Consider the following 119511-nt stretch of genomic DNA (forward strand, 5'->3'; position numbering starts at 1 on the left):
ATATACACACACACACACCAGTGTCTCCACATATTTATATACACACACACACCAGTGTCTCCACATATATACACACACACACACACACACCAGTGTCTCCACATATATACACACACACACACACTCACACACACCAGTGTCTCCACATATTTTTATACACACACACACCAGTGTCTCCACATATTTTTATACACACACACACACACACACACACACACACACACCAGTGTCTCCACATATATACACACACACACACCAGTGTCTCCACATATTTATATACACACACACACCAGTGTCTCCACACATATACACACACACACTCACACACACCAGTGTTTCCACATATATTTATACACACACACACCAGTGTCTCCACATATATACACACACATACCCGTGTCTCCACATATACACACACACACACACACCAGTGTCTCTACATATTTTTATACACACACACACACCAGTGTCTCCACATATATACACACACACACACACCAGTGTCTCTACATATTTTTATACACACACACACACCAGTGTCTCCACATATATACACACACACACACACCAGTGTCTCTACATATTTTTATACACACACACACACCAGTGTCTCCACATATTTTTATACACACACACACACACCAGTGTCTCCACATATTTTTATACACACACACACACACACCAGTGTCTCCACATATTTTTATACACACACACACACACACCGGTGTCTCCACATATATACACACACACACACACACCAGTGTCTCCACATATATACACACACACACACACACCAGTGTCTCCACATATTTTTATACACACACACACCAGTGTCTCCACATATATATACACACACACACACACCATTGTCTCCACATATATATACACACACACACACACCAGTGTCTCCACATATATACACACACACACACACACACCAGTGTCTCCACATATATACACACACACACCAGTGTCTCCACATATTTATATACACACACACACACACCAGTGTCTCCACATATATACACACACACACACACACACACCAGTGTCTCCACATATATACACACACACACACACACACACACACACACCAGTGTCTCCACATATTTTTATACACACACACACACACACTCACACCAGTGTCTCCACATATATACACACACATACCCGTGTCTCCACATATACACGCACACATACACACCAGTGTCTCCACATATTTTTATATACACACACACACACACACCAGTGTCTCCACATATTTTTATACACACACACACTCACACCAGTGTCTCCACATATATACACACACATACCCGTGTCTCCACATATACACACACACATACACACCAGTGTCTCCACATATTTTTATACACACACACACACACACACACCATTGTCTCCACATATATACACACACACACACCCGTGTCTCCACATATATACACACACATACCCATGTCTCCACATATACACACACACATACACACCCGTGTCTCCACACATATACACACACATACCCATGTCTCCACATATACACACACACATACACACCAGTGTCTCCACATATTTTTATACACACACACACACACACACACCAGTGTCTCCACATATATACACACACACCCGTGTCTCCACATATATACACACACATACCCATGTCTCCACATATACACACACACATACACACCAGTGTCTCCACATATATACACATACACACACACCAGTGTCTCCACATATATACACACACACACACACCAGTGTCTCCACATATATACACACACACACACACCAGTGTCTCCACATATATACACACACACACACCAGTGTCTCCACATATTTATATACACACACACACCAGTGTCTCCACATATATACACACACACACACACACACCAGTGTCTCCACACATATTTCCACACACACACACACCAGTGTCTCCACATATATATACACACACACACACCAGTGTCTCCACATATATACACACACACACACCAGTGTCTCCACATATTTATATACACACACACACCAGTGTCTCCACATATATACACACACACACACACACACCAGTGTCTCCACATATATACACACACACACACACACACCAGTGTCTCTACATATTTTTATACACACACACACCAGTGTCTCCACATATTTTTATACACACACACACACACACACACCAGTGTCTCCACATATATACACACACACACACCAGTGTCTCCACATATTTATATACACACACACACCAGTGTCTCCACATATATACACACACACACACACACACCAGTGTCTCCACATATATACACACACACACACACTCACACACACCAGTGTCTCCACATATTTTTATACACACACACACCAGTGTCTCCACATATTTTTATACACACACACACACACACACACACACACACACACCAGTGTCTCCACATATATACACACACACACACCAGTGTCTCCACATATTTATATACACACACACACCAGTGTCTCCACATATATACACACACACACTCACACACACCAGTGTTTCCACATATATTTATACACACACACACCAGTGTCTCCACATATATACACACACATACCCGTGTCTCCACATATACACACACACACACACACCAGTGTCTCTACATATTTTTATACACACACACACACCAGTGTCTCCACATATATACACACACACACACACCAGTGTCTCTACATATTTTTATACACACACACACACCAGTGTCTCCACATATATACACACACACACACACCAGTGTCTCTACATATTTTTATACACACACACACACCAGTGTCTCCACATATTTTTATACACACACACACACACCAGTGTCTCCACATATTTTTATACACACACACACACACACCAGTGTCTCCACATATTTTTATACACACACACACACACACCGGTGTCTCCACATATATACACACACACACACACACCAGTGTCTCCACATATATACACACACACACACACACCAGTGTCTCCACATATTTTTATACACACACACACCAGTGTCTCCACATATATATACACACACACACACACCATTGTCTCCACATATATATACACACACACACACACCAGTGTCTCCACATATATACACACACACACACACACACCAGTGTCTCCACATATATACACACACACACCAGTGTCTCCACATATTTATATACACACACACACACACCAGTGTCTCCACATATATACACACACACACACACACACACCAGTGTCTCCACATATATACACACACACACACACACACACACACACACCAGTGTCTCCACATATTTTTATACACACACACACACACACTCACACCAGTGTCTCCACATATATACACACACATACCCGTGTCTCCACATATACACGCACACATACACACCAGTGTCTCCACATATTTTTATATACACACACACACACACACCAGTGTCTCCACATATTTTTATACACACACACACTCACACCAGTGTCTCCACATATATACACACACATACCCGTGTCTCCACATATACACACACACATACACACCAGTGTCTCCACATATTTTTATACACACACACACACACACACACCATTGTCTCCACATATATACACACACACACACCCGTGTCTCCACATATATACACACACATACCCATGTCTCCACATATACACACACACATACACACCCGTGTCTCCACACATATACACACACATACCCATGTCTCCACATATACACACACACATACACACCAGTGTCTCCACATATTTTTATACACACACACACACACACCAGTGTCTCCACATATATACACACACACCCGTGTCTCCACATATATACACACACATACCCATGTCTCCACATATACACACACACATACACACCAGTGTCTCCACATATTTTTATACACACACACACACACACCAGTGTCTCCACATATATACACACACACCCGTGTCTCCACATATATACACACACATACACACCAGTGTCTCCACATATTTTTATACACACACACACACCAGTGTCTCCACACACATATATACACATACTCACCAGTGTCTCCACATGTACACACACGATACGCTGACAAATATTACATATGTAACTCTGCTGTCAGAGCTGGTGGAAGAAAAAAAAAACAAAAAAAGAGGGTTGCCATCTGTGTGGAATGCATCCAGAAACTTCTAAAAAAAAAAAAATCTGGAGCCGACTGCTGTAACAAGGCAGTCCCTAAAAGAACCTTTGGCAAACGTGAAGTAGTACATTATTGCGATTAAATTAGTCTCATTTATCACTAGCACAGCTGAGGCATTGTTCAAAAGCTCCATGGCCGTAGACTGCTTCCCCCTCCCCTCACACCCCCCCCCCCCTCCTCTCCAGCTCCCATCGTTCCTGTATACGCTGGTGTCACTGATATAGATGCCAAACTCGTAACTTTAACAAAGGGCGACAGGGTCACCTTCACAGCAGATGTTCTGGCAGTGACAGATGGCACTGGCAAACCTGATTAGCTCCGCATACCATCCCTCGCGCCACCTGCACCCACCATCAGATCAAATACATTAGTTACCCTACACCGCCTTGGCGACCTCTGCCAGTCCAGTCGCTAAAGCCTGGGATGCACAGAGTGGAAAACAAAACACAAAAATAAAAAATAAACGCAGAAATGAAACGCTGCAGACGATAGCAGTTGCTCAATGCTACACTGGCAGGATGGCATAAATTAGAAAGGTGGCATTGCAGAGCCAACTGCTGCTCACTGGATCCTATACACTTTGCAATAGACTCTGAACTAAGCTGCCCACTGGACTGTAAGGCCCAGTAATTTTAAAGGAATGAAGACCAGGCTGCAGTATTAAAAATAAAGGCGGGCGAGAGTTTTTTTGCACACGGATGTGAAAAAGGTGCCAGCCCCACATGGAAGCCTTCTGTGCAGTGCTGCACTCTCGGAGGTGCAGTCTTTCGGATGAGATGTTGAACCGGGGGCCCTGTCTGCCCTCTCAGGTGGATGAAGAGACCCACGCCCGCTGTTTCGAAGGAGAGCGAGGGGAGCTCTCTCTGGTGCCCTGTGACAATATGGATCCCTCAACCAACATCAGTAAAAACAAGATGATCTGGTCATTATCACATCGCTGTCTGCGGTATCTAGCGGTGTGCAAACTGCCTGCTGCATTTTTTTTTTTACATTACAACAGTGGCTGCACTTCAACAGTACTTCGTTGACTGTTAAGAGGTGCCCAGATTGTGAAAGGGGCAAGAGAAGTGCAAGTGTTTATTCTTCGGGATGAGCGCTGAACAGCCTTTGGAGCTGGAATAACAAACAATTTGGGGCCTGTTCTCAGAGGCTTGCCAGGCATGAAAACCTCCTCTCCCCACCCCCATCAGCAGCATGTGATTGGTATGTGGGACAATGGGGGAAAGGCTTTAAGGGCCTGTGGAACTCTGTCCCATTGGCCTTCAGGAGAGGGGAGGGGAAATGTCCATTCCTGGGCCAACAAAGCAATACCAAACCTCCACTAAATGGTCAGGCCGCAGCAGAGGAGGCCTGGTGTGTGCAATGTCACACTAGTCCAGCAGGGAGCACTCCATTGTGGGTTGCGTCGGGTAGACTTATGCGGCAGAATTGAGGAAGCTATACTTTGCAAATGGTTCAAGGTATGCCTGACCGGAGAGTGCTTGATTCTGACCCTGGATGCAAACATCTCCAAAAACAGATTCGGTGGTCATTCGTCTTAGTGCTGTTTCGAATTACTTGCTTAGTGACGAAGTGTTAATTGTATATCAACTAGGCGTTTCATTGCATTATGGTGGTGAGTATTAATTGGGGACTAATATATATAAGCAGAATGAAGGGTTGTTGGTTGGTTGTACATGATAACATCCTGTCAATAACAGTTTGTCAGGGTTTAAAGACTAGGCTCCAGTGTTCTACCTTTCACTACCTGGCCCTCTTTGAAACACTTGGAGATGTTTGAGAGATACACTTTGAAAATGGAAGACACAATTTTCTGTCTGCTACCTCGTTTCCGGTGCCTTGGAAGATTGGAATATGTTGATCGGGATTACTTTCCGTTCCCATGGTTCTATTACATCCAATAGGAGGAGTCGATAACCGGAGAGGTCCCCGCCCCTGTGATATTTCCCTTCTCCCCTCAGACTAAACGCATTGTATCCAGAATGAGAGAAGTTTCTAGACTCCTCGCCAGAATATTGACCCCCATCCCTGTTTTCTGCAGAAGTGAAAACCGAGCAGTGATCCGATTGAAGTCTTTATAATTATGAAAGGGGGTTTGATAGGATAAACATGTAGAAGCTTCAACTCGTGGGGGAGACCAGAACTAGAGGCCCTAAATATAAGATAGTCACCAATGGATCCAATAGGGAATTCAGGAGACACTTTACCCAGAGAGTGGTGAGAATGTGGATCTCGCTACCACAGGGAGTAGTTGAGGTGAATAGTGAAGATGCATTTAAGGGGAAGCTGGATAAACACAGGAGGCAATAGACAGTTATGCTGATAGGGTTGGATGATGAGGTACAGGAGGAGGCCGGCTTGGAGTGTAAATGCTAGCATTAACCAGTTGGGCCGAATGGCCTGTTTCTATGCTGTACATACTGTCATACTGTGTAAACTCCGGGCTGGAGAAATACAGCTTGAATTGTGGCTCATCGGCTTCCCATTATATGCCTGGTCTGATAGGAAGTTACTTTGCCTTCCTGTTGTCCCTTGCATTGGTCACTCTCCTTCCATGTTCCTGCCACTCGGTCCCTCTCACCATTTACAAAGTGTGATGCTGCTGTTCTCAAATCAATCATTCTCTCCATGTGTGAAGTGAGAAACAAAACCTAGTGACCACCATCTGCCCTTCAGGACTCTTACACAAAGTCGCAGCACGCAGTAAGTAGAAATTCCTGAGGTCCTCTGTCAGATGTCACGCTGAAGCAAATCGGTTGCCCTCATTTGGACAGCTCCCGGCTGATATATGGGCAATGAGGCTGCAGAAAATGGGCTCCGAGCCGGAAAGACCATCTGCGAAGCGGAGTGTTGTACACGGCACAGGATTGGGCCTGTTGCCTTCCATAGGGTGACTGTCAGTGAACACTACGGGTAAGCCAGCTCTGGTTGGGTGCTTCCCTGGAGGTTTCATCACCTGACCTCCCACCATTGGTCCATTCTCCGAGTGCACTGCCTTCCCACAGCCAATTGCAAAGGGAGCAGAATCTTAGTTGCTCAGTTGAATTAATCTTGAGTCAAACAGCCTTTCTCCCTCACCCCATCTCCGATATTTTTATAACTCATAAGTGAGTGGGTTCAAAGAAAAAAAATACAATTTTGTTTCATGCCCTGGTGATTAGAAAACATAACGCAAGAAATGGGAGCATGAGTAGGCTATATGGGCCCTCAAGCCTGCTCTGCCATCCAATAAGATCACAGCTGATCTGATCTTGCCCTCACCTCCACTTTCCCGTCTGTCCCCCATAAACAGTCGACTCCACTATAGTTCAAAATTCTCTCCTGGGTGTTGCTTGCAGTAGCGTCCTGGAGGACTGGCAATCCTAATGAGTAGGCAGCTTGTAATATCACAATTAGTTGAGAGGTAAGAGACAGAGAGAGGAGATAAAAGGGAATATTCTCTAATTGGCAGGATTGACAAACGGTTGTTCCTCAGGCATTTATACTGAAGCCTCAGTTTATATATTATAGGCCTGCATGTCCTCAACCAGAGGTACAGGGTGGTATTTCATGGGGACATGTGTTGTATATCGAAGTATGTAGACGACACTAAGTGAATGGTGTAGACAGGAGCAGGAAGTAACTAAGGGACATTGACAGACTAAATGAGTGGTTAAAATTACAGGCAGATGGAGTTAAAATGTGGGAAGTCATGAGATCATCCACTGATCCAAGGAAAACAAATTGGAATATTTTCTGAGTCGAGTGATAGAAAGAGAATGTTCCCACTTGTGCGGAAAATCAGAACTAGAGGCCATCACTATAAATAGGCGCCAGGAAATCCAAAAAGGGAATTCAGAAGGAACTTCTTCATGCAAAGAGTGGTGAGAACGTGGAACACACTATCACAGGAACATTATAGGTGCATTTCAGGGGAGGCTAGATAAGCACATGAGGGAGAAGGGAATAGAGGGCTATGCTGATAGATTTAGATGAGGAAAGACGGGAGGAGGCCCGAGTGGAGCATAAATGACAGCATGGATGGGTTGGGTCGAATGGCCCGTTTTTGTGCGTATATCCTATATAATGGCGAGAGACTAGGAGCTGTGGAGGAGCGATGGGGATTTCAGAGTCCATGTCAACAAAAGTCACAAAGTCAGTGCACAGGGTACAAAAAGCAATCATAAAAAGTTAATGGAACATTGGACTCACCTCAAGGCGGTTGGAATTCACAAGTGAGTAAGTGCTGCTTCAGCTGGACAGAGCCGAGGTCAGACCCTGTCTGGAGTATCGCATTCAGTGCTGGGCCCCAAACGTAGTGAGGGGGTGTCATGCAGATTCGTCAGAATTATACTGGGGCTTAAAGAGCTAAATTATGAAGGTAGTTTGCATAAACTTGGTTTGTCTTCTCGAGTTCAGAAAATTGTGGATGTGATTTGTTCGAGGTCTTTGGAGGGGAGGGAGGGATTGTATTTCTATAGCACCTTCCACGACCACCGGACGTCCCAAAGCGCTTTACACTCAAATGAAGTACTTTTGAAGTGTGGTCACTGTTGTAATATAGGAAACACAGAAGCCAATTAGCGCACAGCAAGCTCCCAGAAACCACAATGTCATACTGACCAGATAATCTGTGTTTGTGATGTAGGTTGAAGGATAAGTATTGGCCAGGACACCAGGGAGAACTCCACTTCTCTTCTTCAAAATAGTCATGGAATCTTTTACATCCACCTGAGAAGGCAGAGAGGGTCACGGTTTTACATCACATCCAAAGACAACCCCTCTGACAGTGCAGCTCTCTCTCAGTACTGCGCTTGAGTACAGCATCTAGCCTGACACACAAGTGCTGCAGTGAGACTTGAACCCAGAACCCTTTGACTCGGAGGGAGAGTGCTACCAACTGAGGCACAGCTGACATTAATAATAGATATTGTTATGACCAGGTGAGAAAGGGGTCTAGGGTTCCCTCTCAGCCTTCACCTGGTCTTACTGTAACAGGATTTCATTTTAAACACACCATGTTTTTAGCTCCCCCTTGGTGAATCCTTGTTCACTGCTTTCCAATTATAAAGCAAAGAAACCAGCACAAACAGGCTTTCTTAGGTTTAAAGAAGAAAAGTTGAAATTTATTAAACTTAAATTCTAATTCGGTTAACGCCTACAGATAGACAACGCGCCCATGCTAGCATGCATACGCAATACGCACGTGCAAATAGAGACAGAAAAGAGCAGAAGAAAAATAAAGTGGAAAAGTTTGAGGCAATATCTGAAGAGTTTTTGTTATGGTTCTTCGAGCTCACTGTAGAGTCCTTGATTGTAGGTAGATCTTGCTTTTCGTTAGGGCCCAGTATTCTTCTTAAACCTTGTTCGCTGTCGGAGACTTTTCTCTCTTGGGGTTCATGTGTCTTCAGTGGATTCAAAGGCATGTCAGAAAGAGATGGGAGCAGACAGGAGGGATCTTCTCAGTCCAGGAGCAAGCAGCCACTCTCAGTTCAAACTGTTTGTACAAATTCAGAAAAACCCAGGTTGCCCAGCAGGTTAATCATGTGACTAACTGGCCTGACCACATATTAGATTGTATCACCTTAGCAGTCTCTGGAATGCTCCTCTTACAATAAACCTGGTAATCAAGGTCCATTGTGGGTTGAATCTGTCAGGGAATGATCCTTTGTCCTTCCAATCACCGTCTGTTAATATGCAAAAGTTTTTTCCAGCCACGGCTGATCTGTTTAACAAGTCCTTTCTTCACTCCAGAAACCGTTTAAAATCAATGTTCTCGACAAAATTAATGTGCCTCATTCTTGGCAGGTGGGGGCCTAGCATGACAATATGGAGAAATCGTTTCCTCTGGTGGAGGAATCCAGAATAGGGGACACAACTAAAACTAGAACGGGGCCTTTCAGGAATGAAATCAGGAAGCTCTTGTTCAGACAAAAGGGTCACGTAGATCTGAAACTTCATCCCACAAAGGGTTGTTGAAACTTGGTGTCAATTGAAATTTTAAAGGCCATGATTGTCAGATTGTTGTTGGAGAAGGGTATTAAGAAGGCAGGTAAATAGAGTTGGAGGTACAGATCAACCATAATCTAGTTGAATGGAACAGCAGGCTTGAGGGGCTGGATGGTTTACTCCTGTTCCTACTTTCTTGAGGCCTGGCTAAGAAAGAGACAGAGACTGACACAGAGAAATAAGTAGAGAGTGAGAAAAAGAGAGCAAAAAAACAAAGAGATAGACAGACTGATTAATATTATTGGGTCATCAGCTTGATTACTGAAGGAATGGTCCCTTGTGAAAGCATGGCAACCATTTGTCTGCTCACGCACTTGGATGTTGTCAGTACAGTGAGAACCAAACTAGGTGAGAAAATCTATCCACTCACTAACAATAGGAGAGAATTCTCCATCTTAACTTCTGCTCCTTCAAAGTGGACTCGTTTAATTACTTTTGTTCTATTTAAGCCATCTCACCCGCTCAGGTTTATTAAAAAAAAATGTAAACATTGTTCTATCCGGTTTTTGTGTCACTCTAGGTTTAGTTGGTAGGCCTCTCACCTCCGAATCAGAAGATCATGGGTTTGAGTCCCACTCTAGAATTGAGGTCTTTATACTAGGCTGTGTTTCGGCCCAGATTGCTATACAAAACATCCCTTAGTACAGGTGTCAGTGAGCATCAATGGATTCAGGGAAGGAGGAGAGAAAATTTAAATTAAAGCATACAAGCAGAGAAAACAAAATTGACTAATGGAGGTGTGAAGGCAGTTTTTTGTTAAAAAAATAAGAAAAACGCAGATAAATTCGAGAAGGTGCATTGAGGAGAATTTCCCTGGTGGTAGGGAAACTCACGCTTGTACATCAGAATATCTCTGTCCTTTTAGAACTATTGCTTTGGAAATATTGGCTCCATGTCCGTGGGCAAAGAAACAGGTAAAAATGTCACAATCGTGCTCTAGAACCATGAGCAATGCCACTGGTTAACTTTATTACAGGGAGGTGTCTTAGCTAAGTTATATTAACTCAACTATTTCCAATGGGTTCAAGGTTGGTCGTGTGTTAGATTAGATTAGAGATTAGATTAGAGATACAGCACTGAAACAGGCCCTTCGGCCCACCGAGTCTGTGCCGACCATCAACCACCCATTTATACTAATCCTACACTAATCCCATATTCCTACCAAACATCCCCATCTGTCCCGATATTTCCCTACCACCTACCTATACTAGTGACAATTTTTTTATAATGGCCAATTTACCTACCAACCTGCAAGTCTTTTGGCTTGTGGGAGGAAACCGGAGCACCCGGAGAAAACCCACGCAGACACAGGGAGTACCCAGAATCGAACCCGGGTCCCTGGAGCTGTGAGGCTGCAGTGCTAACCACTGCGCCACTGTGCCGCACTGTGTTGGGGGAGGGGGAGCGGTAGGGGATTGTCCTCCCCCGCCTGCCGTACCATCTGTTATTTCTAATCTCACCCTACACGTGGACGGTGAAAATTTCCGCTGAGTTTCTCCTGCCCCTTCACCGTAACCTTTGGTGGAAGAGCCGCAGAAACCCCAGAAAAAAGGGCACAATGCCTCTTGTGCTGCTCTTAGCTGAAGTTATGGTGAATGACAATTCACCGACGAAAATTCACCCCCACAATATCCAAAGTCTTGGTTCCAAGTGGAACAAAGAGCCATAGTCACTTCAGGCAGTTAATTATCTGGCCTGGAGACAGAAATTTACCAACAACAGCCAGTCTGCAAACTTACCTGGACTGAACAGCAATTAAACTCCAACTGACCTCGGGACCTATTTACACCCCTCTACAGAGAGGCAGCAGACAGAGCAGTGACCTCAAAAAAAGAGGGGGGGGGAGGGGTGCATATCGAGTCAGCAGCTAAACAGCACAGCCTTGCCAGCTACCTCGGAGCAACGTCACGGGAGATCAGGTCGTCACGCGCGAAAGCACGTTCCGCCGGCAATGTAGAGGGGCTTTTATTTGTGCTGGGAAGACTCAACGAAGCTGAAGCCAGGTAGCTGTTCCTTGCAAGCCATTTCATTTTAGACCACAGCACCACCCGAGACAAAGCCCCCTCGGCTGGTGCCCAAAACCTGGCTCAGGGCATCAAAAAGGTCGGGAGGACCAAGCGGCTGTGAAATGATCTATTCAGTAACACCCCGCACGAAAGTTGAAGGGGTGAGCATCTACCTTAATGAGGAAGGTTCAATGGGAGAGGAAAAGGTAGAAAAATAGCTGCCCAAAAGATAAATTGTTGGTGACACAGGAGGCACAATACCTTTCCTGATTGCTGCAGCTTGATTCAGCTGGCTGGTATCAAAAGCCTTTTTCCTTTCTCTCTGTCTTCCTTCTATTGGTAACAGGGATGACATCTGTTATGTGAAGTGGAGATTCAAGTACGCTCCATTTAATAGCACTCAGCAGATAATGAGAAAGCACTTCATATTTTTCAAATGTTTTGTCCTGTGATGTTTACTGGTAACTCCTGTTATAAGCAAGTGCCAGAACCTGCAACAACATTCTCTTCACCACCACCCCCCACCCCCCCACTCCACTTCCCTCCTCCTGTCCCAAATGTTGCTAAGATCTTGCTCCAGATGATTCAATAAATGAGTTCCCTTGGCATTCGTGCTACATCTTCCAAATGACAATTTGCGCATTGCAATCTGTCTGTTATTTTTTATAGGCAAATAGACAACTCTGTTGATGTGCCCGACATATTAAATTCTGGCCGAACTAAATTGCTTTCTGCGTTACCGAGCAGATCTCAAAATTAAAAGAGTGTCGTTTTTGCGTCGCCCTCAAACAGTAGTGGTCCCCATTCCCCCTTTGCTGGTCCGGTCAGTTAAATGGGCAGCAGTCAAGAGTGCAGATATTTGCTTAAAAAAAAAAAATTGCTGTCATTATTGGAGGGTCGATGCCAGTCTCCCCCACCTCTGGAGAGAGATGGCAAAACAATTTATCGAGCTGAAGGTTGCAGGGGCAGGTCTAATGCTGCCATTAGATGCCTTGCTCACGCAAGACCTGGCCCAATGGGTTTTTGGACCCTATAGTGCCTTACTTACTGCTGAATACAGCATAGACACAAGTGAATGAGCTGTCAGTGAATACAACTGGAGAGATATGCACCCCTCAGGGGAACCCGATCTTTGCAGGTTATTCCCGCTCATGACTTGAGGGCAGACTGTTTTACCTCAGCACATTGATTTGTTCATTTCACTGAGCTGCTATCCTCTCCTGGGCTGCCCCCAGGCTACGGCCCCTCCTGGGCTGCCCCACACCTCATAATTACCCCTCATTAAAACCAAAGCCAACTAATGACTAAAAGCACAATAATCTCTCCAAATCAGGAGCCCGCACTTGGTGCAAAATGAAACAAAATGTTTAGAAGGTAATTTTTGAAGCACTACGTACGCTTCAAGAGCTGTGGAGCCTTTTGAGACCTCCTGAGCTTGTGAAAGGAAAGTTCCTTAAATATGGGTGAGATTGAAGAGAAAGGCTAGTTTAGCGCAAGTCTATGTAAAATGTAACTTTCCAAAATAAACCATTAAAAAGGAGAAACTGTGTTGGCCCAGTGTCATCAACAAAAGCAAGTGTCCCCATTTTAGAGGGGCTCAACTAATAGAGAATGGAACCATTATTAACAATGTTATCCCCAGTGTCCACTCTGCCCTCCAGTGCCCAGTACAAAAGACCTCAAGCATTGCAGTGGGCGCCACACAATCCTCTTCCAGGACCACCCAGATACAAGTCAGTGCAAGAAGAGGGCAGTCAGAGTGGGTGTCCAACCTGGTCCTCTGCAGACTAGTAGAAACAGGACATGTTATTTCTGTACCGTAACGACTCTTGAGCAGTTTAAAGGTTTTAGGTTATAGAGCACTGTGAGAAACACTGTTAAACCACGGAGTGATACAATGGTTTCATAAAATTCCAGATTTGATCCAACCTTCAATGATTGGCCGGACTGGATGCTGGCTTTTTTGCCTGAGACTCCTGCTTACCACAGTCTTACATTTATGTAGCGTTTTTCACGTATTAAGAATGTCCCGAGGCATTTCACAGGAGCGTTAAGAGGCAGCATTTAACACCGAGCCACATAAGGAGATACTAGGACAGGAAAGCAAAATGCTTTGTCAAGGAGGCAGGTTTTAAGGACCGTCTTAAAAAAGGGGAAAAAGGAGAGAGAGAGAGATATTTAAGCAGGGAAATTCCAGAACTTGGGGTCTAGGCAGTTGAAAGCGTGGACATCAATGGCGGAGGGCTGAAAATCCGAGATTGTGGGAGAGGCCAGAGTAAAACAGCTCAATGGCAAGAATTGTTCTACGAATTGGCTTTTTTCGCTGCTGCAGGGAGGAGTGTTAGGAGAAGGGAAGGTTCCACGCCTACTGGAGAGAGCAAGCTTTGTGATTGGACTCAGTAGCATAATTTGCCTCAGCAATCCTGAGCGATCGATCAGCCAGGGTTTCCACTGCTGGTCACTGTCCAGTGGCCCAATAGTGACTGCATGTGGACATCAGATGATGGCAGTCAATTAGCCCAGATGCTTCCTGACTTAGTTGGCACATGGAGAATGTGCAGTCTGGTAAAGTACTGGAGGGCAGTTTAATAAAAAAACTCAGCCCACTTCAGTTTTGCCATCTTTTCTTGTCAGATCATTAATTAGAAACCAAAGGTGATTGGGGTGAGCTGACCAAAGATAAATAAATAAGCTGCAGAGAGAAGAAAAAAGACTCAATTTATTGTGAAGGAGAATTCAGATGGTTCTGCGTCAGTGGAATCGTTTAAACAAGATTGATGGCGTTGTACCTTGCAGTTTAATCATCTATCTTTGAAATGATAGAGGCATTGCCAGTAAATTACAGTGATTAACACGGAGTGAATGCAGCAGGGCTCCTGACACACTCCATGACCTTCGGTAGTCATATGACTAAAGCAGAGAATGTACGAGGGCTGGAAAGCAGACAATTGACAGTCAGAACCCGACAGAAGAGGGAACAGAGGGATTTGCCAGCACATTGGGAATCAGGAATAAAAGCAGAAAGCCTCCACCCCCACACAAATTAACCCCCCACTCGCACTGGACCAAGGCGTGTTGCTCCCCTTCACCACTTGCTGTTCCTGCTTAAATTAGTGAAGTAAATAAAAGACTTCATCAACCTAAAGCCACGAAGAATTCATTGTGTTCCACGTTTCATGTTCTGATCAGCATGTCTAGGTTACAACCCACCTGGTGTCTTAAGGGGACCAAAGTAGTCATTTCTAACTCCAGATGTTGGAAGAAACCCTGGGCTTAATTTTCTCCGCGGAGGCAGGGAACAGGAGTCGGGAGTGTTTTCAGGTCTTGACCTCACCTTCAGGGGCGGGGGAGCCCCTCTAAAGGACAGCCATTGGCTGCACTTTCACCCAGGCGGGCAGGGAGGGCCTACAGGCCTGCTAGGAGGGCTGGCACCCCACCTCCAGGTGGATGACCTGACACCCACCACCCACCCCCCCACACCCACATCAGAACACTGGAGGCCAATTGGAAAATCCCAATTGGTCTCCTCAACCTACCTTTAATAATGTTCTTAATGCTGCTAGCCTCCTAATTTTCAGGCCCCATCGGCCTCCATTCCCAACGTTGGCAAGGCCTGAAAATTCGGCACGTTACATCCCCGACTTCTCCAAAAGTTTTTACTTCCTTGTTGGGATGCGCACCCACTAGTGCCAGGCATCCTCTGGTTACCTCACTAATTAATTACTTAGTGGAAGGTTCACAAACCACTGACCACCTCCAGGCGCGTATCCATTGTCTCTCGAGATAAGGAGGCCCAAAAGAAGAAAGAAAGAAAGAAGATCCATGCTTGAATATTGACCAGGTATTTGACAATGACAGGCATCACTATTGATCCTGAATCTTTCACCTCCGAACACTCACACTTTCATTTTGAGCAGACATCGCAGTAGTTATCCAGAGCAGGAAGTCTGGCAGATTTTCCCCTTTCTTAAACCATGGGGACTTGGTTCCATTTGTGACAACACTTTGCTTTTTTTTATTTATTTAGAGATACAGCACTGAAACAGGCCCTTCGGCCCACCGAGTCTGTGCCGACCATCAACCACCCATTTATACTAATCCGACATTAACCCCATATTCCCTACCACATCCCCACAATTCCCCTACCGCCTACCTACACTAGGGGCAATTTACAATGGCCAATTTACCTATCAACCTGCAAGTCTTTGGCGGTGGGAGGAAACCGGAGCACCCGGCGGAAACCCACGCGGTCACAGGGAGAACTTGCAAACTCCGCACAGGCAGTACCCAGAATTGAACCCGGGTCGCTGGAGCTGTGAGGCTGCGGTGCTAACCACTGCGCCACTGTGCCGCCCAAATTTTAATGAAAGTTTAAGAAATTATTTTTAATAAAAACTGCCAACCACTCATACAAGAGAGTGTGATCATAGAATGGATTGATTGTTTTGTTTCTGCTTACTCCAGAAAAATCCCCAGTCACTCCAAACACTCGGAAATAAATATATTTATTAATTTTGTGAAACCCTGGTGACAGCTATGGTTCAGTTGGTAGCACTCTGACTGAGCCTGAAGGTCATGGGTTCAAGTGGCAATCCAGAGACTCCAGCAAAAAAAAAAACTAGGCTGAAGGTCCCAGTGTGGAACTGAGACATTAATCCGAGGCCCCGTCTGCCCTCTCAAGTGGATATATGGCCACTATTTCGAAGGAGACCAGAGGAGTTCTCCCTGATGTCCTGGCCAATATTTATCCCTCAATCAACACCCAAACACGTTATCCGGTCACTATCAGATTGCTGTTTGTGGGATCTTGCTGTGCCGCGCTTCCTACATTACAACAGTGACTACACTTCAAAAGCACTTCATTGGTTGTGAAGCACTTTGGGACACCAGTGGTGGCAAATGGCACCATATAAATGCAAGTTTTACTTTTTTCTCCCCCCCACCCCCACCCCATATGGACTTAATAGAATTTTGCATCACAAGGTGGCTATTCAGCCCATCGTGCCTGTGCTGTCTCTTTGAAAGAGATACCCAATTAGTCCCTCTCCCCTGCTCCTTCCCCATAGCCCTGCAAATCTTTCTCCTTCGTGTTACATTTATTACATGAATGCACACAAAATTCCCCTTTGACGGTTTCTATTAAACCTACTTCATCGACATCTGATGCAGCACATTCCAGATGAAAACAACTCGTTGCATAGGGAAAAAAAAAAATCCCCTCATTGCACTTCCCGGGGTTTACGCTATGGGATCTGTCCGCATGTTTGCACTGTGCAGTGGCTGGGTTTCTACACGGACCGTCTGGGGGTCGGTACGACCAACCACGAGCTCAAAAGAGCGAGAATGGGGTACAGCCGAGGTAACTCTCCCTCAATAGGAAACATGTAAAACAGCCGCCTCAATCCCCACGGCAACAATGTGCGAGCGCAGTTTAATGACGGAAATGGCACTGGCCAAATTGAATAAGAGTGATACAGGCTGACTTGGTGTTGGCTGTGCAAAGTGGGCTCGGGAGACGTGCGTTTAGCTTCCTGCTAATTACCCCCACTACACGTTACATGTCTGGCAGAATAGAAGACACAGTTCACGAGGGCCGCTTTCTACGAGACAGGTACACTTCATGCTCAGAAACCCATTTCTTGCTTCAGTATAATTGACCCATCACTCCTAATGAGCAGATATTCATCAGTGGGACTGTGGGAGCCTTCGGCAGTTACAGATGTGTCACAAACAGTTCTCTTGGCCATCAACTGCCTGTAATGGTCTAGAGGCAGGATCCAACAAAACAAACAGACATTCAATTGATTCCCCTCCCACCTCCAATTTGGTATATTTATTTATTCGTTCACGAGATGTGGGCATCACTGGCATTTATTGCCCATCCCTAATTGCCCTTGAGAAGGTTGTGCCTTCTTGAACCGCTGCAGTCCATGTGGTCTAGGTACACCCACAGTGCTGTTAGGGAGGGAGTGCCAGGATTTTGACCCAGCGACAGTGAAGGAACGGCGATATAGTTCCAAGTCAGGATGGTGTGTGACCTGGAGGGGAACTTGCAGGTGGTGGTGTTCCCATTCCTCTGCTGCCCTTGTCCTTCTAGGTGGTAGAGGTCGCGGGTTTGGAAGGTGCTGCCGAAGGAGGCTTGATGAGTTGCTGCAGTGCATCTTGTAGATGATACACACATGCATTCCCTCTACTTCTTGCCCTGAAACCATCAATCTCTAATAAATTAGGATAAAAAGGAAGAAATTTCATATCTGAACTGATGCAGTGTTATGCTCGCTGGTACACAGCCAAGGCAGGGAAGGGAAGTATAGGAACAGGAGTTGGCCATTCAGCCCCTCGAGCCTGTTCTGTCATCTGACGACATCTTACCTGATCTGTACCTTGACCACATTTTGGCTCTCTGTTGGAGTCCTTCCCTGTTCTGGTGGGGATTCAGGTGTGGAGAATGCTGCACAGACCAGTCCCATCTAATAGGTTTTTAGATCACTTCACAGATTCCCAGGCCATCCTACAGCTTTGCGGCCTGGATGAGTCAGTGTTCCCCATATACAGGGCACACGAGAGGTCGCAGACTCTCTACTATCTGAAGAGGGCAGCTCCTCAAATTCCGGCTTCCACTTCAGCCCCCATGCTGCTGATCTTTGGCTTCCCAGCATGGAGGAGTGTAGGAGGGGAGCTGGGAGAGGGACAGATCGGAGGAACTCCTCCTGGGTTAGTCCCCAGGCCCAGCCAAGGTTGTCATCCACAGGTCTAGGTTGGACGCAGCCCATGGCTGAGTTGGGTGGGGTGGGTTTGTGGTGGTGGTTACTCTGTGATCTTGTCCACACCCAGATGGAACTGAAGAACCAGCGCGCAGTGTCCTTTAGTACGAGACCTTCTACAACCAGTGAGCACCGCAGGGGCTGGAGGGTCTCATGGAGACTGGTGATATTTAATTTTATAAACTTGCTTTGCTTTACAGTTTCGCTTTTTAGTGGCTGTGAAATCTTTGGTTTGATGACACTGGGGCAACCCCGTGTGCCCTTCAGGTTTTAATTAAGAAAAAGGCATTTACTCACCTTTTACATATAGAATCATACAGCACAGAAGGAGGCCATTCAGCCCATTATGCCTGTGCTGGCTCTGAGCTATCCAAATAGACCCATTCCCCTCCCCATATTTGGTCCATATCCCTAGGTGTCTCAACCTAATAATAAAAAAAATCTATCGAGCCTGCTTTGAGAATTTCTATTGACTCCTAGTCTTTTGGGGTGTTATGGGGCAGAGAGAAAGTGACCCAAATTTCTCCCACTCTGTAAAGAACTGCTTCTTAATTTCACTCCTGAATGGCCGAGCTCTAACTTTAAGATTATGCGAGCCTTGTTCTCAATTTTCCACCGCCCTCCATGCCCCACTCCCCCGGAGGAAATAGTTCCTCCCGAGCTACTCTATCGAACCCAAAAATTGAAAATGCTAAAAAAGGTGGCAGAGCCAAAGAGCGAGCAAGCCGGCATATACATAATTACCTCATCACATCCCCCGGACGAGCAATGAGTAATAACTGAAATGCCATCACCATTTTGTAGGCAAATCTCGACAGCCGATTTGCACACAGCCAGGTCCCTGAACCAACCAATGAGATCAGCTCGTCTCCCTGCTGTTAGTGGCATTGGTTAAAAAAAAATGAATGTTGGCCAAGCCCCCTCCTTCGAATAAATACCCCGAGATCTTTTAACAGAAGATGGGCAGCACAGTAGCGCAGTGGTTAGCACCGCAGCTTCACAGCTCCAGCAACATGGGTTCGATTCCGGGTACTGCCTGTGCGGAGTTTGCAAGTTCTCCCTGTGACCGTGTGGGTTTCTGCCGGGTGCTCCAGTTTCCTCCCGCAGCCAAAGACTTGCAGGTTGATAGGTAAATTGGCCATTGTAAATTGCCCCTAGTATAGGTAGGTGGTAGGGGAATTGTGGGATGTGGTAGGAATATGGGATTAATGTAGGATTAGTATAAATGGGTGGTTGATGGTCGGCACAGACTCGGTGGGCCGAAGGGCCTGTTTCAGTGCTGTATCTCTAAATAAAAAATTTTTTAAACTTCCATGACCTCAGGACATCCGTCAGTGCTCAAGAGCTGATGGAAGTACATTTGGAAGTGTAGTCACGTGTTGCAATGTGGGAAGCACTGCAGCCAATTGGCACACAGCTGTGGCTTTGGAATGTTCTAGAATTGTGAACGTTACTCCATTGGGCTTCTGTCCCTTAAGGTTGGTTTGCTTTCCTTGTTCAAGTCGCTTCAAAGTGGATAAAAACCAGGGTATACAAGAAAAACATCTGTATGGTGCCTTTAACACTCGTAAAAAAAAATCCCAGACATTGACTCCAAGCCATATGGGAAGATTATGACCGGTGACCACAAGCTTGGCCAAAGGAGGAGGAGAGGGAGATGGAGAGGTATAGGGAGAGAATTCCAGAGCTTAGGGCCCAAGCAGCTGAAGGCACAGCCACCAATGGTGGAGCGATGAAAATTGGGGATTCACAAGAGGCCAGAATTGGAGGAGTGCAGAGTTGACAGATGGTTGCAGGGCTGGAGGAGGTAACAGATAGAGAGGGGCGAGGCCATGAACGGAAGGATGAAAAATTTACATTTGAGGCATCGCCATATCAGGAGCCAGTGTCGGTCAGCGAGCACAGTGGGTGATGGGCTAACAGTACTTGGTGAGAATCAGGATACAGGTAGCAGAGTTTTGGATGAGCTCAGGTTTGGTGAAGGTGGAAGGTGGGCGACCAGCCAGGAGAGCGTTGGAATAGTCAACTCTAGGGGTAACAAAAGCATGGACAAGTGTTTCAGCAGCAGAAAGGCTGATGCAGGGGAGGAGATGGGCCATGTTACAGTGGTGGAGGTAGACAGCCTTGAAGAAATAGAAGGCAATCATAGATAGATTATGGGGGGACCCCAAGAGGTAACGGTGGGAAGAGAAGCCATTGCAGGAGGTGTCAGAAACACTTCGTAGGTCAGTAGAATCTGGGGAGAAAACTGGGTAGAAAAAAGAAATGAACAACATTTTAAAAGGAACAGAACAGAGAGGGAAAACTATGCACTATGCACCTACCCAAGAGGTCTCTTGGAAAGTCAGTCAGTCATCTCATGAGAGGTCTAGGTGCCACCTTCTCCACTCCCCCATCTCAAGGGGGATCATGCCCCTTTCCGTCTCAAGAATGGGTTAAGATGCCCTCCGTAATCTTGGTGCCATCCAACATCCCACCCCCAACTCATCTCAAACCTCTCCACCCACGGCACCATGACTCAAAGCGAGAGAATGAGGGAAGCTATGGTCAACAATAAGATGGAAGCAAAGCAGAAAATTGGGAAGCAGACAGGGCGTCTCACTCCAACTGAAGAAGGATTCGAATTAGACATCATGAAAAGCAGTCCCACTGGCTCAGAAGCAATTCTCCACTTGTAAACAAGTCTGTATCAGAAAGATCCCAGGTTCAATCCCCAATCCACATCAAGATACGGCAACCATGACCCAGTTGGTAGCACACCCACCTCTGAATTACAACGTTCTGGGTTCAAGTCCCACTCCAGGGCATGACCACAGCAATCAAGTCTGACACTCCACTGCAGTAGTGAGGGAGTGCTATACTGTCGGAGGTGCAGTTTTTTTGGATGAGATGTTAAACCAAGGCCCCACATGTCTGCTCAGCTGGTTGTAAAATATCCATTATTTATTTTGAAACAGAGCAGGGGAGTTACCCCAGTGTTCTGCCCAGTATTTATCTCCATCAACATCAGAAAAACAGACTATCTGGTCACTATCACATTGCTGTTTGTGGGAGCTTGCTGTGTGCAAATTGGCCGCTGTGTTTCCTACATTACACAGTGACAACACTTCAAAAGCACTTCATTAGCTGCAAAGTGCTTTGAGACGTTCGGTGGTCATGAAAGGCGCTATATAAATGCAAGTCTTTCTTTTTAAGAAAACAGCAGGGAAAGAAGTTAATGAAAATCAGTCAGGGCTTGTGCTCCTGATTGCTATCCAGTGACTCTCACTGAAACTGTCCACACACTGGATGCATTCAGATAATGATAGGATCAGTGGTCAACTGTGATGCCCTCCAAAGTTGGATAGCCTGCCAGGACTAACTAGCTTACACATGATGAGCAGCACTGGGGTGAGTCTTTGAAGAACATAGATGTAGGAGAAAAGCTATTTCAGGAGAAATGGAGGGGGGTTGTGAACTTGAGAACATTTAAGGAGAAAAAAGTTTTAGAAATTTTGAAGAAAAGGGCAAAAGGTCAGCGATGAAACAACAACATTTTAACAGACTTCTGCTACAGATAGCAAAAAGTGGGGTGGGGGGGGGGAATTACAATAATTGCTGAAGTTTCATGATTGTGTTTCAGAAAGATTGTCTGCCTCTCAAGTCATGAATGAAAAGTTGGTAAAGCAATTACAAAGCAGAAGGATGCGGGGAATGTTTGACTGCGTGAATGGCCAGGTGTGTGTGGGTGTGCGCGAGGGAGAAAGGAACCAGTTTATTGGCAGTTGAGGAAGTCGGGTTTGTTAACAGTTGTGAATGAGAGCGATATTTCTTGTGTGGGAGTTAACCTTCCAACAGAAAGAAATTGGTTTAAATCGTTCAAATAATTAACAGAGTACAAGTCCTGCGTACACAACATTACACTCTACAGCCTTCTGGACTCAACATTGAGTTCAAACAATTTCAGACTATGACCCCTATTGTGTATGTTTTTTTTTGAAAATCATGTGCCGGCCTTAAACTTTGTTTTCATGTTTTTGCTTTTGGTCAGAGCTCTTTATCATTCTACCATTAACACTCTGGACTAATGTTTTGTCTTTCACTATAACTATTACCATTCCCTTTGCTTTTTATTTCATGATATATTTGGCATTTGGCGTCTCTCACCTGATCATAGACCTTCCCTTTTGCTCTTCTCCTCCCCCACCAGCCCTTTCACTTGCTCAAAACCTATTACATTACTAACATTTGCCAGTTCTGATGAAAGGTCACAGACCTGAATCGTTAACTCCGCTTCTCTCTCCACAGATACTGCCTGAGCTGCTGAGTATTTCCAGCACTGTTTTTATTATTACACATATACCATTAGCCAATTAAGTTGTCTGTAAAGAATCTCTGAAAGAGAAGTCACCAATTGAGAGCTGGGCAGTCTTTTACTGGTATGGAAACGTTCATACTGACCGTGTTGTCTTTGGAGTCACTAAATAAAGACTAACCCAAAGGTTGTAATGCATAAACACCTTACAGCCTTCCAAACTCAACGTTGAGTTCAACAATTTCACATCATTACCTCTGCTCCTTTTTTTTTCCGGATGACAGCTGTTCGTGGTGATTCTGCTTTTCACATTTACGCCTCTAGATCTATTTTTTGTTTAGTTTATTTATTTGTCCCATTACCATCTCCTTTTGCCTCGCTTTTGTCATCCCTTTTGTCATTTATTTATTTTATTTAGAGATACAGCACTGAAACAGGCCCTTCGGCCCACCGAGTCTGTGCTGACCATCAACCACCCATTTATACTAATCCTACACTAATCCCATATTCCTACCACATCCCCACCTGTCCCTATATTTCCCTACCACCTACCTATACTATGGGCAATTTATAATGGCCAATTTACCTATCAACCTGCAAGTCTTTTGGTGGTGGGAGGAAACCGGAGCACCCAGCGAAAACCCACGCAGACACAGGGAGAACTTGCAAACTCCACACAGGCAGTACCCAGAATTGAACCCGGGTCGCTGGAGCTGTGAGGCTGCGGTGCTAACCACTGCGCCACTGTGCCGCCCATTTAATCTCTCCTGCCTTCCACCCTATCACAGGCCTCCCCTTCTGTTCTTCCACCCACTTCCCTTGACCCTCTACTTAAAGCCTGTTACGCCTGAAACTTTTTCCAGTTCTGACAAGAGATCACCGACCTGAAACATTAACTTTGTTTCTCTCTCCACAGATGCTGCCAGACCTGCTGAGTATTTCCAGCATTTTCTGTTTTTCTCCCAACGGTTGGAGTCTGGGCAGTAATGTCAAAGCAGGTGTGTACAAAGCTCAAAAGATGTAAAATATGCATTTAACCATTGAAGTCCGTCCCTCATGTCCTAATCTCCCAGCCTAGCATCCAACCACATTCTCCATACCTTTAAAAGTCTCTTTTACCACAACTGGCCAGTTAGCCCAAAAATTATCACATTATTAGTTCATCAAAATATCCATTTTAAATCACTTGAAGTTCTTTCGTTCAATTTACCTTAAATACTCAAAATCAACATTACAACATTGCACTTCAAAAAGTACTTCCTTGGCATTCAAGTGGAGGGAGAAAAAAGGAATGTAGTGGTAGTAGGGGACAGTATAGTAAGGGGGATTGACACTGTTCTCTGCAGCAAAGAGTGAGAGTCCAGACAGCTGTGTTATCTGTCCGGTGCCAGGGTTCGGGACATCTGCTCAGGGCTGGAGAGAAATTTACACTGGGAGGGGGATGGTCCAGTCTTTGTGGTCCATGTAGGTACCAATGACATTGGCAGGACAAGGAAAGAGGTTCTGCATAGTCAGTATGAGGAACTAGGTGCCAAATAAAGAAGCAAAACCTCAAAGCCACATGCAAATTGGCACAGGGCAAATAAGATTAGAGAAATTAATGCATGGCTCAAAGACTGCTGTGGTAGAAGTGGGTTCCAGTTCGTGGGGCACTGGCACCAGTACTGGGGAAAGTGGTGGCTGTACTGTTGGGATGGTCTACACCTGAACCATGCTGGGGACGGTCTTCACCTGAACCATGCTTGGGCCAGTGTACTAGTGAGCCGCATCATTAGAGAAGTAGAGAGGGTTTTAAACTGAATAATGGAGGTAAGGGATCAAATTTGGGAAGATATGGTAAATCAAGGAGTAGAGACAAGGCAAGAGAAAACGGTATTAATATGGGAAATGATAAACAGACTGTGACAGGAAGGGACAGAGCATACAAATCTAAGAGTAAATAAACAGATAAGGCTAGAGGTTACAAAAATAATAAAAGGGCACAACTAAAGGTGCTGTATCTGAATGCACGTAGCATTCAAAACGAAACAGATGAACTGAGAGCGCAAATAGAAATAAATAAGTACGATCTGATAGCCATTACAGAGACATGGCTGCAGGACGACAGATTGGGACCCGAATATTGAAGGGTACATGGCATTAAGGAAGGACAGGAAGCTAGGAATAGGTGGAGGGGTAGCTCTGTTAATTAATGATGGTATTATGGTGTTATAATAATGGTCCTATAGAAAGTGAGTCTGGGGAATTTATAATGGATAATAAGGAGATGGCAGATGAATTGAACACATATTTTGCATTGGTCTTCACTATTGAGGATACAAGTAACATCCCAGTATTAGCTGTAAGTCAAGAAATGGAAGGGTCATAGAGATATACAGCACAGAAACAGATCCTTTGGCCCAATGCGTCTGCGCCGACCATCAAGCACCCATCCAATCTAATCCTATTTTCCCACACTTGGCCCGTAGCCTTGTATGCTATGGCATTTCAAGTGCTCATCTAAATACTTCTTAAATGTTGTGAGCGTTCCTGCCTCTACCACCTCTTCAGGCAGTGTGTTCCAGATTCCAATCACCCTCTGGGTGAAAAAATTTTTCCTCAACTCCCCTCGAATCCTCCTGCTCCTTACCTTAAATCTATGCCCCTGGTTATTGACCCCTCCGCTAAGGGAAAATATTTCTTCCTATCTATCCTATCAACGCCCCTCAGAATTTTGTATACCTCAATCAGGTCCCCCCTCAGCCTTCTCTGCTCTAAGGAAAACAACCCCAGCCTATCCAGTCTCTCTTCATAGCTGAAATGCTCCAGCCCAGGCAACATCTTGGTGAATCTCCTCTGCGCTCTCTCCACCACCTATAATGTGGTGCCCAGAACTGTACACAGTACTCCAGCTGTGGCCTAACTAGCGTTTTATACAGCTCCATCATAACCTCCCTGCTCTTATATTCTATGCCTCAGCTAATAAAGGCAAGAATCCCGTATGCTTTCCTAACCAACTTATCTACCTGTACTGCTGCCTTTAGTGATCTATGGACAGGTACACCAAGGTCCCTCCGACCCTCTGTACTTCCTAGGGTCCTACCATCCATTGTATATTCCCTTGCCTCGTTAGTCCTCCCAAAGTGCATCACTTCACACCTCAGGATTAAATTCCATCTGCTCTGCCCATTTTACCAGCCCAACTATATCGTCCTGTAATCTAAGGCTTTCCCCCTCCCTATTTATGACACCATCAATTTTTGTGTCGTCTGCGAACTTACTAATCACACCTCCTGCATTCACGTCTAAATCATTAATGTAAGGGAAGGAGGAACTCGAGAAAATTACAATTATTAGGGAAGTGGTACTGAACAAATTGTTGGAGCTACGGACTGACAAGTCCCGGGTCCTGACGGACTTCATTCTAGGGTCTTAAAAGAAGTGGCTAGTGAGATAGTTGATGCGTTAGTTTTAATTTTCCAAAATTCCCTAGATTTTGGGAAGGTTCCTTCCGTTTGGAAAATAATGAATGTATTTCTTAATTTCAAAAAGGGAGAGAGACAGAAAGCAGGCTAGTTAGCTTAACATCTGTCTAAGGGAAAATGTTAGAAGCTATTATTAAAGACGTTATAGCAGGGCATTTAGAGTCATAGAGAGATACAGCACCAAAACAGGCCCTTCAGCTCACCGAGTCCATGCCAACCATCAACCACTCATTTACACTAATCACAGGGTCACAAGGAGAACTTGCAAACTCCACACAGGCAGTACCCAGAACCAAACCCAGGTCGCCGGAGCTGTGAGGCTGTAGTGCTAACCACTGCACCACTATGCCACTCAAGGTAATCAGGCAGAGTCAACATGGTTTTGTGAAAGGGAAATCGTGTTTAACTAATTATTAGAGTTCTTTTAGGGAGTTACACGTGCTGTGGATAAAGGGGAACCGGTAGATGTATTATACTTAGATTTCCAGAAGGCATTTGAGAAGGTACCACATCAAAGGTTATTGCAGAAAATAAAAGTTCATGGTGTAGGGGGTAACATACTGGCATGGATAGAAGATTGGCTAGCTAACAGGAAACAGACAGTAGGCATAAATGGGTCATTTTCTGGTTGACAAGATGTAACGAGTGACATGCCAAAGGGATCTGTGCTGGGGCCTGAACTTTTTACAATTTATGTAAATGACTTAGATGAATGGACTGAAGGTATGGTTGCTAAATTTGCTGATGACACAAAGATAGGTTGGAAAGTAAACTATGAAGTGGACATAAAGGGACTACAAAGGGATATACGTAGGTTAAGTGAGTGGGCAAAGACCTGGCAAATGGAGTATAATGTGCGAAAGTGGGAAATTGTCCATTTTGGCAGGAATAATAAAAAAGAAGCATATTGTCTAAATGGTAAGTGATTGCAGAGCTCTGAGATGCAGAGAGATCTGGGTGTCCTAGTGCATGAATTGCAAAAGGTCAGTATGCAGGTACAGCACGCAATTAGGAAAGCTAATAGAATATTATCGTTTATCGTGAGGGGAATTGAATACAAAAGTAGGGAGGTTATGCTTCAGCTATACAGGGCATTGGTGAGACCACATCTGGAGTACTGTGTACAGTATTGGTCTCCTTATTTAAGGAAGGATGTAAATGCGTTGGAGGCAATACAGAGAAGGTTTACTAGACTGATATCTGGAATGGGTGGGCTTGTCTTACGAGGAAAGATTGGACAGGCTAGGCTTGTATCCGCTGGAATTTAGAAGAGTAAGAGGCAACTTGATTGAAACACGCAAGATCCTGAGGGGTTTTGACAGGGTGAATGTGGAAAGGATGTTTCCCCTTGTGGGAGAATCTAGAACTAGGGATCACTGTTTAAAAATAAGGGGTCACCCGTTTAAGACAGAGATGAGGGGAAATATTTTCTCTCAGAGGGTCGTGAGTCTTTAGAATTCTCGTCCTCAAAAGGCGGTGGAAGCAGAGTCTTTGAATATTTTTAAGGCGGAGGTAGATAGATTCTTGATAAGCAAGGGGGTGGAAGGTTAACGGGGGTAGGTGGAAATGTGGAGTAATCAGTTCAACCATGAACGTATTGAATGGCGGAGCAGGCTCGAAGGGCCGAGTGGCCTACTCCTGCTCCTAATTCGTGTGTTCGTATAAAGCCTTGGGATATCTTGAGGTTGTGAAAGGCTCTATGGAAATGTAACAAAAACAAAAAGTGCTGGAAATACTCAGCAGGTCTAGCAGCATCTGTGGAGAGAGAAGCAAAGTTAATGTTTCAGGTCTGTCACCTTTCAACAGAACTGGAAACGGTTAGAAAAGAATTAGGTTTTAAGCAAGGGGAGTAGGGGTGGGGGAGAGAACAAAGGGGAAAGTGTTTGATAGGGCAGAGGGCAGGAGAGGTTATATAACAAAGATGTCCTGGGACAAAGGCAAAGCGTGTGTTAATGCTTGTGATGAAAGAACAAAGAACAAAGAACAGTACAGCACAGGAACATGCCATTCGGCCCTCCAAGCCTGCGCCGATCTTGATGCCTGCCTAAACTAACACCTTCTGCACTTCCGGGGCCCATATCCCTCTATTCCCATCCTATTCTTGTCTTTGTCAAGATGTCTCTTAAACGTCGCTATCGTATCTGCTTCCACCACCTCCCCCGGCAGCAAGTTCCAGGCACTCACCACCCTCTGTGTAAAGAACTTGCCTCGCACATCCCCTCTAAACTTTGCCCCTTGCACCTTAAACCTATGTCCCCTGGTAACTGACTCTTCCACCCTGGGAAAAAGTTTCTGACTATCCACTCTGTCCATGCCGCTCATAACTTTGTAAACCTCTATCATGTCGCCCCTCCACCTCCGTCTTTCCAGTGAAAACAATCCGAATTTTTCCAACCTCTCCTCATAGCTAATGCCCTCCAGACCAGGCAACATCCTGGTAAACCTCCTCTGTACCCTCTCCAAAGCCTCCATGTCCTTCTGGTAGTGTGGCGACCAGAATTGCACGCAATATTCTAAGTGTGGCCTAACTAAGGTTCTGTACAGCTGCAACATGACTTGCCAATTTGTATACTCTATGCCCCGACCGATGAAGGCAAGCATGCCGTATGCCTTCTTGATTACCTTATCCACCTGCGTTGCCACTTTCAGTGATCTGTGGACCTGTACGCCCAGATCTCTCTGCCTGTCAATACTACTAAGGGTTCTGCCATTTACTGTATACCTCCCACCTGCATTAGACCTTCCAAAATGCATTACCTCACATTTGTATGGATTAAACTCCATCTGCCATTTCTCCGCCCAAGTCTCCAACCGATCTATATCCTGCTGTATCCTCTGACAATCCTCATCACTATCCGCAACTCCACCAACCTTTGTGTCGTCCGCAAACTTACTAATCAGACCAGCTACATTTTCCTCCAAATCATTTATATCTACTACAAACAGCGAGACAAAACATTAGTCCAGAGAGACTGTTAATAGCAGAATAATGAGCAGCTCTGCCTCCATGAAAAGCAGACACATGGTTAGAAATGTAAGCCTGTCTTTCTCACACTGATTTACCTCAATGGAGGCTCCATAACTATCACTCACTAGATGCTACAACTTGTGCTTCTCTGCTCATTCTTCATTGCTCACCCACTTTACACCAGGCTCAACGTTCTTCTTCACTCCCTCTCCATTGTTTGTGATGTGTTGGATAGAACTGAATGTCAGTTTTGAACAATGTCTGAATCTGTTCCATACTTCAAAAAGAACACACACACAATCTGCATCATTACCTAACCCATAGAGCACAGGGCTGGATTTAAGCATGTTTTTTATTCAAAAAAATAACATGGGTTTAAACATTTGCAGGAACATACATTTATTACAGTATTCTGGATGTTAATCCTCATTTCTGTAACCTCCTGCAAGCCTCCAAGATAACTGCACTCCTCCAAATCTGGCCATTTGCCCATCCCTGATTTAATCACTCCACTCATTGGTGGTTGTACCATTAGCTGCCTCGACCCTAAGCCATGGAATTCCCTTCCTAAACTTCTCTCTCCTCCTTTAAGATGCTCCTTAAAACCTCTCTCTTTGATCAAGACTTTGATCACCTATCCTAATATCACCTTATATGGTTCAGTGTCAAATTGTGTTTGATAATATTCCCATGAAGCACCTTGGGATGTTTTACCACATTAATGGCGCTATATAAATTCAAGTTGTTGTATCCTCAAACAATTAACTGCCCTCTAAATCACTTCAGGAATTTACAAGGAAGTACAATGACTTGGATTCCCACAGGTGGTACATGGCTGATGCCTTCAAATATTGTTTGATAACACCCCTGTGAAGTGCCGAGGAGGTTTTACTACATTAAGGGCGAGTTTTGTTTTTATTCATTCATTCGGGGGATGTGGGCGTTGCTGGCTATGCCAGCATTTATTGCCCATCCCTAATTGCCCTCGAGAAGGTGGTGGTGAGCCGCCTTCTTGAACCTCTGCAGTCCATGTGGGGTAAGTACACCCACTGTGCTGTTGGGAAGGGAGTTCCAGGATTTTGACCCAGCGACAGCGACGGAACAGCGATTCAGTTCCAAGTCAGGATGGTGTGTAGCTTGGGGGGGGGGGGAAACTTGCCAGTGGTGGTGTTCCCATGCATCTGCTGCCCTTGTCCTTCTAGGTGCTAGAGGTCGTGGGTTTGGAAGGTGCTGTTGAGAGATGGTTAGATTCTCTCCTATTTGAGATGGTCATTGCCTGGCACTTGTGTGGCGCAAATGTTACTTGCCACTTATCAGCCCAAGCCTGGATGTTGTCCAGGTCTTGCTGCATCTGGACACAGGCTGCTTCATTATCTGAGGAGTCACAAATGGTGCTGAACATTGCACAAATCATCAAACATCCCTGCTTCTGACTTTCATGATGGAGAGAAGGTCATTGATGAAGCAGTTGAAGATGGTTGGGCCTAGGAGACTACCCTGAGGAACTCCTGCAGTGATGTCCTGGGACTGAGATGATTGACCTCCAACAACCACAACTGTCTTCCTTTGTGTTAGATATGACTCCAACCAGCAGAGAGTTTTCCCGATTCCCATTGACTCCAGTTTTGCTAGGGCTCCTTGATGCCATACTCAGTCAAATGCTGCCTTGATGTCAAGGGCAGTCACTCTCATCTCACCTCTTGAGTTCAGCTCTTTTGTCCATGTTTGGACCAAGGCTGTAGTGAGGTCAGGAGCGGAGTGTCAGTGAGCGGTCGTCATTAAATGGTTTCTATTTACAGATCATATAGCGATATAAAATGTACAGTATCACTCATAGCAATGTCAAGACCCATACACTTCATAAGCATGCTCTTGCTGGTAAGGTCATTACCAAATATGGAACTGAGCCACGCAGCAGATACAGTTCAGCACATTGACTGCTGGTCACAGAGTTTGCTGATTTTACAGCAGAGGGTGAGACTTGGGGGGTAAGAACAGGTGCTACAGCCTGTCCCTGAAGTAGGCAGGGGTCCCAGTCCTGATCCTCATCAGTGACTGCTGCTGGATTGTGTGTGAACAGGATTGAGCTTGTCCACAGCGTCTCTTCCCCACCCCGGTCAAAAAGCCTGATTCTCAACACTTCAATAATCTCGAATTATATCCTAATCGTGTGCAGCGTTCTTTGCGTTACTTTGAATTTTACAGGATGGAAACTGGCCATGCAATGTTTATGCTCCACATGAGCCTCCTCTCACCCCTCTTCATCTAATCCTGTCAGCATAACCATTTATTCCTTTCTCACTCATGTGTCTACCTAGCTTCCCTTTAAATGCACCTATGCTGTTCACCCCAGCTGCTTATTGGAGGTAGCAAGTTCTGCATCCTAACCACTCTATGGGCAAAGGCATTTCTCCTGAATTCCTAACTGGATTTATTAGTGACCATCTTATAATGTATGTCGCCTAGTTTTAGACTCCCTCACAAAGTGGGACCATCCTCTCTGTCTATACTACTATCAAAGCCCTACTGAATTTTAAAGGCCTCTTTTCCACCACCCCCCCCCCCTTGAGAAAAGAATCCCAGCCTGTTCAGCCTTCTCCCAAAAGTTGTAATTATCACAGGTTACTTGATGAAAGCACTCAGTCTGACGCAGGACCAGAGCAGGGAAGGTTGCAGGTTCACGATTTTGGTTTGCAGAGTGTTGGTTGCTCTTAGCTTGGGACAATTGTTAGGGATCTGTAATTCCCGTCGGTGCCCCAGGCCAATGAGAGGGAGAAGAAAAAAAAAAAGTGACAGGTTCAGACTCTCATTTGATATCCTCCATTTTCAAAATATCTCAACTCGGATCACTTGGGCAAGGTACAGAGAGGCTGCTAAATTCTTGCAAAAATTGCAGTGGGGTGGGGGGGGGTGGGGGTGGTGCATGAGTGGGGGAGGGCAGTGGAGAAAGAGAAATAATCGAAAGAACGCAGTGGGTCATTGAGTAAGTGTCTGTATTAAAATGCACAAGACATAGCAATGAGATTGGACCAGACTGGATGCATCAATAGGACCCGTCCATCATTTTTCATATGTCAGTATTTCCAAGTGAAGGAAGGGCATCTGAAAAAAGAACAGCACCAGACGAGAGAGGTAGGTAGCTCAAATATTTATTAGGCAACATACAGGTGAAGATACAGGTCAGAGCATGGGCACACAGTGCCTTGTGTCCATTACATAAATCTTTTTCACTCTTTAAAGTTCGTACAGACAAATAGGAAAGAACAAGGATTCACATGCGCAATAAAAGTTTCTTTTGGTCCAAAAATAAAAGACAAAAAGAGATTCTCAGCATGGTTTAGAGAATTGTCAGGCATAGCATCTCCCATCGAGAGATTAGTCAAGCTCATTTTCTATGCAGTTCATTGATATGCGGCTGCAAGTCGTACATTTTCTGGGCGAACTGCCCACTGTCAGCAGACACACACTTCTTAATAACCAGGCATAACACAAATGCTACTTAATTCCCACTTCCTGGAACAATAGAGGAGGAGAATGGAAAGGAGGATCTCTAATAACAGCCAGTCTCATAAGCCAGGGGTGTCCAAATCTTGACCCACAGGTTGCATGGTGCCCCCAAATTCTGGCAACTCAGCCTGGCAGATCAAGACAACTCAGTCCACTCTCTAGTTGCATCTGCTGGCTTGCTCCGTAGGTTTGGAAAGGGCTGTTCCTAGCACTGATGGAAGAGTCCTAAATCAGAACACCAAGATTTGTTGGTATCAGCATTCTGATGTAGATGCAAAATACACGGGTCTAAACTTCACACGTAGCTGCCAACATGGTATGAGCCTACACGGCCGATGATGGCAAAAGGGTTTGGACACAAGCTGTGACAACGATTAAGAGGTAGAATGCCTAATTTTGTGCTCACTAGTAAAGGTGGCTTCAAGAATTCACTGTCCAGGTACAATCACTGATGATCACCAAATTGATAAATCATTTCACAAAACCCATTAAAGGCAAAATAGGATCCTGTGTTAGTTCTTCATTGCAATTTGAGCCTTTTTCTAGGCTATCTACTACTCAAGTGCTTCAAGTTACTCTTAAGAGTTGAACTGGATTGAGTGGATCCGTGTTACAGTCTCAGCATTAGATTTATCACCTTTGCTCTTACTACCTCTAGACTTGACTATTCTAACACACTCCTGGCTCGTTTCCCTCATTTTACCCTCTGCAAACTGGAGGACATCCAAGACCCTCCTGCCCATATCTTAACTCACGCCAAGTCTTGTTCACCCATCACCCAACTGGCTCCCAGTCAAGCAACATCTTGATTTCAACATTCTCATCCTGGTTTTCAAATCTCTCCATGGCCGCACCCCTCCCTATCTCTGTAATTTCCTCCAGATCCACAACCCTCCAAGGTATCAATGCCCATTTAATTCTGACCTCAAGCATCCCCGATTTTCATCACTCCACCATTAGTGACTGTGCCTTCAGTTGCCTAGGCCCCAAGCTCTGGAATACCCTCCCTACATTCACTTTTCTCCTTTAAGGCACTCCTGAAAACCTACCTCTTTAACCAAGCTTTTGGTCATCTGACCTAATATCCCCTTATGTGGCTCAGTGTCAAATTGTGTTTTACAGTGCTCCTGTGAAGCATCTTGGGCCATTTCATTATATTAAAGGCATTATATAAAATACAAGTTGATGCTGTTATGATCTCAGATGTACAAGGTTTTCTACAATACAGAAATCCCAAGACCTTCATCTTTACCTCATTAAATGAACAAGCACTAAAAATTGTGGCATACCTCCAAACTCCAACACCTGAGATGCTCCATTATTCAGGAGGCAGGAGACCAATTTTCTCCCAAGGCTTATACAGGTGAGTTGAAATACCAGCCTGGCAGAGAAACAATAGCAGACAGGCCAATTGCTCATCTCTACTGGGACCTAAATCTGTAAGCACAGGACATATGTAGCAAAACATGTTATCAGTCTGCCAATGGGCTTCTCAGAGATAAATCTTTATTCAGGTGAGTGTTTAAATCCAGCTGAAGGAGCTTAATTCATTTACCACTGGGCTGAAGTCAAAAACAACTTGTCCTCATTTATTCCAAGACCATCAATTAAATGTTCACTGATTCACATTATCGAGCTCTAAGTTTAAAGGTGCAGGCCTGGCATTGTCTGATCTTACTCAGGCCTACAAGCAATGAGCAGAGATAGCACGGGGTTTCATTGTAAGGGCTTTCTCAGAAACTAGAGAGAGGCTCTCCTCTCTGTTTGACTGGGAACCATGCCTGACAATGGGCCGTAAGGGAAAGTCTTCATTGGCTTGTCCTTCAATCCACTGAGGTCTTCTCCATTTCAGGATTTCACACAATTACCACTACTACTTCCAGATCCGAATTTAATAGTCATAAAGGTGGAATGTTTAATCTGCTCAACCTACAATAATGAGTTGGTGCTCATTAAATTCTTATCCCTCTTATTCATATCCCTCCATCCCTTGCTCCTCCCTATCTCTGCAACCACCTCCAGCTCCACAGCCCTCCGAAATCTCTACACTGCTCTCATTCTGGCCTCTTGCGCATCCCCAACTTTAATTGCTCCACCATTGGCGGCTGTGCCTTCAGCTTCCAGGCCCTAAACTTTGGAATTTCCTCCAAAAATCTTTCTGCCTCTCTACCTCGCTCTCGTCCTTTTAAATGCCTCTTAAAGCCTACCCCTTGGTCACCTGTCCCAATATCTCCATATGTGGCTTGGTGCCAAATTCAGTCTGATAAGTCTCCTGTAAAATGCCTTGTGACATTTTACTTGTTAAGCATGCTTATATAAATGCAGGGTCTTGTTGTTGTTGTTGTTGAACCTGACATACACAGTCTTCTCACCAAATGCTCTATATGGGACTTGGGCCCTGAAACTCCTGGACTTGAGAGGCTAACAACTGCAGCATAAGCCAAGTGGAGGTTGGGGGTTTAGGGTGGGATTTGGGGTTTGGGGTGGACAACTGGCGCCTGTGGAGTCCATAACCCAACCTGCGGCAGCGCCACTAGGAGAGGAGGAAGGGAAAGAATTGTAAGGAGGCGTGGAATTGATAGAGATAAGTTGACAGGAAGGGTCTTGACATTGTGCGATCGTATAAAACAGTCAACCGCCCATTTCCATCTCTCCCGAATTCCATTGAAGTCAATCAGGAAGAGATGTAAAACAAGCTGCTGGTTCCTTATTGCCCGTTTTTGCACCTTCATACAAAGTCAAACCCCAGGGAATTTAGCACAGGTCAGATGTGAAACATTTATAAAATCCCATTGGGCACCTTGGACTGCCTGGCTATGGTGATTTGAGAGTAGCCAGAGCTGGGATCTGGACGAAGCCAACCATTTAGACAACAACAACTTGCATTTAAACAGTGCCTTTAACATAGTAAAGTGCCCCAAGGTACAGCATAGGAGTGATTATCAAATAAAATTTGGCATCAAGCCACATAAAGGTGTTATTAGGACAGATGAACAAAAGCTTGGCCAAAGAGGGAGGCCATAAAGGAGGAGAGAGAGGGATTCCCAGAGCTTTGGGCCCAGACAGCTGAAGGCACACACAGAAATCCCAGTGATAAAACATGTGGAGTGGAGCCCCTATTAACCATACTTCAGTTATCTGACCTCACCAATGGCCACAGTTTCCACAGAACGAAGTCTTGAAGATACCATCTCATTAACACAGCATACAACACACAGCTGTATAAAACACTAGTTAGGCCACAGCTGGAGTACTGTGTCCAGTTCTGGGCACCACACTACAGGAAGGATGTGATTGCACTGGAGAGGGTGCAGAGGAGATTCACCAGGATGTTGCCTGGGCTGGAGCATTTCAGCTATGAAGAGAGACTGAAAAGGCTAGGGTTGTTTTCCTTAGAGCAGAGAAGGCTGAGCGGGGACATGATTGAGGTGTACAAAATTATGAGGGGCATTGATAGGTAAGATAGGAAGAGACTTTTTCCCTCAGGGAAGGGGTCAATAACCAGGGGGCATAGATTTAAGGTAAGGGGCAGGAGGTTTCAAGGAAAAAAAATTTCACCCAGAGGGTGGTTGGAATCTGGAACACACTGCCTGAAGAAATGGTAGAGGCAGGAACCCTCATAACCTTTAAGAAACATTTAGATGAAATGCCATAGCATACAAGGCTACGGACCAAGTGCTGGAAAACAGGATTAGAATAGTTAGGTGCTTGATGGCCGGCACAGACACGATGGGCCGAAGGGCCTGTTTCTGTGCTGCATAACTCTATGACATATGTGTCTGTTGTTACTTGTCCTTATCTCTCTAAAGCATTCCTCTAAGAGCAATATTTGAGAACCCTCATTGTTCACAAACATGGACGATTATAGGGGTGGCATGATATATTTTTTAAAATTCTTTCATGAGATGTGGGCATCACTGGCAAGGCCAGCAAATTGCCCTTGACAACTGAGTGGCTAGCTAGGCCATTTCAGAGGGCAGTTTAAGAGTCAACTGCACTGCTGTGGGTCTGGAGTCACATGTAGATCAGACCAGGTAAGGACGGCAGACTTCCTTCCCTAAAGGACGTCAGACGGGTTTTTACAAAAATCAACAATAGCTTCATGGCACCATTACTGAAACTAACTTTCAATTGCCGATTTTTTTTATTAACCAATTGAATTTAAATTCCACCAGCTACCATGTTGGGATTTGAACCCATGTTTCCCAGGCTTCTAGAGTACCAGTCCAGTGACATTACCGCTACACCACCATCACCAACTGCATGCAAAACTACGGGAAAGTGTTGCGCATGGCACACTTTAAGAGCAGGAAGGAGGGCAAAAGGAAGAAATCAGGGGCTATCCCTGAGCCATTTGACTAGCCTTTCCTGCGCCAGCTGACTGCGGCATTACCCAAAGTCAAGGAGCAGCTCAGGTACCTGAGTTCGACTTGGCCATGTAGAAACCCAGGAAAGTAAAGGGACGGTTGTCTAAACATGGGGTATTGCAAGGGTTGTTGTGCTGTCAAAAATGAGGGAAGATTTTTTTTTTAAACTTGTTTTTACGAGGGTCTTCACGAAAAAAAAATCGAGTGGCGATTAGAAAGAAGTGGTGGATAAATATGCTTCCTCAAAACCAGTTGGAAAAGAGCAGAAAATTCCAAGTGAGTAGGGACAGCTGGAATTTGCTTTGACAGATCATTCCCCATTGTCAGGAATCATGGCAAAAAAGCATGCCTTATCATCACGCATTTCACAAAGAGCTCACCTCGCAGAATTATGCATTAGATTCCTGATGACAGAGAGCCTTTAAAAGGCCAATTCATCCCTTCAGGATAAGCCAAGCACTCCTCACAATCTGCTTCCTGGCTTTGTACAGCACTCGTATCTTAACAATAAATCCCCAGTCAGGGCATAAAATGCCACAACTGTAATTAGGATTCTCCGCTCCTGCCACTGAAATCTAAAAATGTGCCTCCCACTCTCCTTTTTCTTCCCAATTCATGGGGAAAAAAATGTAGTAACTCACTGAATTCTTCTGATTCTAGCCTCTTCTACATCCCTCTCCCACTTTCCTCCATCATTGACGGAGATCCCATGAAACTCCAGACCCCATATTCCTTCCCCAAACTCCTCCACCTCCATTCTCTTCATTCATGACTCTCCTTAATATCCACATTTTTGACCAAGCTTTTTGTTGCTCTCCCACATGCCCCCTTTTTTTTTTTTGGGCTTAGCTTTCGTTTATTTTTTTGCCCCTCGCACCTCTGTGGATCGTCTTGGGATGTTGTGCTGCAATAATGTCAGTATGTGCGAAGGCAACTGTTGTTATTCTGATGCCCCGTTATAACGAACTGAAACTCTTACCCTGCACTCCACTCTCTCTTCTTCAAATGGCTTGAAACATTAAGAGATGCTTGGGGCAGGTTCTGTGATTCGCAGCCAGTCAGGCCGGAGTTATACTGCTAGCTGCGCCTCCCTCCGGATTGTAGCGAGTGAGATCAGCCACAAAGGAGCTGCACTTGCCGGGTTCTAAGGGGTAGAGAGGCGGAGAGGTTAGAGGGAGGGAATTCCAAAGCTTAGGGTATGGACGGCTGAAGGCACAGACCCCACTGTTGGGAGAAAAGGAAATGGGGGAGCGGGCTGAACATGAGCTTCCAGTTCTTGTGGAAAATTAACACCAATAAAAAAAAAAAAATCCTGGAAAATATCCCAATTTGACTCATTCCCGATCCATCAGCCAGTTGGCCAGCTACTGTTTGCATGACCGTAAATAGTTCAGGTAAGGAGTTTAGGTAGTTAGTTTTCCAGTGGTTGCTCTTTCTCTAAGTCGCACTTACACTCTTCCACCAGAGTTACGTCTTTGCTCACCACCAGGTCCTCTTCACACTCGAGCAAGATGGTTGCTTTACTCAGCTGGCTTGGGAAACATCTGGAGCACGACCGGTACAATTTCTGCTGCGGCCCGGGGATGAAGAATGAGCTACATTGGCCAAAGCACAGGTGGTTTTGGACTGTAAAGGTCTTGCAGTTTGGGTGAGAAATGTTCTGAAGGGACAGAACGAAAGGGACAATTAAACACAATTAGCTTAACTGTAAATGTCAGAGAGCTACAGAGAGGGCAGGAAGACTGGAGATTCCAAGCTCATTGCAAAGACAACTTTACAATAGATGTAAAATAAAAGCAAAATACTGCAGATGCTGGAAATCTGAAACAAAAACAAAAACTGCTGGAAATACTCAGCAGGTCTGGCAGCATCTGTGGAGAGAGAAGCAGAGTTGACGTTTCAGGTCCTGAAACTTTTAACTTTGTTTATCATAAATGTGTCTGTAACGTGGATTTTGGGAGGTCAGTGTGTCAGATGCCCCTCCTCTGCACGGCTCAAATCACAAATCTGTATCCAGTCAGCTGTGGCTCAGTGGCTAACACTCTTGCTTCTGAATCAGAAGGCTGTGGGTTTAAGTCCCACTTCAGAGACCTGAGTGCAAGACATAGGCTGGCACTCCCAGTGCAGTATAGTGGGAGTGCTGCACTGTCAGAGACGGTGGGCTGGATTTTACATTGGGCGGATGGGAGCTGGCCACCAACATAAAATGCGGGTGTGAACCTGCATCCATCCAGCCCGGGGGATTCGACCTGTATTTTACGGGTCCATGGGCTTTAAGTGTTGAGAGGAGGGTGTCCCAGCTGATGACAGGGAGCCGGGACCGAGGTAAGTTTGGCTTGCCTCGCCAGGCAGATCGGTCGCGGCCCGGTGAGGCAAGGGTGGTGTGGGGGGAAGGGGAGGACATCTCGGGTCCTGGGGGTAGTTGGGGAAGCGGGGGCGGCCCCTGCAGGGCCCTCCCCCCCACCTCCCCGGTGCGCTGGAAGACCGCCAGGTACCAGTGGACGGCCTTTCATGTCTACTGGACGCCCGCTAGCCACAGGTAAAATACCCGTGGAGGCGGGCGAAGGCCGTTAAGTGGCCACTTAAGGGCTTTAATTGGCCTGGGGCGGGCGGCCTGTTTCTCAACCCCCCCCGCGGCCCACGTAAAGTGAGGCGGGGCCGGGAAGGCTTCCTGGAGCCTCCCGCTCCATTTTAGGCCACATCGCCACCACCACCACCACCCCCACCCGACACTATCTGGCTCGCTGGGGTGGCCTAAAATTACAGCTGCTGACATTTGGATGCGATGTTAAAAACAACACCCCTGCCTTTCCTTGGAGGTGGATGTAAACGATCCCAAGGTACTATTTTCAAGCAGGGTAGGTGAGCTCTCCTTGGTGTCCTGGCAACCAACCAACAACAACAAAAACAGGTTATCTGGTCATTATCACATTGCTGTTTGTGGGATCTTTCTGTGTGCAAATTGGCTGCTGCGTTTCCTACATTACAGTGACTTCACTTCAAAAAGACTTCTTTGGCTGTAAAGTGCTTTCGGACATCTTGAAGGTGTGAAAGGTGCTATAACAATGCAAGTTCTGCTTCAGTAGAAGAGAGGAATGAGTTCTAGCAACGTAAAGTTGGTGCCTTGTTCTCCCACAATCCCCATTATAAAAGCAATATGTGTAAAAGCATCTTAAAACAATAGAGCAGTGGATAGGTTCCTCCAGCTTTTGGAAGCAGGATTGATCCCACTAACTGCTTCATGGTTCTGTCCTCACTACTTCTGTTTGAAACAGTCCTATAAAACAGTGCAGTGAGCTAAGCTCATGTGTCAATCACACATGGCTGGTGGGGGATCAAGTCACTTTTCAGTTCGCTAGAGTCACGAATAAGCAGCAGATCCAGCTCCCAATATAGTTTTCCCTTCTTGTAGTTATTGGGATTGCAATTTTCACCTCTCCATTTCTTTTTCATTTCCTCTCCTCATGAATTACTGCCCCTCTCTTCTCCTGGCTCCTCCATTTCTCTTTGTATTTTTACATCTATCTCTCTCTATTCCTTACCTCTTTCTTTGTTCCTACCCTCTCTCGGTTTCTTCCCTCTCTCTCTCACTCTCTGTTTACCTCCCTTCCCTCTCTCTGTTCCTTCCCTCTGTCTCTGTCTGTTGAAATCCTACTTCCGATCTCCTACTCCAGCTCATTTCTCCTCTAGACTTCAAAGCTGTGATCACCTCTGCTCCCTCAGCCCTCGGCTCCTCCAATCTACTGTATTTGAAGCCCAAAGCTGGGGTGTTGCCTAGCCATTACAGCTTGATTTATCCCATCTGCTCTGCAGTTTGCACAAGTTTGCACCTTGAGGCTTTATGAATAATTCTCCTGTGCCAAAAGCTTTCTTATTGAACACTCGATGGGATCTAATGCTACTGAAACGTAGCCAGTCCATGGCAATATTGCAAGTGCATTATATTTATAAACTGGGGTTGCTCTAGACCTTTAAGTGGTGTCAACAAGTGCAGCAGGCAATCAATTTCACGCTTCCCCAAATCTTCCAGAAGCTGCAGCCATAAGGATGGTCTGGGCTAGGCTGTTCCACATGGCAGCCAACAGGATGCACTTGTAGCAAGGTAACTGAGCCAAGCTTCTCACCCACGTACTCCCTTCCCTGCTTTGGAACATCGTGCCACAGCGGCTCCCTCTGGTGGCCAGGCCAAGAGCACGCCAAGTCCGCTTTCAACAGTGGCAGCTGGGTTCAAGAGAGGGGGCAGCCAGGGGTCTCAACCCATGACCATATGGAGCAAACAGACACTCAACTGCTTCCGCTACCAGCCTTTCCCCCTCACCAGCCTTTCCCCCCTACCAACCAGACTCTTACCAGCCTCCCCTCTACCAGCCTCCCCCCCTACCAGCCTGACATTATCAGTCTGCACCTCACCAGCCTTGCAAGCAGGCCTCAGCTGGGTTTGGAGAAAGATGGTTTTAAAAATTCATGGGTGACACAGGGGAATCAATGAGCCTTCAGGAAATGTTCTTTCCCTGTCTCTCTCACTCTCTCTGTTCCTTTCCTCTCTTTCACACTCTCTCTCTCTCTCACTCTCTCTCTCTCTCTCTGTTCCTTTCCTCTCTTTCACACTCTCTCTCTCTCTCTCTCACTCTCTCTCTCTCTCTCTCTCTGTTCCTTCCCTCTCTTTCACACTCTCTCTCTCTCTCTCACACACTCTCTCTCTCTCTCTTTCTGTTCCTTCCCTCTCTTTCACACTCTCTCTCTCTCTCTCACTCTCTCTCTCTCTCTCTCTCTGTTCCTTTCCTCTCTTTCACACTCTCTCTCTCTCTCTCTCTCTCTCTCTCTTGGTTCCTTCTCAGAGGTTGCATCTGAACCTATGGAACAATTTTAAATTCAAAACATGCAGCTGCATTTATTCCTTTAGCCGGCTGCGCAAATTAAAATGGGATTGTTTACCTATCATTATGTGCACCTTCCAGTGTCCACTGCAGTAATGATTAAGGCAGTCATGAGGTTAATACAAGCCATTGGTAAGGTAGACAAATGTCCTGTATTATTTGTTTAAGCTATTTTTATTGAATTCGGCAACACTTGCATTCACAGTATGTTACGGGTTATATAGTACCTGCAGATGAGACAATCAGAGTCCTTGACTGGAGTGAGTTTAGATTGGGCAAGGTGGATTCACCCAGTGTCTCATGGAGCCAGGTTGGGGCAGTGTGTGATCTCTTTGGCTGTTAATGTGGGTAGTGAGGTTCCCAAGCCTTGCTGGTCACCCAATCGTCCCAACGTCCCTTTAGCTATGTGTGCTGACGATGTTGTCAAGAAGCAGTGTGCGGGAAGAGGAGAGAGACAAGGAGGTAATCACGCAGAATGGGAAGGGAAACCATTGCTGGAGAGGCTCTGGTCATGGTTGGATAGTGGAGAGTGCGTCCAAGCAAGAGTGGACCCATTGGTCTGGGTCTAGTGTATCACTGTTCACCCAATGGCCCCGGCTGAGGGGTGGGCAAGGCCTGAGAAGGGCTGTGTGTGGTTTTTTCTGGATTCAAGGTTAATGCGATGCAGCCCCATTTCCACTAGCCCAATTGCAATAGTTAATGGGGACAACGTAAAGAGTCAATGTCAGAGGATCAATCCTTAAAAAATGGAAATGCACAGAATGTACAGCACAGAAACCGGCCATTCAGTCCAACAGGTTCATGCTGGTGTTTATGTTCCACACGAGCCTCCTCCCACCTCTCTTCATCTCATCCTATCAGCATGACCTTCTGTTCTGTTCTCCTTCATGTGTTTATCTAACTTCTCCTTAAATCCATCTATGCTATGCACGCCAACTACTCCCTGTGGTAGCGGGTTCCACATTCTCACCACTCTCTGGGATGTAGACGTTTCTCCCGAATTCCCTGTTGGATTTATTAGTGGCCATCTTAGATTTATGGCCCCTAGGTTTGGTCTCGCCCATAAGTGGAATATCTTCTCTAAATCTATCCTATCAAACCCCTTCATTATCTTAAAGACCTCTATCAGGTCACCCTTTTGTTTAATGAAAAGAGCCCCAGCCTGTTCAGTCTTTCCTGATATTTGTACAATAGGTTCAACTCTGATATTCTTGCAGGTATTAGGTTTGCTTTTAATGCGAGTTCTGATGACATCAAGTGAATAACTTGGAGCTGAATTAACAGTGGCCGTTTAAATACTGATCACTAAAATACTCCGAGCTAATGAGCATTTACTGATGTTAATTCAGCTACTCTCATTACCCTCTGTATGCTCCCAATGAAGTCAAAGGTTACTGTACATAAAGGTTGAGGATGTAAAGATACTATTACAGTATGAATTTTCAATGGAATACTGTGTTGAGATTCCCTTCAGACTAAATAATCCTTCAAATGAATAAATAATAAATTATCTTTGATCAACCAAAGTCACAAATGATATCCTCCATGATTGTGACCATGGTATATTAATCCTCCTCGTCTTCCTCGGTCTCTCTGTCACCCTTTAACACTGTCGATTACACAAACCTCATCCAAAGCCTCTCCTCCTGTAGAGACCTGGGGGAGTATATGTGCACAAACAGTTGAAGGTGGCTGGGCAGGTTGAGAAAGGGATCCTTGGCTTTATAGAGGTGTAGAGTACAAAACCAAGGAAGTTAATATGAAACTTTGTAAAACATTGGTTTGGCCTCAACTGAAATATTGTGTCCGATTCTGGGCACCACAATATAGAAGGATATGAAGGCTAGAAAGGGTGCGGAAAAGATTTACAAGAATGGTTCCAGGGTGGAGGGAATTCAATTATGTGGATAGATTGGAGAAGTTGGCGTTCTTCTCCTTAGAGAAGAGAAGATTGAGAGAAGATTTGAAGGAGGTTCAAATTCATGAGGGGTCTGGACAGGATAGATGGCAAGGAACTGTTCCATTGGCAGAAGGGTTGCGAACCAGAGGACATTAAGGTGATTGGCAAAGCAGCCAAAAGCGTTAGGATCTGGAATGCGCTGCCTGAGGGTGTGGTGGAGGCAGATTCAACCCTGGCTTTCAAAAAGGAATTGGATAAGCATCTGAAGAGAAAAACAATTGCAGGGCGACGGGAAAAAGGCCGGGGAGTGGGCCTCGCTGAGTTGCTCTTGCAGAGAGCTGGCATGAACACAATGGGCTGAATGGCCTCCTTCAGCCCTGTAACCATTCTATGATCCTATGATTCCGTTGCGCAGTTCTGTATTTTCACAACTCTTAGTTGGGACTTAGCTGAGGCTAGTGAGAGGGGCTGAATGAACATGTTTAACAGTTCTGGTGAGTTACATGTGATGAAACCTGTGCATTGGGAACCCAGCACAATTGTGCCTTTGAGATACTTTGTTAAGAATTCAGTGCCAACCCCCACTGACTGAACTCAGGATTAGCTGAAGATATTTGCATGCACAATGCACACACCAAACTAATTTGTGTACGGTGTCACACCAGAAAGCAAAACCTATTTGGAGCAATTAGTTGTTTGTAAAAGTAAATAAAATCTTTTTTCTTGCTCACATTCCCCACGCTGCTTTGCCTAGTCCCCTCCCTACCTCTGTGACCGCCTGCAGCCCTACAACTCTCTGAGATCTCTGCACTCCTACAATGCTGGCCTCTTGCACCTCCCTGATTTCCATCACACCACCACAACCACACTGAGCCAGGACTGATACTTAACCCTCCAACAATTTAATTCATGTAATAGTCTGGATTTACCTTTGGGATTCCTTCAACTACCCTATATATGTCTCAAGACGCCGCCTTTCCTGGGTCAATACTCCAAGTCTCTCGAGTCTCTCCTCATAACTCAGATGCTGATACCAGGAATCAGCCTCCTGGCTCCTCTCTGCGCTGTCTCCAAAGCTTGAGTGTCTCCCTTGTGCTTCACTTTATACCATCATTGCAGTTGTGGTGTAAATGCAGCCTGAACCTGAACTCTGGACCAAACCTGATCCGGAAATGAAGCAGAGCGAGGCACCTTGGAGCAGGGGCTCTCACTCCACTTTGCATTCAGTTTCGGTTGCCAACCCCACTTCACAATAAATCAATTCATGCCCGATGCTGAAGCTGCGATAAATATCAGGAAGGGCTGAACATGCTGAACACACACTTAGAAAAGAGAAGACTGAGGGGAGACCTGATAGAGTTCATGAATGTAATGAAAGGGTTTGTTAGGGTAGACTTAGAGAAGATGTTTCTACTTGCAGAGAAGTCCAAAACTAGAGGCCATTAATATAAGATAGTGACCAATAAATCGAATAGGGAATTCAGGAGAAATTCCTTTATCCAGAGAGTGGTGAAAACCTGGAACTCACTACTACAGATCATTGAGGCAAACAGCATAGTTGCATTTAAGGGGAAGCTGGATAAGTACATGATAGAGAAAGGAATAGAAGGATATACTGATAGGGTGAGATGAAGTAGGGTGGGAGGAGGGTCATGTGCAGCAGAAGAACCAGCATAGACCAGTTGGGCTGAAAGGCCTGTTTCATGCTGTAGATATGTCGTGATGTAATAATGGAAGTGCATCCTTGAATGGCAAAGGTTACCCCGAAGGATTATAGATTTTAAAGTGTTTCATCAGTCTTTGGTTAGCATCTACGTGCGACCGTTAAACACGGCCCACATCGGCCACTAGATCAGAAACAGCTTTGCATTCAGATCGGTTCACCTACCTGTGCAAAAGGTACTGATCTGCAGTTTGATCGGGTGGCTTCGTGCTCTGTCAGAGGCAAGACGATCTCCTCGGTAACGCCACTCCCTTTCTTAATCAGTCTTCTCCAAGCCTCTTCAGCTGTCTTCTGCCTGGTTTGTGCGTCATGTTTAACAGAAAGTGCGGGTAGATGCCAACTCTTTGCTGTGGCCTTTGCTATTGTCTGGAGGTTGTCAGTTGACCCTTCACCTGAGCCCCAAGCTCCGTCATCTGTCACCTGCCTGTTTGGAAGATCGACGGCATGCTGCCGAAATGGCCTTTCATAGACGATCTTCTTCTCGGCTTGAAGGCCTTGTGTCTTCTGCCTTGTCTGAAAATGTTCTCTTTTGATGAAAGCTGGTGCAGTGGCACCATATGCTATCGTCTTCCCAATTTGAAGACCACCTTCATTCTTCCAGTTTGCCCCCGGAAGAGCTGAAGCTGGGACTCGCGCTCTGTCCGCAGGCCTGCGCCGAGCCGAGAAGTCATCGGCAGGAGGTGCGGAACGGACCAGGATCCCGAGGGGATGACCTGCTCCTTTGCTCGGACTGCCACGCCTCCTCTGCAGCCCCAGGAAGGTCGACCACTGGTGACTCGCTGCCTCTAGGCGCAGGGGTGGAATGCGGGGGCTGTGTCTGAGGGGAAAGCCTGCAGCAATCAGCCTGGGCGGTGCCTCGACCAAGTTGGAAACCGGTCCAGGGTCCAGCCCGCTGCTATCCAGGGAAGAGTACGCTGAAGAAACCATTTCTTCATTGTCATCCGGTTCATTCTGTGCTCGCGGTGGAAAAAATCGGCTGAGGCTTGACACAGTAAGGAAGAGATTAAGAATCAGCTCAGTCCGAAAGGCTAACATTTCACAGGCTTTTTTTTTTGTAGCTTTCGATCTAAATCCCAGTTCAAGGCTGTTGTAACAGAGCCTTGCAGTCAATTTTAAATCATTTTCCCTTACTCCTAGCTCTTTATATTCTGCTGATTTTCGTTGCTGAAGAGGTTACCACAGGAAGCTGCCATCTCACATCCTCAAGTGTCATTGATATCCTTAGTTTTATTGAATCAATAAATCACTGGGTAGAAAGAGAAGGAGGGGGAGGAAAAACTCCCCGTCTTTTTAAGAATTCGGTGCTAACACCTGTTGTTTGAAGTTGCAGTGTTGGTACTGAAGACATTCGCATCTATAATGAGCAAGGCAAACAGATTTGTGTATTAGCGACATCAGAAAGCAAAATCTATTTGCAGATATTACTAACTAAATATAACCTTAATCTTTGGCTCGTGATTCTGCACTGATTCTTGTAGAGGTAAATGAACCTGCCTAGTGCTGGAAGGCTTCTCCAGCAAGACCTTCATCTTCTTTGGGCCTCCCACCTTGCAATTTCCATAAACTTGGAGTCATCCAAAACTCTGCTGCCCCGTATCCTAACTCGCATCAAGTCCCGTTCACCCATCACCCCCTTCCCCCAGCAACCCCCACCTCCGTGCTCACTGACCTATATAGGCTTCCAGTCTGGCAATGCCTCAATTTTAAAATTCTCATCCTTGTTTTCCCTACCTCTGTAACCTCCTCCAGCCCCCACAAGGTATTAAATTCTGTGGATGAAGGGAATGGAGTGCAATCTTCCCTGTCCAACAGTGTGCAAAAACTTCAGCTGCATTGGGAAACCTCAGCTCTGTAGAGACATCTGTCAGAGGCGAGTTTGTGTGACCTCCTTCTTATGTCTCCCATGGGGCCAGTTGTGGACGGGAGCATGTCAGTCCCACTGCAGCATCATCAGGGGTGGGTTCTTCATGGGTTTAGAAAAGTGGAGCTGGTTGAAGAGCATGTCACGAGTGAGGAGGAGGAGAAGGAGGTGAGGGAGGCAGAAGCAACTGTGAGCAGTTCCCCTCAGATGATGGAGGACCCACTGCCATGCTCAGCTGGATGCAGATGCACAGCCTCGGCAGTCACAAGCAGAGTGGCTGTACCTTGACCAGTAGCATGAGATACGTGCCCGCGTGTCGGAGTTCCCTGAGGTAGTGAGGAGTCATGGGATGAGAATGAAAGAGTTCATTCAGCTCATAAAGGGGATCAAAGGGGTAAATGTTTCACACAAAGAATAGTGGGTATCTGGAATGAGCTGCCTGAGGAGGTGGTGGAGGCAGGAACAGTCGCAACATTTAAGAGGCACCTGGACAGGTACTTGAATGAGCAAGGAATAGAGGGATATGGAATTAATGCAGGCAGGTGGGATTAGTATAGATAGGCATTATGGTCGGCATGGACGTGGTGGGTCGAAGGGCCTGTTTCTATGCTGTACAACTCTATGACTCTAACCCTCCGAGAACTTTGCGCTTCTCTAATTCCGGCCTCTTGTGCATCCCCAATTTTAATTGCTTCACCATTGGTGGCCATGCCTTCAGCTGCCTAGGCCCTAAGCTCTGAAATTCCCTCCCTAAACCTCACTATCTCTCTCTCCTTAAGACATTCCTTAAAACCTACCTGACCAAGTTTTCAGTTGCCTGTCCGAATATCTCATTATGTGGCTTGGTGTCAAACTTCATTTGGAAACACCGTGGGACATTTTAATAGGTTGAAGGTTCTATACAATTGCAAGTTGTTGTTGCATTTCCAAGGCTCTGTTCAGAAGTAATGACATCCTGTCATTCACCCTCGTTGGCTGCTATTGGCCGTTTCCCACTCAGTGTCCATGGCCTTCGAAGCAACTGACTGGTAACCATGGAGATGGAAGCTCAGGCGAAAGACTCTTTTATCAATGGCAGTGTGTTGGTGCTAGTGGGTACAGAATGTGCTCCTGCCACTGACTATACAGCTTTCAGTGGCCTCTCCAACAGGGATAGCTGGTATACCGGTAAAATTAAACAAGGGAGCGCAGCCATGGAGGTGATTGGTCTCCATCTTGAAAGCAATTAGAGGTTGTGGGTCATGTGTCTCTGCACACTAGGGCGTGTACGGCACTCCTTGTGCACACTGAGGGTCATGGGTCTGTGTCTGCAAACTAGGGGTCGTGTGTCTGTTCTGTGTATTAGGGTCGCATATCTGTGTGTGTATCTGTATGCAATAGGAGTCTATGTGCTGGGAAAGTGAAGTCAGTTAATAACCCCTTACACTAACTCATAACTTCCAGCTGTACAAAAATACTCATGAAAAATACCGGGAATACACAGCAGGTGTGAAACATGAGTAAGTTCAGGCTAAGGTTTTTTGAGTAAGGTTTATTTTAACTAGTGAACTGTATTGATTTTTAGTAGGATTTATCACTACCGGTAAGGTTATATTAATAATTCTAAGCAGTTGTAGTATTGGTAAGGTTTTTTTTAGCAGTAGCAAAGTGTCAACTAATAAATAAAGGAATGGCAGGATTGCTTCAACCTTGAGAGTGCACCTCCTGTGCAATGTGGGAGCTCCAGGATGCTTCCCGAGAGGAAATAGCAGAAGGTCTGACCATCATTTTCCAATCCTCACTGGATATAGGTGTAGTGCCAGAGGATTGGAGAATTGCTAACATTGTATCTCTGTTTAAAAAGGGAGTGAAGGATAGACTGAATAATTACAGGCCAGTCAGTCTAACCTCAGTCGTGGGCAAATTATTGGAATCTATTCTGAGAGACAGGATAAACTGTCACTTAGAAAGGCACAGGTTAATCAAGGATAGTCAGCATGGATCTGTTAAGGGAAGATCTTGTTTGACCAACTTGTTGGAATTTTTTGAAGAAGTAACAAGGAAGATAGATGTGGGTAGTGCTGTTGATGTGGTCTACATGGATTTTAGCAAGGCTTTTGACAAGGTCCCACATGGCAGACTGGTTAAAAAAATAAAATCCCATAGGATCCAGGGAAATGCAGCAAGGTGGATACAAAATTGACTCAGTGGCAAGATACAATTGTTGACGGCTGTTTTAGCGACTGGACAGCTGTTTCCAGTGGTATTCCGTAGGGCTCAGTATTGGGTCCCCTGCTTTTTGAGGTGTATATTAACAATTTGGACGTAAATGTAGGGGGAATGATCAAGAAGTTTCCGGACGACACAAAGATTGGCCTTGTGGTAGATAGCGAGGAGGATAGCTGTAGGCTGCAGGAAGATATTGATAGCATGGTCAGATGGGCAGAAAAGGAGCAAATGGAATTCAACTTGGAGAAGTGTGAGGTGATGCATTTGGGGAGGTCAAACAAGGCAAAGGAATACGCGATTAATGGGAAAATACTGAGAAGTGTAGAGGAAGTAATGGACCTCGGAGTGAATGTCCACAGATCCCTGAAGGAGCAGGACAGGTCAATAATGAGGTTAAGAAGGCATATGGAATTATTTCCTTTATTAGCCGAGGTATAGAATATAAGAGCAGGGAGGTTATGCTGGAACTGTATAACTCATTGGTTAGGCTACAACTTGAGTACTGTGTGCAGTTCTGGTCACCTCATTACAGAAAGGATGTAGTTGCACTAGAGAGGGTACAGAGCAGATTTACGAGGATGTTGCCAGGACTGGAAAAATGCAGCTATGAGGAAAGATTAGATAGGCTGGGGTTGTTCTCCTTGGAACAGAGAAGGCTGAGGGGCGATCTGATTGAAATGTACAAAATTTTGAGGGGCCTGGATAGAGTGGAGAGGAAGGATTTATTCACCTTAAAAGAGAGGTCAGTGACGAGGAGGCATAGATTTAAAGTGATTGGTAGAAAAATTAGAGGGGAGATGAGGAAAAACATTTTCACCCAGAGGGTGGTGATGGTCTGGAACTCACTGCCTGAAAGGGTAGTTGAGGCAGAGACCCTCAACTCATTCAAAAGGAGTCTGGATATACACCTCAAGTGCTGTAAACTGCAGGGCTACGGACCAAATGCTGGAAGGTGGGATTAGAATAGGTGGGTCATTTTTCAGCTGGCAAAGACACGATGCGCCAAGTGGCCTCTTTCTGTGCCTTAAACTTTCTATGATTCTAAGGTTTCAGACAGAAACCACTTTTCAACTCCTGCAACATTAACCTGGTCTTTAACCTTACATCCTGATTTTATATTTTCAAAATGTTCTGCTTCTATTTAATTTTTATTGTGTGGAGTTTGCTTAACAGAAACCACCATGATTGAGGGAACAGCCTAGTTCTTCACTGAGGTGGTCCCACAGCAAGGATTGTGCTGGGGGTTTGATAACACCTGTCGGCCATTCTTTGCTTTCAGATGTTAAATCAGAAACGTAAAACAAAAGTTTGAGTTTCCGTGTTACAGAAAGGGTCATTTAACCTGAATGGAGCTCTCACCAAGCAGAAAATCGGGTCGTCAGATCAATAACTCAAACCATTCAAGTTCAGATTTAGGGGAAGGTGCTAACTCTGGCAATGAGTCTCCAGAAAATGTAATTTCTGGTGGAGTGAGATTAGAATCCACCACAGTGAAATGTGTGATGTCCTGCTGATGTTTAAAGGTCTGTTTTATTACAAACCTTCCGTTTGATCCAATTGGTTCTTTATTAAATTCCCATTCTGAAGGCAAGGAGATTCTCATATTAAAGCCCTTTAATTCTCCATGTTAGGGATATCAGCAGTATTACTCTTGCTTCTGAGTCAAGAAGGTCGTGGGTTCTAATAAATCCCATGCCAGAGGCTCAAAAACAAAATCTCGGCTGACATTCCAATGCAGTACTGAGGGAAGTGCTGTCTTTGGATGAGGCATTAAACCAAGGCCCTGTCTGCCCTCTAGGGTAGATGTAAAAGATCCCATGGTACTACTTCGAAGTAGAGCAGGGGAGGTCTCCCTGGTGTCCTGGCCAATATTTGTCCTTCAAACAACACCGAAAAAAGATTATCTGGTCATTATCGCACTGCTGTTTGTGGCAGCTTGCTGTGCACAAATTGGCTGCTGCATTTCCTACATTGCAAAAGTGAGGGCGCTGCAAAAGTAAAGTTGTAAAGCTTTGGAATGTAGTGAGGTTGTGGAAGATGTTATTTAGTTCTTTATTGAGGCAGTGAAACAATTTTTTTTTAAAGGTTGATTTTATAATGGGAAGGGTTGAGAAGATGAGATAAATTGGGTTACTCGTCCAGCCTAACCTTTTGTGACCTTTTCCAACCACTTTTTGAAAGTTCGAAAAACTTTTCAACAGGCATTTTAAAGCCACCCATGAGATGAGGACCCGGTTCCAAGATGGCGGCGCCCATGCTGCGGCTGTTCCGCGGCCTCCCGGCGGCTTTAACCGGACTCCGGAGCCGGGTTTGTGCGGTGGGGGCCGGGCTGCGGCCTCTTGGGGCCTCCAGGGTGGCCGTGGCCTGTTATAACGCCCGGCGCCTGGGTCTGAATCTGAGCGCCTTCTACCTGCCGCAGGCCGGATGCCCCGAGTGGCAGCGCGGGCCCCGGGCCCAGCGCAAACTTTATGGCCGCCTGGGCAGCGCCTCCGGTGTCCCGGCCGCCTCCCTATGGCCCGACTCCGAGCAGCTGCAGCAGTTGGTGCAGCACCAGGCCGAGTGGGAGCCCAGCCTGCAGCAGATGTGGAGCAACCTCCGGGCCAAGGAGCTGGAGCAGCAGAAGAAGCAGCGGGAGAGGTGAGAGAGGCAGGACAAACTTACATTTCTGTAGCGCCTGTCATATCCTCAGGAAGCGCTTTATAGCCGATGAAGTTCTTTTGTAGTCACTGTTGTAGGAAATGAAGCAGCCAATTTGCACACAGCAAGATTTGGCAAACAACAACAACCTATATTTATGTAGCACCTTAACACGTTAAAACCCAAGGTGCTTCGCAGGAGCATTATAAAACAAAGTATGTTACTGAACCACAAAAGGAGATATTAGGTCTGATGAGCAAAAGCTTGGTCAAAGAGTTTTAAGGAGTGTCTTAAAGGAGGGAAAGTGAGGTAGGGAGGATATTTCAGAGCTTGGGGCCTAGACAACTGAAGACACAACCATCAATAGTGGAGTGATTAAAATCAGGGATGCACAAGAGGCCAGAATTATTGGAGTGCAGTTACCTTGGAGGGCTGTGGGGCTGCAGGAGATTACAGGGATAGGGAGCGGTGAGACCATGAAGGGATTTGAAAACAAGGATGAAAATTTTGAAGTCAAGGTGTTGTTTAACCAGAAGCCCTTGTAGGTCATTAAGCGCAGGGGTGATGGGGGGGGGGGGGTGGGGGAAAGGGCTTGGTAGTGGGAGGTGTTCTGAGGGAAGAGACAGAAGTGTGGGAAGAACAGGAAGGAGGGGTGAGGGGCATGAGTGGGAGGAAACCTGAAGGAAGGTGGAGACATGAATCGGGGCGAGAGGGAGGATGGGGGAGGGGATGTGAGAGAGGAGAGACTAGGGAAGGGCTGAGGGGTACCCCAGATTGGAGAAGAAAGGGTGGGTGGGGGGTGGGGAAAGGACCTTTGAGCAACTACATACAGTTGGTCGGTGCCTGTGGTATTATCAGGTTGAAATCAGCGGGAGGATTGAGAGGGTTGTCCGGATTTACCTGGAGCAAATGCTCAGGAAGAGAGGTGACCTTCCACCACTGATCGCCTGGTGTTACACCAGTCAAACACTAGTGGAAACCCGATTCCAGGATTCCCATTGGACAGGGGAGGGGAAAATCTGTCTCCTTCATGTCTTTAAAGTTGAAGCCTAACAGCAGGTCACTAAGCTTAAGATATGGGTCTGCAGGTTCTCCTATTGTATATTTGATAAGCATTTATACTGGCAGTTGTATAGTTTGGATTCTGAGGCAACAGCATCTGTGAACCAACTCCCTATATTTTACACTAAATGTGAGTTGCTTATAAGAACAGGAGGAAGCCATTCAGCCTCAGCCTGTTCCACCATTCTATTAGATCATGACCTATCTAAAATTTGAAACCATTTTCCCGCCTTTGCTCCATATTCCTTGATACCCAACAAAATCCTGTCCATCTCAGTCGTGAAATTCTCAATTGACTCCAGCATCCACACCTTTTTGAGTGAGAGAATTCCAGATTTCCAGTTTACCATTGTGTAGATACCGTTCTTTCTGGTTTCCTCACTCTGTATTTATCCTCTCACAATCCTTTGTCATTTTAAAGAAGCTTGGCATTTCTAAACTCAAGAGAATGCAAGTTTATGTAACATGTCCTCTTAAATTAAACCTCCAAGCCCTGATCTAATTCTGGTGCATCTGTGCTGTACTCTTTCTAAGGCCAAATGTATCCTTCCTGAGGTGCAGTTCCCAGTACTGAACGCGATACTCGAGAGGGGGTCTAACCAAGGTGCTGTAGAACTGAAGCATCACTTTCTCACTTCTGAATGCCAACCCCCTTGAGATAAAGGCTAATATTCCATTTCCCTTTTTAGTTACTTCCTGTACCTGTGCAGCAGCTTCTAGTGATTTATGTACATGGACTCCTAAGTTCCTTTCCTCCTCTATAACTCCAAGTCTCACCATTAAAATGATTCTACGACAAATTGTAATTTAGAGGGGGTTTTATTGGTAATTTGCAAGACTGATGCTGGAAACATTGCATAGAATTTACAGCACAAAAGCAGGCTGTTTGGCCCATCTGATCTGTACTCATGTTTATGCTGCACACAATCTGACTCTGACTCTACTTCATCTAACTTTATCTGCCTTACCTATTCCTTCCTCCCTTATCTAGCTATTTATTTCGGCGCATTCCACATTTGAATCACTCATTGGGTAAAGAGATTTCTCCTGTTTTTTTTATATTGCATTTACTAGTGCCTATCTTTTATTTACGGCCCCTAGTTTTGGACCTCCCAGTATATGTGTCCCACAGATGCTCGAGTGTCACAACTATGCCACGACTGCAGGAGTACCCCAGACAGGTGAAAGCAGCTAGAGAGGGAGAGACCCCCCTGAGGCACTGCAGCCAAAGCTTGCACAAGGGATCTGGCCCCTTGTGTGCTCGAGTCTCTGAGCTGCCAAGTGCACCATGTGAATTGTGATGGTGTCCTCGTCCCCTCGACAACTGCTTGAATGAGCTGCGAAAGCAGGTTTTAGCAGCAGGTGTGAAAATGCAAATCAGCAGCAATTAATAAAATCAAAGGCAAGAAAGTGCTGTGTGGTTTATGGTCACAGTGATGATTCAGGTCTCCTCCTCATTGACCTGTGTTCAAAGGTTTGCTGCTTTAGGGCATGCATTAACCACTTATGTGCTAGCTTTAGGCCATTAGTATAATCACCTGTATCTTACTAAACAAAAAAGCTACAAAGAGGGACTTTAACCTCACAAACTTTTCAAATATTTTCAAACCTTTTATCCTTTTCCCCGAGGACATAGATTTAAGGTAATTGGCAAAAGAACCAGAGAGGAAGTGACAGTTTTTTCTTATGCAATGAGCTGTTACAGTCTGGCATCGACTACCTGAAAGGGCAGTGTCAGCAGATTCAATCTTCTTTGGCCTCCTTATCTCGAGACAATGGGTAAGCGCCTGGAGGTGGTCAGTGGTGTGTGGAGCAGCGCCTGGAGTGGCTATAAAGGCCAATTCCAGAGTGACAGGCTCTTCCACAGGTGCTGCAGAAAAATGTGATTGTCGGGGCTGTTATACAGTTGGCTCTTCCCTTGCGCCTCTTTTTTCCTGCCAACTGCTAAGTCTCTTTAGCCCCGCCTTTATGGCTGTCCGCCAGTTCTGGCGGACGCTGGCAACTGACTCCCACGACTCGTGATCAATGTCACAGGACTTCATGTCGCGTTTGCAGACGTCATTAAAGCGGAGACATGGACGGCCGGTGGGTCTGATACCAGTGACGAGCTCGCTGTACAATGTGTCTTTGGGGATCCTGCCATCTTCCATGTGGCTCACATGGCCAAGCCATCTCAAACGCCGCTGACTCAGTAGTGTGTATAAGCTGGGGATGTTGGCCGCCTCAAGGACTTCTGTGTTGGAGATACGGTTCTGCCACCTGATGCCAAGTATTCTCCGGAGACAGCGAAGATGGAATGAATTAAGACGTCGCTCTTGGCTGACATACGTTGTCCAGGCCTCGCTGCCATAGAGCAAGGTACTGAGGACACGGGCTTGATACACTCGAACTTTTGTGTTCCATGTCAGTGTGCCATTTTCCCACACTCTCTTGGCCAGTCTGGACATAGCAGTGGAAGCCTTTCCCATGCGCTTGTTGATTTCTGCATCTAGAGACAGGTTACTGGTGATAGTTGAGCCTAGGTAGGTGAACTCTTGAACCACTTCCAGAGCGTGGTCGCCAATATTGATGGATGGAGCATTTCTGACGTCCTGCCCCATGATGTTCGTTTTCTTGAGGCTGATGGTTAGGCCAAATTCATTGCAGGCAGCCGCAAGCCTGTCGATGAGACTCTGCAGGCACTCTTCAGTGTGAGATGTTAAAGCAGCATCGTCAGCAAAGAGGAGTTCCCTGATGAGGACTTTCTGTACTTTGGACTTCGCTCTTAGACGGGCAAGGTTGAACAACCTGCCCCCTGATCTTGTGTGGAGGAAAATTCCTTCTTCCGAGGACTTGAACGCATGTGAAAGCAGTAGGGAGAAGACAATCCCAAAAAGTGTGGGTGCGAGAACACAGCCCTGTTTCACGCCACTCAGGATAGGAAAGGGCTCTGATGAGGAGCCACCATGTTGAATTGTGCCTTTCATATTGTCATGGAATGAGGTGATGATACTTAGTAGCTTTGGTGGACATCCGATCTTTTCTAGTAGTCTGAAGAGACCACGTCTGCTGACGAGGTCAAAGGCTTTGGTGAGATCAATGAAAGCAATGCAGAGGGGCATCTGTTGTTCACGGCATTTCTCCTGTATCTGACGAAGGGAGAACAGCATATCAACGGTCGATCTCTCTGCACGAAAGCCACACTGTGCCTCAGGGTAGACGCGCTCGGCCAGCTTCTGGAGCCTGTTATAATAACTTTACTATATAATAACTTTCAAAAGGGAATGGGATATATATTTGAAAAGTAAAATATTGCAAGGTTATTGGGAAGGAGGAGTGGGTCCAATTGGATAGCTCTTTCAAGGAACTGGCAGAGGCATGATGGGTCAAATGGTCACCCCCTGTGCTGCAGGGTTCTATGACCCTCCGATCAGCACTTCGTATCCTTGCACCCAGTTTTGGCTGGGATCGGCGAGTTTCTGTGCAGGCAGTCGCAGCATGTTTACTTCAGTTTTGACACTGGCTGTGTAAACCTTCGTTGTCAAGAGCACTGAGCAGACGACCAGCTGCTTTAGTTATCCTGGAGGTTAGATGTATGAAACACACAGGAGCAGCATTCAGCAACAACTTGTGTTTATATAGCTCCTTTTTAACATTCCCAAGGCACTCCTCCAGAGCATTGTCAAACAAAATTTGACACCGAGCCATATAAGGAGAAATTAGGACAGGTGGTAGGTTTCAAGGAGCATCTTAAAGGAAAAGAGAGAGAGGCGGAGAGGTATAGGGAGGGAATTCCAGAGCTCAGAGTCTATGCAGTTGAAGCTGGAGCTGCCAATGCTGGAGCAAAGGAAATCGGGTAGAAGGGGCCAGAGTTGGAGGAGTGCAGAGATCTTGGAGGGTTGTAGGACTGGAGGAGGTTATAGAACAGAGCGGGGTGAGGCCATGGAGAAATTTCAACAACAGGATGAGAATGGTAAAACATTGAGGCACTTTCACGGGATAATCAAAGATTGACACCGAGCTAACTCATGTTATAGACAGACCGTGAGTTTTATATCAAATTGATTTGTTGGGGAGGGAGGAGGGGAGAAGTCTGTGGATCTCTTTAACAAGTGACATGCTGAAATGTCTTTTTCTTCCTCGCGACTATTTTCAGGCAAAAGCTGATTGCGGCAAACATGGCCAAGATGCCCAAGATGGTTGAAGACTGGAGGCGGGAGAAGCGCGAGCTGAAGATTAAGCAGAAGGAGGAGAAGGCCAGGCGGGAGCGCCTGCTGTCGGAGGCCAGGGAGCGTTTTGGCTACAGCATCGACCCTCGCAGCTCCAAGTTTCAGGAGATGGTGAAGGAGTTGGAGAAAGAAGAGAAGAAGCAGCGCAAACTGATGAAGAGGCGACGGAAAGAAGAGGTTGCCGGGAACGAGGCGGCAGCAGCAGCAGCAGGCACCTCTTAAACAGCTTGTATTTGCATTGCCAGGAGTTGGGACACTGCTCAAGCATTTTCATTAATCTGATTGAACAGGTTTAATGAAATGTTTGGACTTGACATGTTTGCACTGTCCATTCCTAGTGACGCCAGCCATTTATATGTTAATATTTGCCCCTACTATTGGCACGGTCACTTTTATTGCCAGTCGCTGAGACAGTTCTGGAGGCTGTTGTCATTATGTGTTGATTTTGTTTGCCTAACAAGCCAGTCACTTGTACAGTCTGAGGCCATTAAAGAAGTTAATCGCGTAACGTTGGACTGGGGTCACGTGTAATTCAAACTGGACAAAGATGGCAACTTGCCTTCTCTAAAAGTCATTCGTGAAACCAGTTAGGCCTTTATTGGCAATCCTGTATCTTTCTCGGTCACTGCTTGTAGCTCCAGCCCTCAAATTACCAGATTTATTTCTGGAATTTAATTCCACAACTTGCCATAGTGGGATTTGAACTCTCAACCTCTAGTCCAGTGAAACTATTACCAGGGTAAATGTTAAAATGGACTTCAAAAACAAAACCCCAAAAACATTTTTAACCAAATTACCATTTTATTCTGAGTTAATTGACATAAATTAAAATGATTTGATTTAAATCCATTTTGAAATAATTCTGTATAAAATTCTTGTACTTAGTACACGCAGCACTTGAGTAAATCATCTGTAAATTCGCACTGTTACATCTCAAGTAAGATAACGTGATGCAGTGTATTTTTTCTAGAAAGTGTATAGTGCAGTCTCCTAACACAGGGGCAAACCAGAGTTAGCAAAGGCCTTGGACTGACTGCTCACTGGGGTACGGACACATTTGTGCTAAGATCCTACAAGTCACTCAGGGTGAAATCGTGCTTTGTGATTTCTGCACAACTCTGAATCAAAATGACTTTCTCCATTTAAACACAAAGGGTCAGTGCCCTGCATTAAAACAGCAGAGAAATTATCAATGTCATACAACATGTTGCAAGCTTTGGACTGCACTTACAGGGCTTGCTGCCTGTATTTAAAACTACCAGAATTGGCACTTTTGCCAAGCTGGACTTGAGATAGGGGTGGGCGGGGGGGGGGGGGGGGGGTTCGGAATCGTGGTTTGAATTGTATGTGAAAACACACACAAAAAAAACCCAACTGCGCATCCCCAATTGTGAGGGACAGAAGTGGAAATTTAAAAAAAAAACTTTTGATTTATGATTTACAAACTAAATGCTGCAGAACGAGATTTTCCTGGTCCTGTTCGTGGGGGCTAGCAAGTCTTCCTGCAGGCAGTGTGTGTAGGAAAAATCGAGCAGGCAGGAGCACCCGCCCACAATAGAGTCTGAATGATCTCCCAGCCCTTTTGTTAGAAGAAACTTGTGCCCCTCTCCACCTGATTTCCTGCATTCACTGCCCCTGGGAGGTTCAGTGGGCCCCAGCGCAGGAGCAAGAATTTCTGCCCCTTGGGGGGAATCCAACTAAAGTCACCAAGTGTAAAATAGTGTGTGGTGATTTTTTTTTTTAAACAAAGAATCCAGTTTGCTACTGTTCGATTTTGTGAGAACAGAAACAGGGTGGATCACACTCTGCCCCACTGCTAGTCAGCGAAAGGACAGAACCGAGTTACAAGGTTAAATTGGAGAAACTCTTCCCTCTTAAGGGGGTATCACAGAGGCACTTAAACTGTGTAGAGGGTCAATCCGCAATATTAAACTGGCAGGGAGGATGAGGGGACGCAGGTTTCAAGTGTTGAACATGGGAACAAGAGTAGGCCATTCCCTTGAGTCTGTTCTACCATTCAGTTACATCATTACTGGACTGTATCTTAACTCCACCTCCATGGCATGGTTTCATCTCCCTTAATACCCTATCAATTGGTTTTGAACTTTTCATTTGATTCCTCCAGTATCGGCTTTTTGGTGAAAGAGCTCCAGATTTCCACTACACTTTGTGTGAAGAAGTGCTTCCTGACATCACCCCTGAACGGCCTAGCTTTAATCTCTTTGATCTGGACCCTCCCCACCAAAGGCAATAGTTTCTCTCTCATCTACCCTACCAAACCCTTCTATAAACAGGTCTATCCTACCAGTCCTCAACTTAACCTCAGCATCATTGTGCTTTGTACCTCCTCCAAAGCCAATATATATTTGCTGAGGTGGAGTGCCCAGAACTGAACACAGTACTTCAGATGCTGTCTAAGTAGCTCTTTTTTTATACAACTGTTGTATAAATTTCCACTCCAGCCCCCTTGCAATGAAGGACAAATTAAGCATGATGTCAGGAAGTTTTTCACAATGAGTGGTCCAACGCCTGGCATGAACTTCTGGGTAATACGGAGGTAAAAAAAACCATTGAGGAGCTACTTGCAGGACAGAGAGATTTTTCTGAACGGGTGAATTAAGATGGGCCAAATGGCCTCCCTCACAAAAGAAGAATGGCCTTGACCAATGCTGGTGATCCTGTACTCCAGCACGGGAGCAGCAGCTTTGGGACAGAAGGAAGTCAAAACTGGAAAAAGCAGGAGTGGGGGAAAGAAAATTAAAATAATTATTAGTGAAGGAACAGTTTATCCACAGAATCTACTTTTTATACACTCTTAATTACATCACACACAAACAAGGCCCGAAACTAAACAGCAGAGTAGACATATAGCAGGCAGGAATCACTGGGTTTTCTTGCCTACATCCAAACACTGGATATCAGAAAATTCAGGAAAATTGTTTCATTTTCTAAGATTAGACAGCAAATCTTCCACCCAACGTATTTGCACTTGATCCCAGTCATCAACCAGAACCAAATCATCGACTTCATATCTGGAAAACGGATGAGTCAGTTCTATCACTATTTGAAAAACAAAGTGAATCGATGTGGTGCAACATTCACCCTTATTTCAATGCAAGATAAAGCCCTTTGAGGGAAGGTTTATTAATCGTCTCTAAGGAACAGTCTACCTAGGGAATCTACTTTTCAAACAATTTCTAAATTACACCAAAATAAGCATTAAACGAATGCAGTCATACTAACAAGGTGACCTCTAACCCCTGCGGCCTACACTGACAGGCCTCCAACACTCCAAAAATAATGGCTGGTTTGTGCTGAGAGCGAGCAGAGAGCAAACAAAGTACAATGTGGTTTTCTCTATGTCTTCCCAGAGACTTTCCATCACCTGCTGCCTTGAAGTAAAAAAAACCACTTCGCATTACGTTTATGTAATGTCTTCCCATCTATAACAATGATCTCTGTGCGTTGTAAGCCCCAAGAGAAGAGAAATCAAAAGAAAAATGGGGCCTGCAGTTCTAATGAAATATGGCCACTGACTTGTCACCATAGCAACACTTTCCACCTCTTCCTCTCAGATCCAAAATGGTGCAGGACAATTTTAATGAGCTGCATGAGTTCGAGACTCAGCACGGGCAGGCCAGCTCCCCTAGGCTCTCATATCTCTCAGCGTCAAAATTCAACCCCCAGGTGTGCTCTGGGGTGAAAGCATTTCTGTTTATTTCTACACCTGCCCTGCCCCATAAGCAACCTTTAACATCTATTAAGTCCTCCATAGTTTTTGCACTGGGTCGAGTGCGTTCACATCTAGAAGGCGGTCACTTCAAACCCATTCTCGTCCTTCTCTGCCTTTAGTTTGGAAAGAGCGGCGTGTATTCGGAAAAGTGTCCTGGATTCCATGGAATAGTCCTTGTAGTTTTGTCTGAAAAGAGAGCGCAGCAAAGTTAGGGGAGGGGGGAAAAAAAAAAATCAGAAAAGGCCATCCAGTTAATCAAGCCCAGAGCAGGCCCATAAACCATATCCAGCTTAGACGTGTCAGCTGTGGCTCAGCAGGTAGCACTCTCACCGGAGTCAAAAGTTTGTGCATTCAAGCCCCACTCCAGGGACAGAGAGCACAAAAATCAGAAGCTAACACTCCCAGTGGAGTACTGAGGGAGTGCTATACTGTCAGAGGTGCCGTCTTTCGGATTAGACGTTAAACCGAAGCCCCGTCTGTCCTCTTGGGTGGATGTAAAGTCGTAAAGGATCCCATGGCACTATTTCGAAGAAGAGCAGGGGAGATCTCCCCGGTGCCCCAGTCAATATTTATCCCATGACCAACATCAGTAAAAACAGATGTTCCGCTCGTTATCACATTGCTGTTTGTGGGATCTTGCTGTGTGCAAATTGCCTGTCACGTTTCCTACATTACAACAGTGGCTATACTTTAAAAAGTACTGAACGGAGCGGCTGGGCTGAATGGCCTATTTGCTATCATTTCTATACAACCCGTGGGATGCAATACTGATTACAGCAGGCAAGATGAGGCCGCTGCAGCTTATGAGAAGACAGACAGGCCGGGAGAGCAACTTGCATCTTTTCAATAACCAGTCGAGCCTTTAGCATCACAGTACAAATTCAACAGGGATTGCAAAATCAATGGGTTCTGATACATGGGCACACAGCACCATCTAGTGCAAAACTAGCTGCAATGCTGCAACTGTCTACATTTTATCCCTTTCCGAGATCGTCCCTCCCCACTCTCGCTGGAATGTGTTTCCACCAGTCTCCGAAAGGCCATGTGTCTTCCTAGACAATGAGGATCGACAGGCTATTTAACTACAAGGACCAACACTCCTGAATGGTGGGTGAGGCCACGCTCCTTTCAGCAGCGGTCAGTGCCCCAATGGTACTGATCAATCATGGCATCTCCAAACCACTTGTTCAGCAGGGACTGCTGGGCAGCTGCAGCTCGGTGGGTAGCATTCTCACCTCTGAGGCCACAAGCGTCGGACTCAAAGACCCAGCTCAGAGACACGAGTACAAAAACACACGTCTAAGCTGACTGATGATCTTGGTCATCGTCGAAATTCTTGTTTGTGGGAGCTTGCTGTGCATAAATGGGCTGCTGCATTTCCTACAACGGCAAGTGAAATTCAAAAAATGCGCTTTGGGAGGCCCAGAGGTTGCGAAAGGTGCTACATAAACGCAGCTGCAACTGATCCGGTCACCAACTACACCGCTTACCAACTGAGCCAAGGTCGGGGCGCTACAATCATGCATTTTAAACCAAGGTGTATGAAGGGAGGGAAGAAGGAGGCGTCACAAACCAACAGAATACTCACTTTGCTCGTCTCAGCCACTTAATGGCTTCTTCTTTTCTTGCCTGTTGTATAAAGAGCAAACTGAGCTCTAGAAGTGCATTTGGAATCAAGTAGTGGTCATATTTAATGTTCTTCTCACTGCGAAGAGAGGTTTGGGAGATTAGTCCCATTTATTTGATTCTGCAGTGCCCATATTCACACCCTTCTCCAACACTCCTGTACTCACTTATGGTATATGTAGACAAAGCACTGTTCAGCTTCTAAGAGTTTTCCCAAATGCCTCAAGCACAAGCCCTTCAGGAGTTTAACCACACATCTGTCATCAAACAGGTAGTCATTAGCTGAGGAAAAAGGACAGAGAATTAGTCTGAAGGAACATCACTCTAAAAGCGATTGCAGCAGGTGGGCAAACTCGATGATATGTTGTTGTGAGGCAATCGTACAGATTACTCCTAACATTAACGTGCGCCGGGGTACAGCTTTTATTGGTTCTGCCCGCCCTCCCTCCCAGACTTCAGCCAACTGCCCACTTATTCCAATCATGGGAAACCAGGCAGCATCAGCAGGCTTGAACGTCCCCAGGTTCAGGAGTAGACAGTTCAGCCCGTCACGCCTGTTCTGGCATTTTGCTCGCAGTGGCTCAGTTGCCACCACTCTCGCCTCTGAGTCAGAGAGTCTTGGGTTCAAATCCCACACCAGGGACCGGAGCACAAAATCCAGGCCGACTCTCCCAGTGCATCACTGAGGGAGTGCTGCACTGTCAGAGGTGCCGTCTTTCGGATGAGGCATTAAATTGAGGCCCCGTCTGCCCTCTCATGTGAATGTAAAAGATCCCATGACACTACTTAGAAGAGCAGGGGAGTCTCTCTATTTCACATACCTGACCTCAGTTCCACAACCATTGTTCTTAACTTCCCAGGACAGTAGCAGACACCCTTGTATGAATCCCAATTAGTTTTAGCCTTCTGGGGCAGTGTTCTACCAATCATTTGTGTGAAGATATTTACTCATCATTGGCGTAGCTCAAATTTTAAAATTAAAAGGATCTCTTTGTAGAAATGCTTTTCTTAATATACCATGTGCCTCAGTTTCCACCTTCCACCACTCTCTCCAGGCCACGTGCTATTCCATGTTGCCAAAAGTGAAGGTGGAAGAGTCTGATCAACACTTTTGGCCATTGCTTCTTCTGAATGGATCAGTGGGATTGGGAAGACCCGGGATGGTGCACCTTCTGCTTTCCCCTTCCTTCTAATGGAGATCCACACCTGTCCCAGAGGAGGGAACAGAGATTGGAAAGGGGAAGGAAATCTCCCCAGTGGACACTTGGCACAAAACCCAACTTTGACCAGTCTGTGGCACAAGGGGACAGTGGCAATGTTACTGGACTAGTAAACTGGAGACAAATGTTCAAATCCCACAATGGCAGCTGGGAAAATTTAAATCCAATTAATTAATGAATCTTGAATAAAAAATGCTAGTCTCATTAAAGATGAGAGGCACATCAAAATGGGCAGCACAGGGGCGCAGTGGTTAGCACCGTAGCCTCACAGCTCCAGCGACCCAGGTTCAATTCTGGGTACTGCCTGTGCGGAGTTTGCAAGTTCTAAACTGGCCATTATAAATTGCCCCTCGTATAGGTAGGTGGTAGGGGAATTGAGGGAAGGTGGGGATGTGGTAGGGAATATGGGATTAATGCAGGATTAGTATAAATGGGTGGTTGATGGTCAGCACAGACTCGGTGGGCCGAAGGGCCTGTTTCAGCGCTGTATCTCTTTAAAAAAAAAATGATAATGAAATTACCAGATTGTTATAAAAACCCATCTGGTTCACTAATGCTTAGGGGGAAGAAATCTGCTGGCCTACATGTGACTGCAGATCCACAACAATATGGTTGATTGTTAAGTGCCCTGTGAAATGGTATAGCAAGCCGCTACTGAAAGCACTGTGGGTGTACCTACACCACACAGACTGCAGTGGTTCAAGAAGGTGGCTCACCACTACCTTCTCAAGGGAAATTAGGGCTGAGCAACAAATGCTGGCCTGGCCAGCGACACCCTCATCCCATGAACTAATTTTTTTTTTAAACTGCAAAATGAGCAAGATCACCGATTGGCCAAATGCTTGAAGGAGGAAGAAACTGCAGGGATACGAGCAACGAGCAGGCAAGTGGAACTTACTGGACTGCTCTCTGAAAAAGCTGGTGCAGACTCAATGGGTGGAATAGCCCCTTCTATGATTTATGGTCAGACGTTCAACCCCTGTTCCTGGGCCCGAGCACATTATCCAGCCTGGGAACTCAGTACTGGAGGGAGTGTGGCGCTGTTGGACGTCCATCTTTAGATGGGATATCACCACAAGACCAAGTCGACCCCATGTCAGTTTTTAAAAGGGTACAGAATTCTCCGGGTGTCCCAGCCAATGTTCTGCCCTCAACCAACACCGCTGAAAACTGATTAGCTGGGTGATCATCTCATTTGTTGCTGGTGGGATGTTGCTGTGTGCAAATTGGCTGCTGTGTTTGCCTGCATGACAGTAAGGGCACTTCAGTGCAATTCACTGAATGTAAAGCACTTTGGGGCATCTTAAAGAGAGACATGGAAAGGCACTACATGTAGGGTCTTCCTTTGCCATTCGAGGCCAGTCCGTACATACGTGCTGCTTGCTCCAGTGCTGCCTCAGCTTCGCTGATTGTTTTCAGCATTTCTACCGTCAGTTCCCGCTGTTTGCCAATGACTGCGAAGCCGTTCCACATGTACATTATCTCCTGTTGGAGAGAGAGCGAGGGGAGATGGGGGTGGGGGGGGGGGGGGGTAGTGGGGAGGAGGGGGGAAGCAGGTGGAGAGAAGGGAACCCACTGGTCAATTACTAAGAGGCTTGTTGTCCTGAATGAGCTACAAGATGACACACAAGGCGTTACCCAACAACCCCCCACACAAACTCCCATTCGTATTCCCATTTGTAAGGAAAGGAAAGATTGTCCTGAAGTCTGCTAATCTCATCCAGCTATTGACTTCTCTTTATATTGTGGAAATAATGGCCTTTAGCTTTTGGCTGTTAAATGAGGATGTAAGTCAATTTAGGTGCAGTGACCAATAAACTGTTAGAGTCATACAGCATAGAAGCAGGCCAGCAATGGGATTGATTCTGAACTACCCTTCTGAAATGGCCCACGTCAAACTGCTACAGGAAAGTCGGAAATGAAGAAAACCAGATGGACTAGCCAGCATCAACCTGGATGCCAGAAACATAGAAAATAAGAGCAGGAGTAGGCCATTCGGCCCTTCGAGCCTGCTCCGCCATTCAATATGATCATGGCTGATCATCCAACTCAGTAGCCTGTTCCGGCTTTCGCCCCATACCCTTTGATCCCTTTAGACCCAAGAGCCATATCTAACTCCTTCTTGAAAACATACAATGTTTTGGCCTCAACTGCCTTTCTGTGGTAGCGAATTCCACAGGCTCACCACTCACTGGGTGAAGAAATTTCTCCTCATCTCAGTAACAGAAACAGCAAAGGCACACCCTGCCCATTCGATCGAGCAAAGTCCTCCTCACTAACAGCTAGGGACTTGTGCCAAAATTGGGAGAGCCGTCCCACAGACTAGTCAAGCAACAGCCTGACATAGTCATACTCACCAAATCATACCTCACAGACAACATCTCACACTCCTCCATCACATCCCATGAACGAATAAAACAAAAATGTAGCTTCTCGCGGTCTTTCCCTGCTCCTACGATCTACACAATTATAACCCGATGTAAAGGTGTCAACCTAAACACTACTTCCTTCCCTATCCCGCTCTTGCTGTTTTCAAATTGGGACGTGGGCCTTGCACCACGTTTCCTGCATTAAAAAGGTGGCTTACTTGTAAGGAGACATTTAAGTTATATTCGCTACATGATTGTGGAGGGTTTGGGTGTGGGACTCACCAATGCTGGCACTGGCAGCCTTACAGCATCATTGGATTTATATCTCCTGGCTTTTCTTATAGCAAACTTCTCAGTGGGAGGAGACTTTCCAGCAATCTTCTGCTTCAGCAGGGGTACTTGTCTGCAACAGAGAGAAAAAAGAACGGACTGGTGGATTCTCAATAAAAATAAACATACACAAGATATTACAGAGTCAGGTTAATGAAAAACTGCACTGAAGCTACAAATTGTAGACTTGAATCTTTTACTCTCTGCACTCACTGTGCAATCAGTTTTAACCAGGTTATAGAAACTGCGACACAGTAAGACGACCAAGCTCGACCGTGTTCACCTTATACCACCCTGATAGTCGCACGACACAATAATGGAATTGTTCACTAATCACAGTAAATCAGTCTCTATCAATCAGTCTACAACAGATACAGACATGACAAGAAAAGTCCCAATTGCGGACAGCTTGGACAGCCATAGCCTCAAATCATCTTTTTCCTCCCGAACGCCTTGCACTTACCACACGTCAATGTCTCAAATTACTCAAGCACTGGATTCCAAAAGAAATTTAATTTATCTCGTGTATTTAAGCCACGCAAGTTGATTACCCAAGTGCAGCAAGGTAGGATGCAATGAGCCCAGAGTACTCCCAATACGTCAGATAATACACCTGACGCCGATGCTAATGCCACATCCGCTTAGTCCATCAAACCACGCCCCGTGTGGAGTCACCCTGCATATTTCTCCTATGGAGCTGGAGCTGAATCTAAACCAGTTACCATAGTGAACCACTCGCCTGGATCAACTTGGTCAACTCCCCCAACAAACTTCAAAATTTACAAAGCACGGTTGGCCAGCACCCCGAGGGCAGATTGTGGATGCGCAAGTATATGGGGATGTGAAAATCTGCGGAGAGGAAATCACTTACTTTCTAAGTAGCATGGGAGGGGGAAATTTTCCCAAAGAATTTGACCCACCTGAACAGTTCAACTTCATTGTCTCCAAAGGGTTTAGATTCATGTGCTGGTAACATACTCAGATATGCTGCTTTCATGTAGACGTACATAGCCTAAAGGACGAGAGAAGAAACCAGCTCAACTGGTTGACTGCAATTCATTGTAGGACAAGTCTTACAGGACAAGTCTTTCTGAGAGATGTGATAAGCTGCAAATAAATAGCTGGATAAATGTGCATTTTTTTTTTTATTCCTTCCACTCACAGGACCTCATCAGAATTAAGGCCTCAAACTAATTTTGCTCTGTATTGATGTTTCTCGAAGGTGCTTTGATTCTCAGTGACATGTTGGATATGTAAACATTGTTGAAGTAAAACAGAAAAAAGAACTTTGAAATGATAGTGTTAAAACCATGTGGCTAAAAGCTATTTGACTGCGGAGGCCATAACATTTGAGTCTGATCTTGTTCTCACGAGGCGTCTACACTTTACAGCATGAGTCGCACTTGCCCTCCCACTCTCCCCTCGTATGACTAATAGCCAAGCTTTCCGTCCTTACCCAGTCTATGTCCCACAACAATGTGGTTGGTTCTGAACAACCCTCTGTAAGTGGTCTAGCAAGCCACACAGTTGTTATCAAGCCATTACAAAGGGTGGTTAAAAAATGGCAGCCCTGCCATCATCTTCTTAGGGCAACTGGAGACTGGCAATAAATGTCAGCCTTTTTCGCAATGCCCATATACCAAGAATAATCCTTTTAAAAATAGCCAAGGTCCAATTCCCATCAGTAGGTCTGATGTTCTGTAGGATACATTTGCTGAGTCATGTTTCCTTCGTAAATTATGCAGACAATCAAGTTAAATATATTAGAAGAAGTTAACATCATCATCTCCCCATAGCCTTAGACCAGAAGAGAAGCAGATTGGACGGGCGGATATGACTTAGGTCCTTGTATACTAGAGTTGCCAACCCTCCCGGATTATTCTGGAGTCTCTAAGGATTGAAAACAAATCTCCAGGACAATACTAGGGGGGGGGAAAAACTCGGGATAAATGTAATAGGGCATCAAAAGAGTGCTTTTTTCCCCATTTTTTGAACACTTTCATTCATTAGTTATTCAATATTGGAGACAGGGAAAAGGACTCTTTCAGAACAGTCAAGATAAATCCCATTGAGTGTGAGATTGTTCTCTTCCCAATTGGCAGTGGGAAGGCAGCGTGCCTGAAGAATGGACCAGTGATGGGAGTTTGGAGGTGGGAGGTCACATGACAAAACCTCCAGGAATACACACAAGCAGAGTTGGCAACACCAGATCTGCCCTTCCAGCCGTGCCGTTCAACTGGGACTCGGGGCCTTCTTCCATTGCAGAATGTTGAAGGAACCGGAATTCAGTGCTGGACTGTCTCGCTTATCCAGCTTCCCTGCAGTTGCGAGGGCCCCTTTTGAAGTGGAACTATTGTTACAGCTTTCTCTCTCTTTCCCCCCCCATGGGTAAGTACTGGCTCTCTACTTGAGAACTGTTCACATTGCATAGAGTTACAAACAATTCACAGCACGGAAACAGACCATTTGGCCCAACTAGTCCGTGCCAGTGTTTCTGCTCCACATGAGCTTCCTCCCAATCTCCTCCTTCTAAAACCATCAGCATATCCTTTTCCTTTCTCCCTTATATGTTTATCTAGCTTCCCCTTAAATGTATCTGTACTCGTCATCTCAACCCCTCCCTGTGGTAGTGAGTTCCACATTCTCACCACTATCTGGGTAAAGAGGTTTCTTCTGAATTCCCTACAGATTTATCAGTGACTATCTTATATTCACTGCCTCTAATTTTGGACTCCCCCATAAGTGGAAACATCTCTACGTCAAAACTATCAAAACCTTTCATAATTTTAAAGACCGCTACTTACATAGAGACCTCATTATAATCAGGTGTGGGGAACCTCTGTCCCATCATTCTGTGACGAAGGGTGTTCAGCATTCCAGAGGGCAGCCCTTAAACAGAAACCCTCAGCCATGCCACCATTAGCGTGTCCCTCACCTTAGACCAGCGGTTCTCTTTGCTGAGGAGGTCTGCATAGAAGTAGGCCACTTTCCACAACTGCTTGTAGGTGAAGCACCACATCAGCTCCCAGTAGCACATGTGGTGGAACTGCTTCCAGGCTTGCTGTGCAGCACACCCTTCCTCAAACCTTCCGATTGCCTGTGTCAAACACACAGCAGAAGTTACTGTACTGTACAGCTCCTCTGGCTTCACACAGGGTGAAATCACGCTGATATTAGTAACAAGCACGTCCGTTTGCTCGTTCTGAAGTTACTCCATTTTAACAAACGCTCCTAACCCATTTAACATATACAAGTAGAAGGGAAGACGGATGGAAGAACGGAGTTCCATAACTTTTGAAATTTTGGGAAAGCATGACTTGGACATGGTGCGATGGAGGTCGCTTTCAGGACAGCTGCAGCGAGGGTTAGGGAGTGTAGGAGGGGGATCTCGGAGCAAGAATGAAATGTTCACAGCAGCATTGAGCACAGCAAGATTAAAATAAAGGTTTTGACAGACGGAGGCAAGAATTACATAGAATGGACCCCACAGAAACAGGCCATTCGGCCCAAGACATGCCTCTTCCCACCTCTCTTCATCTAATCCTACCTGCAGATCATTCTATTCTCCCCTTATGTACATAGCTAGCTTCCTCTTAAAGGCCTCAAATACACCTTGTGGTAGCAAGTTCCAAGTTCTTACCACTCTTTAGGTCAAGAAACGTTTCTCCTGAATTCCCTATTGGATTTATTCGTGACTATCTTATATTTATGACCTCTCGTTCTTCCCCACGTCTACCCTATCGAGCTTTCATGATTTTAAAGACCATTATCAGGTCACCCCCCTCAGCCTTCTCTTTTCTAAAGCCTCAGCCTATTCCTGATAGTTATGATGCTGCTTATGAGAAAAGGTGCTAATGAAAAGATATTTGACATTCCACATCACAAACAAAACAGCACTGGCTCTTCTAATCGTTAGGTGCAGCTTCCCATGTTCCCTCCTCTGGGGAAAAAAAACTTGTATTTATGTAGCACTTTTCACAACCACAGAACCTCTTTTCCATTGAACCCCAGAACAATTACGGCACAGAAAGAGGCCATTCAGCCCGTCGTGTCCGTGCCGGCTGAAAAAACTAGCCGCCCAATTTAATCCCTGCTTCCAGCACCTGGTCCATAGCCTTGCCGGTTACAGCACTTCAGATGCAGGTCCAGGTGCTTGTTAAGAGAATTGAGGGTTTCTGCCTCCACCACCGATCCGGGCAGTGAATTCCAGACACCCACCACCCTCTGGGTGAAAAAGCCTTTCCTCATGTCCCCTCTAATTCTTCTACCAATCACCTTAAATCTGTGCCCCCTGGTAATTGACCTCTCCACCGGGGGAAACAGGTCCTTCCTGCCTACACTATCTAGGCCCCTCATAATTTTGTACACCTCGATTAAGTCACTCCTCAGCCTCCTCTGTTCTAAGGAAAACAACCCTAGCCTATCCAATCTTTCCTCATAGCTGCAACTTTCAAGCCCTGGCAACATTCTTGTAAATCTCCTTTGTACTGTCTCCAGAGCAATTATGTCCTTCCGGTAATGTGGTGACCAGAACTGTATGCAATAGTCCAACTGTGGCCCAACCAGCGTTTTATACAGTTCCAGCATTACATCCCTGCTTTTGTATTCTATACCTCGGCCAGTAAAGGAAAGCATTCCATATGCCTTCTTCACCACTCTATCTACCTGTCCTGCTACTTTCAGGGACCTGTGGACATGCACTCCAAGGTCTCTCACTTCTTCTACCCCTCTCAATATCCTCCCATTTATTGTGTATTCCCTCGCTTTCTTTGCCCTTTATTTATTTATTTGTTTATCTACCCCTTTATTTACATCCAATGAAGTACTTCTGGTGTGTCATCACTGTTGTAATATAGGAAATGCGGCAGGCAATGTTTGCACAGCAAGCTCCCACAAACATCAACATGATAATGACCAGATAACCTGTTTTACTGATGTTGATTGCAGCATCAAAATGGCCCGGACACCGGGGAGAACTTACCTACTCTTCTCTGCAATTATGCCACAGGATCTTTTACATCCTCCCGAGACAGCAGATAGGGCCTCTGTTTAACATCCGAAAGAGGGCACCTCCAACAGTGCAGCACTCCTTCAGTACTACACTGGAGTGTCAGCCTTGGGTTTTTTTTTGTGCTCAAATCTCTGGAGTGGGACTTGAAACTATAACCTTCTGAGTCAAGAGATGAGAATGCTACCCACTGAGCCACGGGCACAGAAAGGAACCAACTCCAACAACAGACAGTCAGCCTCCCAGGAAGGGTTCTTACCTCATCAAGGTTCCCTTTGATTTCTTCAATTCTTCCTGAAAAGAAGAGGAATATTGCACCCTGCAAAAAAAAAGCATCAGGATTCGATTAGCAAATCAGAAAGTTGCCAACTCTGATTGGCCGTATTCCTGGAGGTGTATCACATGACCTCCTGCCTCCAACTGCCCCACCCAGTCAAACAGCCTCCCAGTCATCTCCAATATTTTTATACCCAATTAACAAAAGCACAAAAAAAAACAATTTTCTTTTTCCCACGCCTGTATGACTCTTCTCCAGGATTGCTCGCAGCTATGCCTAGGAAATGCAGGTCAATCCCTGAAAGTTGGCAACTCGAACAAATCAATACTTGCTTCCAATAAAACAGGGATGGTGCGCGTGTGAAGACAGAACAAGACTCAGCTGTGAGGACTTCCATGCTCAAAGAAGCCTGCCAAAGTTCACTGCCTGGACTCACACCTGAGAAACAACAGCTTGGGCAAGGTAACAGAGGGTAGCGCCACATAGACTATCAGTGTGTTATTGGATTACTGTTAATTAGGAGGGGCAGAGTTACCACTATTTACTATTAATTACCAGTGCAGTTTCTGTGAGTTACTATTGGTGGAATCAAAGCTTCTGCCACCTCTCATTCCTCTTTATGAACTGTTCCTCCACCTTCACTTTGGGTTGTGTTCCCTGGAATTTCAAACGTTAAGGGGTGATTTGATCACTTTTCAAGATATTAAGGGAAAGCGATAGGGTGGCTAGAGAGCGAAGCTACTTCTGCTGGTTGGGGAGTCTAGGACTAGGGGATATAATCTAAAGATCAGAGGCAGACCTTGCAGAAGTGAAATCTCAATCGCCACACAGTGGTAGAAGTTTGGAACTCTCTTCCACAAATGGCAATTGATGCTAGATCAATTGTTCATTTCAAACCCGAGATCGCTAGATTTTGTTAGCCAAAGGTATTAAGCGATATGGGGCAAAGGCGGATATATGGAGTTAGATTGCAGATCAGCCTTAAATGGCGAAGCAGGCTCGACGGGCTGAATGGCCTCCCCCTGTTCCTGTGTTCACCCTCTTCTCTGCCCCTGGGTGGCCTCCTGGTTCTGGCAGCTTCTCGCCCAACAGTTGCTGGCATCAGAATCCCAAGCAGGAAGTGATCCACACGGGAAAAGACTCTGTAGATGGTGATATGTTAGTGATGGGAAGAGGAGGGGGAGATGTACAAGGGCTGTTAAAGTGGCCACATGAGATCCTCAAGAGAATATCCGCATCAGTGTGGCCCAACTGACACTTGCAGGGCAAGAAATGTTTGTCCCCAGAAAGAGTCAATGCCTCAAGGAAGGAGGCTTGGTCACTTAGCACAGATCTCGCCCTGGGCTTACTCCATACTTGAACAAGCAGAGGAGTATTAGACTGTCAACCAGAGCTAATATTTCTGCAATCAACCACCCCCTCTCCCCACCCCCAGCATAAAATGGTGCTGAAAGGTGCTTTGGTCTTGACATCAACCCAAAAACCCCATGACAGTCAGTGAAAGACGCGGGGTTTTAAACTGCTTTCAGGACCCAACTTGCCACGGCCAGATTATTTCCACATCAAATGTCCTGGGCATAACAACGGTTGGCAAAAAATAATTTAAGCGTTGCAGGTATGACAAGTCATCCATGGATTTAACTCAGGGCTACAGATAGACGGCACAGCGTTATGGAACAGTTACTCAGACGAGCAGGAAGCCCAGCTTGAATTGGAGCCTTCAAGTTGCTGCCGAGGTTTGGTTATTCCTTTTCGACAAAAGCTGCCACTTTGTGTAGCAGTCCTGTTGAGGACGGTAACAATGGTGAGAAATAGGGTCGTGTGATACTCGCAGCTCTCCTGGTTTATGATGGGTAAAGGCATTGTGTGTGTGTTAAACCACATAGACTAGAAAGCCTGAAGGTTTCATTCACATTATGCACTGCCTTAACCTATCTCTGCCAGAGCAGACAAACAGTGTCCATACTGAGAGCCGAAGGAGGGCTCTCAACACTGACCACTATCCTTCGGAAAACTGTGTGCGTGCTTGCTTAAGTAAATGCCAGCATTTGTGCATGCATGTCTACACGGCAGCATGTGTGTGCACCGCATGGACACCAAGTGAGGACATGATTGTGCTATATATTCGATGTAATTCTATGAGTTCAGAATCAGGCCATTTGGCCCAAACAGTCCATGCCAGCATTTATTCTCCATTTCGAGCCTCCTCCCATAGTGGCGCAGTGGTTAGCACCGGAGCCTCACAGCTCCAGGGACCCAGGTTCGATTCTGGGTACTGCCAGTGCGGAGTTTGCAAGTTCTCCCTGTGACCGCGTGGGTTTTCGCCGGGTGCTCCGGTTTCCTCCCACAGCCAAAGACGTGCAGGTAATAGGTAAATTGGCCATTGTAAATTACCCCCAGTGTAGGTAGGTGGTAGGGAATATGGGATTACTGTAGGGTTAGTATAAATGGGTGGTTGATGGTCGGCACAGACTCGGTGGGCCGAAGGGCCTGTTTCGGTGCTGTATCTCTGAATAAAATAAAATAAAATAACTCTCCCCCAATATCTCTTGTGTTTAATCTAGCTTCCCCTTAAATGCTATTCGCCCCAACCACTCCCTGTGGTCGCAAGTTCAACAGTTTCACCACTGTCTGGGTAAAGATGTTCCTTCTGAATTTCTTGGTGACTATCTTCTATTGATAGCCTCCAGTTTTGCTCTTCCCCACAAGTGGAAACGCTCTCCGTGTCCATTCTATCAAAACTTTTCATGATAGTATTATTGTAATAGATCATCCCACTGCCTTCCCCTTTTCAAGAGAAAAGAGACCCAGCCTGTTCATCCTTTCCCGATAGGTATAGCCGCAGTGCTCATGCTCGCTATATTAAAAAGACCCACCAGCATTCCCTATCTGGCTTATGTTTAAAAGATTTGAGGTGCATGAGGGCTCTCAGTACCTGCTGAATTATACACCCCAAACCACCACCAATTTAACATGAGGAGGAGAAGCAACAGCAACAAGAGGCAAAACTTTTTTTTAAAAAGCGCAGTGAGTGGTTAAGATTTGGAGTGCACTGCCTGAGAGTGTGGTGGAGGCAGATTCAAATAAGGCCTTCAAAAGGGAATTGGATAATTACCTGACAGGAAAAAAATTGCAGGGCTACAGGGAAAAGGCAGGGGAGTGGCACTAGGTGAGTTGCTCTTACAGAGGGCCAGCACGGACATGACAGGCCGAATGGCCTCCTTCTGGGCTGTAAACATTCTATGATCCTACGTACAGAATATTCAAGTTCTCTCGTGGCAGCAGGTTAGCAGGAACGATGCAGTTCAGTGACAAATTGAACTCATGTTGCACATTCCAACTTCTATTATCAAACCTCACAAATCTATTTGTGTTCAGTTAAAGAAAAACACCTTGCATCAGCACGTGGGCGTCGCACACCCTTACAGACATAAAACAGAGAAAGAGGGAGAGAGCGCATGAGACAAGCAATTCAGGAGTTTGGACCTGCGCCTGAAACATACACTCAATTCACTGCCCTCTAATTCACTTCTGAAATTGATCAAGGAATCATAAAGACCTGGGGTTGAACTTTTTCCCTGATTATGGGGGCATGTACGAAGGGGAGTGGGCACAGAAATTTACCATTTACCTGGAGATGGGATGGGGGACCGCCAATTAGTTAATGGCCTAGTGAGGCTTATTGTCAGAGGCCAACTGGAATTTTCCCAGTGGTCCTGCTGGCTCCCCAAGGTGCCGGGGACTAGGCCAACTGCATGGAGGCGGCTTCCTGGCAGCAGATCAGGGCAGGGGGGTGTGGGCGGGTGACCAGAGCTCCAGCCAGGCTATGAGGCTCTTCCCTGCCTGCCTGGCCACAGCTGTAGCCACAGGAAACCATGTAGAGGGGCTCCCCATCCACAATGGTGGCCTGGCTGCTGAGTCCATTTTTTTTTCCCCGTTTAAAAAGTTGGAGAGAGGATGTCTGAAAATGGAAGCTCTCGCTCTCTCTCTCTCTCTCTCTTGTCTGAACTGCGGGCTACTGCTCCTTCAGTGCTGGAAGGCCTCCTACTGACCCTTCAGCTTCGAGAACCCGCCCACGGTCCTCAATTGGATGGCGTGCGTGCCCTCTGGCCGCTAATTCGCCAATTCGGGGAAAATCACTGCCGGGTGACTGTTTCCCACAAAGTGTGGGGTCGTGACCCGTTTGGGGTCCCAGCCCAAAACCCAAAACACTGCCCCTACGCTACCACAGGACGTATCTGGGTAATGGCCAAACCCCAAATTACATCAATGAATAGCCACGGCTTAAACATAATAAACAAAAAGGGAGATGCGTCTCCTACCTTGGGATAGCGAGTGAGGTAGGGCTGAAGCAGAACCACTGCATCGGTGATATCCTCCTCTCCTGTTCCTAAAGCCAAGAGGAAACAAGCAGCATAAAAACAGCGTTTCAGAGTCTGGATACTTGCAGCTACAAGTGACCCCCCACATAATTAAAGGGGAAGAGTCAGGGCACTCCTTAGCACTGCCTCTGAGTAGGAATTCACCGTGGATGTAGCCCGCAGGAAGCAAGTTGCATCCTACAATCCACCTGGAGAGGGAAAACGCCATACAAAAAAAAAAACAAACAGCTGGCTATCCAGTTGGGAAAAGTCAAGATCCATTAAATAAAGCTGCTAATTATATATCAATAAGCATAACTGCACCTCCTAAACCCCCAACCTCTATCACCTAGAAGGACAGGGGCAGCAGACACATGGGAAGACCACCACCTCCAGGTTCTCCAATTCACACACCATCCCAACCTATATCACCGTTCCTTCATTATCACTGGGTCAAAAACCTGGAACTCCCTTCCTAACAGCACTGCGCACCTACACCTCACAGACTGCAGCGGTTCAAGAAGGCGGCTCACCACCACCTCCCCAAGGGTAATTAGGGATGGGCAATAAATGCTGGCCTTGTCAGTGGCACTCACATCCCGAGAATGAAGTTTAAAAAGCAATAAAAGTTGCTTCACTAATGGTTTTCACGAATGTGACACAGGCAAAGGATTCAAATAGCACAGGAAAGACGACAAAATTTGGGAGTTAGGTCAAACGTCTTCCTCACACAACAATTGAATCATGTCATAAATTAGCAGGAGGGATAACTGCGTTGAGCAGTAGAAATAGGAGCAGGGTGGACTAGCGGGTTAATTCCACAATCCTGTGTGGAATTTATGCTCAAACAGAACACGGGTCAGAGGTCAAACACAGGTCAGAGACTAAGCATGGGATTGCAGAATTAACCTTTTGATGTGTTTCTGGAGAGGCAAGGGATTGAGGGATACGGAGAGGCGAGGGATTGAGGGATACGGAGAGGCGAGGGATTGAAACAGAAGAGTGGTTGCCTTGCATGTCCTTTCCCTGTTCTTAACGCTTTTTTTTGTAATTTTTATTTGAAGCACTAATTAATTTTCAGATTGCAATATCCGATTCTAGGGATTGTGCTGAATATACAGTTTCTACAACCAACATCATACTTTGGAATGCTTAAAGGAATATATTCCAGAAGTAGCCTCTCTCCTGCAGAACTCAATTGTTTTCTGCAGGTTCACATTGACAGTAACTGGTTTAACAGGCAAACCCATTCATTTGCAGCAGAGGCAATCAGGAGTGGAAATCCTGGATGATTTTCACTGCCCTTTATCTCTGACCCCTTGACACTTGACCTCTGACCTGCAGTCCATTCCAGTGTAGCTTCCCCACTGGGAACACAGGATTGCGGAATTAACCCTCTAGTTGCCTCTGGCACCCATTTCTACTGGTCAATGTCGTGACCACCCCCCCCCCCCCGCTAATTTATTAACAATTCTATTGTTATTCGTGAGAAAAAGTTCCACATGGCTGGCTTTAACTCTCATTTCCGGTTTTGACTTCTGTCCCCTGGTATTTGAACACTTTGCCTGTGTCACTGCACCAGTTGTTGCACCTACACCATTGACCTGGGTGAGATGAAACAAGGGCAGAGAGGTCAAACTCAGGTCCATCCTGGTCGCTATCACTACATGCAGGACAGGAAACTACCCTCCGATCTATCAGTCTGTCCCACACAATTGTAGTGCTTGTGCATCATAATATACACCCAAAGCCATGTGATCTCCTCATAAGAGGCAAGAAACTGGATACGAACCCAGGCTAATTTGGAAAAACAAAAAAATCTGGGAAATTCCTCTCCGACCCCAAGGTGATGGGAATTGGTCCAGGAGTCACAGGTTCAACTATGAGAAGTTTTTTTTTGGAGCAATAGAAACATAGAAAATAGGAGGAGTAGGCCATTCGGCCCTTCGAGCCTGCTCCGCAATTCATTATGATCATGGCTGATCATCCAACTCAGTAACCTGTTCCCGCTTTCCCCCCATACCCTTTGATCCCTTTCGCCCAAAGAGCTATATCTAACTCCTTCTTGAAAACATACAATGTTTTGGCCTCAACTGCTTTCTGTGGTAGCGAATTCCACAGGCTCACCACTCTCTGGGTGAAGTAATTTCTCCTCATCTCAGTCCTGAAAGGTTTACCCCGTATCCTTAGACTATGACCCTTGGTTCTGGACTCCCCCACCATCGGGAACATCCTTCCTGCATCTACCCTGTCAAGTCCTGTTAGAATTTTATACGTTTCTATGAGATACCCCGTCACTCTTCTGAACTCCAGCGAATATAATCCTAACCGACTCAATCTTTCCTCATACGTCAGTCCCGCCATCCCAGGAATCAGTCTGGTAAACCGTCGCTGTACTCCCTCTATAGCAAGAACATCCTTCCTCAGATAAAGAGACCAAAACTGCACACAATATTCCAGGTGTGGCCTCACCAAGGCCCTGTATAATTGCAACAAGACATCCCTGCTCCTGTACTCGAATCCTCTCGCTATGAAGGCCAACATACCATTTGCCTTTTTTACCACCTGTTGAAAGAGGGTTCAGTTGGGCAGGTGTTAATTGCCCAGTTTCTTCAAGGAGAGATTACATAAACTAGGCTGGTTTTCTCTGGAATATAGGTTAGGGGTTGATTGAGGTTTTTAAGACCCTAGGGGAGGCAGTGGCATAGTGATAATGTCGCTGGACTAGTAACCCAGAGTCCCAGGCTTACACTCTGGGGACATGGGTTCAAATCCTGCCACTGAATTTGAATTCAATTAATAAATCTGGAATTAAAGTCGATTGTTGTAAAAACCCATCTTGTTCACTAATGTCCTTGAGGGAAGGAAATCTGCCGTCCTTACCTGGTCTGGCCTACATGTGACTCTAGACCCACAGCAATGTGGTTGACTCCTAAATGGCCTAGCAAGCCCCTCAGTTGTCAAGAGCAATCAGGGATGGGCAACGAATGCTGGCCTTGCCAGTGACGTGAAAGAATTAAAAAAGGATATGAACCAAGGTGGATGAAGTTAGGGTGCAGATTGGCCATTATCTTGTTGAATAGCAGAACAGGCTGGAAGGGCTGAATGGTCTGTTGCTGTGTTCTCAGCTGTCAGTAGAAGTTGACACAGGAGGGCTAAGGAAGAGAGACAAGGGGAGAAGATCCCTGAAGAAGTATCTCCCCTATGAAGACCAGAGTCTGACTCAAACAAATCTTTCAGCAATCCTTTATCGCTTACCAAGTATGAAAGTGAGGAAGGTATAATAACACAGCAACAGCATAACACACAGAATCTCTCGAAGGTTGGGCACCAGCACTCCATCATGTAACTGGGACAGACCATACTCCTGTTGGAAAATGCATCAAAAACATCAGTTTGAGAGCACAGTGAGTTTGAGTCGTTGAGTTTGATCTATAGCGGTTGAGCTACCAGCAACAACAATTTGCATTTATGTAGCGCCTTTAACGTAGTAAAATGTCCCGTCACTTCACAGGAGCTTTACCAAACAAAATTTGACACCGAGCCACATAAGCAGATATTAGGAGAGGTGACCAAACGCTTGGTAGGTTGTAAGGAGCTTTTGAAGAGACAGAGGTAGAGGGGCGGAGAGGTTTAGGGAGGGACTTCCAGAGCACAGGGCCCAGGCAGCTGAAGGCACGGCCACCAATGATGGAGCGATTAAAATCAGGAATGCACAAGAGGCCAGAATTAGAGGAAGGTGGAGATCTGGCTGTGTTTTTCAGTGCATTGTACTGCAGGAGCTGCCTGACACTCAAATCACCACTTGTAGCAAAGCATTCTATTTCCAAATAACCCTTTACCTGAAAACATTCCCTCCAACCTCCCACTTTATGCTTCTGGCACTAATTCAGAGTTTCTGCTCACCTTTCCTCATTACCATTTTACTGGCAAATGAATATTATCGTTCAAAATTTAAATCTCTCAAACCTTTTCATAATAGAGCCCAGCACAGAACAGGCACTCATTTTATATCACGTCAGTAAACATGTGCTAGACAATGCCACATTCATTCATTATTACATGATTTATTACACATCAATTAGCCAGGCCAATCACGATTCAGACTGACTGACAAAGAAAGCGACAAGATCAGTTTCACACTGGTATACAAAATAACAAGGTACGTGCCGATTGGAATATCAGTTCATAAAACATACAGCAGAGAGGAGGCCATTTGGCCCTTTGTGCTTGTGCTGGCTCTTTGAAAGAGCTCTCCAATTAGTCCCACTCTCCCGCTCTTTCCCACAACCCTGCAAACGCTTCCCTTCCAAGTATTGATCCAATTCCCTTCTGAAAGTTACTACTGAATCTGCTTTCAGACAATACGTTCCTGATCATAAATACTCACTGCATAAAAACATTCCCCCTCATCTCATGTCTGGTCCTTTTGCCAATTTAAAGGTGGTCACTCATTGGTCAGAGTAAAAGACCTACATTCCCTCCATTGCCTCATCTGTCTCTTGAACAAGTCAAAGGTTTTCGCCTCCACTAACCTCCACAAAGAATACGCCATCGGTCAATCTTTGTATCCATCCTAAGCTTTCCTTTCACCGGTTGTCGCCCATGTCCCTTCTTCACGTGTCCTGGCATACCCTGGATTACCACTCTAGATTCACCATTAAATACTGTGTGTGCTTCTATAAAAGGTCCCTTCTCTATCACCTCCTTTCAAGGCAAGAGCAGCAGAAGGTCATCTTGTCCTCGGGCCTCAATTATTTACTGTCTATATTAATGACTTGGAGAAGGGGGCAGAATGTAATATATCCAAATTTGTAGACTACAAATGGGAGGGCATGTTGTGATGAGGGCATAAGGAATCTGCAAAGGGATACAGATAGGTGGAGTGAGTGGGCAAAAACTTGGCAGATGGAATTTAATGTAGGAAAGTGTGAGGTCATGCACTTTGGTAGGAAGAATCAAAAGGCAGACTATTATTTAAATGGAGAGAGACTCCAAGAAAGTGCGGCGCAGAGGCATCTGGGTGTTCTTATGCATGAAACACAAAACGTTAGCATGCAGGTTCAGCAAGTAATTAAGAAGGCAAATGGAATTTTGGCCTTTATTGCTAAGGGGTTGGAGTTTAAAAATAGGGAAGTCTTGTTACAAGTGCATAGGCGTTGGTGAGGCCGCACCTGGAGTACTGTGTACAGTTTTGGTCCCTGTATTTAAGAAAGGATGTATTGGCATTGGAGGCAGTTCAAAAGAGATTCTCTAGGCTGATTCCTGGGATGAATTATCAAGAATAGCTAAACAGGTTAGGCCTTTATTCATTACAGTTTAGAAGAATGAGGGGTGATCTTATTGAAACGTACAAGATTCTGAGGGGGCTTGACAGGGTAGATGTTGAGAAGAATGTTTCCACTAGTGGGTGAATCTCTAACTAGGGGACATAGTTACAGAACAAGGGGACACTCATTTAAAACTGAGATGCGAAGGAATTTCTTCTCTCAGAGGGTAGTGAATGTCTGGAATTCTCTACCCCAGAGAGTTGTGGAGGCTAGATCACTGAAAGTATTTAAAGAGGAGGTAGATAGATTTTTGAAATATCGGGGAGTTGAGGGCTATGAGGAGCTGGCATGAAAGAGGAGTTGAAGTCTGGGGCAGATCAGCCATGATCTTACTGAACGGTGGGGCAGGCTTGAGGGGCCGAATGGCCTAATCCTGCTCCTATTTCTCACGTTCTTATGTCCCTACCTTGTCACCAGAGAAGCCAGCAAACTCCAACAACTTTAGGATCCGTGTGGGGAACAATGACAATGTCTAAGGACAAAACAAAAGACAAGTCAAAAAAAAAAATTCTTTAAAAATCTCAAGTGACAGAAACCGCCAAGTTCTCAAGCTCTAGCTTACGCTGTTGAATGACCAGGCTACTGGGAATGGCCCTTTCACAAATGGCTGGTTAACACGGCTATGCAACTTTACACTGTTTTAATGTTTACTGTCCACCTTCCCAGGTGAAGGATGCCATGGATGGGGAATGGAAGATTTTCTGGTAATCAGGCGATAGCTCCCTGATTAGGGACAGCATGGATTAGATGCAGACTAAAGCCCCCTGTACTCTGCCCCAAAAATGTGATGCATCCCTTCCCTCAGAAGAGGGCCTCCTACAGCACCTGTGTGGTACATTTCCAAACCATTCTAATGGCTTCTCAATGAGATTGCAGATTTTTTTGCTCAGTTATGGATACTTTTGTGCTATGAGGCCATTACAATTAGAAATTGAGCTTAGAGCCAGGACACGGGCTTCAAAAAGAGTGCAAAAGGATCTCTTACATCCACCTGGGAGGGCAGACAAAAACCTCAGTTCAACATCTCATCTGAAAGGTGACACCTCTGACAGCGCGGCACTCCCTCAGTACTGCACTGTAAGTATCACCTCAGATTTTGCACTTAAGTCTCCAGGGTGAGTCTTGAACCCTTCACCTTCTGACTCCAAGGTTACCCACTGAGCCACAGAGAAGCTACAATGCTTTCCCTTTGCAATGAGCCTCTCCTTTTTTTTAAAAAAAAAAACAAGCCATTCCTAGTCCGTCTTACCAGGTTAAATGCTCCGATTCCTAAAGAAACACCTCCTTCTAAATGCGAGTGATTCGGTCCTTTGCTGAAGAGGTTCGACTGCAAAAAATTGTGGAGTTCCCTGTCAACAACAAAGGAAAACCGGGTCTGTCAGGCTCACAAAGTTAAGACCTCAAGTGAGACGGGAGATCAGCGGAAATGTGAGACCCCCCCCACATAGCAGTTGCAGGGCGGCACAGTGGCGCAGTGGTTAGCACCGCAGCCTCACAGCTCCAGCAACCCAGGTTCGGTTCTGGGTACTGCCTGTGTGGAGTTTGCAAGTTCTCCCTGTGACTGCGTGGGTTTCCACCGGGTGCTCCAGTTTCCCCCCACAGCCAAAGATCTGCAGGTTGATAGGTAAATTGGCCATTGTAAATTGCCCCTAGTGTAGGTAGGTGGTAGGGAATATAGGGATTACTGTAGGATTAGTATAAATGGGTGGTTGATGGTTGGCATGGATTCGGTGGGCCGAAGGGCCTGTTTCAGTGCTGTATCTCTCTATGACTCTATAGCTGTGGGCGTGGGACATACTCTAGCAAAAACAGCTGAGGCAGTTAACTCCTTGGGAAAAAAAAAAGAGTTGGATAAATATCTGCTTGGGAATGAAATATAGGGATTGATGAAGCTGATCAAGTATTCGCAATAAAACAGTTGTCTGAGGTGAGGCTGGAAGTAGCGGTGTTGTCTGTTTAGAAGGAAAGAATTTGTATTTATATTCCGTCTTTCACAATCTCAGGATGCTCACAGCCATCAAATGCGCTACCCAGTGGTTCAAGAAGGTGGCCTTGAGAGGGCAACTAAAAATGGGCAATAAATGCCAGCCTTGCCAGCAACACCCACATTCCCAGATGGAATTAAAAACTTAGCCTCTGCCAGTGGTTCAGGGAAATGATCCAGTGAGTAACTGGGCTCTACAGAGCAGCAAGGTCCCCTGCCCTATGTCTGGACCATACTGAGTTAACTGATCTCACTAGGGGCAGGATACTACAATTAGCATCCCAAGTGACAAGTTCCATGTTCTCACCACTTTCTGGGTAAAAGGAGTTTCTCCTGAATTCCCTATTGGATTTATTTGTGATTATCTCATACTTATGGCCCCTAGTTCTGGTCTCGCCCGCTAGTTGAAACACCATATAGCGCTGTTAACATAGTAAAGTGTCCTAGGGCTCTTAACAGGAGTGACTATCAGATTTTAAAAATGACAAGAGTCAAAGAAGTCATTGAGACTGGGACCCAAGCAGAAGGAGCGATGAACTTCAGCAGTAGGAGAGGAAGGAGGAAAATTACAAATGAAAGATTGGAACAAAAATCTGAACTCACTTGTAAATCATGAAGCTGTTCCTGACTTTAATCCCACCTTTGATGAAACTGACCATGTTCTCATCCTGGAAGCACAAGGAAAGGCCACATTTCAACACCAACCGTGCTGTTTCAGCATTAATACGTACAAAAGAACAACGTGCATCATAATTTAGAAGATAGGATTATCGCATTAGGAACTGGGCAGTACAAAAGGTTTGAACAATGGTCTTGGGTCCTAGCTCCTGGGTTAAAATCCATCCCATCGAATGTGCTGCTTGTAGTTTAGGGCCACATATGAAATGGCTTTAGTGTTTTCAACCAAGTTCTTAATGGGCACAGTGGGCAAAAACAAAACGAAAAACTGCTGGTAGCACCTCACCATTACCTGGGAGTGCTCAAGACACTCCCTAAAGTGGAAAAGTGTTCTACTCTCGAGCACTAACATCCCACACCCATGGGTACAAAAATAAATCCACCAAAATATCAGATTAGAGCAAAAACGTCACTGCTATATTACACATTCAAAGATAGGTGTTTTATATGATTGCATAGTTTATGATAATTGGGATGATGTGCTGTTTATAAAGGACATGATGGTTTTCCATTCAATCCACAGTGAATGTTTCTGCTGCCGAGGTAGAACAGTATCCCTCTGAAGCCACGACTGTTGTTAAGTAAGCCTAGCCACAGGTCAGAATGTTTGGTCGGGGGACTTGGCAAATTGTAAAGTGTGTTTAAGTTTGGCTCCAGATCAGAAGCACCCAGCCCTGTGTGAGTGGGTGAGTTCCTCTTCTCCTCAGATTTTTTTTATTCATTCATGGGATGTGGGTGTCACTGGCCAGGCCACCATTTATTGCCCATCCCTAATTGCCCTTGAGAAGGTGGTGGTGAGCTGCCTTCTTGAACCGCTACAGTCCATGTGGTGTAGGTATACCCACAGTGCTGTTAGGAAGGGAGTTCCAGGATTTTGACCCAGCGACAGTGAAGGAACGGCGATATAGTTCCAAGTCAGGATAGTGTGTGACTTGGAGGGGAACTTGCAGGTGGTGGTGTTCCCATGCATTTGCTGCCCTTGTCCTTCTAGTTGGTAGAATCGGGTTTGGAAGGTGCTGTCGAAGGAGCCTTGGTGCGTTGCTGCAGTGCATCTTGTAGATGGTACACACTGCTGCCACTGTGCGTCGGTGGTGGAGGGAGTGAATGTTTGTAGATGGGGTGCCAATCAAGTGGGCTGCTTTGTCCTGGATGGTGTCGATCTTCTTGAGTGTTGTTGGAGCTGCACCCATCCAGGCAAGTGGAGAGTATTCCATCACACTCCTGACTTGTGCCTTGTAGATGATGGACAGGCTTTGGGGAGTCAGGAGATTTGTTACTCGCTGCAGGATTCCTAGCCTCTGACCTGCTCTTGTAGCCACGGTATTTATATGGCTACTCCAGTTCAGTTTCTGGTCAATGGTAGCCCCGAAGATGTTGACAGTGGGGAATTCAGCGATGGTAATGCTGTTGAATGTCAAGGGAAGATGGTTAGATTCTCTCTTGTTGGAGATGGTCATTGCCTGGCACTTGTGTGGCGCGAATGTTACTTGCCACTTATCAGCCCAAGCCTGGATATTGTCCAGGTCTTGCTGCATTTCTACAATGGCTGCTTCAGTATCTGAGGAGTCGCGAATGGTGCCGAACATTGTGCAATCATCAGCGAACATCCCCACTTCTGACCTAATGATTGAAGGAAGATCATCGATGAAGCAGCTGAAGATGGTTGGGCCCAGGACACTACTCTGAGGAACTCCTGCAGTGATGTCCTGGAGCTCAGAAGATTGACCTCCAACAACCACAACCATCTTCCTTTGCGCTAGGTGTGTCTCCAGCCAGCAGAGAGTTTTCCCCCTGATTCCCATTGACCTCAGTTTTGCTAGGGCTCCTTGATGCCATACTCTGTCAAATGCTGCCTTGATGTCAAGGGCAGTCACTCTCACCTCACCTCTTGAGATCTGCTCTTTAGTCCATGTTTGAACCAAGGCTGTAATGAGGTCAGGAGCTGAGTGGCCCTGGCGGAACCCAAACTGAGTGTCACTGAGCAGGTTATTGCTAAGCAAGTGCCGCTTGATGGCACTGTTGATGACACCTTCCATCACTTTACTGATGATTGAGAGTAGGCTGATGGGGCGGTAATTGGCCGGGTTGGACTTGTCCTGCTTTTTGTATACAGGACATACCTGGGCAATTTTCCACATTGCAGGGTAGATGCCAGTGTTGTAGCTGTACTGGAACAGCTTGGCTAGGGGCGCAGCAAGTTCTGAAGCACAGGTCTTCAGTACTATTGCCGGAATATTGTCAGGGCCCATCGCTTTTGCAGTATCCAGTGCCTTCAGTCGTTTCTTGATATCGCGCGGAGTGAATCGAATTGGCTGAAATCTGGCATCTGTGTGATGCTGGGGACTTCAGGAGGAGACCGAGATGGATCATCAACTTGGCACTTCTGGCTGAAGATTGTTGCATCTACAGGAGAGTGTGATGGACCAAAAGTGCATTAAATATATCTTTAAAAGAATGAACTTGCATTTATATAGCACCTTTCACAACCTCAGGATGTCCCAAAGAGGTTTACAGCCAAATGAAGCATTCTGGAAGTGTAGTCACTGTTGTAATGTAGGAAATGCAGCAGCCAATTTGTGCACAGCAAGCTCCCACAAACAGCAGTGTGATAATGACCGGATAGATGTTGTTTAAGGGATTAATATTGGCCAGGACACTGGGGAAAACTCTTCAAATAGTAGCCATGGGATAGTTTACATCCACCTGAGAGGGCAGACGGGACCTTTATAAATAGAGAAATATTTAAGCAGGCAATGTTAATAAAGGTAAGGTCTAATGCTGACATTTTCGCTGGGTTCAGAGCAGTGACATAGCTGATAGTTAAAGGACGATAAGTGAAAAGAAAAAGCCACTTTATCTGATAATGATTGTCCATGCTTACCTGTAAAAAGGTGAGGGCAGCTCTCTGCAGTAAACACTCCGCATAGCATACCTCTGCGTGAACCTCCTCTGTAAAACAAACCAAGGCATAAAGTCAGGCAGGTGTGATTAACCCTTTCAGTCCTGTGTTTGCCAGTTATATTGTAAATATAGCAAGTTTGTCTCGACATGGGTACAGTAGAGTCATGGTTGGGTTCCAATCGCAATGAGGCATTTTTTTGCGGAATGGTTAATTCATGGGCGACCACCTTGATAATGATCGGAGAAGCTACCGACGGCCTCAAGAACCCAAACTGGTTCATCAATGCCCTTCAGGGAAGGGAACTACCATCCCTAACTGCTCTGGACTACCAGTGGCTCCAGTCACACATTACATTACTTCTCCATGCCCTGTGAAATTAGTTGCCCAGCTGTAAGACCAATCATTCGCAGCAGTTCAAGGAAGCAAGTGGCTCATCGCCATCTTCTCATCTCCAAAAGGGATAAATGCCAGTCTTGCTAGTGTTGCCCACAACCGAAGAACAAATAGAAAAAACACCTGGGCTCTGGTATTTTCATGGCCTTTGTTTCTTTAAATGAGTATGTATCACCACAGTAACACATAGTAAGTGTAGCAACTCCTAGGATTAGCCATGGGATATCGCACTATGACAGGCTAATCACTTATCCTCATCGAGAATGACGCACATTGTTTGTAATGACGGAGCAGGCTTAAGGGGTGGTCAGGCCTTCTCCTACTCCTATTTCTTGGTTCGGTGTTGAATGGGGAAGATTTACTCTATTGAAAACATACTATACCTGACCTAGAGAGTGCTTGTTGCCAATGTTGGAGCCAATTTGTTTCCCAGCAGTGATATCTACCCATCCTGACGAGCAGAAAAATTCACTAAAACAATTTCTTTAAATAAAAAATTGACTTTCTATCTTCCCATCAACAATTTTCTTATTTTTTTTTATTCATTCATGGGATGTGGGCGTCGGTGGCCAGGCCACCATTTATTGCCCATCCCTAATTGCCCTTGAGAAGGTGGTGGTGAGCTGCCTTCTTGAACCGCTGCAGTCCATGTGGGGTAGGTACCCCCACAGTGCTGTTAGGAAGGGAGTTCCAGGATTTTGACCCAGCGACAGTGAAGGAACGACGATATAGTTCCAAGTCAGGATGGTGTGTGGCTTGGAGGGGAACTTGCAGGTGGTGGTGTTCCCATGCATCTGCTGCCCTTGTCCTTCTAGTTGGTAGAATCGGGTTTGGAAGGTGCTGTCGAAGGAGCCTTGGTGCGTTGCTGCAGTGCATCTTGTAGATGGTGCACACTGCTGCCACTGTGCGTCGGTGGTAGAGGGAGTGAATGTTTGTGGATGGGATGCCAATCAAGTGGGCTGCTTTGTCCTGGATGGTGTCGAGCTTCTTGAGTGTTGTTGGAGCTGCACCCATCCAGGCAAGTGGAGAGTATTCCATCACACTCCTGACTTGTGCCTTGTAGATGGTGGACAGGCTTTGGGGAGTCAGGAGGTGAGTTACTCGCGCAGGATTCCTAGCCTCTGACCTGCTCTTGTAGCCACGGTATTTATATGGTTACCGCAGTTCAGTTTCTGGTTAATGGTAGCCCCTAGGATGTTGATAGTGGGGGATTCAGCGATGGTAATGCCATTGAATGTCAAGGGGAGATGGCTAGATTCTCTCTTGTTGGAGATGGTCATTGCCTGGCACTTGTGTGGCGTGAATGTTACTTGCCACTTATCAGCCCAAGCCTGGATATTGTCCAGGTCTTGCTGCATTTGAGACGGACTGCTTCAGTATCTGAGGAGTCACGAATGGTGCTGAACATTGTGCAATCATCAGCGAACATCCCCACTTCTGACCTTATGATTGAAGGAAGGTCATTGATGAAGCAGCTGATGATGGTTGGGCCTAGGACATTACCCTGAGGAACTCCTGCAGTGATGTCCTTGGGGTTCAGATAATTGACCTCCAACAACCACAACCATCCTCCTTTGCTCTAGGTATGACTCCAGCCAGCAGAGGGTTTTCCCCCTGATTCCCATTGACCCTAGTTTTGCTAGGGCTGCTTGATGCCATACTCAGTCAAATGCGGCCTTGAGGTCAAAGGGCAGTCACTCTTCCCCCACCACCCACCCCCGCAAAAGATGTCCATTCTTGCTGGGTAACGGTTTCCAGTCACCCTCCAATACCTTGTCCAAGTAGTCAGGTGAACTCAGACAGCAAAGTTCAACAGGCTATGCGACTGCAGAGGGCATCACAGCCAAGCCTGATCTTGTCCCCATCTACTCCTGTCACACTACCAGCAGGTGTCACTGGACAGCCAACAAGAGCAGGAACCCTGGCTGATGGGTTAGGGAGAGTCCAGAGGCCAAGTATATTGCTCTGACTGCTGGCCAAGCCGTGATGAGTTAACGCAGTACAAACAGTGGATCAAATCTGACATTCATGGACTTTAATAAATTCATATAAAAAAAAATTGAAAGGGCAACTTCTTCATGGAAAGTTATTTCGGACAGAGGTTTTTTTGGCAGAGGAGGAGGAACTGAGAATTATAGAATGAAACAGTGCAGAAGGAGGCCATTCGGCCCATCATGCCTCTGACAGAAGAGCTATCAATGTTGTCTCCCCCACTGTCACAGCCCACCTGCTGTTGAAACCCTCATTCGTGCTTTTACCGCCTCTAGACTTGATTATTCCAATGCTCTCCTGGCCCGCTTCCAATCTTCCACCTTCCATAAATTTGACTTCATCCAAAACTCTATCCCAACTCCCGTGCAGTGCTGTGGGACATTTTGCTATGTTAACAGGCGCTGTTTAAATGCAAGCTGTTGTTGGGGCAATCCCAACCGACAAGAACTGACTGATGATGCATTTTAACACAGCTTTCATCATTGAAATGCGTTCTTGGAAAAAAAACAAAATGAAGAGAGTGGCCCTTTAAAAAAAAAAAATCACACTGTGGCCCTCTAAAAACACGCCTTTCGTGAACATAAACAGCTGGCTGATGAAGTAGGGAGTATACGCCACAGACCATGCCAGCATAGCAAAGAAGATTGGAAATAGAGGGAATGATGCAGAAAAAAAGATTTGATTGCAATTCTGAGCTGTCCCAATAGCTGAGTGGGTGAATACACTACCCAGAGCCACACAGACCAGGGAGGTCCCAGTTGTGGAATACACTATACGATATAAAGGGGTAGAGGTTAAGCTACAGTTGTGTCAAGCACTTAAGGAGTAACTGTGTTTAATTCTGGCACCACTCCACAGGAAGGATATATTGGCTTTAGAGTGGGTTTACAAGAAAGATTCCAGGGTTCAAGGGTCAAACTATGACAACAGGTTGCATCGACCAGGCTTGTATTCCCCGGAGTATAGATGATTAAGGGATGATCTAATTGAGGATCAATCATAAGATGATTAAAGGTTTTGATATAGAGTGGCTAGAGAGAAATTATTTCCTCCAATGGGAGAGTCCAGAACAAGGGGGCATAACCTTAACATCAGAGCTCGGCCATTCAGGGGTGATGTCAGGAAGCACTTCTTCACACAAAGGGTAGTGGAAATCTGGAACTCTCTCCCCCAAATAGAGTTGAGGCTGTAAATTTTTTGGAAATTTCAATTAGGCAACAGTACAGCTCAGAAACAGGCCATTCAGCCCAACCAGTCCACGCCAGTGTCTACTCTCCACACGAGCCTCCTCTCATCTCTCTTCGTCTCCCCCCATCAACATATCCTTCGATTCCTTTCTCCCTGATGTGTTTATCTAACTTTCCTGTAAATGCAGCTATACTATTAAGGATTACAGAACCAAGGCGGGTCAATGTTGAACTACTACGATGAGCTAATTGAATGGCGGAAGAGACTCGAGGGGCTGAATGGCCTCCTCCTGTTCCTGTCAGCCTACCTGGTCCCAAGAAGGTTCCCAATCTGTGCTGGAGTTTGCTAATCAGGTGGACCAGCGATAACAGGTGAAGAAATGGCCTCAGCTTCCCTGGATAGAGCATGTTGGGTGAAGGCTGAATCGTCCTCAGCTGTGAAGCTCTTCACAATTGAGTACACTTGTCAACAGTAACTTTCTAGGCTCCCACACAACGTTTAACCAAGGCCACTCTGGCCAGGAAGCGGAAACAACCAGCGATTGTAGAACCTCACCCCGAGCAGAGCAGGAGAGCGGAGCAGAAAGTTAGTTGTGAATGAAAACAGGAAAGTGGGGAGCTCAGAATGCTCAGACAAAAGCATAAAGGAATATCCACAGTGGTGAAAGGGAGATATGATGGGCTAGCACAGACAAGATGAGCCGAAGAGCCTCCTTTTCCACTCCTCCAATTCTGACCTCTTGTGCATCCCCAGATTTCATCGCTCTACCATTGGCGGCCGTGCCTTCAGCTGCCTGGACCCTAAGCTCGGGAATTCCCTCCCTGAACCTCTCCACCTCGCTCTCCTCCTTTAAGACACTCCTTAAAACCTACCTCTTTGACTAAAGTCTTTTGGTCATTTGCCTCAATATCTCCTTTCGTGGCTCAGTGTCAAATTTTGTTCGATAAACACTCCTGTGAAACACCTTGGGATGTTTTTACCATGATAACGCACTATCTATATACAAGTTGTCATCAACTTGTATCAGCAGTAATGAATCTAATGAAATCAATGTCTTTATCTCCGAGGTTTTGTTTTTTTTTTGCCGAGGGCACTAACACAAACCTTCTGTGAAGTGGTCACCGGCCGGTTTGTTCACAAGACTTGAGAGCGAACCAACGACGGTCGACTTCTTCCGAAACCTGTTGGGAACAAGCGGTTGATTAGGGTAGATTATCCGGTTGGGCACTCTTGACGTTGGAGTGTTGCCAGCCACAAGCGCACATCGGGGAAAACCGCTCGCCCGCAACCCGTGAGATGAATGGATGGAAGACACAGGCTGCATGACCGCACGGTCCAGCCAGGCTGGGTGAATGCAGGAGGGGCAATGGACCCCTAAAGTTCCCAGTATAAGATGGCATGCAGGACTAAAGTGAAGGGCTCCTTCAAAGAGCTGACACAGGCATGACGGGCTGAAAGGCCTTCTTCTGAGCTGTATTATTCTATGGAGTGAAGATCATTGCACAAGTCATCGGCAATACACATACTGGCAATCTCACTGAGAGGCACTGTAAGGATGCCAGGTGTGGGTAGGGCCAATTGATTGGACGTCGCACAAGGCGTTCTTCTGAGGTAGTGGTTGGGCCTGTTGCTGCAGTAGAGCGAAGGGACCTAACAAAAGGTGGAAGCTCCTGCATCCTCCTATCCTCGACATGCTTTAAAACCCAACCTTAGTGTCGTCTAAACACTACTCCATAAATGTTTCCGTTCCTACTCTCCACAAGCTTGCCAGGCCTCCGGCACTTTGTGTCTTGGCCTTTCAGTTAGGCTTCTCAATGAAATACAATGGTCATGCATGAGGAATGGACACTTTGCTGAGGTACCAGAAAATGACCAGGCAGCTATGGAACTGTAGCCTGGCTGGAACATGTTCCAGATGGAGTCAAACTTTTTGGAGAAGCTAAAAGCCACTGCTCCCTCAGAACAGGAGTCTCAAGATCAGTGGGTCAGTTTTCCAAAATCAGCATTCACAGCCATTCCCATCGGGAATTTGGGTACGGATTTTCTGTCCATTAATTGTGATACCTACTCCCATCAGGCAAATCTCCAGAACCATCACTGAACAAAACTCACAAGGATACACCCATCTCCCTTCAACTTTTACCAAAGTTATTCTATCACAAATCAGCAAACTATTCTGAACTCACTCGGAGATCAAGTTGAATTAAATCAAAGTTGGTTTAGCTGGGAGACACATTGATAGAGAATAACTCTCCCCCAACCTACACAGGATAACAAAGGACACTCTGTCTGTTCTATGGTCAGCATTCCGCAAACTTATTGAGGCTGTATAATCTCACCACCCTTTCACCCTTTATTAGGCCTTCATTATTTCTGGAGTTTTAATTGATTGTCGGAGTAGTGAAATGGCAGCACTGGGGAATTAAACATTTTTAACACTCTTAAGCCACGAGCACTCCCAAATCAGGTACAGCACAGGTTAGATACAGTATAGAACTCCCCCTACACTGACCCATCCCAAATCAGGTACAGCACAGGTTAGATACAGTATAGAACTCCCCCTACACTGACCCATCCCCGATTTCGATCGAGTGGTCCTTGCTGGAAAATGCTGATATGGGAATCACACTAAGACAGGATCAGGGTCGACTGTGGCATTCCTCACAATTAAATAGACCAGTGATGGTCACTATATGACTGTCAACTTTATGAAGCACTGGAGGACTGTCAGGCCCACAGCACCATACGCCGAAAAGCATCCGTGCCATGAAGGAGATAAGAAAGGGTCAAAGTGGGCACAAGAACATTTAAACACAGGTTCCTGAGGCAAACGTAGGCACTATCACCTAGTGCCCCATTACATCAGCCTTCAAAAGTAACAGCTATTAACGGCGGATATCTGTTGAGTATCATATCTGTATTCTGCAAAATGATTGTAGCCTGGAAACGAGTCCATTCTTATCAGTATGTAAATAATTTCAGGCAAATACAGAAGTAGATGGTGTTTATGAGGCTCCTGTGTAACACCTTTAGTATGAATTCAAACTTCTGGCTAAGCAAAGCTACATTTTTCAAATTAATGAATCGTTTTTACATGTAGATTCCCATGAAAAAAAGGATAAAATGATTCAGAGTGACACCACTCTCTTTACGAAACCACTGAAAATAAAACAATTAATGGCTCCGCAGGTGACATCATGGGCTCTACATTTCCAGAAACAGGGTCAGCTCGGATCAAGAGTCAGAAGTTGCAGGTTTGAGGCTTGAGCATCTTAGCAAGGCTGATACAATACACCGTTGAGAGACTTCACTGTTGAAGCGGAGATGTTAAACCAAGGCCCTGCCTGCATGTACAGATGGATGTAAATTCAAAGAAGGATGAGGGGAATTGTCATATCCTGGCTAACATCCATCCCTCAACCTACATCATCACAATCAGATTAACTGGTTAATAATCCCGTTGCTGTTTGATGCATCTGCTGCATTTGCCTGCGTCAGAGAGTAACAGCACTTAGAAGTAATTCATTGGCAGTGAAAAGCTTTGGGATGAGTGCAGGACACAGAAAGTGCTATATAAATAAATACAAGTTCTTTCATTCTCTAGGGGACATTACCTGTTAATTGAGAGGACATCTGTTTCACATTTAAATATAATTAATATCACCAGGGATAGGATTACTGTAATCAGGATCTAAATAGTACTTGGATAAAATACTTCAGAAGTTAAGATAAGAAAGTACAAAAAGGCATTGAGCTCATTCCAGAGAATTTTAAAGATTACACAAACAGGTCATTCGGCCCAGCTGGTCCACGCCAGTGTTTATGCTCCGCACAAGCCTCTTCACGCCCTATCCTTCTATTCCTTGCTCTCGTGTTTATCTAGCTTCCCCTTTAGACCAGAGATGCATTTTCGCCTTAACTACTCCCTGTGGTAGCGAGTTCCACCTTCTAATTGCTCTCTGAGTAAAGAAGTCCCTCCTGAATTCCCTATTTGATTTATTAGTGACTCTTATATACAGTGTCACTGTTGTGACTGGCAACAAAGGCCTCAAAGCCTGTCGGCAGTCTACCCGCCCATTTGGGGAGCGGCCAGAGACAATAACAAGAGAACAATACCAAGCTTCTCACTGCCACCCCCATCCTTCTCCATTCTGCTACCCTCCCACACCCTCAGAATCAAATACTATCAACGTCCGGGACTATGTGCTGAGGGACGCACTAAAGCTTGGTACAGCCGCTGCAAAGGCTCAATGGGGAACGACCACTGTGTAAGACCCTCCCGCCATAGTGAACTGAGGGGCTGGAACCCGTGTAAAACCCCTCGGGCTGTATGTACCAGAGAATGTTGGACATGAAATGTACATTTTAAATGTGACCTGCAAAGTCAAGTGTAGTGAGGCATCTCATGTACTGTATCGAAAGAAACTGATCTGTATTGCACTTTATGTAATGTCCAATTTGAAATGTTATGTTTTTTTTTACAAATTTTATGAATAAAGTATATTTTTGGGGAAAAAAAACTCCCAGGCCAGTGCAATGGCACCTGTTGGTTCTCACTGCGATACCCAACTCTCCTGGCCTCAGCCACAACTCCATCTCCCAGTGATGTGCTAAAATACTCAACATAACAATTTGACCTCCTTTAAAAATAAGAACATAATCGTGCACAGAGCCAGCTTTTTGGCCATCATGTCACTTCACCTTTGACCCCAGCGGAAGGCATTCTAACTGCTGTGACTAAAGCAAATAACCTCCAACAAACCCAAGACCCTTAACTCATTCCCCTCCCTCCCCACTCCCACACACCGCACCCCCCCCCCACCACCACCGTCGCCAGTCCCATACCTTTGACAAATCTCCTGTGCTTCTTTCATTGTGTGACCAGCACTGATGATGTCATCATGTTCAAAGGTCATCATCGCCTGCATTTCCAAGATGGTGGCATATATCAGAGCGTGGTACATGCTGTCCTTCACCCTGTCAAACAAACGAGAGATCAGTTACTGAACCCAATGTCAGCCTGGCCTAGCTGATCGGACTCCCACCTCTGAATCAGAAGCCATAAGCTTCAGCTTAGTCTCTGTCCCTGCCTCCGTTCAGCTACTGCTGAAACCCTCATCCATGCCCAGGTTACCGCCAGACATGACTAGTCCAACACCTTCCTGGCTGGCGTCCCACCATTCATCATCCAGAAACTGGAGCTCATCCAGAACTCAGCTGCCACATCCTAACTCACATCAAGTCCTGTTCGCCTATCACCCCTGTGCTCGCTGACCTATATTGGATCTTGATTCGGCAAAGCCTCAACTTTAAAATTCTCATCCATGTTTTCAAACCCCTGCGTGGCCTCACCCTCTCCCTATCTCTGTAATCACCTCCAGCTACAATCAACCTCTGGAATTCCCTGCCTGAATCTCTCCACATCTCTACTCTTCTTAAAACCTACCTAACTGACCTATTATCTCATGTGGCTCGCTGTCAGATTTTATTTGGTAACGCTGCCGTGAATCGCCTTGGGATGTTTTACTACGTTACAGGTGCTATATAAATGCAAGCTGTTGTTTGACACGACACTATTCAAAGAAGAGCAGGGAGCTCTCCTGCTGCCCTGACCAACACCACCATAAACAGGTCATATGCTGAATCATTCATTTGTCTCTGCAATTTTGCTGAGTGCAAATCAGCTCCTGTTTTTGCCCACACAGCAGTGACGGCTCTTCAAAAAAAAAACAATCCATTCGTTTCGAGGAACACTCTGACATCACGAGGACACAATAAGGTCCGATGTCCAAGCAAGTTTTTCCCTTCTTTTAGGTTCCAGCGACAGAATGACCCGATTTAAATAGGAACTTCATCTCCGTAGAAACAAAAAAGACCGCAAATCGGTTTGTTCCCTGACAGAATGCCCAGAGTGGGGCCTAAAGAATGGAAAAGGCCATGGGCCTATCATCTGCAACAAACTAGCCATATATCTGATAATGCTGAAAAGTCATCATTCTGAAACGTTGACTGTTTCTCTCTTCACGGTTGTTGCCCTATCTGCTGAATGTTTCCCGGCACTTTTTGTTTCCATTTCAGATTTCCAGTATCTGCGGTATTTTGCTTTTGTATCCAATGATGTGCTTCTTTTTAAACAAAAAAAATTATTTGCCCGATTTGGCCTTGCGAACACTTAAGATATTTGTTACTACCATATCCACCTCTCGATAGGGTGTGCCGATAACCAATTCCCCTCTCAGCGCATCTCAATCTACCTCTTCTCTCGTTACCACAAGAGAAGAGCGGCTTCGGGGACCTTTCCCTTCCCCTCCATCTCGAAGGGTGGTCACTCGTGCTGGACCCTAGCTCCACAGACACCGGCTGCCCTCTGGTATCAAACCGATTCAATTTAACTGAATTCGACACCAACTCACTGACTTCCATTGAGTGTGAGACGAACCTGTTTCCGGATGGGGCTGCGATTACCTGATGCAAGAAGGCCGGTATGGCATAGAATCCAGGGTCGGAATGATCTCCTGGACTAATTTCCAGCGCTATGGGAGGGAGAGGGGTGGTGTCGGAGGGGAATTTCCCAGATTTCTACCCACTCCCCCCCAAAGTTGGCCCTGGGTTTCATTTGCCTGACCCAGGGAATCCCACGGTTTTGTGGGGGGAGGTGGAGAGTGTATATATTGTGATACCCCTGCCTGGGACTGGCTGGATGGAGCAGAGGGTAAATGGTGGGTTGGACTGCATTATTTTAGCACGGCTGATATCACAGCCGAGCGCAATCCCAATGGCCACATGCATGTACCGGTCGGCGGACAGCGATCAGGAGCAGGAGCCCCGGCTGATGCACAACGCCCCACCTCTCCAATGCAGTATGCACTGTACAACTGCAAGCTATCGCTGTCTCGAGTTCGGGTCATCCAGGCCGCTTGTAGTAACCTTATTACCACCCCCAGGAATCTTTTGACCCAGCACATATGTGAGAGCTGGGTGGAGGGTGCACTGTGAACATGGAATCTTTCTTGTCTCTCTATCTCAGTACCAGACTGGGTATCGTATGAGGGACAAAGCAATGGGGCAGCTGTATTGGGAAGGGTTGCAATTTTCGACAGGCTCACCTCCTGCTCCTAAAACTCAGTTTAAAGTGACATGAGTCAATAGTCATGGCTCCATCTGTGTTCCATCACGGCAGTTTTCAACTTCTATGGAACTTTATAGAAACATACAAGGGGATGCAGACTTTTCCTGCAAGGACATTACCCACTCCCCAGTCTTGAAGCAGTCCTGATGACAATGCCCCTTTATGATAGTGCCATGCCAGAACTCTCAAAACAGGCCCAACATTGCCATTCCGCTCTGTGGCATTATCAACTTTATGTGCTTAATGTGCCACCAAGTCAGAGGTCAATGGGGTCACGCCCCATCCCAGGACCTGAGTTTGTAATCTAAACTGATAATTCAATGCAGTGCTGAGCGAGTGCAGCAGTGTCAGAGGTGCCACATGTGTCGAATGAGACATTAAAACCACATGTCCTGTCAGTGTTACACACTAGATAGCCAGGTGGCGAAGGATAGAAGGGGAGTCCAGTCTTTACCCACTCTATAAGCTTTTATTTACAGTGATACACATTACAAACATGCACCTCCTCACCAAGACCACTGTTTCAGTCAGTTATAGACACACAAGTGAATCTCACAGTTAATGCCCACCACCTACATACAATAAAAACAATTACTATATAATTAACACGCAGGTGGGCATAAAAGATCCTATTCAATGATCAACAGGAGCCAACATTTCTTCAACAAGAAAACTAAGCAACAAAAATAAAAGATTAACTGGTTATTCATTTCACCACTGTCTGTCAAACAAAATTGACTACACTTCAAAAAGTAGTCCAACTACAAAGTGCTTTGCTATGTACTGTTGGTGCGATGCTGCTGAAATTCAAGTTGTTTCTGTCTATTTCAGCTCTTTAATTGCCCCGTTAATGCCGCGGTGTTTTTCTCCCCCTTAGATGATTTATTTTGAAAACAAAAAAAGGAATGCTAACCGTGGAAAGGAGAGAGAGGGAACTCCACCAGCAGATTACAATCTGTGGGCGGGGAAACAACCACTCATTCCCGAACATCTTGCAAACACACACAACCAAATCCAAGCAACTATGAATGTGACACCAGCCTTGCGAGGGAGGAGAGGGGAATTTAGATGTGCGTCCACTATCCCTCTACCTGGTGGTAAATCTTCTAAGCCCTGTTCCCACTGAATCTATCCTCCTCAATTCCCACACACCCCTTCCCACACCTGTAATGAGCTATTACAGGTAAGAATTTGCACTGCACTGGTAAAGGTTGCAGTACGTTGTAGCAGTAGGTTTCACAACAGTTGGGAGCTCCACCAGCGAGCATCAATTTTGGCTGCTCCATTAGCAGTCATGTCTTCAGCTAATTGAGCAGTGGAATTTCCTCTCCAAACCACTCTGCCTCCCTCCCCTCTGGCCAGGTTTGTAGTCACTGGCCCTCCGTCTTTGGCCCAGCATCCATTTTTGTCTGCTTATGGATCTGTGAGGCACACTGGGGTGCTTTCTTCTGCATTAAAGACGCTACAAAAACGCAAGCTGCTGCGGAGGATTTGCACTCCGCCCCACGTGGCACGTCTTGTGTAAATATTGTTTATTTAAATTACAAATAAAGTTTGAAAAAAACAGGAATGAAGCTGTAAAGGCAGAATGAGTTAGCAGACTGACGGCGCAAAACCGAGGCCCCGTCTGCCCTCACAGGTGGGCAGAAAAGATCCTGAGGGTGTTCCCCTCGGTGTTTAGCCAATATTCATCCTTCAGCCAACAATCACAAACAGATGATGCAATCAGATTGCTATTTGTTGGATCTTGCTGTGCCAACATCGTTGACGCAGCAAATGTGGCAGCCAATGTTAAACTCCAGAAAGCTTGATACGGAAGGATAAAGCTGGAGCCCATATTTACTCAGTTTCACATTTATTGTGCAGAGTAAAAGGATTACAAATATGTGCCTCCTCACTCAAAACCCTCCAACAGTCTTAGTGAGTGTCTGCTTCTAAGTGCTCAACTAAGACCCCAATTAGCACCCTTCACCTGCATATAAACAAACCATTGACACACAATGAACAGATTAACAAACAGTGGCTGCATTGATTGGAAAGCACTTAGGTGCATCCCGAGGTTACAAAAGTGCTTCCTGATTTCCCTCCTAATTGGCCTAGCTCTAATATTAGATCATGTCCCCTCATCCCAGATTCCTCAGTAGAGGAATAGTTTCTCTATAACCTCCCTATTGAGTAATTTTCACATTTTATAAACCTCACTCAGATCACCCCTCAAATCCTCTTCACTCAAGGCAAAACAAAATACAAGCCAGTTTTATGCAAACTGGTCTCACAATTTAACCCTCTTAAACCACGGCTTCTGAAGATTAATTTTGATGCCTTGTGAGCTCCTTATTGCCTGGATCCTGTTAATCTCCAACCTCAGTCTGTCAGGCGGCCACTGATAAGATCTGAATCCACACAGCAGCCATAATTGAGCTGCTGTTGACACGAGGCTTGAACCAGGCGAGGCATCGTTTACTCAAGGCTGGGTAGCCAGCTTCTGAGTAAACTGAAGTTCACGTCAGCAGATCCTGTAACATCACCTGAGACAGTTCCAAAAAGACATGTGCGAGCTTTCAGGTTGTTCTTTTTGTTCAGTTTCCAGCCCCCCTCCCCACCCCCCCCCCACCCCCCCCAATTCTTCTCTGGAAGGTACTGACTCCTACCAGATGACACCATGGACCTCGGTCTGTACCGCTTGTAAGTGGCAAGGCTTCAAGTGCAAGTAATATTTAGATGTTTGTCTCTCACACACACAGATGCACAACGCAGCACAACACTCACCCACTCACTCTCCAGCATAGCAATTGTAAGCAGGAACCTTTGCTTATTTTCCTCTTCGCTGGTACAAGGGCATTCCAGCAAATTACTGCATAGACGGGCGGCGCAGTGGTTAGCACCGCAGCCTCACAGCTCCAGGGACCCGGGTTCGATTCTGGGTACTGCCTGTGCGGAGTTTGCAAGTTCTCCCTGTGACCACGTGGGTTTTCGCCGGGTGCTCCGGTTTCCTCCCACAGTCAAAGACTTGCAGGTTGATAGGTAAATTGGCCATTGTAAATTGCCCCTAGTGTAGGTAGGTGGTAGAGAATATGGGATTACTGTAGGATTAGTATAAATGGGTGGTTCTTGGTCGTCACAGACTCGGTGGGCCGAAGGGCCTGTTTCAGTGCTGTATCTCTAAATAAAATAAATAGACCCTAATCTCCGGAGACTTCCTTTCCTGAATGATAAAAATGATGATGAAAATGCTTTAAAAATCCAAGCAATTATTCTTTAACGTAAGGAGACGTGAAGTGACTGGAAAAATTAATTTCTAACTTAAAAAAACATTGATGTTTAGCGTTTAATAACTTTTTATATAGCAGCATTAACGTAATGAAAATTGCCCCAAGACACTTCACATTATTAAACTAAATTAGACACTGAGCCACATAAGGAGATATTAGGGCAGATTGTCAAAAGCTTGGTCACAGAGGTAGGTTTTTAAGGAGCATCTGAAAGGAAGAAAGGGAGGTAGAGAGGCAGAGGGAATTCCTAGGCTTAGGGCCTAGGCGACGGGAGGCACAGCGACCATTGGTGATTAAAATCGGGGATGCTCAAGAGGCCAGAATTAGGGGAGCTCAGATATCTCAGAGGGTTGCGGGGCTGGAGGAGATTACAGAGATAGGGAGGGGTGAGGCCAGGGCAAGATCTGAAAAAAAGGTTGAGAATGTCAAAACCAAGATGTTACTTGACCAGGAGCCACTGTAGGTCAGTGCGCACAGGGGTGATGGGTGAACGGGACTTGGTGCGAGTTAGGACACAGACGAGAAAGTTTTGCATAACCTCAAGTTTATGGAGAGTAGAATTTAAGAGGCCAGCCAGAAGTGAGTTGGAATAGTCAAGTAGAGGTAAGAAAGGCACTGATGAAGGTTTCAGCAGCATTTGAGCTGAGACATGGGTGACGTCGGATAATTTAGATATTTCTGGGCAACCAGTTCAAACCTGTCTAGGTGTCATCCGTAACTTAAGGATCATGCACTCATATAGCAGCTTTTCATACATCTCACATACCCTACTGCACTTCACGTGTGATAAATTACTCTAAAGTGCCATCCCTGTTATGGTAGCCGTTTTGTGAACAGAAAGATCCCACAAATGAGGTGCATGTGCAGTCCATCTGTGTGTATTAGGAGAAGTCAATTCTGTCCTTAATGGGGTCCTTAACATCCACCTGAACTACCTAAACAGGGGGTTGGGACCAAAGTTTTATACGTCATCCCAAAGAACAGCACCTCTGACAATGTAGCGCTCCTCTGGTACTGACTAGATTATGAGCTCACGTCGGATATAATGGGCTTCGGGGGGTCAAAGGTCACACAGTTGATGTGCCAACAATGGAAAATTTACCTCGGTTTTAGCATCTCCAGGCTCTCGCTGAATTGGTTGTTGAGAAACATGTCCATGGCTGACATACATTCATCCAGGGATGTCTTCAGGTCTACACTTGGGGCACTGCACAAAATGAATTGAAAAAGGAAATCAAAATATTTTTCATTGTTATTTGCTTTTCTCCCCTCCTGAATGAAATGACTCCTCACTGGGGTATGGTTCCCTAAGCACCAGCATCCTCAGGTTAGTGTTATTACATGTGGATGGACTGCATTGGTAATTTCCAGGATGACTTCTGCTTCCTCTTGGCAGCGGATACGGGAAAAGCAAATGAACTATGGAGGTGTAGCCATCCCAGCATTCACAGCAGTAGAGAAAGTCCCCTATTAAAAACTACATGGGTTATACCAGGGTTATCCAACCTTTTCGGGCGGAGGGCCGCATTACAATTTTTGCTTGGTCCGGGGGCCAGTGAGCAAATTTCTAAAGATAAAGGCATTAAAAATTTATCTTACTAATGAAAACAACAAATGTGCATTTTTGTGAAGAAGCTTTAAATGAGAAGACTAAGTTATTGATTTACTTTCTCGTCACTATATTGAAAACTGATTTAGTGACACATCTGGCGTTGTTTTTGCTTGCATAAGTAGTCAATCTCAGCCCGCACACTTGATGTAGCAATGCAGAGTATTCTGGATAAAGGAATAAGAGGAAGCACTTTTTTTTTTAAACACAGCGGGTGGTAATGACCTGGAACTTGCTGCCCATAAGGGTGGTGGAAGTGGAGACAATCAAAGACTTCAAGAGGAAGTTGGATGGCCACCTGAGAGAAATAGACTTGCAGGGCTAAGGGAATTGAATCAGGGAGTGGGACCGACTGCGTATCTCCATAGAGAACCGGCATGGATTCGACGGACAGAATGGCCTCCTTCTGTGCTGTAAATAAATGACTCTTTGACTCTCTCTCCCCCCCTCCCCTCTCTGTGTGTCTCTCTCTCCCTCTGTCTGTCTGTCTCTGTCTCCGTCTCCACCCACCCTCTATCTCTCCTCCACACTTTCTCTCTCTCCACCTCCATGTCTCCAGTGTTCCCCGCTCCGTCTTCCCCTCTCTCCGCTCAGTGTTCCCTACTCTCTCTCTAAGTCTCTCCCCCTTTTGCTCTCTGTCCCCTTTTCTCTCACTCTCTGTCCCCCCTCCCTATTACCCTCTCTCCCTATTCACCACCCCCCCCATCCCCCTCTCTGTCCCTCCCTCTCACACTGTTGCAGAGAGTGGAATGCTCAGCAGATGGTTGGTCAGTTCTTTTTAACAACTTCTTGTTGTCAGTTTCACAGCTGACAGCTGCTGATCTCAGGAACAGCCATTTCCCAACAGACTCGAGGTTTTCCGGTGGGCTTTTTAAAAAAGTCAGAACCCGCCAGAAAACGCGGAGTCTGTTGAGAAATGGCTGTTCCCCGATGTCAGCAGCTGTCAGCTCTGAAACTGACAGTGTGATGTTGTTAAAAAGGCCGCTCTGTAGAAGGACAACAAAGGGAAATTTCTCATCTCCAGTCACGGTGAGGATGAGGAACGGCCCCGGGAGCAGTTTCCATCCAGGGGCCGCCAGGGAAAAGTTTGGCGGGCCGGATCCTGGTCCGCGGGCCGTATGTTGGACAACCTTGAGCTACATTTTTAACAGATGTCTTCCCCACAACACCATGAATATTGGGATAGCTTCATCTCACAGCTACAGGAGAAAACAACATGAAATCTCTCAAAAAGAGGGACGGGGCAGCGTGAAGTGAGAACAAAGAGTACATCAAAAAGGAATAATAGTCGGAAACAAGAGAGAAAACAGAAATGTTTGGAGATTGTATTGGTGCCTCCAAGGGGTTTTTGTCACACATAGCGATGGATGCAGCTTGCCACTTTAGCCATTAGGTTTGCTATGACTTCAGCAGCAGCACTTTCACCGGAGTCAGACGGTGGTGGGTTCAAGTCCCACTCCAGAGAATTGAGCACAAACTCTAGGTTTACATAGGGCCCCTTACCTCAAGGGGGCAGAACAGACCATCACCCCATAATTCAGAGCTGAATTTGAATCCAGTGCCCCAAGGGAGATTGACTGATGGGTAAACTGCTGCACCGTCCATCCCTCCCAATCCTTTGCCCATCAAGGTTTGTCTTCCTTTCCTTCTCTTTTCTGGAAGTCCTTGTCAAATCTTTGCCTGCTTACTGTAAACCCTCTCCCAAACAACCAACCACCCAAGAGCCAGCAGCGACTAGGACAGCCTACTCATGTCAAGTTTTTTTTAAACTGTTCAGCTTTGCTCACGGGACATGGCAATCACTGGCAAAGTCAGCATTTATTGTCCACTGCTAACTGCCCTTGGGAAGCTGAGCCGTCTTCTTGAACGCACCCGAATGTCTTGCTAGGCCATTTCAGAAGGCAGTTAAGAGTCAACCACATTGCTGTGGGTCTGCAGTCACATATAGGCCAGACCGGGTAAGGATGGCAGATTTCCTTCCTTCAAAACGGGTTTTTACAACAATCTGATTCACCATTACTGATACTTTCTCATGGTTGAGTACCTCAATAAGAAGAGACAGTGCCTTAGTGAGAAAGTTGGCAATCATGAGGGAGTGCTGCACTGTCAGAGGCGCCGTCTTTCGAATGAGACATTAAACCAAGGCCCCCTCCTCCCCCTCGGGCGGATGTAAACGATGCCAAGGTGCGAATCCGAAGAAGACCAAGGCAGTTCTTCTTGGTGTCTTTGCCAATATTTCTCTCTCAATCAACATCACTAAAAACAGATTATCTGGTCATTACATATTGCTGTGCGCAAATTGGCTGTTGCGTTTCCTGCATTACAACAGCGACTACACTTCAGAAACACTTCATTGGCTGACAAGAGATTGTGTGGCTGAGGGGTTGTATTGACAGTATGTGTAGACAGGCCTCTGGCTGGGAAATGACTGCCTGAAAGACGAGCTACTCTCTTCCCAGCCCTCACTTTACTATGTTGTCAAGTCCAACGCTGGGGTCAGGCCTACAGGTGCCTCCAGTCCCACACTACATGGCTGAATGCAAAGTGGCCCAGCTAGCTACTCAATTATAAAAAATAACTGTTTCGAAAAGTTGAACAACTAACAGAATCTCTGAGCAACTAGGGATGGGCTATAAACGCAGCCCTGCGGTCAATGTCCACATCCCAACAGCAAAACAAAATGGCCGTTTGCCTGTTTATACTCCACATGAGCCTCCTTCCATCTTAATTTATCTGACACTATAGGCATATCCTTCTATTCCTTACTCCCTGGTGTACTAATGTTGCTTCCCTTAAAGACACCCATGCTAGAAGCCTCAACCGATCTGTGTGGTGCAGTGTTCCCCATTTTAACCAGCCTTGGGTCCTACACCATCCGACCGATCACCTTCATTCTACAGCTTTCAAAACTTACGTCTGGTGTCATCCGGCTACTGCCTCACTTCCCCTCCTACTCGAACTATAGGCCTTTGGAATTCATCGGGATTTCTTTATTTTAAAAACAAAAGCTAGGAAAAATGGATTCTTCCCGAGGTTTAACCGGTTCAGTGTCAGCTGTGACTCAGTGGGTAACACTCTCACCACCGAGTTAGAAGTTTGTGGGTTTAAGTCCCACTCCAGTGGCTTAAGCAAAATATCCAAGCTGACACTCCAGTGCAGGACAGAGGGAGTGCTGCAGCAGAGGTGCCATCTTCAGGTAAGACATGAAACCAAGGCCCCCCCCCTCTACCCTTTCAGGTGGAGATAAAAAGATCACGTTGAACGATTTCAAAGAAGGGCAGGGGAGTTTCACACCAGTGTCCTGGTCGATGCTTGTCCTTCAAATCCCATCTCTGAAAAAAAAAATTTAGTCTGTGGGAGCTTGCTGTGCACAAATTGGTTGCCGCATTTTCCCCAGACTACAACAGTGGCTACACTTCACAAAGCTCTTCATTGACTGCAAAGCACTTTGGGGCATCCTGGGATCATGAAAGGCGCTATAGAAATGCAAGTCTTTCTACGGATGAGGGTTACATTCCTGATCTGGGCTGAGTTGGCAGAGGCAACTAGTAGGGGTGCAGTACCCTTGGGAGAGAGGGGTTCTTAAAATAAACACAAACACACAGATGGAAGAGGAAAAGGCCATTCAGCCCCAGAAATTACCTAAATTACCTAAACAGAACATGGACTATTTGTCTTGTTACTAACTTGCTCGATCCTCTGACAGAAGCTGCTAACTATAAATAACAGAAAATCTCCATACAATTTGCCTGTGGTTTGCCTGTTTAGGACATTTCCAAACTGCAGCACCACATTACCTACTGCCTCGTCTGTACTACGTGGCTAAAAATGAGAGAACAATGTTGCAAGGTCTCCTCCAAGGTCCTAGCACCCTCCATAAAGGAGTTCGCCAATTCCGGGGGAAAACAGTGATGTACGTTTATGTTTTTCTCTTTTACTTCCAACTGTGTCAGGTGCTATGTGAAGTCAGGGCTTTGGAGGACAGCACGCGAAGTTCAAATTCCTTTTCCATTCTCGGTCTCTTTTGTGAATTAAAGGGATTTCAGTGCAGGAAACAGAACAAACTGCAGGTCAACTGTCATTGATTTATGCAGCAGCTTTTTCATCCTAACAAAAGGGTGCTTTTATAGAAGAAATCTTGGATACAAAGCAAAAGGTATGATAGCTGACTGAAATATGGTATAAAAAAAAAAATACACTGAGGAGGGTTTGGAAGACCAAAAAAGTAATGGTGAGGCAGACTATTGAGGAGTTCCTAAAAGCAATACTGCAGAATAAAGCCCCCTTTACTCCGCCCCAATTACATGCCTTAACTCTCATTAGAGATCCAATCCAAGCAGAGAATACTCCCCACCCCCACTGCATTCGAGTCACAATTCACTATTTCCCAAACCAGGTGACATTGCCAATTTAGCGCTGAGTTAGATTAATTTTACAGTGTGGACTCTTGCTCAGTAGGAACTGGGCAATCACTGGCAAAGTCAGCATTTATTGTCCCCTGCTAACTGCCCTTGGGAAGCTGAGCCGTCTTCTTGAACACACCCGAATGTCTTGCTAGGCCATTTCAGAAGGCAGTTAAGAGTCAACCGCATTGCTGTGGGTCTGCAGTCACATATAGGCCAGACCGGGTAAGGGTGGCAGATTTCCTTCCTTAAACCGGTTTTTACAACAATCTGATTCACCATTACTGATACTAGCTTTTTATTCCAGATTTATGTATTGAATTTCTATGGTGGGATTTGAACCCATGTCTCCAGATCATTAGTCCAGGCCTCTGGATTACTGGTCCAGTAACATAACCACAATGCCACCGGACCCAAACTTGGCTCATTAGGCTTTCTCATGGTTGAGTACCTCAATAAGAAGAGACAGCGCCTTAGTGAGAAAGTTGGCAATCATGCAAACTCAGCCAGGGCTCCCATCCCACCCTCACTTGTTTGCTCCCATCTTCTCGACTGATGGTGGTAGCTTCTGCTGGGCTGTAGTTATGAGGCCATCAGCAGCCTGCAATTTACCATGTTGTTATTCTTCAAAGAGCTTTAGGAGGTCGCAGGAACAGGAGGAAACCAATTCAGCCTCTCAAATCTGTTCCGCCATTCAATTAGATAGGTTATTAATATTTCATTTCAATCCTCATCCACTTCCTTGGTTCCGTTATAGGTCATACCATAGTGGAGGATGGGCACACAATTGAGCCCAATAGTCCTCAGCTGATGTCTGCATGCACTTTCCAAAGCTAGATCGGGATAAAGTGATCAAAAACAGGAATTTCAGCTGATAGTCCCATCCTTTTCCCATGCCACTACTGTCTTGAGGAGATAAGCTACTTCAGAACATGCTTTACGGGGCCTTCCTGATCGATATAGCTCAGTACCACAGCATGTAGATGGACTTGCTCACTAAACCAGCGCTGGGGCTGGGGTTCCTGCTCTTAACTGGTGCCTCGAGGCCTACTCTCGTGCACTCAGAGGTGACTGGTTGAGCAGCAGGAATCACCAGAGGGAAAACATTCTTCCAAAATTAAAAACATGGGAGAAGGAAGAAATTAAGAAGCTATTGAAAAAAAAAAAATCAGCCAAGGCTCATTTAGTTGCTGTATTTACAAAGTGTTGATCAAACCTCCTCTTTGGGAACAAAAGCAAAAGAGCTGTGGGAAGCCAGACATTGACGCGTCGGACTGCAAGTGACCAGAGGCATTTATTTATCCAAAACGTCTTGAGGAGAGTGACCATAAGTAGAACAGCCCCTCCCCCCTCTGCTTGGGAAATGTGTAATAAATGTTAGAGACACTTTCCAAGAATAAATAAGACACAACAGCTTCTCTTTCAAAATGAAAGATCCACCCCATCCTCAAGTAAATAGTGCTATCCATTTATCTTGCGTGGGCTGCACACATTTAGTTAAAAGCTGGACGGAATAAATCAAATTCCATTTTCATTTATAATGGATTCTGGGAACAGAAACAAGACTTTAGGAGATCACATCCCAGGAATCCATCCCTTTCTCCTGGAAAAAGACCATCGCAAATCAATTGTCTTGATTAAAGGTCGGGCACTTCCTCTATTGCAATTTGCATCTCAGGACAGTTCTCCTAATGGTATATTTGGCAAGCACAGTGTGTAGCCCAGCCATACAGTCCAGCTAGTATCCGGGGTTCATTCGCAGTTTGTGGTGAGTTAACTGATCTCAGCACTGGTGGCAGATGGAATGTTACAATTTGGTCCCGGGCGCCTCTCAACTGGGTTGGGAGAATCAGCCAGGCTTCTTGCTCCTTATCCTCACTGGGTATGCGTGGAAGTCGGGGGGAGATCACGATCGGGCTCAGCCATGACGTGCCACGGTCACTCGCTGCCGTTCCATGTGCGTGCAATGATCATTCGGTGCCATCAAACTCCAAGAGAACCAGCAACAGTAGCTTATATTTATACAGGCATCAGACCAGCAGTCCGACAATGCAGAGGCAGGGAATGGGTCGACAGCAGTGATGGGGAGCAGGGCGGCGTCAGTGTGTAGATGAGAGATAGGAAGGGCCCAAGGGTCGATCTTTGAGGGGCTCCAGAGGCAACGGTCTGGGAAGAGAAACCATTGTAGGAGACTCTCTGGCTTAGGCTGGACAGGCAACAGTGGAAGCAGGTGAAGGAATCCCAGGCGAATAATGGATAAGAGGCTTTGATGCAGGATGGTATGACGGAAAACCTACATGCCAAATGGAATATCTTAATTTTGTCGTATAGACGTCAGCCCGAGACCTTTTTACTGGACATTATTACAAATAACTTTTAAAAAAGCAAAACAGAACAGCCAAACTTAGCCACGCACAATTTGCATACGAGAAGCCAAAGGCTGGGTGGGAGACAGAGCTGAATACCCTGTCTAGCCAGAACACTGGGAGTGCTCCCTGTTTGAATTTACTAGAATGGTTTTGTCAACATTGGTTGTCAAAAGCCATCAACACCCATTGACTTTGAAAGAGCCAAGCCCCCCTACCAAGTATGTTTGCACAGCTTGAGAGAACTTTGAGTTTCAAAAAACAAACGTGCAGAAACTTCCGTTTCAAACAAAGAGGTGGTCACATGACATGCCTGCCTGTGTAACTCTGAGTTTGTGAATTGTGCCTTTGAAAGAAGAAGGTAACTGAACTCCAAGAAAGAGAGCACCCCCCCTCCACCCCACCCCCTCTCTCTCCCTCTCCAGCAAAGTCCCAGGGCAGCCTCAGCTGCAGCTAAACCTCAAATCTACAGATCCTCACAGTCAGAAAAAGCAGATGGATAGAGCCTCTCTTCAGCCTTCCGGAACCAGAGAAGCAAGCCCGAATTGTGCACGTGGCCCCAGCAAGGACTTCAAGTCTTCAATTTCAATTAAGGACACTGGGACTACACTTCCGTATTTAAATTCCATTTTTATTAAGGACTCTACTCCAACCTCCCAACCCTGCTTTTTTCCCCCTCTCTATCTGTGTGTGTGTGTGTGTGTGCGCACCTCTCGTATGAATATGAGCGTGGATGCGTCGCGTATTTTAGTAATTTTAACCGGTTTAGAGTGATAAGGTTAATAAACTTTCCTCTTTCTGGTTTAAAACTCAAGAAAACCTGTCTGATTGGTTCATTTGCAAGTATACATTAGAGTATCAGGAGCAAGTGCTCACTGAGTTGCTAAGTTAAATCACTGTCTTAACAGGTTAAACCATGTTGCGGTCAAACCAGAGAAGGGGAGCCTGAGACCCCTTCCTCACCTGGTCGTAATAATGGAAAACTGTGTCAAAGGTTACAGAGAGGTCAAGAAGGAGAACCAGGAGGGATAGTACGCCAGTCACAGTTGACGCCATTTGTTATCACCTGCTGTATACTAGCATCACCTCATCAACCAAACAAATGGCAGAAATTTCCTTGGACGTGTCATAACTTTGCTTAGATATGTAAAATCTTTAACTAGGCAGTTTGTTAATTCTCGCTCCTCCCATTACAGGTGTAGAAATTCCCACAGACAATAAAACAACACTATTCAGAAATAAAGGCAGCACAAATCTCTTGTTAGGCCAATGAGCAGAGAGTTTGACAAAGGTTTCCAAAAAAAAAATTATTAAAATTTCCCAGCATTATTTATCCAGAACACTCTCAAGGTTGATTTTTTTTATAAAGCTTTTAACTTTTTCCAGTTAGAGTCAGAACAGCGTCGAAAGAGGCCATTCGGCCTATTAAATCCATGCTGGCATTCTGCAGAATAATTCAAGTCGGTTCCATTCCCCAATTCGATCCCTGAAGTTCTGGAAGTTTCTTTCCCTCAAGTGCCCATCTAATTTCCTTTTGAAATCATTCATCGTCTCCCCTTCCACCATCCTGAATGGCATCATGTTCCAGGTCATTACCACTCACTGCCTAAAAGGTTTTCCCTCACATTCCTCTCTGCACCTACTGCCCAAAACCTTAAATATGTTTCCCCCCTAGTCCTTGTACCAGCAACTAATGGGACAAAAGATCATCCACCTGAAACGTTAACAGTTTCTCTCTCCACAGATGCTGCCAGACCTGCAGTATTTTGCCTTGCACCATCATCCCTTTGGCTATTTAATCCCTCCACCCTATCACAGACCTTCCCATGCATCTGTACTTGCCTAAAAACTGTTAAATCTCTAACTACTTCCAGTTCTGATGAAAGCTCATTGACTCGAAGTGTTACGTTTGATCCTCTCTCTGCAGGTGGTCGCTGGCCTGCTGCAGATCTCTGGTATTTTCCTCTTTACATCTCATCCTTGGATTCTCGTTCACAGCCATTTATTTTCGGTTTTCACAGGAAAAAAGATGAAAGCAGGGAATTTAATTTCTTAAAATGTGAGACAAAAGTCCATGAAACCCAAGCAAAAAAAAAAAAATGCAATGGAGTTTGTGAGTTTCATATATCTGATCATAAGCCAAGGGACCAAGGTGAGGGAGTGGCCCATAATCAAAGGACATCAGTAAGATTGAAGAGATTCAGAAAAGAGGCCAATAACAGAAGTAATGGTCAAGTGACCTGGTACTCAAGGTTGTAACAACCAGTAGGATTGGATGAGAAAAGGGAAAACGAGCATAAGAAGCGCCTGGGTCTTGGGGTCCTGGGGAAAGTAGGAAAAGATGCTGGAACTGTCACTGTGAGGTCTTCAGGACGTTCCAAAGCTTTTTGCATTATAACAAATGACTCTGAAGCTCAATCACAGCTGCTTTTGTTATTCCACAGCCATCTCACACATGGCAAGATCCCACAAACAGTAATGAAAGTGAACGACCCTGTTAATCTGTTTTGGGAATCTACTTTCTTTTCACTGTTTCCAGGCCCTTGGGAAGGGAATGAAAGAGATGTAATTCACTCCAGTGAACCCAAATAATTCTGGTTTAAATTTAGATTTTTTAAAAAGATAAACCAGAAAAAAAAAAGTACAAGTTAACAATATCACGTGGCTGGAACAGTATGTGCTAACAAGACAGCAACACAATCTTTGGGTTCCCATACAGTTACAAAGCCAGAAATGCCACTCACATGATCATGAGCTAATCGCAGTTACTTAATTGTGTCGGAAACAAGGAGCATGGGCCAATCAAGCTCCAACAGCCAGTAATATAGACACTAAGGATTTTGCTCCAAAAATCTATTCCAGATTCTAAGGGGACAACAGACAAATCCCAAAAACAGTAGTGTGATGAGGGACAGTAATTTGTCGCTTTCAGGAATGAACAATAACAATGTTAAACTGAGGCCCCGTCTGCCCTCTCAGGTGCATGTAAGAGATCCCATGGCACTATTTCGAAGAGGAGCAGAGGAGTTCTCCCCAGTATCCTGGCCAATATTTATCCTTCTGTCAACATCCCCCAAAAATAGAGCCTTTGGTCTTTACCACATTTTGTAGGAACTTGCTGTGCACAAATTGCTGCCATGTTCCTACATCGCAACAGTGCCGATACTTCAAAAAGTACTTCATTGGTGTAAAGCGCTTTGGGATGTCCTTAGGTCATGAAAGGCGCTATATAAATGCAGGTTTTTCCTTAACATTTCATTAGGCAGACAAGGCCTTCAGTTTTAATGCCTCACCCACAGGGTGGCACCTCTGATAGCACAGCACTTTCTCAATACTGTGCTGACGTGTCAGATTGGATTATGTAAAATTCTGAAGTGGGGTGTCAGCCAGCCACGCCAGAGCCCTCCATTGAATTAGCCAATGAAGGCATTTCATAAGATTGTGTCAGTATTTGCGGACTAATATTCTCAGTGTCATTCAAAGAATGGAACTCACATGGTTTGCAATCTCTAACATGAATGATTGGAGGGTAATTTTTACAACGTAGGGTTCCTCGAGCACAGCTTAATGTGACATGAACACGGGGTAAAGACATAGAGCTGGAATTACAGCTTGCCCAGGCTTTCCTGTTTCAGAGTAAACAAGTTGGAGTTCATGAAGGTGATAGGAACAAGCGAATCCCTTCCCACACACAAAGGTGAACAGCTCCTGCCTAGTACAGTCATAACACCCACACTAGATCCTTCCCATCACTAACCACCTGCGTCCCCCCCCCCCCCCCCCACTTGTCTCTCCTATTACACTTTCTCCACTGCAATAACTTGGCTACACAGGCAAGTGACAACATCCATTCTGCAGCAACAACATCCCACAGGCAGACGCCAGACCAGTTAGTCTGACCTGCACGTCACTGCTTAAGGGAGGAATGAATCTGGGAGAATTCCTTGCATTCTTCCACTACTGCCGTGGGAGGTTTAACATCCAACTGAACAGGCAGAAGGAACTTCAGTTGAATGTCTCATCCAACAGACGAATTTCAGGATATCGTAGCCCCACCAGAAAAGTTTTTTTAAAAATTCTATTCATGCAATGTGGGTGTCGCTGGCAACGCCAGCATTTGGTGCCCATCCCTAATCACCCTTGAACAACGGAGTGGCTTGCTAGGCCATTTCAGAGGGCAGTTCAGAGTCAACCACATTGCTGTGGGTCTGGAGTCACATGTAGGCCAGACCAGGTAAGGATGGCAGATTTCCTTCCCTGAAAAGGACATTAGTGAACCAGATGGGTTTTTACGACAAATCGATGATAGTTTCATGGCACCATTACTGGGACTCGCTTTCAATTCCAGATTCTTATTAACTAATTGAATTTAAATTCCACCAGCTGCCGTGGGCATTAGCCTGGGCCTCCGCATTACTGGTCCATTTCATTTCACTATCCCACCTTCTCAACAGTCTGTGCAATCACAACACTCACACAGGCCCCTCCTCATCACTTTCTCCTTTAACCTCTCAACACAGGAAAATCAGTAAAACCGCTTCGGTAAAGAAGCGGTTCAAATGTTGTCCATCACTTTAAAGACAAAAATTGGTAAAAAAATTACTGAACACATTTTCCTTTGACTTCTGACTTCCCACTCCCCCGCCAGCTCCTGACACACTGATCCGTGCAGTGAAATGGGTTCCCAGTGAAAGCTTTGTTCAGAATTCTTGCCAGAACTAGAAGTTTGTGGGTTCAAACTCCAGAAACCTGAGCACATAATCTATCCTGACACTCCAGGAACACCCGTGGGAGTGCTGCATGGTCAGAGCTGCTTTTTTTTTTAAACACTCATTCTCTATCATCACAGGTGGATGTAGACACTATTAGATGAGCAGGAAGTTTGCTTGGTGTCTGAGCCAACATCACCAAAGACAGATTCTCTGGTCATTCTTTCGTTGTCTGTGGGATCTTGCTTTGTACAAAACTGGTCTCTTTTTTTCTTTACCACTATGGAGCTCTTTGGGACACTTTTCTATATTAAAGGTGCGATATAAATGCACAGAAACACGAGGCCCCGTTGTTACAACCATATGGTGTGACATGTGTGGTTCCAAATGTTCAACTCCCCACCTGACTGTAGCAAGTGTATATGTATTCGCTTTTAGCCCCTGGGGTGTTTTATTTTGCAAATATATAAACAGGTTTTCTTGTAGGTTTTAAAAAAAAACAGCAAGTCAATTGTTTATTGATCAATATGCCTTAACCCAAAATTATCACAACCGCATCCACTCACACACAACAGAGGGAGAAGGGAAAAAAAGTAACTTTTAATGGGGGGGGGGGGGGGGGGGGGAAAGAGAGGGGAACTTTACGATAAACCTGTTGAATTCTCTTGAAAAAAAATCAAGTTCTCGATGGATGCAGGCCTGAGACGATTGTAGATTTCTCTCTTGACTGAAGGTTCACTTCTAGCTTTCGCTGCTGTATAATTTAGATGTTGGTCTCTGTCTCAGGGCTGGGATGAGTTTTTGGCTTGGCTGGAACACAAGCTGTTAGGATGTTGCTTCTCTCTCTCACTGGCTGTCTTTTTTTTTAAAGGCAAAGCTGTGTTCCCTCCACTTCCTGGTAGGAGAGGTTCTCATCTCTTCCCCATGGTGATCGCACAATGGCCCAGGACGTGGCTACTTCACACCTCCTTTGTTTCAGAAAACGACATTCCATTTTGGAATGTTTTTTTAGAATGGGGTACAATTGACACCTCTTAGCTTTAAAGATTTGTTCTCTGTCTTTGTCAGACAATTTGAATACACAAAGGCCAGTCCCTTTCCTTCGACAGCCATTTTGCGACTATTGTTCATTTTTAAAAATAAAGGTTCCTTTTTTTTAAAAAAAAAAGTCAAAGTCGCCTTTCATAACTCTTCAGGGTTAGTCCATAGTTTGAATCATCGTACCTCCAGAGTACGTGACACCATACACAAGACGTGGGCCAATAACTGGCAAGTAATATTCATGCCACAAGGCAATTCCCAATAAAAAGGAAGTCATTTATATATCATCCTTCATGTCCCACAATGCTTTACAGTTAATTAGGTACTTCTGAATTATAGTCACTGTCCTAACAGGAAACAGAGCAGCCAATTTGCACACAATAAGCTCCCATAAACAGCAATGAGATAATGACCAAATAATCTGTTTTGTGTGTTGGCTAAGGGACAAATACTAGTCAGGATACTGAGGAGAACTCTCTCCTCTTCTTTCATATAGTGACGTGGGTGCTACTATCTACTCCTGAATGGGCTTATCCAAAAGATGGCAACTCTGTCAGTACTCTCTCAGTACAGCACTAGTATTTTGTGCTTGACCCCACAACCTTATGACACAGAGACAACTGAGCCAAGACTAGCACCACGACGAGAGTCTAACCACCTCCCCTTACATTCAATGGCATTACCATCACTGAATCACCTTCCTGACTCCCCCAAAGACTCTCCACCACATACAAGACACGAGTAAGCAGTGTGACGATATGCCCTCCACATGCTCCAACACTGAAGAAGTTCAACGCTACCCAGATCAAAGTGCACTGATCAGCACCCCATCCATCACTTTAAACATCCACTCACTCCACCACTGCTGCACCGTGGCTGCAGTGTGTACAATCGACACTGCAGCAATTCACCACAGCTTCTTCGGCAGCGCCGCCCAAACCCGTGACCTGCACCACCGTGAAGGACCAGGGCAGCCAGTGTATGGAAACACCACCACCTCCAATTTCCGTTCCAAATCACACACCATCCCAACTTGGAAATACATCATCATTCCTTCATTGTCACTGGGACAAAATTCTGGAACTCCTTTACCCAACTGTATTACGCCCACACTTTTACCACACAGACCACAGCACTTCAAGGAGATGTCTCCCCACCACACCATGAAGGGCAACTATGGATGGGCAATAAATGAGAGTGACGCTCACCACGAGAATGCTTTTTTTTTAAAAATCCATCGTCGTTAACTCCCCACATAACAGTCAGTGCAGTTCAAAGTAATTAACTGTAGGTGGTGTTTGAGATGTTTCAGAGAAATGTGACAGGATGTTGCATAAATGCAAGGGCTTTTTCTTATAAATGGTGTTGGGTTCGCTATTTTCTCTCAAGATGTTTGCAAGTCCCAGATGCGTAGTGGTAGATACAATTACTGAGTGCATCAGTGTGGATTCCTCTGATGATAGAACATGCAACCAGCAAATTCTCTCTCTAACCTGTATCCAGTCGACATTGAAACCCAGACTCATTCAGGTAGCTCTTGTGTAGAAAAGGTGAGAACAAGTCAGCAGCCCCATTTTAAAATTAACAGAAAATGAAAAAAAATCTGTCAATTTTTTTTTACATAAACATTTACCGCACAGAAACAGCCCATTTGACCCAACTGGTCCATGCCGGGATTTATGCTCCTCTCCCCCTCCCAACGTCATCTAACCACACCAACTCATCCAAAACTCTGCTCCCTTTATTACCCCCGCGCTCGCTGGCCTACATTGGCTCCCAGTCTGACAATGCCTCAGTTTTAAAATTCTCATCCTCGTTTTCAAATCCCTCCATGGCCTCGCCCCTCGCGATCTCTGTAATCTCCTCCAAACCTCAGATCTCTGTGCTCCTCCAATTCTGGCCTCTTACACATATCCAGTTTTCCTTGCTCCACATTGGAGGCCGTGCCTTCAGCTGCCTAGGCCCCGAGCTCTGGAATTCCACCCCCCTCCTCCCCACCTCTTTTAAGTCGCTACTTAAAACCCACCTCGCTTTGGTCACTTGTCCCAATATCTCCTGACGCGGCGCGGTGTCAAATTCAACCCAGCCACGCCTGGGGATGATAAAGGCACTACATAAATGCAAATTATTGTGCAGACCAATTTCACCTCCTACCATTATTTGAAAAAAAAGGGGACCGAAGTTCGAGACAGATGGAATTACTCCCCCATTAACAAAAAAGGCAAAGGAATCCATCCTATTCCAAAAAGCCTTTCCACAAATGAGATCCTGCTGCTTCAGAGGGCGTTGAACCTGTGATGTACTTGTTATTCCTCTCTACTGGGCATTTACATAAATAGCCATGTGGCAACTTTTAAACCAGGCAGGGCAGGAAACAAACACTGGCAGCTGGTTTAGCCAGGCCTCCACTCTTCATTGAAGGCATTACTAAATTTTCACTCTGTTGATTAAAGGCAAAAGGATTTGCAACCTGTGCATCTCAGGAGAATTTAACAGAGGACCTGAAAACTCTTGTTGAGTCTGAGAGGCATCTGTAAACCATTTCACTGAGACAACGGTAGCTCAGGTGGTTGCTCTACTGCAGTTACAACTTATTTGTTTTCCCCCATATACTTGCCTGCTGGGTGGGGAGTCCCTGGAGTTAGCCATTTCCAACTGTTCGAATCCAGACTGTTGAAACAGATTGAGGCCAAATAAACAGAGTGGTGCTGATGTGAGTCAACCCCAGGCTTAAGGAGGGGAAGGCAGGGCTATGAGGAAGGTGCCCCCAAACACTCTCGACCACTTTCTTGCGCTCAGCTCCCCGCAGGTTCACTGGCACCGACTCACCAGCACCGGAATTAACACGACATACACATACACACACAGCGCAGGAGTGAAACAGCCCGTCGCAACTTGCTTGCTTCCCAGGGCCGCCTCTTAAGGGAGTCACCGACTGTCGGCGGTCGCTGCACTCTTTATTTTTATGAACAGCTGGACCAGCTGTACACCTCCTCCACATCTGCCATTTCAACCAATCAATGGTGCGGAAGTCCCATCACAAGTTGCCTTTTTTTGAGTTGCTGGCCAACCTCAAGTTTGTCAAAGGTCCTTATGTCAGAAAGGGGGGGAATTTGAAGGGAAATCATCACACCTGGTGGGAAAAGGGAACCAGGAAGCTGTTTTTTTTTTTTGGCCTGCCCACCTTGTGTTTGTAAAACATTTTGGGTAGAAATTCGACTGGGGCAGGCGGCACAAAATGGCTGGTACTGGTGGGTTGCCCGTTATACCCAGCGCCTGATATTTAATCCCATCAACTGCAATGGAACTGAATATCGGGCACGGTGTATAATAGGCAGCCAGTCCAATCGGACCCATTCTACGCAACCCCCACCAAGTCACATTTCTACCACTTTTACTTACCCTGGTGTCTGAACAGCACTTCTTCTTCTTTGGCCTCCGAGTCTCGAGAGTCAATGGGTAAGCACATGGAGGTGGTCAGTGGTTTGTGGAGCAGCGCCTGGAGTGGCTATAAAGGCCAATTCTAGAGTGACAGACTCTTCCACAGGTGCTGCAGA

General features: G+C 45.7%; 2 protein-coding genes across 6 annotated transcripts; one reads left to right on the forward strand and one right to left on the reverse strand.

Annotated features, from left to right (window-relative positions):
* Positions 1-52328: 52328 nt before the first annotated feature.
* gadd45gip1 (growth arrest and DNA-damage-inducible, gamma interacting protein 1) lies at positions 52329-58883 on the forward strand. Its single transcript, XM_068021146.1, has 2 exons — positions 52329-52764; positions 57962-58883. Exons 1-2 carry the CDS (start codon positions 52370-52372, stop codon positions 58254-58256), a joined length of 690 nt encoding a protein of 229 aa, XP_067877247.1. The 5' UTR covers positions 52329-52369; the 3' UTR covers positions 58257-58883.
* Positions 58836-118834, reverse strand: zgc:158403 (tetratricopeptide repeat protein 39A). 5 transcript variants are annotated; one of them, XM_068021140.1, is made up of 18 exons: positions 118572-118834; positions 102929-103033; positions 96271-96402; positions 92530-92606; positions 87832-87899; positions 84876-84940; positions 83538-83637; positions 82695-82760; positions 80217-80325; positions 76920-76987; positions 72580-72639; positions 70248-70409; positions 68233-68324; positions 67265-67385; positions 65987-66098; positions 63561-63675; positions 63356-63472; positions 58836-61953 (listed from the first exon to the last, which is right to left on the reverse strand). In XM_068021140.1, the coding sequence occupies exons 1-18, from the start codon at positions 118601-118603 to the stop codon at positions 61839-61841; spliced, it is 1716 nt and encodes a 571-aa protein (XP_067877241.1). In that variant the 5' UTR covers positions 118604-118834; the 3' UTR covers positions 58836-61838. The 5 variants fall into 5 exon arrangements, with proteins under 5 accessions (XP_067877241.1, XP_067877243.1, XP_067877244.1 ...); XM_068021142.1 differs by lacking the exon at positions 118572-118834 and adding an exon at positions 107087-107184; XM_068021143.1 differs by lacking the exon at positions 118572-118834 and adding an exon at positions 107078-107184.
* Positions 118835-119511: the final 677 nt, after the last annotated feature.

Source organism: Heterodontus francisci, chromosome 43, assembly GCF_036365525.1.
Source record: "Heterodontus francisci isolate sHetFra1 chromosome 43, sHetFra1.hap1, whole genome shotgun sequence".
Classification (NCBI taxonomy): domain Eukaryota; kingdom Metazoa; phylum Chordata; class Chondrichthyes; order Heterodontiformes; family Heterodontidae; genus Heterodontus; species Heterodontus francisci.

Coding starts and splice junctions, on each gene's coding strand:
- gadd45gip1 (XM_068021146.1), top strand. CDS start 52,370: ATGGCGGCGCCCATGCTGCGGCTGTTCCGCGGCCTCCCGGCGGCTTTA. Junction 52,765..57,961: donor CAGAAGAAGCAGCGGGAGAG/GTGAGAGAGGCA, acceptor GACTATTTTCAG/GCAAAAGCTGATTGCGGCAA.
- zgc:158403 (XM_068021140.1), bottom strand. CDS start 118,603: ATGGCTAACTCCAGGGACTCCCCACCCAGCAG. Junction 103,034..118,571: donor AGGGACTCCCCACCCAGCAG/GCAAGTATATGG, acceptor CATTTTGTGCAG/TGCCCCAAGTGTAGACCTGA. Junction 84,941..87,831: donor CTGCCCTCACCTTTTTACAG/GTAAGCATGGAC, acceptor TTGTGCTTCCAG/GATGAGAACATGGTCAGTTT.